This window comes from Sesamum indicum, linkage group LG7 (genome assembly GCF_026168435.1).
Source record: "Sesamum indicum cultivar Baizhima isolate 11 linkage group LG7, ASM2616843v1, whole genome shotgun sequence".
In the NCBI taxonomy this organism is placed as follows: domain Eukaryota; kingdom Viridiplantae; phylum Streptophyta; class Magnoliopsida; order Lamiales; family Pedaliaceae; genus Sesamum; species Sesamum indicum.
Genome location: NC_142663.1, coordinates 10,068,927 through 10,213,105, shown reverse-complemented (window position 1 = coordinate 10,213,105; position 144,179 = coordinate 10,068,927). Strand labels below are relative to the sequence as shown.

The window sequence follows — 144,179 nt, the reverse complement described above, 5'->3', positions numbered from 1 at the left end:
GCTAAATAAAGAACACAAGGAAAAAAGTAAGATTTAGCAAGCTAATTATGTGATTAAAGTGTGGAGTGCTAAAAATATGAAAGAGTGTTGAAACTCATGTGAGAAGGATGGTATTATTCTAGAATTCGTGTGGACTTTTTGAATGAACTTGTTACCTTGTTGATTGACATGAATTCCTATTCATAAGAAAAGGGTTTGAGACATTTCGAGGTGGTTATGGGAAATTAAGAAATTCCCATAATCCTTGGGGTGTCGATTTTGTGGGGAGAATGTTTATCTTTCTATTTGCCGTGTCATTTGGGTCTCACACTGACAATAATATATTTTGCTAGATTCGTAGGATAATATCCTAAAATCATGAGAGTAGTTACTTGCATGATCGTGTTAGATAGAGTTAATAGGAATGTAACCTTGCATGATCAAGCTATATTTTCTTTTATCGTTGGACAATTTTGGACTACATGTGTGATCAATAAAGTCTCTTTACTTGACAAATAATGATTATTCTTGTTTGCTTGGTTGGTTATATAATTTATTTAATACTATCTCATAATTAGATTATAAATGCTAAAAAATGAATAATTAAGACAAAACTTACAGTTATGGTAGGTCAATTTCCTCTAGTTAAGGATGAGAAAGGTTGGTAGAATCAAAAAGTCTAGTACTAGACAATTTGGGTCTACTGGCAGGCAAATCCTTTTTGAGAAAGAGAAAAATGTAGAACTTTTTATAGGACAAAGTGGGCTTGCCAATAATCTGTTAGATTAGATCCAATGTGACATTTGTAGGTCAATAAATATACAGTATTAGTATAGGGCTCACAAGTCTAATGACCTTTAGGAGGTTCAAGAATTTTATATTTGAAGTGGTGAACCAAAGCGGTTACCTTTCGATTGGATCAAGAAAGCGTGTATTTAGTGGGAGTTCTTGAGTATTTAAATGAGAATAGAATTTCAATGAATTTTTTCCTAGAAGGACCAGGGTTGAACGGTCTCTAATAAAGGAGAAATAATACTTAGTTGGACTTTGTTCGATTAGTGTTTCACTGAACCAATTTGGCTCGGATTGCATGACAAAGCTTTCTTCTACAAAGTACTTGAGTTTGTAGGATAGTCCTACATACATCGAGAGACTAGTGGGAATCTGGTTTATGTAGAATTATTACAGGATATCGCAAACAACATTTATAATCATATACAATTGGATTACGATCTAATAGGACATAAGGAGTAGCGATGTGGGACATCAGCTTGAATCAAATGGCTTGGAACCGTGTAATTCAACATGGAGTTCAAACTAGATTTAGAGCTTCGTGTAATTAAAATATTCATTTTGACAAAATCATACGAGATATGACTAGGTCAAGTACGAGCTCGAGGATCAGTTGAAGTTTGGTTATGTTCCAAGTGTTTATTGTGTAATGTCTTATTCATTTGGAATGAATTTAAGATGTTGAGAGACACATAAACAAGAGCATTGTTCAAACAATTCTCCTGAAGGAAAAAGTATTCGCACTTAAAAAGGATTAGGTTGTTCAAGACTCAGTCACTAAAGATTGGTGAGAAAGTTTAAATGTTTGACATCTCCTACATCTTTATCGTAAGTTGCATGGAAATGATGTTTGGTACATTGGACCTAATGTTGTGTATGCTTTGGGCATGACACAAAAGATATTGGGAATACACCAGAGAGACAGTAGACAGTTGTTAAGAGCAACCTTTCGGCCAATCCCCTTCAAACTATCCATCAAATTGCTCTCTTTGAATTGTTCAAGGAGTATAAAAGATACCAACCTCCCCACGAACCCTAGAAACGTCCTAGCTATCTCCAACCTGTGAGAGTTACAGCAAGCTCGAAGAATGGATTTCGTTTTGTTGGTGTGGAATATATTAGAAGAAATACCCGTGTGCTCTGCATGGACCGACGTAAAGACACTCATAGAAACCAAGGGGTCCGGCAGCGGACATGTGACGAACACGGTGATGGTAGTTGGTGTGCGTTTATGGAACGTGGGATCGTGAGGGTTTGGAATAAACATTCTTGAGTACGTCCTATACCACCTTTGCAACCGGATTGCTAAATAGGAATAATTCCTTTTTACCTTTTATCAATTGACATCTATTTTGTTATGCACGAAAGTCTAAGATGTAGGATTCCATCCAAACCGTTTTAAATTTTTATTTCTTGCTTTTCATTGAGTATATGGCATCTGGAGCAGATACAAATCCTCTCAATTTGGAATCAGTTATCTATGTATCTATTCTATTGTTTGTGAATCTCAATATTAACATAGGGAAACCCTTTCCGTATATGATTGACTACCATGGCCACAGATTTGGAGAACACATAGTATAGAGAACATAGGAGATTTATTATCATTTCATGATAAGAAACAGATTCCATCTTTGAACTCACCAACCTCCATCCATACTTTGCTAATGTCCAAATCATGGTTATCTTACAACTACGACCGAGGCTGCAGCTATGTCAACCATGACCTAGTCATAGCCGTCTCATGCATGAGATTATGTAGAACCTCAAGTCTGAGGACTACTTAATGTACTATTGTAACTGCATATCATACTGACGATGCCTAAATGGGCTTTCATATGACATCTCCTATAGGTAGTTCAGTGAACTTGACACACATTTGTCAAGCATCCTGTTAAAGTGCATAGACATTATACATCAGTCATCTATGAAACGCAGTGCTCATCATATGCACACACCACTTAGTGCAAGATCTATAGAATTCTTGTCAATGCCCCATCTTGACAGATTTTCGACTTTGCTTTATATGAAACTATAAATGTTGGTTTCAAGATCACCATCATATGATACAATCCAACCCCACAGCACATATGATCTATGGATTTCAACCAAATACATACAAAGTAATGAAGTTCAAACGTTAGATGAAGATCGCCAAAAAATAAATTCTCATTAATTTAACATTATCATAAAAGAAAACCTATTCAAAAAGATTATAAGACGACAACCAATTAGCTTGTCGATCACCAATTCAAACAAAGTTATGTCCTCAAAATTTCGTGGTTGGGTTGGGAATAAATCTATAGTTTTGCTTGCAATGTGTATCATCTAATAAACTTTCATCAAATTAGAATATGGTTGCGCTTGGAACTTGATACGCATTGTTGTAAATCCATGAAACTAACGAACAAGTTATTCAACCTAAATTTAAAGAGTAGCGGTTTTATTTTTTGTAATTCAGTGTTCCATGTAATGATGTTTGCTGCACATATCTTTGTTGCACAGCAGTTCACTTCTTCACTACAAAAGTAAAAATGTGAGTATATTTGTGTGTATATATATATATATATATATATACATATAAACTCAAAACAAGAATATTCCTATACATAAATCTTGCCCATTGAACATGCAACTGTCAGTGAGTGAGATTCATCTTACTTCCTTCTCACTCACACCTCTTCCCAAAGGAAAAAAGAAAAAGGAAGTAATGCCTGTCAAATCTCACACATATTAGAAAAACGAGTCACATCAGATGCCAACCACTGCATGGCCTTCTCACCTCTATCTGAAGAATATTGGGTTTAATTAATTTATCTCTCAATAATATTATAAAAGAAAATAGCAATTGATTCTCTACGATAGAGAGGTAAATTGATATATTTTAAAAATTACAAGAAAATAAATTATTTAAAAATAATTATAAAGAATAATTTGCTTATTTACAATATTACACAAAAATTGCTTTACTTTTCTCAATATATATATATATATATATATTGCAAGTTGGACCTCAAATAATACGTACCCTTTGTCATTATCATCATTTTCATTATAATAATACTCTTAATTGCTTACGTTCCATATCAAAACCATGAATTCAGAACTCTACCGGCCTTGAAACATTTTAAAGGGACAAAACGACAGAAAAGTAGCCAAAAAGGTCCCCCACGACATGTGCACCACAATAACACAACTCTTCCTAAATACACCTTTATTAATTCCATCAACCTTTTCGAGTTATTTATTTTACATATGTAGTAATAATAAATAATGTCAGTTTTGGTGTGGAGGATAGAGAGAGAGGTCAATTACGTAACCAATACATATGATCATAAAATCGCCACCCGTACGTAGAATAATGGTTCTTGCGGATGTCACCGGGTTTTGGGGCTTGCACGTCGCGCTCCTTAGCACACGCGTTCCTTTCCAAGAAAATGAGACGAGATTATGTAATTGAAATATTGAAAGCAAATAAGAGTGAGAGAGATGTAAAATGTATACCTTATTATAATTCTTTCATTGACCTTAAAAATTATGTTAATTTCATAATTCAGCTACGATTTTATTTGTGTAGTTAAATATGAAATTGTGGCATCCAAAAATTACGTTATTTAAATTTTTTCTCAAGTCAACTATACTAAAATAAAATAATTGACCGTGCGATGGACGGGACAAAATGGCCTAATTAGACTGATTGGCTAGATTTTTCTACTACAAGGGAGTTTTTTATTTTTTATTTTTATTTGAAGCGATAAACTGTTATTAATTGAAATAACTCGATCATAGTTCTTTCTGTCAAATATGCAGTAAAATAACATTCCACACATGATTGCCAACTGAGTGAATTATTATTGGCTCACAAGTGAGTTTTTCTAGACATAGAAATTTATGGATTTCTTGGATTGGTTGAAGAGTTGGTCCCAGCTTGGTGTACATGCAATTTTCTCATACCCCATGTGGGATAAGACTTTTTATCATCAAACGCCAGCAGAACTCAACATACAGAAACGAACACAAAAAGACTTGCAAGTTTGCAGAATCAAAACTTTTCCGACTTAGCCAGCTTAGTTACAGCAAATTTCTTAAACGTACACAATTTGTTTCTTTTTAGATTTTGGCCCACAATGACAATTGAATGTTGCTGGCGAGAAGAATCTGCAGCATGGAACATTCCTGTTGGAGACAGCCTGGAATTATGCATTACCCAACTGGGAGAATTTACTCATAAGATGCAATTTCCATATTTGAATAAATAAACATGTTAATAATACTACATATACTATGCTGACGCGGTATCTCATACTGATTGGTACAAGGATAACTTACTTTATTCTCTTTGAGATTAAATTCACAAATTTTCACTGCCTTTTGTAAAATTACAAATACACCTCGTAAAAGAGTGGTATTATAATGTAACTTACACGGTGTTTTTATAAATTTTTGTCGGTGAAAATAGAACATAATCTTATATTATAATTACAACCTCGAAATATGTACTTATCGTTTGATGTACGTGTACTTAAAACTTAACCTCAGTGAGTGTTCGTTTAATATACGTGTACTTAAAGCTTAACCTCAGTGAGTGTTAACCTAATTTACCTTTATTAAAACCTCCATAAATGTCACACCAGCCAACATTATTATCCAAAATTAAGTGCTGCGACAGTTGGGATCTTTTATTGTGAAGTAATGTTTTATGTAGTACTGCATATTATGTGTATAACCTTTTTTTTTTTTTTTTTTGTGAAGTATATGGATGATGTACATTTCATATACATGCATGGCTTATAATATGAAGTGCAACACAAGAAGCAATCGCATTTTGCAATAGAAGATTGAGACTGGTGCTGAAGCTGTTAAAAGCTTGAGGAACACTGAAAACCTGTTGAAATCTCAAATGCCTCATAAATATAGAAGGAAACTTGTAATATACACAAATAAAAGATACAACAATTCAGTACAATTTTTATGTTGACCCTTCTTTTGTCCATGGAATCCAATCAAATACAACAAACAACCCTATGAACTCAAGTTTTGTTACAATTACTATGATAACAGAAAATTTTCAAGTGCAAGTCAAGTGGGAAAAAGAATAAATTAAATACTATTTGCAACCTTGTGTAGTGACTCAAAAAGGATTCAAACCGTGTGGGGACTCACCTTGTTTTCTTGTTGCCTTCATGCCTTTGTGTGATTATGATATGATCCAACTGCTGGAGTCATGTTATCTACAATCCATTGAACTAAACGTGTCCGCAAATCCGGATGGTTTTGAGGGAATGCTTGACTGTGTCTCACTGTAAGACAAATCATCGAACATTCTTGAAGTGCCTTCGTCAGCTTGCCATCTTTGAAGGGCTTGAGGAAGACTCATGTGGAGGTCAATGCCATAACCATCCTCCTCTTCAGGTTTAGAAGGCTTCCATTGCTCTACAAGAGGTCCCAAGACATTAACTGCATGTCCCATATCGGGCCTCTGGAATGGCTCACGAGCAGTGCAGTGACCTGCCAACTCAGCAACCTTGCAAATGCTCTCGTAAGTTTCATCATCCGGATCAAGAATCGGGTCAATGGACTTCCGGAGGTTGTCTTTGTTGATAAGGACCCTGCGGAACCATGTGACTAAATGAGACCTTTCATCTGGCATTGTCTCATCAAGTGCTTTCCTACCAGTAATGATCTCCATCAGCACAACTCCGAACGCATAAACGTCAACTTTTGTCGTCACTCTTCCAGTAGCTGTTACGGAAACAGGACTATGAGTACCAATATCCAATTGAAAAGTTACTCAAAGTAGAATCATTCGAGAGATCTTTTGGTGGTGAAAGTACGAGCTTTCTTAAAATTAACAGCAGAAGGATGACAAATAGAAAAAAATTCTAGAACTCATCAGACAATTAAAAAAGTAGAGAAAAGTAGAAGATCCAAGAGTCTCAACGGTCGACAAATTATGTTGTTTCCTAAGTTTCTTTGAGCCGCATGTAGCAAGTCGGCTGGGTTGATGCAGTTAAGAAGTACCATTGAAGCAATTGCACATTAGTCTTTGAAATGTTATTAATGTTCTGTACAAAAAATGTCAGTTAAAGAGATGGAAATTCAGTTCCATTATGGATACAATACACAACCTACCACTCAGTACTCCACCTGGCACTAGATCTCATTTGCATCTCTAAAACACAAATTGCGGAAAAATGCTGAAACTATCTATAGAACTTAAGCTAAGTTGAGTCTTCACGGAATATCAAACGGCTAATTAGAGTTAAAATCTTGGATATTCCAGTATGTTATCTTCATCTTTATGATGCCTAAAAACTGGGGAATATCCAGTACATGTAGAATATGCAAGTTTGGCAGCTAAATTTAACATAACAGGAGTGACATAGAGATACTTACCAGCATATTCAGGGGCAAGATAGCCAAATGTTCCCGCCAATCGTGTCTCAACCGAATACTTCCCATCCGGTGCATTTTTTACCAATCCAAAATCTGCAACCTTGGCTCTCATGTCATCTGAAAGAAGTATGTTTGAGGGCTTCAAATCTCTATGAATGAAACTTTGCTGGGCTAAGCTGTGAAGATACTCAACTCCTCTAGCCACATCTAAAGCTATCGTCACCCTCTGTTTCCAAGAAAGAGGTTGATAGCCATGCTCCTGCCATTCAAACAAATGCTGGCCTAAAGTTCCCTGAGGCATATACTCATACACCAAAAGCCTCTCATTGCCATTAATACAGTATCCTAGAAGTGCAACCAAATGTCTATGCCTAACTTTGGTAAGGACAGCAATTTCTGCTTGAAATTCGTTCATTCCTTTTGTGCCCATTGCCCCAGATTCCATTCTCTTCACAGCAATCTTAGTCCCATCATGCAATTCACCCTTATAAACAACTCCAAATCCTCCTCTACCCAATACATTCTCCTCACTAAAATTGTTCGTTACTTGTCTGAGAACTTGTATAGAGATGGTAATGTTTCCACCTTCAAAAACAGGAATTTCACTATGATCACCACTGCTCTGGCTCTGTAATTCACTAGGTACTCCAGCATATCCATTCAATCCATTTGTTACATTAGGCTTCACCAATTCCTTCCCTTGCTCAGAGCCCTCTACCCGTCCAAATCTCTTGTGCCGTCTCTTGACATAGCATTTATAAGAAACAAACAACAGAACTCCTACAAATATCACCACAGCAACTATCACCCCAACAATAATACCAGCTGAACTAGATTTTTTTGATGATCCAGATGTGCTTCCATCTGGACTGCCCGGATTTGCTCCTGGTGCCCCAGCTCCACCACCACCATCACTTGTATTCTTACCAAGTAACAAATTACCAGCATAAGTAAACTTCACACGAGGAGGAAACACGGGAATGGGCCCGGACAAATTATTGTTGGACACATCAAAAGTCTGAAGCTGAGGCAGAGTTGTCAAGACACCAGGGATGACTCCAGTGAGATTATTATCATTCAATACCAAAGTCCTCAAAGAAGTCAGATTTGCAAACGCAGGTGAAATACTACCCGAAAATCCCTGCTTACCCATGTTCACAACTGTCACATTTGTTCCCTGCGAATCACAATTAATTAATCTCCAATCTTGGCAAGCGTTATTCCCCAGCCAAGACTCAGCCAAGGACATAGGATAACCGAGGGCACCAGCAACTTCAAGAAGCGTGGTTACCTGCGGATCACAAGGCCCTGGTTTATCTAAACAAAAGCTATTTGTAGTCCCAATTGTCACCTCAACTCTGCTCGGAAACTGGGGAAAAGGCCCCTGCAACTTATTATTCTGCAACGTAATATTAACAAGATTCGGCAGATTCATCAAAGAAGGTGGTACCACACCAGTAAACCTATTATCCCTCAACTGCAAATCAAACAAATTTGTACACTTTGATAAATCAGGAATCCCACCAGAAAAATTATTAGCATGTAACCAGACCTGGTACAACTGAGTCATGTTAGCTAACACATCAATTCCACCAGATAAACCTCGTTTCTGGTTATTGAGCCAAAGATTTTGAATCTCAGACCCGGAAAAAGATCCCGGCAAAGATCCATTCAGATCATTGTACGACAACCTCAGGTTCTGCAAATTTGGAAAGGATCCAAAAATATCAGGGATGTACCCAACAATACTAGCATTGCTAGCATAAAAAGTAACCAGATTTGTACTATCAGTCAAGTAAGAAGGGATTTGCCAAGGGCTCAGCTTCATATTTTTACTTATACTGAAAATCTGAAGATTAGTTAGGCCCAAAAGGAAGTTATTAGGAACAGAGGTGAAGCCGTTGTTGTCAAGATAGATTTGTTCTAGAGAAGTCATGTTTTCAAAAGAGGGCAGAGTTCCAGAAAGAGAGTTTTTTTGGACGGCAAGGGATTTGAGCTGGGAAAGCTGGTTGAGTTCCGGTGGGAGGGAACCGGAGACGGAGGCGGAGTTCAGGTTTATGGCAGTGACGTAGGTTGAGGTAGAGTCGCAGTTGACATTGGTCCAGTTGCAGAAGGGGGTGGAGGAAGACCAGCCGGAGGGGGCTGGGGACAGAGAGGAGAGGAACTTCAACATGACGGCAGAGTCATCGGCGGCGGATAGGACGAGGAGGCTGAGTAATGGAAGGAGGCGGAGGAGGAAGTGGTGGTGGGTGTGGGTGGCCATTTTCGATGGAGGAGGCATGTAACGTAAGGAGAAGAGGGAGGCGAGGTGCGTGTTTCAGAGTTGGGTCTCTTTTTGTAGGGTGTAGCGCTGTGTTTGTTCAGGATTTATTTATTTATTTATCATATTATATTTTACTTCCTTCCTTCCATTTCCATGAGTCGATTTTGACCTAATTCAAGATTTATGGGATTTGTAAAAGTTTTTTAGGGTTAAATAAAACTACCATCTCTACAATATGATTTTTAAATAAAAAATCACTCTAAAGTATGAAAAATTTAAAAATCTTTCTTGATTTAACATCAATTATTAAATCTAACTTCTTCATAAATTATGGCCAAAACGACCATATTATCTTAAAAAATCATATTTCTTTTTAAAAAAAGAGAAAAAAATAAGAAAGCAGCGATCTCAAAAATTTTAAAATTGATATTCTACAAAACACCAAGCAGTTAAAGAAAGAACAACCCTAATCCTCTTTTGAAGTGTTGGGCTTACTCCACGCACTAGATAAGTGTGAACAAGTTGAAGACCTACAAAAAATACAGAGGGCTTGGGCTTGATCCCAGCATTAGCACTCCATCGATCAAGTTAAATGGATAAGAGAATCTATATATCGAAAGTGAATAGTAATAAATGAATGATAAAGATACCTAAGATCTCTTTAATAGGGGCATTTATATTGTCTCCCCTAATGTACGGTTCCCATCTGTCGACTCCTAAGATGGCACCTCTTTCCCCTTTAGGCTGGACTTGCTTGGGCCTTTAAGCACTGAAGGCACTTCTCAACTATTACATGGGCATCCTTTTTTCGGGCCTTGAAAGGCATCCATCTTAAGATATATTATAGCCCACATCATTTATTCCCCCATCCCAAATGTCTTCTTTTGCGGGAGCCCAAAATTTAAACATTTTGGTCTTAAGTTTAAACTGTTCAAAAAAGGGTGTCCCTTCATCTGCAATCCTTTAGATGCACCGCTTCATTGACCAAGTCTCCTTATACAAAGGTTTTTATGGCGTGTTCGGATAACTCGAAATCCGCCCTACTTTTTATTGGGTCGAGTTCGGGTTTTAAAAATCCAACTTGAATAACCCAATAGGTACCTAATTAGAAAAGGGAAAAAATTGGGGAGGGTTTATTTCATAAAATTAGAGGCCTGAATTTGTGCATTTTGCTAATGCAAAAATTGAGTTTATTGTTGCTAACTTGCTATTTATGAAATTATATGTTTAAAATGTGTTTATAAATTATAGGTATTGGGCTATTAGTTATATTTTTAGTTGGAGCAATGGACTTTTGTGATTCTTTGCAATTGCAAGTTATTTTGTGAATAAAATTTTATTGCTTCATAATAAAATAATAATAGAAAAAAAAATTCTAACTTGCAGAAATTACCCGAACCCAACAGTCGGGTACCCACCCTACTCGGGTTTGGGATTGGGTAGTGTTATACACTACCAGACTAATCTGGTACCCAACCATGTTAACCCGAACTCGATTAACCCGACGATGCCCACCCCTATTTTTAGATTTAAGAATTCATTCTGGTGCAATATTTTTTAAGAAAGATTCAAATTGATGAATAAAAATTCGTTCAAAACTTCAAATAGGTATTTGAAGGTTCATTATTTTAGTTTAGGGTCTTATTTTATTGTGTATTTTATACTCTCCTCGCCTTGAACTCTTATAAAGCAAGACAGGTACTACTATGAATTGAATTAAGGGATAGAACCCCCAAAAAAACATTTTTCTTATAATGAACTCTTTTTTATTTATTTGATTTCAATGAATCAAATGAACAAAAAAAAAAAGAGACCCTATTTTTGATCATTCAAAGTTGACATATATTTATCCAGAATCTCTTCCCTAAGTGCTTTTGCCCGGATTGATGGGAAAATATATATGGGGGCCTATATAGGAATTCAGAGAAAATCAAAATTAAGAAAGTTACACAAAGGGTTTTGAATTTGGATCAATTAGTTCCAATGCTTTTAGTAACGAAAGATTTTTTATCTGCCCTTCTGTAGAGAAAAAGTCGATCTATAGAGTTTCAACTTTGAATTTGGATTGAGTTCTTCTTCATCTGCACACACTCACAAGATGGAAGCTGAAGCACCTGCTAACTCCCCTGCAAATAGTGAGGAAGCTCGGATAGACGTTGCTCACAGTATCTAATCTTCTCTAAAAGTTAAAGATATACCAAAATTAGGTGTAATTATCATATTCCCTAGGTTTACACTATTCACATCCACCTGCCACATAGAATTGTGCATCGTCCCCCTCTCAATTGTTTAACTTTACATCTGCCCCTCATATAAGTAGGTTTTCGATTCCCTATAGACGATCTTATTCCCACATTATCAATCACTTAGGAATAAGCCCACCCAACTTGTTCCTAACGCTATGAGGAATATCCTATGCTTCATCATCTGGATGCAATATTCTAATCATGACACCTCTTTCGTGAATTTTTGGGCCTTCTTTTCTATATCACACTCCACTAGGTCTCAAACTCCTAGTTCCTTTTACATAAGTGCTCATCGGAGTATTATTATAGACAACTTTTCAATTATATTAGGTTGTGGAGTGACAAAATTTTCTATCTCTAGGCCCCTCTTGGTCGTATCTAGAACGTTCCTACCGATTGGTGTTTCCATAAATCGTTGTTTCATTAGTGGGTGCTCCTACTTGGAATGAAAATTTAGTAGAAAATGTTTTTACTGACCATCGGCTTGATGCTAAAAAACTTCTAATGGAAAAAGTTCTCTGGTTTGTTCATTTGATTCCTCTGAACATTAGTAGGAGTTTAGGTAATACCACAACTTTCTTATTTGTTCGCTTCAAGTTACTTTTTTATTATTTCAAATATGGCCAATGAAGGTTTCCAAAGACAAGTTGAATTATTGGCCATGGGCCTAGCCGCAGGCATCACTTCAGCCTCGAAGTCCTATGCTACACCATAAATTCCAGAACAACGTTGCTGATGAGGGAATCAATTAGGGACCCAATGTAACGGGAGAACATTTGCCCATCCTTATAGTTGATCCCATTACCCAGCACCCTACATCTAGTTCTGGAACGATTTCCGCCCCTAACGATGTCCAAGAGCTTGAGGTTGAAAATCAAGAACTAACTATGTGGAAACGACCTCGTGCTTCTCATTCCCGTACATCCTCTCTCCAAAATCGATAGGCCCCGTGAAGATAAGTCCGTAAGGAAGAAATCTAAGCCTCAAACGAAAAAAGATCCTAGTCCTGTCACTTGTGCTTTTGAGAAACTATGAAAAGTGAAACACTCAGCCCAAGTAGGTCCTCATGAAGAAACTAAGACAAAGTATTTGTTCAATCACCTTATTGCAACACATCCGATGTGCGCATAGATACTGACGTTGGAGAAGTCCCCAGTGCTCGAGATGCTAAGGGGAAAGAGTTGTGAGAGACAAGAAGTCTCCGTCTCCCGTCTACATGGGCATTGACCGATTAGTCATTTGACATCAGACAAAGTTGCTCGAGCTAACAGTTGATTGGAGGTTTCCTATCGTTATTTGAGGAGGCTAGGGCTGAAATTGGTGAAAAACTGTTTTATATACTCAACTAGCTTGCAATGAACAATCCTTAATTCCTGATTGACCCGCGAGTGTCAGAAAATAGCTTGGTATTTGACAGCCATGTAGGAGAGACTTCTTTTGAATCATACAAGGTTTGTCTCCTTCCTAAGGACTAAGTAGTCTTGGCAATGCTTCATCACCCCCGCATGGAGATGATGGGGGCTCATCTTCATCACCAAGTAAGTCTTATAAAGTTTCATCTCATATCCAGTGCATTTTTTGTTTCAATGCTAACTTGTTTCTTTTTTAAGATGGTCAGTGTTCTGCATTCCCTTAGTCTATAATGCTCTTATTAGAGATACGACCGTGGGGACGTGGAGGAATGGATGCAAGCTTTAGAGGACACAAACCAAAATCTTGAAGAGGATCTAAAGAAAGTTGAGCTTGCATTTTCTAACATAGAACCAGAACTGGGAGAAGCTCACTGCCCTCACTTCTTAGGACACCCTTACAAAGAAGTTAAGAGTAGAAAAACTGCTACTCTCTAAAATAGAGATCTTCCAAGAATCTTTATGATTGGAGCTTTTAAAATTGGGGGTCAACCATGAGACTCTTTGTGCTAAAGAGGTTAAATCCTTTGTTGTCTTGTGAGAGGGAAAGAAGATTTTCTCAAGGTTGATTGAATATGCAGCCCTTGTAAAGCAGGCTCGGATGAACGGGCTCGAGACTTCATGAGATCTTGCACCTTTGATTCCATCATCGTGAAGAAAACCACCAATGAGGGTTTTCTGAGATTTTACAAATGCTTGGATCAACTAAAATGTCTTGGAGGCTTGAAAGATAGCTTCCACCCTAACCAAGTCAACTTCTTAAACGACTCCAATCTTCAAGATTATCCTCAGAACTCATCTACTATTCATGAGTTGGAAGATGATGAGTTTGTGCAGCTGACCGACTTACCTCCCTCCTATAAACAATGTGGTTTCCTCTTCCTAGACGAACTTAGGAACTCAATAGAAAATCTTATTTTTATTTTGTGAAAAATGTTCTATAAAGGGCATTTTGTTTATACTAGGCGACCTTCATACAACTATGCACTTTGTATACCATATGTTGTTCATTATATCTCTTCTCTTTTGTGCTCATATTGCAAATACCTTTAATGGATCTCTTAGGATCTTAGTCTTAGTTGTGTTGCCCGATCCTTGATCTACAAAATCTAGGATGGATGCAGGATAGTACAACATTCGTACAATATTGTTTATGATCACCAAATCTTTACCATTCGTACAAGATAATACAACATTCTTACTAGCTTTGTTTAGATCTATGAAACAGTACACATCTGTCATTTCCCTATTCCTTTTGGCACGAGCAAGACATTTGACAACCATTTGGTGTACTGAACGTCTTCTATGTAACTTGCTTTCAACAACTTTTCCACCTCTCCAGCAAAAATTTTGTTTGTTTCTGACCCAAACGCCTATTTTTTTTTCACCGGCTTGATAGAGGGATGTACATTCAGACAATGTTCAATTACTCTTGGGTCTATCCCTTGTAAGTCTAAGGGTTTCTATGCAAAAATGTGAGCATGTTTTCCCTTAAAAGGTTGATCATCAGTAGCTTTATTAGATCATCCATCTAGGTCCCGACCTTCGTTGTTTTGGAAAGGATTTCCAAGGAATAGTTCAATCTCTTTATTCTCTATTAGATTGTGTAGAATGATCCCTTTCTTCTTTTTCACACCCTCCGTCCTGTATTTGTTTTCTCTATTTTCCCTACCTTCTTCTAGTCTACTCCCCACATGCAACATTGCAACATTCTCTAGCCAGCCTCTAATTCCCGAAAAATAACCCCTACACTCTTTCTTACTGTAAATTTTATCTTCTAATGGAAAATAGATACCACAACTTGGAAAAAATTAAGTCTAGGTCTGCCTAACACTATGTTGTAAGCAAACGGTTCATCTACAACTAGGTATTTTATCATTATGGTTCTTCCAATCGGCTCAACCCTCAGAGACATAGGTGATCTATGGAGCCTAATGGCATTAGTTCGTCCCTCCGAAACCACGTAGTCGGGTCATCACCTGCTTTAGAGTCAAAATATCTAGGCCCATTCTAACTGGAGCATTCAATAGTATGATATATACTAAACTGCCATTATCAACCAAGACCTTCTTTACATCAAAATTTGCTACATCCATAACTATAAGTAATGGATTATCTTGCAGTCCTTCTACCCCCTCTAAATCATATCATTGAAAGTTATAGTTTCTCTCCCATGAGTTTTGTACACTGCAAACATAAAGCTATGTTGAGAATGTGAATTTCAGGCATACCTTTTCTGGCATTCCTTGGATCTCCTCCCGTTAGACCACCCGAAATAGTGTTGATCACTCCTATCTTGGGTTGATTTTAGCACTATCCCGTCTTCTACCTTGCCCTACATATCCTACATTCTGCATTTGTAAATTGTTTACAGGTTACCTCGATCAACTTCTAAGTCGGGCCTCTTGATTCTTGGTTGTTCTTAACCATGGGACCCTGGCATGACCCTCTTGCATCATGAATTGCTTTAGAAACCCTTGGCGTATGAGCCTTTCAATCCATCTCTTAACTGAAAACACTTTTCAGTATTGTGGCCTACATCTTTATGGAAATGGTAGTACTTGTAAATCTTCCTCGTCTGTCACTCCTTCATCGCATAGGTCATCTTAGAACGTTCGACCTTTCGAAAATCAATAAGGTATGTCCTCTGGATACATAAAATGGACTATATAATATAAATTTGTCATTTGGTGGTCTTCTTTCCCTATTTTAACTTTCGAGTTGGTGAGATTTGGGTGTGTGATTCTGTCTCTGTTTTCCTTGGGATTATTTGTTCGTTTCTCCTTCATTGCCAGTATTTCTTCCCTATTGATATACTGTTCCGCTAGTTCATTCAACTCTTCTACCGTTGCAGAGGGTTTCTTGCTAATCAGACGCCAATGGTCTCTTCGGAAGTTCATATATCAATATACTCGTGATCATTTCTATCTTCAAATCTTGGACCTCCAACATCACGTTATTGAAATAATGCATGAAATTTCTTAACGACTTACTGTTCTTTTGTCTAATATGAAAAGATAGGTGGTGAGTTTTTTTGGCTGTCTTTTTACTAGCAAATTGGTGCAAGAACTTGCGTACTAGATTTTCATAGGACATTACAGTTGACCCAGATAATGATGTATTCCTAGGACCAACCTTAGATAGCGGTCACAAAATTGCATCTATTCATTGCGTCCTTCAATCTATATAACTGCATTATGTGATCGAAAGATGTTATGTGCTCTTGTGGATCCTTGTTCCCATAATATTTGGGCAAATCCAGAACTTTGAGACCTTGTGGGACATGTTTATTAGTTATTTCAGCCACAAATAGTGATTCTCTCATAGTAAGAACCTCCGGTATCTCCGCGCTTCTTTTCCTTTTATCGTTTTTCCGTTCTACCTCACCATATTCTTTTGGTCCTTGTTTCTCTTCTTCCTCTTCAAATAACCTTCATAACGATACACCTCTTTCTCAACGATTTTCCATTCACACACTCATTAGTTCTTTCTTTATTGTGGTGGGCATCAGATCCCTCAATGCCTCCGGCATCAGTTGTATCATTGCCTGATGTTCAAGAACATCGTGCCAACCCGCGAAGGTCTTTGGATAATTAACTATTTCTTTTCTCGATCTTTGAACCCCCTCTAAAGGTTTTGCTCCCCCTCGTTCCATCCTTGGCTTGGATCTTCAAATTGTTTCTCATAGACAGTGCCAAAATAAAGTATTTGGTTGTACTCCACGTATTAGATAAATGTAAACAAATTGGAGACTTACAGAAAACACGGCCAGGCCGAACCAGGCGGCATTGTTCCTGGCCGTTCTATTTGCGACAATATTCTCTTGGCACAAGAACTGCTCACAGGTTATAATCAGCAGCGATTACCACCTCGATGTGCTCTTAAGGTGGGTCTACAAAAGGCCTATGACACAGTTGAATGGGACTTTCTGCTCGTTGTGCTTTAATTATTCGGATTTTCGAATCAAATCATCCAATGGATAGAGGAGTGTATTACTACCACTTCATTTTCTGTTGGGATCAATGGAAAGCCACATGGTTTCTTTGTGGGATCAAGGGGCCTTCGACAAGGAGACCCAATGTCGTCTTACTTATTTGTTTTGGTCATGGAGGTGTTGAATCTCATCCCACAGCAGTTGATTGATCAAGACATGGGATTTGCCTTTCATTGGAAATGTGAGCCCACGAGATTATTCCACTTAAGCTTTGCAGATGACCTATTGTTGTTCTGCAAAGCTGAAGCTGATTCGGTGCAAGTGCTCAAACGTGGACTAGATACCTTTGGTGATTTGTCTGGGTTTCGAGTTAGTTTACAAAAGAGCCACTTGATCATCTTGCGTTCGGCACATGGGATCTGGGAGCACTTGCGGTGCTCCAATTTTAGGAGAGACACTTGCCAATGAAATATTTAGGTTTGCCCCTCCTCTCTTCACGCCTTACTCTTGCAGATGTAAGCCGATACTCGCCAAAATGGATCAGCGTATTAAGGGATGGGAGAACATATCTTTATCCAATGCTGGATAATTGCAAATCATCAAGACCGTCCTTACTTCTTTGAGTGTCTATTGGGTCTCTACTTGCCCAAAGGTATCATCAGGGAGATTGAGAAGCGACTTCAAGCATTTCTATAGAAGGGAACATTGAATAGTGGGTATGCAAAAGTTGGCATGGGAGCTTGTTTGTCGACCAGTTAATGAAGGTGGCCAAGGGGTTCGGGGCACTGCTACATTTAACCGCTCACTAATGTGTCTTAAATTATGGACTGTAATCCATGGTGATAGCGTGCCCGTATGGGTCAACTGGATACACCATACTTGCCTTCGAGAGATGTCCATTTAGACGGTATCGGAGCGGGGGGCTCTTGGGGCTGGAGTAAACTTCTCCGATTACGTCCTCTATTACGACCTCTTATAGACTACCGTGTTGGTGATGCGGCATCACTCTATTTAAGGCAGAATCCTTGGCATATGTTTGGGTCACTTGTTCATCGCTTCCTGTGGGATCCACAGCTTACCAACATACTAATGACGGACAAGGTTAATATGGTGATGGAGGATGGTCACTGGCACTGGCCTTTTCTCACTGATATTGAGTATTTGGAGATTCTTCTTAATTTACCTCCTACTTTTGGCGGCACTGTCTATCTTTCGTGGGATCGTAGAGTACACCGACAGCTGCATTAATCATTCGCTCTCCTAGGACTCCAGAGCTCACAATAGGTTGGTTTTCACTACTCTTGGGTTCCTTCAAAATACCCATACATGCCTTTGTTCTCTGGCTGACTATCCTTGGCAAACTGTCCACTATGGACAAACCTTGGCTCTCCCACTAGGGTACTTCTTGTGTTTGACGACACTCCCAAAATACATACCCACTTGTTCTTTCTGTACAGATACTCGAAGCAATGCTTGAGGGTGATTCGACAAACCCTCCGTTTTGACTGGCCTAACCGACCTTGGCCGACTGATATCATATAGACAATGCATAGGTGGAGGGGGAAACATTGTATATCGGCTTCATATCATACTTTGCTGGTTGTCAAGGACGTAAGGCAGAGAATACTGAGTGTTGATCTTTCTTACTATGTTAGCACTCATGCGCTTTATCTTGTATGGTGGATCCCTTAGCCTGTTGAGAGATCCGTCTAATTATGAGGGTTGTTGTACTGTACTGTACTTTTAATTAATGAAATTTACATTTAACAAAAAAATTATATATAGTATAACAAATTTTTGTACACGATTTTCATTTTCTCAATATATCCTTCTCACATTTTATTGCACGATGGATATTTTTCATTATTCATCTCAAAATTCCATTCCAATAAATTATTTTTTAGTCGTGTGGCTTCATTAAATACTTAAACCTTCCCTCTAGAGTTGATTCTTTATTTATATTTTATTTTATGTGGTATAATCAATCACATACGCAACTTATTATCTTAAATGCGAAAATGACTTTAATTTTATTGTACGTAACTTTATTTAAAAAAATTGAACTAACCATTTTCCATATATATCACCATACTTTATGTCCACGCGATTTCTCTACTTGAACGTAGAAACAAAATTTCCCTACGTTTTACTTGAAATCGTCATCTCAAACGTCATACTGTCCAACTCTTGTCCTCTTACTGTGCTTCATATTTTGGAAAATTGTTCTGTAAATTAAGTTTGGTTAAATCTTAATCAATTATCATATATTTATTATATTACAATTAAAAAAATAATTAATTATAGAGTAAATATAATAAATTTATTATATGATTAATTTGATTCGGTCAAATTTTTGAAAATTTTTGTCCGATTAAGTTCGATCAAACCTAAACAAATCATATAGCAAGTGTAATACATCTATTTGTGATTGAAATATAATTCAAAAAAAATGATTAATTATGGAACAAATATAACATATTTACTATGTAATTATTTGATTCGATCAGATTTAATCAACAGAACTTTCCCATATTTCCTAACTTCTTTAAGCTTTCAAATCGTGAACTCCTATAGTGATAAAACCACCAAAAATCACATTCTCTATATAAATACCATACTCCTCGCTAACCTCATTCAATCTCTCACGCATAAAACACAAACATTTTGCTACATCAATGGCCAGCCACCACGTCCTCCTTGTGACATTTCCAGTTCAAGGCCACATCAATCCAGCCCTCCAATTTGCCAAGAAGCTCATCAACATGGGCATTGAGGTCACCTTTGCCACAACCGTACTCGCACGGCAGCGCATGGAGAAAGCCGCCGCCAGCAGCCTACCAAAGGGCCTGACTTTTGCTGCCTTTTCCGATGGACTTGACGATGGATTCAAAGCCAGCAACGATCCCCAGAAATACATGAGGGAGATAAGACGTCGAGGCACCAAGTCTCTGAAAGATACTGTCCTATCTGCTGCCGAGCAGGGCCGTCCCATCACGTGCTTGATTTACACTCTCCTCCTACCGTGGGCGTCGGAGGTGGCGCGCGAGGTCCACATCCCCAGTGCGCTTCTCTGGATCCAAGCCGCCACTGTGTTGGACATTTACTACTACTATTTCAATGGCTTTGGGGATGAAATTATTGCCAGCTCCAATGACCCCTCGTGGAAACTGCAGTTGCATGGAATTCCAATATTGCTATCCCAATGCGACCTTCCATCTTTTATGCTTCCGACAAGCTCCGACAATTATAGCTTTGCTCTTACAGTTTTCAAGGAACAGCTCGAAACATTGGATGCCGAAACGAAGCCAAAAGTGCTTGTCAACACTTATGATTCATTGGAGCCTGATGCGCTCAAGGCCATTGACAGGTATGAGTTAATTGGAATTGGACCCTTGATTCCTTCTGCTTTCTTGGATGGTAAAGATGCTTCAGATACTTCGTTTGGTGGAGATCTTTTTCAAAAATCTGATGACTGCATAGGATGGTTGAACTCGATGCCCAAATCTTCAGTTATTTATGTGGCTTTCGGCAGTATCTTGAGTCTGCCAAGAGCTCAGATGGAGGAGATTGCAAAAGGGCTACTAGACAGTAGTAGGCCATTTCTGTGGGTAATACGAGTGAACGAAAAAGCCAATGAGGAGAAGAAAGAAGAAGATGAGAAGTTAAGTTGCATCGAGGAATTGGAAAAAGCGGGGAGAATTGTGCCATGGTGTTCTCAACTTGAGGTTTTAACGCATCCATCGTTGGGGTGTTTCATGACACACTGTGGGTGGAATTCAAGTCTTGAAAGCATATCATGTGGCGTCCCGATGGTGGCTTTTCCCCATTGGACAGATCAATGTACCAATGCTAAGTTGATTGAAGACGTATGGAGGACGGGTGTTAGAGTGAGACGCAACGAAGATGGAGTGGCGGAGAGTAGTGAGATAAGGAGGTGTATTGAGGAAGTGATGGATGGAGGGGAAAAGAGCAGAGAACTGAGAGAGAATGTTGAGAAATGGAAGGGTTTGGCCAGAGAAGCAGTGGAGGAGAATGGATCTTCTAATAAGAATTTGAAAGCCTTTCTTGAAGGAGTTGGAGCTGCAGGTTGTTAGTCTTTCCATTCTCAATTACCATTGTTAGTCTTTCTTCTCTTTTCTGATGGACAATAGGATACTATGTAAACATCAGATCAAACTGTAATATCAACCACCATTTTGTCATCATAATTTATTACTTTGCACTTTACACTTAAGAATTTGGAACAAAAACAATTGTATTGCCCTTCACAAAGTTATTGAATTTTGATTCACAAATATGCATAATCTCAAATTTCATCAATCTTATTCATATATAGAGGTGTTATTTAAGTCCAGTCATTACGATGGTGGCGGTTGCCCACATCTCCAAGAGCGGCCTTCACCTAGGCTACCGCCACGATGGTGGCTCAGGGGACTTTGGGCGACGGCATTTTTCATTAATTTTTTAAAAAATTTAAAAAATGATTTAAGAAAAAGAAAATTTTGAAAATGATAAAAAAAATTGATTTAAAAGTTTAAATAGTAAAAAAAAAAATATTAAATTTTCATTGTAAATACATATACTAGTAAGTTAAATTTAAATTATTTATAATAAATAATTTATTAAAATATATTCAAATTAAATATTAATTTAAATTAGTTAATAAAATATTATTGTTATTGTTCATTAACATTTACATTGATATAATATTTAAAATTTAAAACATAATATCTTTGTATTGTGATTTTAATTTAATTTTCATTTAAATTATAAACTTATAAAACATATATATGTATACATGTTCTTGTATTTTGAAATTAAAATAAATATACTTAATTAGGAGGGATAAAAATGCATAAAAAAATAAAATTAAAATAAATACATTTGATCGTGGTAATTTTAAACACAACATAGGGGTATTTTTATCAAATTGTAGCAAAAAATTGCCAAAATCTGCAAAAAAAAATTATGGTCACTCACACCACCCACGAGTGCACTTCACCTTTGATTAACTTCTTATGAAAACGGGATATTTTGTAGGATTTTAGAAGATAGAGGGGACTTTTTGTCTATTTTTAAAATATAAAGGAGTTTTTAGCTGATTTTTGAAAACACATGGGGTCATATGCAATATGGCCTCAATTGAAGCCAGTGGATCGATTGGCTAATGAAGCGTGCTCAATGGAGACAACAGGCGTGTTTCACCAAGATCAATGGTTAATTATAAAGTATCGTTACTATGTGTTGATAATTAATATTTGATTGTTATTTATGATGGAAGATAAAATTAACCCGAAAAAAGAAATGGTTGATACTTTGAAAAGATGAAGATTTTAATGAAGAAAATAAATAAATAAAAACAAAAGTAGACGTTCTCATAAAAGGAAGACGTGATGAAGGAAAAAAATCTAAGAAAGTTGAAAAAGCTGTGAATCCAGGAAATGAAGGTTAAGCCGTCAACTTATCAAATTGATGCTGATGTAGTGAATTACTAAAATGATCCTGAGCAATTAATTCTAATCATATAATAGAGGTAGGTGAGGATAAAGTAGTACTTTACCCTTACCTACCTTAATTATCATGAGATTACATTAATATAAAATACCTCTATTTCTCATTGAGGGAGGGGGAGGCAAAAAAAAAAAGCAAAAAAAACTACAAAAGGAAAGCTTGTATTAAATTCTAAGGGTTAAATGTGTTTTTAAACCCATAAAATAAGGGCAGAATTTGTTTTGATACCACAATTATCTCAGGTGACGCTTCTAGTTCCATAAAACTCACACATCTTTTAATCCCAAAAATTATGATTTTGGGATTTCCTAGTCCCAAAATCACAACACATTTTTAATCTCAAACAACGTCTTTTTAGTTTCAAAACCGCAACGCACATAACTTTTTGGAACTAAAAAGACGTGATTTTGAGTTTTATGGAACTAAAAGCATCACTCTGCCATAGTTGTGGTATCAAAACAAATTCAAAAAATATTTTACCTGAATTCTAGTATAATTACACTGAATTACGTACCCGATTAATAAAATCTCAGCTAATCTTACTTTTTACCTCATTACATTAATATTCTGATTAAAATTCATAATATAATAGTATACATTTATCAACAATTTACTCAAGAAAACATATATCAATATATATAAACTCTATTAAGGAATAAGGGAACAAAATACAGCCGGCTTCATTTTAATACATACATAATAACATATAATAGCATGAACATTGGTATTCGATAGCATGGCTGGCCGGCTCTTCTTAGTTCTATCAGCCAGACAGACTTGTCCTCCCACGAAAGATTTTCTTGATTAATCAGTTCGTAACAAAATTCCACTGAAATTATAATGTTCATGAGACAGCTGTACATTGGTAGTTTCGTTTTTTAATGTTTGTTTCATATCGTTTGTCTTTCAAAACTCCATTTCTTTCAACTTTTTTTCTTTCAAAAGGTCATTAGAAAATTCCTTCCTTATATGCCCTTTCACTTTTCACTTTGGTGTTTTCATCTTGTGAAGATACATGGTTAAAAGAATGTAATTCAAATCATAATATAATTTAACAATAAAATATTAATAAAAAATATTACTTCATTTTGTTTGGACTTTTGAAAAAATATTTGAGTTTGGATTAATTATTAAATTTCAATAAGTGGAACTTTTGGGATACTTTTATAACGTGGTTAGAAAATTTAAGATTTTATTCTTTTTATTATTATTATTATTGAATGTCTATTTTTAACGCCCGCTTGTTATGAATGTAGAAAGAAAAACAAAAGAAATATTCCACAAGACTTACTATTTTAAAATTTTATTCGAATAAATATCGGGAGGTTCTTTTATTTTGGCCAAATTGCATTTTACTTCTTGTATTTTTTTCGAAATGGTTAAAAATAACCCTGTATTTTTCACGACTAGAGCTAGCAGCGTAGTTGTCTAATTCGGGATGGGAACTGATGATCAATTTCATATCCTAGACTAAGATCGAGAGATGGGTAATGAAAGGATCGTACCTGTATGTATTCAGAAGCCTACAAGTTCATGACATATCCATCTACTCTCTAATGCCATGAACTGTTGTTAAGCGACATCCATGATAATGGGTACTATTGGATTATATGTGAATCAGGAGTGATTTATTTATTTATTTCAGCGATTTAGTTTTTCATTAAGCGACAAATGATTTGGAAAATGAGTGCTTGAATGCCCCAAAATGATGATCCAATCTCGTGTTTGATTCATGTTTAATTTCTATTTTTACCGTTACAACTGCATTATATCGTTCTTGAGCCTATACCCTTCCTTTCATCATGATCACCTTGATGATCAGAAGATAAATTAAAGCACAAGGGATCTAATATAAGATCACAATGGTGCATCAAGTTTAAGGACTAATATTGCACTACCGGATCAAGAAATTCTTAATTTGACTTTGTCACTCCACTAAAGAATTTCCAATGGACCTAATAAACTAAAGCCCAGCTCCATTAGTTAATCAATCCAATTAAATAATTACAACAAGCTCAATTAAATTAATTCAATTAATTTAAATATGCTAAACTCAAAATTAATTAATTCAATTAATTAAACATTGAGGCATCCATCAAATGGATTTTCCCATTAAAGGATTAATCATATATAATCTCCATAAATCAATTTTAATCTGTCGTTTCTTCTAAAATTAATTTTAAATTTATTATACTACTTCCATAGTGATTTGTGTGTGACTCTTTAGATTCATCTTCAGATAAACTTAGGCTTGTGTCCAACACAATCTAATTATGCTCCATCATTATTTTTCTTCACAAGGACCAAAACATGAAAGTAGGCCTCCACCAAGCAACCCAGTCGATTAGGATTTACTGGCCCATGAGCAAGAAGGTAAAAGCCCGTAACAGTTGTTTTCTATCTTTATTGATTTGGCAGCCCCAAGAAAACAAGCCTACTTAGCAGGATGAATCAGCAAACAGCAAGTTGGACACATCATATAGAATGTTAACACATTGAGACACGTTATATTAAAAGATCTTCAGCAAACTCTTTGTAATTTGGTTGCAATCAGACTATTAACTGGTAGGTAACAGTTTTCTCGGATTTTCAACTAGATTGGGCAACAAATTTGTCAATGAGTCATATCTCAATCAATATGAGTCCAAAATCATGAACAGATTCTGCGGTTACATAGCTAATACGAGTAGCTTTCAAATTGTATATGACTCTCTGTAACTATTTTCCGCATATGGCTCCACGAGCACTTAAATATAGACCTTTGGTGCATTCATTTCAGTAACATCTACTCTCATATTCACTCTTACTCTCTCTCGATTTTGAAGGTATTTCAATCTCACATCTTGCATTCTATACGAATTATAATCACTTTATCATCATATTTCACCATTATTCTCATATCACTTTAAGGTTTTCTTTCATTTTATTCAGTAAATCATTACTGACTTAAGCATTGGAGTGCTAACCTCTGTTTTGCAGGTTCATCCCCCTATTAATCATATGATTTCTTTAAAGGCCCTTCGACCATTGTGGTGCCACTGAAACACAGTATGCATCACAAATAATTAATTAAATCTAATTTAATTAGTTGCTTCTAGTTAACTTTTAATCCAGAAACGCCAGTCACATGGGTGGACATCTAGCAACGGTCTATGACATTAGAGACTAGGTGAATGTGGTGTGAATATTTAGACTCTCAATTACCATATAAGTACAGTCCTTCCATCAGTTGTCTCCAAGTCTAAGTCTATGGTATGGAATTAAGTGTCGTTTTTCATTTTGGACTAGACAACTATGTCAATACTTGAAACGCGTTTATTCTATCAATTGATATAGGAAACTGTTCCTTATTCAACCAATCATTATGATCACAGACTTAAAGAGCTTCTAACGCATTTCAGAGCGTATAAGAGACTTGACTATCATTTACTGACGGGTGATAGATTCTATCTTGAAACCCACCATTCTCACTACATGTTTTGACTCTAAAGAGCAAGACTTATAATGACCACATCACAGACATGGCAATCTCTTGTCAAGCCTAAGATACAACCATAAGGTATTTGTAACTACCATGGGTCTCAAATCAAAGGACTAAATTTAGTACTATCGAAATCGAGAACTACCAGTCATACCAACCAAGCCTCAAATGCTTTCATATGAAGATTCTCGCGAGCCAATTCAGTCAGTTTGACAACCATTATCAACCACCCACTAAAATTTTATTAACATCGAACGTCAATCGCTGATGGAACGTGACGTTTGATATAATAAATACAACACTTAGTGCAAGTTTCAATTAGACTCTCAATGCCCCTGTCTCAAGATCCTCGACATGGAATATTTGAGACCCAACCCCTTAGAAGTTCGTCTCATAGCTGTCATTTAATACACAGTCCAACTACACGGGTTGTCCATTTGATTTGTGGGCTTTGTTGTAATGTTAAAGCAATATAACATAAGTAGTGTGAAAAAGACTTACTTTATTCATATATTAGGTATTAGATTACAACGAAATTGCTAAATAGATTACAAAAATATCAATCTAATTGTCTTTATGGTCACCAATTTTAACATTTTTCGCCCTGCCAAGTTTGTTTTATCACTTTACTTCGAAATTATCATTTACCTTTTGTAAATAGGCTCGAATCGCCCAAATCTGCATGCGTGGGTAAAGCGGTTATGCCTAGCACGACTCTCCTTCGACAACACGGCAAGACGAGCCTTGGCAGCTCAATAGGATTTTTCTTGTTGAACCATCAAGGACCAGAAAGAAAAAAAATCTTTTTCAAGTAGATCTTTTCAAGGATATTTATTCCTACTCAAACAGTCCAATATCAAGTTTTTGTATTTTTGGAGGGGGGGGGTGATGATACCCCTCAACTATTTTTTCTCAAATCCAAAGCTAGGGAGGTGGGGCCCTGTTGAACAACCCAATAGGCCTGGTCCTGCTGATCCATGAACAAAGTATCAAATCTATAGTCTTCTACTTTTACTAACTTAGCAGTTTAAAAACGAGCTCAATCCAGTAGGTTGACTCAACGGACAGCAAAAATGACACGTCACATGCATTTTTGACATTATAAGACACATCATATCGAAAAATTTTCAACAAACTCCTCTTATCTTGATGGTGACCGATCTGAAACTAGCAAGTAAAACAAAACTTACAAAAATCAAATTGACTAAAAAAAAACTCATTTAAACAGTTGTAACTTCTATAAAGGAAATCCAAATCCCAATCTTTATTTTTTGTTATTTAGCTAACTTACGCATTTTCTAATGGCATATCACATGTTGCAATCACTTTCGCGATTTACTCTCCATCGGCCTATAATTAGAGGCCATTATGCAGTCATAATGGTGTTAGCATATTTTTCACTTGATTTTCAGTCACTTGTTAGCATGTTTTGGAACTCCACACGATTATTATCACTTTATATCATATTTCTTCACTCCAATTTAATTACTACACTTTATTCTCACAATATTTTAAGTTTTTTAATTATTTTTTTAATTTAATAATTACTGACTTAAGCATCAGGGCAAGCCCCTATTTTGTAGGTCAATCCTTCTTTGATTTTACAATTTTTGTAAAAATTCTTCAACTATCATGGTACTACTGAACTCTAGTACGCATCAAGCAACATTTAAAATAATATTATCATTGGGTCATTAAAAGACTTGGAAAATAAATTCATGTTTTCATAATAGTAAGATTAAGATAGAGATAATAAATATAAAGCTAAAACAATGGTGCATCCCTTTGATATTGTGGATTTTTCTAATTAGTTCATATTTTATTGTAAGGGTGGTTTGAGTAAATGTGTAGAAAACAATTAATAGGAAATGCTTAATATAAAAACTAACTACATTCATTGATAGGGTCAACTTGTTTATTTTTTCATAATAGCCATCATATCATGTCTAATAATTTATTTACTTAAAAATGGGTCGACCTGTTATTTATCTAAAATGCCCGATCCATCTAGTTATTTTTGGGTGATTGCAATGTTGGCCATATGAGTCTTAGTATCTAGTCAACAATTAACATGGCCCACCATTTGGTGATAATATTTTGTCTTCCAAATATGTCCTCAATTTTACTTTTATGTCAAGTTTACCCCTGATTCGCCCTTAATTTTCTCCAAGATACCATTGCTTTTCTTCAACTGTTAGTTGACTTTTTGATTGAATGATATATTATTATTTTTTGTATAAGATATATATTTTTAATATTATTATTTATTAAATATTATTTTGGATGGAGATGAATGAGGTGGTGATGTGAAAAATGATATCTGGGTTGGCCATTTAAATGCTGACTCAAGTTTCTTCAATTCTAGAACATGGGGGTCCATTTTTAATTAGTGCGATTTTTTGCTATTTGAGAATTATTGATATAGTTAAGTTGGTGGTGTCAATTTTGTTTTTTTCTGATAAATTAGGGTTTTACCCACATCAAGACGGTGACAATAGGTCAAAATCGACAGCCAATCGAATAAACAAGGTCAATACGCGAGAAGTAATTATAGCCAATAATAAATATGAAAGCAATTAATAGGAGTTAATAGGTACATTATTTTATATTCTTACCCTTAATACTAATATATTATAATATAGGGTTAATTTAGTGAAACTAAAAAATGCAAGAAATCTTTAGTGCAATTCATACTTTTATATACAGAAAATATGGATATAAATATAGATATAGATATATAGGTATGGAATAAGATATAAATAAAGATTAAGTTGCTTAAATTTCATAGTGTATATGAAAAGTAAGGTGAATTACAATCAACTTTTCTGAAACTTGGCATAATTATGAATATTCTCTCGTTGTTTGAAAAATTACAAGTACATTATGTTTCATAAAATTATGTGATCTTGAGTCGAGGCATAAAATTGTTAACTATATACTTACTGTATTTTTTTTTTAAAAAAAAATAAAAATTTGTAAAAAAAATCAGTCGGAGTGGATGAAAAAATTTGAAAATTTATGCATTTAGTCAATAAAAAAACAGAAAATTTTAAAATATAAATAAAATTATAAGTTTTAGTTTGATCTGTTCACCACAAAAAATAGATAGAAATTTAATGGAGACTAACGGAATGAGCTAATTTTTAGATGACGGTTAAAATTAGAAAAGTATTGATAATTTTCGATACAACAAAAAAAATATTCATAATTATGTCAAATTTTATGGGAGTTGGTTGTAATTTACCACAAAAAGTATTTTGCAATGATGCCTATGACTATGTACAAATGCATCATATTTGAAATCTCTCCAAAACACTCTTCCAACAAATGCCATACCAATCCAAAGCAATGGAAAACGACGTACAAGTCAAGTCATCAAATGAATCAAACTTTGTATACACTAATCTTTCTGAAGTCTCAAGTCTTGAAGAACAAATTCTCCATAATTAACTAATCAGGGATGATGAAATGATTTAGAACTAAATCCACATACAATCAGGGATATTCTTGCTATGCTAGTTAGCTATTCCATCCGTGTCGGTGTCAAAGTTTCCTTCAGAATAATCATGTGGTTCAACACTTTGAAATATGTTATTGTGGCCACGGCACAAGACGAGTTGTTCTAACTCGTACTGAGAAAGTTCTTAGGACTAAGCAACCTACCTCTAAAACTGGGGAAGTAGCTCAAGTTTCCGAGCTTGAAAAAATTTGCAACGACCTTTGCCACTTGATTCAATGTCTTCAGTTTTTCTCTTTTGCGGTGTGAAACCGATTTTGGTCAGTTTCAACTGCCGCTTGCTAGTCCTTCCATTGCCATCCTCATCAGTAACATCTGCTTCCCTATCATGAGCCAGAGAAAAGGATCAATTAAATTAGCATACAAGCTTATACAAGTAACTGCAGCAGTTCCACTCTCCAAGAAATGAAACTCAGAACTTTGTTTATCCAGCAATTTTAGTTAATATATAAATGTAGATACCAAATAACCAAAATTTTGATTGAAAAAATCATAATCGGCAAAGCAAAAGGTTAATGATGGCATTCTATGATCAGCAAATGAGATTTTAGTAAGCAAAGGAAAATTATCAAAAGAATCGCTCCAGTATGAGAAAAAATACCAACAAACATGATGAGTACTGATAACTATTCATTGCCACATTATTATCAGATTTACATCATAGACTAACCATAGCACTTCAACAAAATCTTTGGAATACGATGTGCATGTTCCCCAACTGAACCGGACTAATGTTGGGAACCCAAAAACTGAGTGCTTGTGATCCTCCAGCCATTTCTTCGTCTGAGGATCTGTAGAATGATGTCCAACAATATTTTCTGAAAGGCGAAAATGCCAACATAATCATCAAAATTGAGCTATAAAGGAAAAATCACCTCCAGGGTACCCAGACCCGAAATCGCGGTGCAGGTCTTCTGCAGTTTCACCAAGCACCCAATCTCGCAAAGCTCTATCTCTTGTGACCTGAAAGACAGTACTATTGTATAACTTAAGAAGTGTGCAGTAAACAAACACCTTAGGGAATAGCAGGAGTGGAGAAGTGACCATAAGACAGACATACTTTTGAATTCCCATACTTCAAATTTATAAGGCTCAAGCAATGTGGCACTAAAGTTATTCTTCTTCATTCACAGACAACTAAAGACAGAGACAGAGAGAGATATTATCCCATAAAAACAGAGAAAAAAGACAGAGAGTTACCTTTGCAACTATACTAGCACCACTAACAACCGGATACAGACTGTCAGCTTTCTTTGCAACCACAAATTTGATATTAGGAAATCTTTCTGAAAGCTTTACTCTGTACTTTTCAGGATCTCCGACAGTATCTAAATAAACCTGGATCAATATTGATGTCAATGGAAGTAAAGGCTCAAGGGAAAAGAAAACAAAACTAGAGTAAGAAATCGTGACTGTCACATGGTCCTTTTACATTTCTCATGACCCAAACCACATCCAAATCCTTTCCATGCTACAATTTTGACAAATTAGTTTCATATTTTAGTCATTAGGAACTATTATCAGCTTTAGGTTTATTTTGATTGTGTCAACTCAGAAGGTATTCCCATCCATAATTTCTAAAATAGTCATTACTCTTTCCAGAAACCTCATACTGTTAGTGGTTCAGTCCGTGAATTTCCTGTCTCCTCTTGATGTTATTCCTTCTACTTCATGGAGTAGTAGTAAGTTTTGAAATAAGAATTTAGCACTCTGGTAGGTTGACGGCTTGTAAAGCTTATGCAGTCTTGTAATGTTTCTAATTCCATAAAACACAGCCTTCTCCAATTCTCTAATGCAATCGAAGCAAGGAGATTCCAAATATGATATCTAGGTTCTTTCTTCTGAGTTTCCTCCTTTAGATTGCACCTATGAGGAACAGATCTCTGCTTTTTCTCCCTTTTCTGGTAGTCCAGACTTATTTCATTAGCCATCAAATCCCTAAAACTACGAGTCTTTGACACCCAAGATCATCCAATATTAGTGGAGATTCTATTTCACCCAATGGCACAGATTGTTTTCTGGTCTATTCTTCATTCATCACCACGTTCATGGAAAAATTCCATAGAGTAAAATAAATCTCATTGCAATTATATGATCAGTAAAATAACATTCAAGTTGGTTCTTAGACCAGTGAAAGGCTGGCATTTCTTTCATTTGGTAAAGAATGTGATATATTAACATTCACATTTGTTTTGCATTTTTCTCCTAGTTAGAGGCTAGGGTGCTATAACGGTGGATTTTTTGGTTTCTTGCTGAAAGTTGGGATCTGAAAAGCCATACCAGGCCCAAGGGATTATTATAATAAATGCAAAAGCAAGAAAAAAAAGAATGGGAATCAGAAAACAAAATAATCTATTTGTACAAAAGATAAGTTTCATTGTTCCACCAAAATTGTTTTCGATTAGTGTTAAAATCAAGCTTATTTGTAGTTCAGAGATAATGATTTCATAAACTTTTACCTCAGTTAGGAGAACACCAAGGTTCAACACCTTGTTGATGAGGCCAATGGCAGAATCATGTGAAATCTCATTAAGATTTATCTTACTTCTGCAGATAAGGAGAGCCAAACCAACATGAAGTTTGTCTGATAAGTATTTCTTGAAGATACAACAAAGTTTTGATAGTTACCTCTTTAACATTTTGGCTGACAGCTCTCTTGGGTCTATAACATCGACAGCCCATCCAATTGATTCATCAGCCTTCAAATCCTCAAATAGCTCTTCCCTCTTCTCTTCTTTTAAAGTTTTTGAGTCTGCATTGACACGAAGTGGAAAACACAGCCAGTGAAAACATTTTCTGATGTCAGAAACAAAATGTGCAATTTTAGGAAGCTGCAAGGTAATTGCCATAAAAAAAATGTGACTTTTGGGAAACATGAAGAGAAGAAAGATAGTCTACTAGCCTCCGAAGACCAAACTTTAAGAAGAATGCTGATTTCCTTCATTTTTTAGTTGAAGATGCCAAGTAAAGAAAATTGGCCAAACCCTCAGTTTTCTACATATGAAGCAAGTAGCTCCTCAAAGTACAACGATATAGTATCGACTTGATTCTACATCTGGAATTGACAACTAAAATTAAGTAGATACATTTGCTGTTCACCAGTTCGCAGACAATAGCACTACAGATGGGAACTGGCTTAAATCAAGTTTAGGGAGGGATGTTTGGATTACTTGGGAGTAAAGTTTAGAGGAGGGGCTTTGAAACATAAACTTCTTAGAAGGAAAGAGGCAACCGCCAATGCCTCACCAGTATTAAGAAACAACGCATTTCGCAGATATATTGTTAACTGAGCACGCATGCAAACTTTAAACCATAGAATATGCAAGACCCACTAGTGGCAAGTAGATCCTCCACACTCCCCCCTCAACCCAACCACGCCTACTTGAAGAAATTATATCTCAGTACAAAGTTACTAGAAAGCCCTAAGGTGCTAAATATAACAGCTATTCCCTCAAGTAGAATTCTATAAAGGTATATGCTGCGAATGTACCAAATGAATTCATAAAGTTTGCCGAGGAAAACCATCGGTAACATCGTCTTTCATGCTGCAATACATGAATATAGTATGTTCACCGAAAGATAAAAAGATTAATGCTCCTAGTATCGAACATACATAGATAAATAACAAAACTAAAATATTGAGACAAACGATGCAGATCATTTTCAGAAGCTCGATCAAACGTCACTTGAAGCTGAGGTCTACATATTAGCCAGCATTTACTGGTTCAATTTACCTTTTTTCCCCTTTATGGTGGGATGAGGAGATTGGGAGGGGATTCTGTGGAAAAACTTAATAAAAAGCAAAAGCGCAGAAAGGCGGAATAGGTCTAAAACAGTAAGCAAACCTGCGAAATTCAAGGTGGAGAGAGTTTTTTGGTAGGTCCGTGGACAATACAAGCATCCATAGACCATTGGCCCTGACAACAAAGAAACGGATTTCCATTTAAAGCCGCGATCAACAACTGAAATGACGAATTCCTAATTACCTCAGAATGCGCGTACCTAAAACAGGGCCGCGTCCAGCTTCATCGATGCCCATTATGCAAGGCTTCGACGCCCATTTCGGCGGCAGTGCCGGTGGCGCCGCCTCTAGTCCCATGTTCGGGTCTCTCTAAATCTCACTGTTTCCCGCCCCAATCGTTTTTGCGCTCTTTTATTGCGTTTTATGTATGTATACTCTTTCACAAATAAACACTGCAACTAAAATATATAGATATAATATTGAATAAATATAAAATAATTAAAACAAAATATATATATATATATATCTAAATGTACTTTACCATTTCATATCAAACCCAATAAATATTAACTTACAGTTGAAGTTATTTGTCGAAACTACAATTAAAGATATACACATTCTTTTAATTTTTTAAGATACAGCAACATCACCAGGTTTTCAAATAAATCAATACACATCATTCAACTTAATTGGAGCAATGCAATTGCACGTGCATACTGAATACGGCTATGAATGGTGTGTTAGGAGTAATTTGGATTGACCTTGTGTGGTGCATAATTGCATTAGTTTGCAAACATGAACCCATAAATGCATCATCATCTGGTCAAAAAATCTAAATATATTTTGCAGAAGTCCTGGCAATCAGAAATAAATTTTTCGAGATCTACTCCAATTTCAAACTCACCATCTATTAAAAGTGCCCAAATTGTTTGTACATATTGTATAGTAATTGTTGCTTCCGCTATACAAAGGCTAAAAGTGTGTGTTTCCTAATTCTTTTCTTTTTTTATAACTAGTTGTAATGGCATGTTATTTTTGTGTGCATATAATAAATATTTTTTCAAGTCTTAAAATATATTATAAATAAGAATATAATATATAAATTAACAAATCACATTTCAAAGAAAAAAGAAAAGAAAGAAACCAAAAAAAATTCAATCTAAAGTATTATTAACCCAATAAAAAAATTGATACAGTGATGTTAAAATGACGTAGAGTCACTTTAAGCAAAAGGTAACTAACAATTAATTTTTACTTCTAGAAATAAGTAAAACAGTGTCACTAACAGTTTTTGTAAATGTAAAGGGCCTTTCTTTTTAATATGAATATAAATTAATTATATAATTTAATATAAATAATCAATTATAACTAATTAACACATTACAGTTTTTAAATACTCATTAAATAAAAACTATTCTATGCCTATATGGTCCATTTTTTATAACGGTTTAACCCCCCCCCCCCTCCCCCCCCTCTCCCAACTATCTAACTTTGACGTCATCCTTACAATTCATTACAAAATTCATCAAAATTGGTGAAGAACCATACCAGTCAGAAAAAATTCATTCCAAATTCCACGTTTTTTTATAGTATGAACAACCTGAAAAAGAAATTTAATCCGTCTTGATTTATGTTTATTCACTTTAATTTTTGTTGCGTTGTGATTTCTCGAATCATATTTTTTTTTCAATTGAAAATTCCACTATAATATCTATTTTGGGACAAACTTTTCAGAAAATCTGTCGAGAAGTATCGTGACAATTAATTCTTTTTCTTATCTCGTAGTGTTATCATATTAAATTTGTAAGTCATTATTATGAAATAAAATAAGAAAAAATTGTATAAAACCCCTTGTGCTATGAAAATTCAGCTAAAAATTCTCTATAAGCAAAAAAAATCTGTGCTTTGAAATGTTGCACACTCTCCTCTTACTGTTTATTATACTTAATGGCGTTAATTTTTTTTGAAATTTTTGTTATATCCTTATGTAATATATATTATTGTCAAAATCATAATATCTAATCAACTTTAATAGCCATTGATCTTAATAAATAAAAACGAGTGGTCTAGATTTTATGTATTTTAAAAATATATTTTATATTTTTAAAAATTACAAGTATATTATGTTTCATAAAATTATGTGATCTTTGAGTCGAGGCATGAAATTGTTAACTATATACTTACTGTATTTTTTTTAAAAAAAAATAAAAATTTGTAAAAAAAATCAGTCGGAGTGGATGAAAAAATTTGAAAATTTATGCATTTAGTCAATAAAAAAACAGAAAATTTTAAAATATAAATAAAATTATAAGTTTTAGTTTGATCTGTTCACCACAAAAAATAGATAGAAATTTAATGGAGACTAACGGAATGAGCTAATTTTTAGATGACGGTTAAAATTAGAAAAGTATTGATAATTTTCGATACAACAAAAAAAATATTCATAATTATGTCAAATTTTATGGGAGTTCGTTGTAATTTACACAAAAAGTATTTTGCAATGATGCCTATGACTATGTACAAATGCATCATATTTGAAATCTCTCCAAAACACTCTTGGGTGCTGGCGACTTGGAGCAGCGTAGGCAGAGGGTATTGGCATCTTGGGAAAGATGATGCATTGTTTTTTCTTTTTCGTTATTTATTTTTATGTTGTTATATTATTTTGTTTGTAAATTTTAATATAATGAATTAATTCAATTATGTATTCTTTTGGTTTAATATAATTATATTAAAAAACTAAAAATTTATTTATCATCAAATAATATATTTTTATAATATATCCACCACAAAATTAAATTAACTAAATATAGTTTAATTTGATGTAATAATATGCATAAAATTTTAATTTGATAATATTTTGTATATATAAATAATGATGAATATTAATTGTTAGTATTTTATATTTTTTTAGCAAAATAGAAAAAAAAGATAAAGAAATTAATTAAAATAAAGAGAAAGGATCATTTCATAAGATAGAGATAATTTTATCCCTTCAAAGTGGTCAAAGGTTGAAAATAAGTCAAAATATTATTCCACTATCATTTCTACGCGTGTAAACAACTCTCCTTTGTTTTAACTGAAATAATTTTTTTGCAAGATTTATAATTATAGGGGTTCTTTTTTACAATTTAATTAATACAGATAAGATTTTAGCAATTTTCTTATAGAATAGGGGGTATTATGCAATTTTCACAAAAAATAAAAAATGAAAAGTAAACTGATATCATTAGCATATGTACTTATAACTTAGTGACAATTAATTTTTGTACAATCTAAACGTATTATGATTATTATTATTTCGCATTGCCAATTGGTGAGATCTCAAGTCCAACAAAGCAACTCATTGATGTCAAACAAAGTCAAAAATCAGTGATGCCTTTACTTAGATGACACCTCTTTCAAGAACATATTGAGGATTTCTGGCTGCGTACAGAACAAACTTGTGTCAAATTCTTATGCGTAATGAAGTAACAAATTATCCTCACAAAATGCTACTTCATATCGCTATAAAAATATTTCACCTTTACATACATAACATTCTATTTTATCATATGACCAAAACAAAATAAAAGAACAAGGATGTCGACAAAGAAAGAGAAACGAAAACCACTGGAATTAACAAAGCAGATCAATCATTCTCAGTGTAATACAAAGGAAAGACTAAAAACCAGCTCCAATTTCATCAAAGAAGGCCTTCAGATTCTTATTAGAACATCCATTCTCCTCCATTGCTTCTCTTGCCAAATCCTTCCATTTCTCAGTGTTCTCTCTCAGTTTTCTGCTCTTTTCCCTCCCATCCATTACTTCCTCAATACACCTCCTTATTTCACTACTCTCCACCACCCCATCTTCGTTGCCTCTCACTCTAACACCCGTCCTCCATACGTCTTCAATCAACTTAGCGTTGGTCCCTTGATCCGTCCAATGGGGAAAAGCCACCACCGGAATACCGCAAGATATGCTCTCAAGAGTCGAATTCCACCCACAGTGTGTCACGAAACACCCCAACGATGGGTGCGTTAGAACCTCAAGTTGAGAGCACCATGGCACAATTCTCCCCACCTTTTCCAATTCCTCCATGCAACTTAACCTCTCATCATCTTCTTTCTTCTCCTCATTGGCTTTTTCGTTGTCTCGTATAACCCACAGAAACGGCCTACTACTGTCTAGTAGCCCTTTTGCAATCTCCTCCATCTGAGCTTTTGGTAGCCTCAGCAAGCTGCCGAAAGACACATAAACAACTGAAGATTCGGGCTTCGAGTTCAACCATTCTATGTAGTCATCAGATTTCTGAAAGAGATCTCCGCCAAAAGACGTATCGGAAGGATCTTTACCACCCAAGAAAGCAGAAGGAATCAAGGGCCCGACTCCAATTAACTCATACTTGTCGATGGCCTTGAGCGCATTAGACTCCAATGAATCAAAAGTGTTGACAAGCACTTTAGGCTTCGTTTCGACATCCAATGCCTCGAGCTGTTCCTTGAAAGTTGTAAGAGCAAAACTATACCTCTCCGAGCAGTTAGGAAGCATAAAAGATGGAAGATCACGTTTGGATAGCAATATTGGAAGTCCCGGCAGCTGAAGTTTCCACGACGGGTCATTGGAGCTGGCAATAATTTCATCTGCATAGCCATTGAAATAGTAGTAGTATATATCCAACACGGTGGCGGGTTGGATCCAGAGGAGAGCGCTCGGGATGTTGACTTCACGCGCCACCTCTGACGCCCACGGGAGGAGGAGAGTGTAAATCAAGCACGTCACGGGACGGCCCTGCTCTGCAGCTGACAGAGCAGTATCTTTCAGAGTCTTGGCGCCTCGACTTCTTATCTCCGTCATGTACTTCCTGGGGTCGTCGCTCATCGTGAACCCATCATCATATCCGTCTGAAAAGGCAGCGAAACTCAGGCCCTTCGGTAGGTCCCTGGCGGCGGTTTTCTCCATGCGCCGCCGTGCGTATAAGCTGGTGGCAAAGGTGACCTCAATGCCCATGTCGATGAGCCTCTTGGCAAATTGAAGGGAGGGATTGATGTGGCCTTGTGCTGGAAATGTCACAAGGAGTACATGGCGCCGGCTCATTGGTGAAGCAAAATGTTTGTGTGAGGCTGGCAAAGAGTGTGTCTGGTCTATATCTATATATAGCTGTAAGAACTGAGATCTCGTGTGTGCTTCGTGGTTTTAGCAGTGTAGAAGTTGGTGATTTTGAATGGTTCGAGATATTGTGAATTACATGTATATATATATATATATATAGTGTAGTAAGATGACAAGAGTGTATGACGTTTGAGATGACGATTCAAAGTAAAGCGTATGGAAATTTGTTTCTTAGTTCCAGTAGAGAAACGGAGTAGACAGAGGATGAGGTTGGGTGTGTACATGCACACATGGGGTTGGTTCGATATTTTCATACAACGATTTTAGTTCATAAAATAAAATCAAAGTTATTTGTTTGCTTAAGAGATAAACATAATGTTTGGATTTATTTATTTATTTATTTTTAGATGTTTTGTTGTGTTTTATGTAAATGGGAGGAAAAAAACAACGATAAATAAGTAGATGCTTGAGATAGTGTGTATATTTGTATTTATTTTTAAAGATAATTTAAAATTAGTATTGTATGTTTGATATTGCGTTTTCGGAGACTAACGTTACTGTTCATTGCCAAATTATATCTTTTTTATATATATTTTTATATATTTCTATATATATGTAAATATAAGTGTTTGATGCGTATCAAATGTTTTGCCATACCACAAAGTCGAAAGATTTTCAAAGAAAATCCTTAGATCACCGGGAACTAATCCTGCAAAACAAAGATTAGCACACTAATGCTTAAGTCAGTAATGATTTAAGGAAGAAATAAAAAGAGAATTTGAATTAAAGTGAGAATAATGGTGAAATATGACGTGGGAGCAATAAATATTCACAAGGAATGCAAAATATAAGCTGAAAGTAGCCTAAAAATTAAGAGAAAATAATGAGAATAAGCGAGAGTTTTAGTATGAGGATTGATTTTTATCAAATAACTGCACAATACCTCTATTTATAGGTATGTATAGAGCATGATAAGGGGATTGTTGCAGAGTATCATACGACATTGGAAAGTTCTTCGAGCTGGCTATTATCTAGAACAAACCATATGAGATTTGAACTAGATTTCATTGAGATACATGAGCTGGATTGAACCCTGCCATGTCTACTTGAAAATCCGAGAGTTGGTTATTTGTGAATTTTCCAGTTCATTTGTCAGCGATTTACTTGGAACCACCTAAGATATTTTAGAGTAGTGTGTACAAATATATTTTCAAGTTATATAACGTGTCCTCCCAACTGTATGGTGACGTGTTCTCGAGGAGTGGGCTTGTTTGTTGGGCCTGCTAGTTCAGTAAAGTAACAAGTAAATATGTGGACCTTGCCTTACTACCGATGTGTCAGTTGAGCTCGTATCCAGCTAGGTTGATCTGCCTTGCTAGTGAGCTTAGTCATGAATGGTTTAGAGGCATTGATGTTGTATATTTAATATTGTATTTCGAGAAATAAAATCACTGTTCATTTTTAAATCATATCTCTTTCATATATAAATTATATTACATATACAAAGCCCAAGACAAAAAAATTCACACAAATGAGGTCTAAAAAATGGAGGTAAACATTTGGTGTGTTTTGATCCATCTCGAGATGCGCCAAAAGAAAAATCAAACACAATGAATACGTTCTGTATGTGTGATATTACTGACAAAATATTGAGCAAAAATTTAAAATTATCACTGAAAATATATATTAAGTGATAGTAATTTTTATCTTGTCATTATATAATTATTCAAAAAAATACAAGCAACCCTATTGTGATATTGCAAATGAACAAATTATCTCCCTATGAAAAAAAAATAGCAATTTACTTTCTTATATTTTTTAAAATAGAATACACTACCTCCTTATATTTGATAAAATGAAGCCATTTATCTTCTTAATTCTTTTGATTATGCTAACTATTTATTCACTAGTATCCATTGAGTAGATTCAAATATTTGGATCTTCTAATTTCTAGGCTAATTAAAATAGTTTTTTTTTTTTTTTATCGATTAACAATAGTTAATTAATATCTGTTTCCCCAGAGAAGGATGATTTGAATGTCAAGAATGTTTATTAATGTGAGATTACTTATTTCTTTAGCTAATTTGTATAATTTGTTCTTGATTAATTAAATGCAATTTTTACAGCGTTCCATTTAATGTTTAATCGAGAGAGTTAATGATTTGATTATTTATATATTAGTGATATTTTAAGTATTTAATTTGTATTAAAGATATTATAGATAATTTATTAATTTAATCATTGCTATAATTAATTTGTTCGATTTAACTGAATTTATTAACTAGATATTTAATTATATGTGCAGGTGCTTAATTAATAGTGAGGAATTAATTAAAATTTTATAGAAATATTAGAAAACTATACATATTTGATAAATATTACAGAATTCTATTTAAAAAATGTTACGTTTATTAAAAGGAATATAAAAATTTTAAAATAATTTAATTTAGGATATTACAAAGAATAATAGTTATAAGAATACGAGGGGTTTGATAAAAAAAATTATGAGTTAATGGGTTATATATATATATATATATATATAGTTAAAAAGTTTAGAATGTCCAATTATGTAGAAGGAAATACAGTGGAGATTTGAATTTTGATAGGAAAAAAATATTAAAAGATCAATGAAAAATGTATGAATAATATTCAATTTTTTTTATTTAGAATTTACAAAATTCTTAAAATATTGATTATACGTATTATAATTTATTATAGGATACAAAAATAAAGTAAAGGGTTGAGTAGTTCCTTCTATTAACATAATTATTTTAAAATTGAATTAAGTATAGCTAATTGGACTTATATATGTGTACACTTGTGTTGTATACTTGATCGTTAATTATTGATTATTTGCTTGGATTACCTGTTGTCCTCTGAAGTCGTCGAAATATTAATGATTATGGCCAAAAGTCGTGTAAATAATAAATAAAAGAAATAATTAAGTTTTCACGTCCTCATGACTTATTGTTATTTTATACACCACCCTTGTCTTTTATAAAATAACAAAAACCACCATTGGAAGCCTTTAAAATCCAAAAATGCCCCTGTTGACCTGGTCAAGTTTTAATATGATTTTTCAAAAATAGAAATACCTCAGGGGTGTTCATGTAATTACCAAAAGATAGAGGAATGTCAAAATAATGTATATAGGGATATCCCTCATTAATTTTCTTGTACTATAGTAATCACCAAATAAAGAGTGATTTTAGACCAACATCTATTCCATTAGTCGGCATATCTGGTCGTAACAATTCTGCAATATGTTTTATTTAATTTTTTATATTCACCATCAATAATGTCTTAGTCTAGAATTTATAAATAAATTTGATGTTATTGGTTCGAAATCCATCAAACGTGTGGATATTTATCTCACTTTATGTGAGTGTTTGTCTAATTTTATATGAGTTAATATAATTTATTTATGGGACAATTACACTCTCCTTCCTTGAGATTTGGTGTACTTATACGTAAACCATTTGTGCTTTGAAAAATTACATCTAGTTACCCTAAAGTTTGCTTCCGCCTAACATATAAGTCACATTGTTAGTCAAAATTCACTAAATTTGTTGATATTAAGAAAAAACTATATCAAATTTTATATTTATCCTCGATTGATTTATTACTGATTTACTACAAATTAAATAAATCGACATTTACCCTCGCCAACCAAACATCTTGACCATGTGTCACGGGCTGCCCGCACACTAGGCCCCCGTGACGCGCACTTCGGCCACTCAACCGTTCTACATGGCCGACCACTCAGCCTTCATCGACAGACGACGGACACCCAACTGTGTTAGAGTCTTAGGTGTAGGCCTTTTATTGCTTTGTTACTGCTTTGTTATTTGCTTTATATTGTTTAGATTCCTCAAGGGGACGTTACGCCTCTTGAGTTGCAAATTTCAGCTTTCCTAGTGTCTAGTGTAGACGATAGGATTTATTTTTTTAAACCTATTATAGGGGGGGGGGGGGGGAATGAGTTCAAGAAGCTTGGTTTAGTGACGTGTTGGAGTCCCCCTCAAGGCGAACCCCTTGCTCTAGCATCGTTGATCATTGTATACGCACTTTCAGTTCAATGCAATTTGGTTTTCTGAATTCGTGTGTGCAATTGACGGTTTTGTGATTTGTTCCTCCCGACTCTGATATATTCGGCGCGCTGCATTAGTGCCGAGCGGAGGTATTGGCGGACGTAGTCAGCGAACTACTAGCCACACGACGCGTTGTGTGATAGGCGCCTCGTGAGACCATGGGAGGAACCTTCGCACCCTAAATAAACTTCCAGCCCCTTGCCTGATGACAGGAGAAATGACTTAGACTAAGATAAATGTGCAAGTGCGAGGTTATATCCACTCTTAACGGTATATTATCCATTCTTGCTATAGTGTTGTTGTACCAAGAAAATACAAGTAAGTGTCTAAGGTATTTAGTGTGTATTTATGGTATTCTGCCAGCTCCAATACTCAAGTAAACTCCTATCTAAATGTGCAAGATTCGCAAAACAAGACCGCATTAGGGTTAAGCTGAAAGGGTTTCTGGTGAAGGCACTTTAACACTCGAGTCCCTCCAATTTCAAGTCTTAAAAAGAATAAGGACAACAATTGGGGTAGTAGAAGTTGTACCTGATGGTAGAGTGCCCATATTTAGGTGGTGGTGGATTGTACTAAATCAAATACATAATCAATGGTGTATAGTAGACCGCATATATCCTCAATAATAGTGACAGGTGGTAGTCTTTGCGGACAAAAGCTGAACCACCATCAAAAGTAGTGATTACACTGACAGTGTTGTACTTCTATCTTTTTAACTAATTGAAGGCCACTCACGTACCATAGTACTTAGTTCCTAAGAGGGTGACTCTTGTAACTCAAACCTTGAACATAAGTGTGCGAGGCCCTATTGCAATTCTTTTATAGTGACACAGCTACATTAAGGTCTCGACTTGCATTTAAAAGTCTCTTCGTGGCTTTGAAGGTTTTAAAGGGATATCATAAATATTCCTACATCAGAATTCCCCCCAACTTATCGAGTTTTAGTAGTTAAAACTTGATGAGTAGAGTCAGCCTACCTTCAATATTTTTGGTAATGTTCATTGCATCTCAAGAGTTACTTTACTTATAATATTTGAGACTATTCAACTTCCCTGACTCAGTTACGATTTTGCATTCAAATTTTGCATATGCTAACGGGGCCCCTATAGTGTACTAATTGATAGTGCCCGTCATTGAGGCTTTCTACAAGTGCACGTCTAACGATAGCTCCCCCCCCCCCCCCCTCCCCAAGTAGAACCCTAGTTTTGGCAGACTTCATGGCAAGCTTAAGGTTACCTCTACATCCTTTAATCACTAAAATTCTCAACCATCTTGGTTTGTGTATCTCGCAGTTGACTCTTAGTTCCTTTAACCTCATTTCTGCCTTTATAGTTTTGATACGATTCTATCCAATTGATTCTACTTACAGTAACTTTTATGCCCTACATCAAATAAACTTTAGTGTCAGGGGAGAAAAGGATATTTTGACTTAATAGCAAGAGGGGCATAAAGCTTGACTTAATCCGTAGAAGTTGTCTTAATCTGTAGAAGTTGTCTGTTGCGTGCCGTATCGTTATTTTGAATTAGTATATATGGTAACAAGTGGGGACCTTAAACAGAAGAAAATAAAGAAAAGTTGGCCACGTTTTATGTCGGTGTTAAGTATCAGAGTGTTAAATCGTAATATTAAATTGTTCTTCTTTCTATCAATTTAAATTTTTCTAGATAAGATACGTATTTATTATAAAAGGATATTGCAGTTCACACGACAGGGTGTGTCGTACTTTTAATTCCATAATTTACGAGTTTAGCACATTTAGTCCCATAAAATTTAATTATTGTAGCATTTTTAATCTTATAGGATAAGAATCGACATATTTGGTCCTATAGGTTATAAAATTTGTTTATATCTCATAGGATCAAATGTGCCAAAATTCTATATTTTAAGAGATCAAATATGCTACAAATTTTATCATATGGGACATAAAATGCTATGCAACTAAATGTGTTAAGCCCGTAAATTATGAAACAAAAAATGCAATTATTCTTATTATGGTATCAAAACCAGCCAAATAAGAAGTTTTGCGCTCGAATCTTGTTACTGTCTATTCATGAAGGGGGGAAAAATACTTATAAAATGTGCGTGGAAGAAATATATTAAATACTAATATTAAATTATTTTCTCTTTCTCAATTTGAGATTTTCAGATAGCAAAAGCTAAGAAAATTCAATAGAAGTACAAAGTCTTGAGTTTAAGTTGCCGGAATTAGTACTCTATATTATTGATAGAATCTCTTATTACTTCGTTTTTAAATATTCAATAATAATGTATGCACATAAAACATTAATATTTCAAATTTAGAAATTAATGAATGATGTTACAATATTTTGATAAATTAGCATAGTTATAGGACCTTACGATACGGATCCAAATCTTGATACTACGGATGTCTAATTAGATTAAAATTTAATTAACATGAACGATTTTATTAAAATAGAATTTCTTATAAAACTCACTTTTATTAAATTAGAATTTCTTATAAAAATATAAAAAATAATGCTATTTTATTTTAATGTTGATTTTTTTTGGTATATTATAATTTACTTTTGCAGTACTTTGTTCCAATACATCATCATCAAATATAATTATTAGTATATATAAAATAAAAAAAATTAGTTTTAAGGATTAAATTATTTATTTAATTGTAAATTAGGAGTAAATTGCAAATGATAGAGCTAATGGTTATAATTATATATAATAATGTTTCAATAATAGAAATATAAATAAACTTATGAGCTTAATTTTTTTTATAGCTAATAAGTGATATAATCAGCTTTAAATAATATTTCTACATGTGTAATACGTTCTAGTTCTTCAAAATATATATATATATATATATATATATATATATATATAAGTAGCGTAGGATCCTTTCCTGAGTGACTCCAGCAAGGAGCAGAACGTGCTCTTCCAACCTCGAAGCTTGTTATGGTTCCGAACTTGATTTGCAAGTTTTGTACTTCACACTTCAAAGGAGACATGCATGTGCTTTTTGACAGAAAGATGAGATCCAAAGTTGGAAGGAATATTTTTGCTGGAATTCAACGAATTAAAAATAAATTTGATGAGAGCAAAAAATATGCATAATGTTTGGATTCATTTTCAAAGTGTTTTATTGTGTTTTATGAAGATAAAGAGAAAAAAATAAAGATAATTAAGTATGTATTAGAGATAGTATGTATGTTTTTGTAGATGACAAATATTGTGTATGTTTTGACTTATTTGGGAGATAACTTGAAAATGAAAACAAACATAGTGATGGTGTTCGACCTATTTAGAATGGGAAATAGTAAAATATTGTTAGAAGATAAAAAATGTAAATATCAGTAAAAAAGGGAGTGTTATTACTCGATTTTTATGTTCAATAAAGAAATTGATACAGAATCAAAATTGTAGTAGGTAGGCTTAAATGTAAAAAAAGATGTCTTCTCCCTCTAGGGGAGCTCTATATTTATAGACAACCACAATTGAGTTGAAGGAAATCGCGAATTTAAGGGAGTATGACCTCAAAGTTGTTATATAATGCTGAACCCCCTCAAATCTGATGTAGAATTTCCAACATGTGGTGGATCCCCTCAGATTTGAAGGGACTATTGGAATATGTTGTGCATCTTTTGGGAAAAGTACTTCCAAGTAGATGGTTGAGTAATATTCTCCCAAGAGTCCAAGTCTTTTACGGTTTATAGTACTTTTTTTTAGCAGCGCCACGTGTTTTGAAGGGTTGTTGGTCTTTATTGGATTCTATGAGGGGAGGGGGGCTCTAAAGATCCTGCGTGAATGCCACCTAAATTCCCTGTGGATGCCATGTGGACCTTTAACTTTAGTTGGGGGATTTCAAGTCCCTAAGTTTCCTTGTGGTCCTACTGAACTTTTTTGGATCATAGCCCTCTCGGATTTAGATTGGTTAGATTTTTTTTGGCCAATTTATTTTCTTTGGCGGGCCTGTCGTTCCACCTAGGGGTTGTACCTGGATTGGGCTTTCTAGAGGCCTTATGGGCCCTCTCCCCAACTGAGTTTTTTGAAAGCACCATGAGCCTCACATTCCTTTATATTTTTAACCACTTGAACCTATTCATTTTTTTGCATATCAAAATTAATTATAATTATTAATTTATTAAAGATAAACAAATTTATATAGGTCATTAAAAACAATAATTTAAATTTTAAATAGTAAAACATATAACAAAATTACTTTTTTAAACAAACTAATTTTAAATTGTGTAATAACATCCATCCCAAAAATGAAATGCAAAATTACTACAAAATCCATTGAAAATAAAAACATTGTTGCAAATTCATTCTAAAATGTGTCGTATCGCCGCAAAAATTCATCCCAATATTTAATAGAAACTCGTTCATATAACCATTGCAAATATTTTTATTCGTATTCAAAATCTGCTCTGAAGTTCATTATAAACATGTTTCAAAATAAAACCAAAAATATATATATCCTTTGACAATTTTTAGGATTAGCACAACAAGTGTAGCAAAATCTATCCCAAATGTGGGACGAATTTTGTTTCACCTGTCTTATATTTTTTAAAACGTCATCAACAAGGACACAGCCATACCCAGCCCAAAGCCATCCCAAAATTCATTGCAACATTTATCGCCCCTCCCAATACTCGTACAAAAAGCCCGTTCCAATAAATTACTTTTTTTGTAGTGTGACTTAATATTCTTAACCCGACCCAATAAATTAATATTTATAAGTAAAAAAAATGCAAAATAGACAATATCTAAACTAAAATATACAAGTTACAAATTCTACGAGTGAAGGCCATAGTCAGAACAAGGAACTTCCATGCTTCGTTTTCAAAAATATTAAAAATGGATTTTTTTACATTACTTTTTTAGTGTAACTTCTTTCCCCCTGTCTATATCAAACTTTAATATAATAAATTAATTCAATTATGTATTCTTTATATCTAAATATATTATACTAATAAAAATAAAATTTATTTGTTATATTTAATATAATAATATAATTTCAAGAAATATCCAATACAAAAATTTAATTAACTAAAAATATTTTAGAAATGAAAATCATGCATTTTAATTTTAAAAACTTATAAATAATATCAAATAATCTTAAAATTTGACATTTCCATGTGTAAAATATGTGTAATAATTGCATTTGATGTAATAATATATAATTTATATAATAGTATAATTCCAAAAAATATCCAACACAAAAATTAAATTAACTAAAAATATGATAGATATAAAACATGTATATTGATTTTAAAAACTTATAAATAATATCAAATAATCTTAAAAGTTTGATATTTTCATATGTAAAATATGTATAATAATTGCATTTGATGGAATAATATTTTAAACATATAAATATTGAGGAATATTAGTTTTTTAGTATTTGTCATACTTTTTTAAATATAATAAATATAAATGATTAACCAAAAACAATAAAAAAATAGGGGTAATTTTGTCAATTCAAAAAGAATAAAGGCTGAAAATCTATAAAAGAGTTATGTCAGGCGCGCGTAGATAACCCTCCATCTTTTTTTACGAAGTTGGTCTTTTTTGCAGGGTTATAATTATTTGGGATTTTTTTGACTATGTAGTTAACACAAATAATTATTTTAGCAATTCTTCTATTTTACAGGGGGTAATATGCAATTTTCCCAAAAAAAAAAAAAAAAGAAGGCAAGAGCTCCAGCACAATTTCGCGCCACCAATGAGCATGTCTTCCCTCCAAAAACGCCTCTTCCTCTCTCAGAACCCTAACTCGTTGCTTCCGAGCTCTAAAGAACACTCAATACCCCAGGAAAGTTGAAGAAAGAAAAAGATTAAAAGATTGCCCATGGAAGAATCTGCCGATATTCAGTCCAGAAAGAGAAGGAGAAGCCGTGTACCATTATCGTCGAGTTCTAACCCTTTAATCGGCATTTTAACCCGCCGCAAGTCCCGGATATATTTGCACCATAACCGCTCCGGAATAACTCGCCCGGATCCGGATTCTAGAAAACCCATTTCTTTTCCTCCCGACATCGGATCAGTGCAAGCGTTTTGGGGGATCAATTGTAACAAGGCTTCGCGGGTTTCATCCATTAAAGATCTCCGTTCGAGACGGGTTTTCACGCCAGAGGTTAGTTCACTTCTTAAAGTCGAGGAGGAGGATCTGAAGGATGGGAGCACGTTGTTGAAGGGTTCAGATCGCCGTTCAGCTCCGGGTTTGATCTTGGATTCCAATGTGGGTGGTGCAGAGGTGGATGAGCGTGAAAAAAATGAGATAATGAAAGCTAAGGCAGTGGATGAAGGAAATGATATGGAAAATAGTTTGAATTCGAAGGACCAGTCTATTTCTGGAGACGGGTCTATTTCGGTAGCTAAATTGGTAATAAAGTACTCTTGGTTGGACCAAATTTTAATTTATCTAATGTAAACTATACCTTTATTCTATTTTTAGTTTCTACTAGCTTTTGACATATTTGTTTAATATTGGATGGACATGTGAACTACAGTTTGTATGGTCTCTAAGATGATTTGCTCTGTGCAAGTGTGTGTTTGGTGCAAGTTCTCTGTTAATAGTCTTACTATGTGTTAATGTCGACGACATTTGTAGGCTCTTAATAGGTGTGGGCGGAAGAAGGTTTTCAGGACTCCGAGCTCTTTCAGCTATAGAAGATTACTTCCCTATCTGATGGATATTGTGAATGATGACTCTAGTAAGTCGTTTCTGTTGCATATTTATCTATTTTAATGATGTGAGAATGTGAAGATTGAGACCATCAATATGATATTATGGCTAAATGCATGGGAGCTAATCAACATGTTCAAACTGTTTTTGTCTAGGTGTTTCCAAGATTGAAATAGTAGATGCTGGGACTCCATGCAAATTGCAGAAGTTGGATGGTGCAAACTCGGAAGTGTGGTCAATTGCTGAGAATAGCTACACTGCTAAACTTGAGGTTGTTGTGCCCCATGTTGATGACATAAAGCCATCAGATAACGGAGATGTGAAGAAGTTCCATATAGAATTGCCCTTCAATCAGCAGGATTTGAGTGGTGCAGAACATGGATTAAGTCGGACTACGGAGATGACTAAACCTATAGAAGTGAGACCAAAAGTTCATGAGAGCGGTGCAAATAGAATTGATACTTCAGTTGGAGAAGAATGTGGCCAGACGACCCCTCCTGATCGTGATGTTTTTACCAATACAGAGATTGGTCCTGGTGGAGAATCTATGAAGGCTAACAGTGTGCTTACTGAGAACCAAATTGTTAAGGGGTTATCAGTTAATGGTGAAAATGGCAACATTGATGTCCTGAGACTGAGTCCAAATAGCAAAGGTGGCACCGAGCAGATCAACAGATTGGTAAACATTCTTTAATCAATAAAAATCTTGTAATAATTCATTTTTCTTTAACAGAAATTGGAGCAGGTGATCATCTACTGTTAGTCTTTTCTGATGGGCTTGACCAAAGTAATTGCTTGCAGAATGCTTGTGAGACTATTTTAAATGATCTATTTGTTTATTTAAAATTTCTTGCATGCACCTAGGTTCCTAATCCATGTTCTCGACTGAGGCTGTTCAAGAATCCAAGATCACTCAGCTACAGAAGATTACTTCCGTTTCTGATGGACATGTCCAAAAATAATTCATGTAAGTCTTGTTCAAAGAATTTTAAAAGGTATTTCATATTAGATGGTAGGCTAACAAGGTAATAATCATGTGTTATAATATTTCTACATAGGTAACTCAAGAATAACTGAGCACTCAACGGCCCAGGCTTATCTCAAAGAAGATTTACATCCATTATCAACTGCTACTACTGAAAAAGATTATGTCAACAAAACTATAGTGGAGAACTCCTCTGGTGTACAGCATACTCAAGTTCAGATGCAAAATTTGTTTTCTTCAATGGTCCCTCTGCCTCCTTCAGATGGTTCATCTCCTGATACTAACAATAGTCCAGTTTCATCAATGCAACAATCATCTTCCAGCAACTATTCATCAAATGCTGAGCCCAGTGTATTCAGTTCTGAAACCTGCACTGACCCAATGCTGATTAATTTGCAGACAGGAGAGCCAGAATCTAAGAGAAAGTTAAAACCAGGTTTTGACTGTAAAGAGGATAGTTCAGCATCACCACCATCCTCCACTGTCAGTAATGATATTCGGATGGAGCAATCTGCTGCAGAAGGACCTGGGCCAGTTGGAAAAGAAAAGATGTGCTTGGATCTACGGTTAAAACTTGATAATAACATTGGAGAATCAATTGAGAAAGTTAATTTGGACCAAAGCTCGTGCCAAATGGAAGTATCCGGTTCTTTGTTTGCTTCTAATAATGGTCCTTACAAGGGAATACTAAAGAGAAATCGACGAGGATGCAGAGGGCTATGTAATTGTCTGAATTGTGTTTCTTTTCGTCTTCATGCTGACAGAGCATTTGAGTTCTCACGGAACCAGATGCAGGATGCTGAAGATGTTGCTTTAGAATTGATGAAAGAATTAGCAAACCTTCGACTTTTGCTGGAGAAAACTATCAGTGATGATAATGATCATGCTGCTATCCAACTCAATCCTGTAAGTTATACTTAAATGCATTAGAACAATCTTACTGTTGTTGTTTCGTCATGTACTGAGCTTTAAAGCATTTGGTTTTCTTATTGGTGGACAAAGAGTAATTGCTACTTTTGTGCAATGTAATATTTTAGTTTGCAGCAACATTCTTTGGTTTTAAGTAGTTTGGTGGCTGGGACCTTGACACACTTTGAACAACATAAAAATTTTGATTTGATTTGGGCAGTTATAGCCATAACCAAGTGCCACAAGCCAAATGCTGTTCTCTGATTATCTAAACTGCAAATATGGTTTCAGATTTTGCGACCATATCCTTTTAAAGATAATATTTACATTCCCGGCCAAGAGTATATCACATAAGTTCTAACAGAGTCGAACCTTTGACTCCTTAGTCTGAAATATCTTGGGAATACTTGTGTAAGAGAGTATTCACAAGAAACTGTTGTACAGTTGTTAAATATGTAAAGATCATTTCCTTGGTCCTGTTGTGAAGCTTATTGGTAGTATTTTTGTCACCACTGTTATGGCCTTGATCAAATTCATTTTTGCTTGTGTTAGGTTTCTTGTCTACACATTTCGTTAGACTAAACAAGTTTCTTTAAAGGGTTTTCCATTTTTTTCTTGAAAAAGAATGTTTTTCCACTGAATTAGTGCTTCCTCTACTGGGAATCATTTCTCTCCATTACACTGAAACCCTATTATCTTAGTGAACATATGAACTGGTTACTTATGTTTTGCATAAATACGTTTTATGTTTCTATTCTAAAAAACATGATTGAGATTTTTTCCTTTGATCATCAAGAAGACTTTTTGCATCCTGTCAAATATCTGTTCTAGTTGTCACAGCAGATTCTTCCATTCCTCAATTCAAATAAACTTACTTTACTATGTAACTATTAAGGGATCTAATCCTGTTCTGGTTATTTGTTGGAACTTGTAGGAAATAACAAAATGTTATTGCAGGCATTTTCTATATTTTGCTGGCCCCTTAACTCTTTTTATTGCCTATCAGACTCCATACCATTCTTGTCTTTGATTTCAATCTTTCAGTTGTATAACCATCATTTTCTGACACCTCTTTTACTCCTCATTTGTCATGTTCATAATGAAACCTTGCAACTTAGAGAAATATTGAGGAATTCAGTTGCTTGATATCTTTGGAGCGTAACCAATGCACAATGCTCTTCTCATAGATTCTTCATGTATATTCTTATTAGTATTGCCTCCTTTCTGTCACAGTTTTAGAAAGCTCAATAAGTCCCAGTTCTTTGGTTCTGATTCTGTGTAGGTTCAGGTTAAACAAGCATGCAATAAAGCACTGGAAACAGAAAATCTAGCAAAAGATCGCCTCAACCAGTTAAACTATGATCTCAGTGTTCACTGCAGAATCCCAGTATGTACACTTTCGTGTAATAGTAGTAATTTGAAATGCTTTGTTAGTAGTTAAAAGTTCTAGTTAAATTTATTTTACGCAGAAGTCACAGTACATTCCATTTCTTGTATGCATGAGTTTCGTTGTATCACTTACAGGCCTTGCTGCAGCCAAAGGTCACTTTTGCTAACTATATTCAAGAAAGAGCTTTTCCAGTGATAGACCCATCAACCAGTGCACAAAACAAACGATAAGGTTATATAAAGAGTTGTAAGACATCGATAGCTGATGTTTGTGCATGGAAGCTGGCTCATAATTCAGAGCAAATGCGTTGCACGGAAGAACATGGTATATTTACTGCGTTGGGCCTAAATGTGACTATAGAATGTAAGATGTCTTCAATGCATCAATGTGATGGTTGATACATGTTGAGGCACTGGGATACCTTTGTGCAGTAAGAATGAGCAATACATCCTGTTAAGATTTTGCAACTCATCATATAAAGTTGCTCGTATATGTGACAATTGTTTCTCAAGTATAGTCATGTCCTATTGATTGAATCTGATACCGATGGAGTGCATTATTTGGGACTTCTAAATTTTGCATATTTATTTTGAGACAAACAATCATGTTCGCCTAAACTTGGACTCAGTTAGTTTTCCTTTGGGTTAAACTAATGACCATTAACTGTCAAAATTGAAAAAACCTTTAAAGATGAACCGATAAGAAGCATGGACATTGGACCTGATTTGTAATATTTTTATAAAGTTATTATATTATAAATAATAAAATAAATTTATAAATAAAAGTGTGTTAATTAAAAGTTATTTTTACAAAGTAAAAGCATAGATAAAAATATAATGATTTTTTCTCCATTTTATTTTTTAGTTTGTATTATAAATATTATATATTTTTTCTATTGTAATATATGTATCTTTTTAAGTATAAGTAAATGTCAATTAAAATAAATAAATTCAGCCAATATAATTATATACATAATAAATACATAAAAAGTCGCACACATACATGTATATATGTTTGTGTATGATATTTAATGACCAAGAGCAATAAAACAATATATATAGTGATGCATATAAAAATTTAAAAGTACGTGCATTGTATACTTTACAATATAAAAATATATAAAAGTAAAATAAATATATATATTTTTTGATTTGATGCTTTTTAATTATAATTTAATATTTGTTGCCATATATTTTTTTCAATAAGACTCTTTCAATAATCTTATCAATGTGTACCCTCTAATCCTTGGGCCCACCTTCTTGTGGGAGAGAGTACTCTTGCCTTCTCCTTGAGGGATGTCCTGTCTCACGATTTTCTGCACATTAAAAATTGAATCAGTAGGACCATTAGCATTAAGTAATAATAATGGTGGGGCTGCTAAAGTTAAGCATTGAACGAAGGTAGTAATTATCCGTTGGAGGTCCTCTAGCATGAGGGGGACCATCCTTCCGAGGGAATCATTTGAGGAGGTGTGAACTCCTTCCATTGTTCTCACATCTTAGTTTTGTGTTCCCACAAATGGTGCTAACTGATATCGTGCAAAAAATGCACGGATTAAATAAAGGATGCGGGCAAAAAATATGATGTTCAGCCCACCTAAAATGGAAAGCGGTGAAACAAGTGCTAGATGATGAAAACGTATAAATGAGTGAAGAAAAAAGTGTTATACTTGATTTTGTATTTACAAGAGGGACTAGCATGGAATCAAAACTCTAAATACGAAATTATAATGCTTCTTTAAGCTAACATGAAAACAAAAATAAAAAATATAGTTGGTGGGCTTAGAAAGTGTAAAACATATGCATGTCTGAAGGTGTCCCTTTGACCACATCCTTCAGGTTGTGTCCTTCTAATCATGTGAATGTGATTATTGATCGTGTCAATATGTTTCTTCTCGCTGAGGCACCTCTCTATTTATAAGCAACAACAAGGTTGTTGGAGAAGGTCATGAATTGAGGGATCACGGCTTCAAAGTTGTATAATGCTCATCTCTCAAATTTGGTGCAGAGTCCTCCAGTGACTAGCTAATCCCCCTGGATTTAAAGGGTAGCTGGAAGATACCCCTTAGCTCCGGAGAGACTATTGGAGTCTGTTGCGATCTTTTGGAGGACAAGGTTGGAACTCCCTCGAATTTTCAAAGAGGTGATTGAGGAGCCTTCTCCCAACTGGACTCCAAGTCTATTAGGGTTTATAATCCTTCTTTCTAGCGGCTATGTGTCCTTGAAGACCTGCTGATTTTCTATTTTTTGGGTGATATCAACTTGGGCCTTCTCTTGTACTGAGCTCCCTGGAGGGTATCATGAACTTTACATTTTTTTTCTTCTTTTTGAACTATTTAAACCTTTTTGAGCTAATTTATTTTTATTCAGTCTTAATTGATATGCTTAGAGATAGATTAGATAGCATTTGAGCATATATAAAAAAATATTACAAGAAGCACATCATGTTGTTGTGCTGATTTTTGTGTTACTGAAGTCTATTGTTGTCATATCTGATGATTCAGCATTTCGTGTTCTGGCGTGCACTACTCCTATTTTCAGTATACCAATGTTTACTTGGCTAATATTCAGTAAAATACCATCTTTGCATTCTATAAGTATTCACTTTTATTTTTCTGAGTTTTTTCATTTGATAATAAATAACAAGAATAAATACAAAAAATTGGTTCTAGCATGCTCTTCTCTAGTGATACAGTAAATTTCTTAATTTTACATCACGTTCCCTTTTATAAAAATTAAATAAAACAATCATAACATACTACAACAAATATTTATCTTGTCCAAAAGGAAAAATACCAGTTTCTATGACCCCTTGATCATCAGCATAGTTTTAGATAGAGTTCCATTGGTTAAAATAATTAAAATAAATTACATCAACCCCTAAAATTAAGTTTAATTACATAAACACCTCATATCTTTACAAAATTACAAGAACAATTGTTAAGGTCATAATTGCAACTTACTTCAAAATCCTCTAAGACAAATTACATCCACGTCCCTTTAAGCAAAGTATCTGTAATTCTGTAAGTAGGAAATATTTATTTAATTAGACAACTCTAAAAAGTGTTGGTATAATTTAGGCAAAAGATTAAGCAAATTATAACTTATTACCTTCTAGACTAGTAATATAAAATTAATAGAATCTATATTATTATTTTAAGTGAAATAATAATTTAGAAGGAAATTAAAATATTTTAGAAGTTGAATCCTGTTTTACATGATTTTAATTTTGACATTGCTATATGAGAAGCTAATAAACTATAAATGATATGCAATGCATTCGAGAACCTCAACAAAGGACAGCACATATCACTACAGTCCACACCCTTCACTGCAGGTTGCTTTAAGTAACAATTTCCCATCCTATTTCCAGAAAGAACAAATTGCCGAAAACCACAGACAGAAGCTCTAGACACATGAGTGTGCTTAATATTGTCGGGATGGATCAGTAGAAACATCGAAGCCTGGAGGAATGAAAACAACATCATCCCAGGTGGAGACTGAGCTATCCTGCAAGATGAGCGAATATTGGGTAATATTTCTAGTCTTGGTGCTCAAAAGATAATCCAATGTAAAATTGGTGAAAAGGATCTATTGGTTCATAACACTACGCAAATGCTGAGAAAGCAATAAGATAGGCACAAAAATCGGACTTCCTGAAGATGATTCCTCACCTTCATCCCCTGTATTATATCCTCAAGAACAGCAACCTACCACAATAATCAAGTAAGGTGAATACAAACTAGTGAAAGTGGTTTTGAAATATCATATCCTGGGGAGGACAGGAAGTTGGGAGTTCAACCTGTATATCTCCTCGCCTCAGACTAGGATTAAACTGCTTCTGATCATTTGAAGCTCTTGATAGGGATTTCTCCAGATCCTCCTGCACATTTCATAAATATAGGGGAATATATTCAATTTTATGGGATAAAAATGCAGAAATGGATATTGGCAAGAGTTTAAGTCATCATCATCTCTAACCTTTCTGAAAAAAACAGGACGATATCTCTTATTTTGGCTCCTCAAAATCAAGCTTTTTGACTGCAATACAATGTTTTCAATGGGGATAAGATGACATGAAATTCAGAAATTAATGAGTCTAGCAATATCGACCCCGTGCTATCTGAATTGACACTGGCCACAAGTGAACCCGAGGTATGCCTTATTAGCTATTAACTTCTATAGAAAGCAAAACATAGGATATACCCTATGAAGTTGTAGTGGTTGATAGGGCCCAATTGGATAAAATGACTGGATCGCATAATTGTAAATTTTTATCCGATGTAAACATTGGTTTAGTGATGCAATTTGTAAATCTATGAAATGGTTGTTTGTTACATTGGAGGACAAATGAGGTGATAGAAGAAAGAAATCCTCAAACTGCCCTTTTGGTACTATTTTTACCCTTTGTTTATTTGTGTGTGTGTGTGTGTGTGTATTACATATATTTTTATATATTACGAAAACATATATACGCACACCCCAATAAATACACATAATAATGCACGAACTAAGAAGAAAACCAATTCTGGCCAAATTAACAATCCCAGTCAAATATACAGACACTGATATACATGCAAAACCAACAGATTTTACATCAAAAAGAAAGAAAGAAATAGATGCAACACTAAGCATCCATAATTAAGACAAAGAAACCTAAATTGTGAGCAAAAATTAGAGGCCCAAATCTAGCAATATCTAGCCTTATTTACCAAAGTAAACGACCCCTGTGAGTTCATTGTTTTATCCCAGTAACATAAACTTTCAAGATCACTGGTACCAAAAAAAAAAATAGAATAATCATATAACTGATGAAGCCAATTTAGTTAAGCCATTGTGATGGAGTAAAATAAGGCTATCTGAAGGAGCAAAATACCCCCAGCATTTCAAATTGCGAAACATGACCAAAGATCCGTGCATTTTCACAGTGCGATCCAGCCTGACACGGTGACCCATTATCACCAGAATTGATCCTATAACACTTGGAGGGCGGAGATTCTAACAGGTGAATCCATACAAGTATGGCCACTTGACCTGTAATATTCCAGAACTATTTGTCTTTCTCCTCGATCTCGCACCTGAACTAAATTAAGGATCGGTTCGGTCTTAACTATGGACCAGCCAACAAGACTAACTCATTTACTTAGATCCCTACCCTTATCCGGGATTGGATTACCCTTCCAGTGGACTCAGCAATCTCGACCATGATCACATTGAAAAGTCGTAGTACAACTGCTTATAGATCAGGAAACTTGTCACCCTCAAGGAGATCCATTTAAGGTGCTTGCATTAGAATCATAGTTGTTAAAGGCGCACGCCGCGGCATGCGCAAATTTGCATAAATAAATTATATATTCATGTATTCATATATCTTTTAACTTCAATATTACACAAACAATTAAATACAATAAATCTTAGAAATTATATTAATCACTATATCATAAAATATATGTGTAAAACAACTAGTAAGGGTTTTTCTCTTCTTTCTGTTTCTTTTTTGAATTTTTCTTTTACATTATTGTATAACTTTTTTTAAAAAAAATAAGTTAAAAGGTTTAAAGAAACCCTACATTTCTCTGTTTCTTTCTTTTAAAAATTTATTCCCTTTTTCTTTTCTTTCTTTTCTCCTTGTGTGAAACCCTAGTTCTCCTCATTCTATGAAACCCTGGTTTTGCGCAGCAGCAGCAGAGGCCGCCGAAGTCCCAGATTGGCATTGTCGCCGGAACCCTAGCACGGCGCAGCCTTCTCGACCGTACACCGCCCCTGTAGCCGCCCTCTGCTACTACCGTATCTTTGAAAAAAACTGGGGTTCGCCAAGGCGCAGAAGGCGCGCCTTTCTGCCGCCATGACAAAGCCCAGCACCATTTTCTGAAAATGGCAGTGGGCTTGTGCCATTAATAACTATGATTAGAATTCAAATAAGTTAACACAATATTAAGAATCAAGAAGGTATTCTTCAATATAATCACAAGATCAAAAACATATGTATCAAAAATGATTGTTGTGGTACTTTGATTTGATTCTGGAGTGATTTCCTCCACTTGTTCTATTTATATGTTTCCAAAAGTCGTATAAGGTTTTTCAAGAAAATAAAACTTGGAACCCCATGTAAGCGAATTGAACCTGGAAAACTGGAACCCCAGCGAAGCTTTCATCAGAAATGCCAGCATTTTTTCTCTCCTGTAGAAAGTGCAAGAAACAGAAAAAAATCAATTCAAAAAAGAACAATAAAAACTGCAAGAGCCCTGTTTGTGATAAATTTGGACTTCCAGTTGTAAATACCACCTAACTCAAAATCACAAGATTTTAACAGATCGAGCAACAACTTTCTTCAATAAGATCAAATGGAATGGTATCCAAGTTACAGGGACTCAGGGAGGACATGACAGCTGATGATAATACAGCAAAGTATGTGCAGAACAAAAGAGTATAGTTGACTCAGCAGGACAAGCTTCGCGAATGACAGAGAACAATAAACTGCTCAAATATAAGGTTATAAACTAAAAGGTGATGTTATGCTGTCAAGACCCACCATCAATGCATTCCTTATCTGAGAAGCCTCCGGCATCAATCTTAAAGCCACCCCATCAACATCAAGCTGAAAAATCTGAACAAACATTTTCTATTACTGCCCGCTCATATCAACCAAAGAAACCACCAAAACGAATAAACTTAAATGAAAATCAGTTGAACTTTGCATAATTATAGCTACAATGTTCAAAGATAATCTCTCAGAACTTAAAAGCTTGTCCCTCCTAGTATCCTCAAGTCCCAATAGTGCAGTATGACATCAATTTGGACCAAAACTTTGTTAAAGAGCCTCAAAGTTCATGACATTGAGCTTATAAGCCCATGATACTAATCAATCAGCAAAAGCAAAGATACTGCTCTAATGGACAAGGCATTAACTACAATTTTTCTCAGCATCATTCACTTACGATCCCACAAGAAATGTTTTGCACCAAATCAAATGGCATAGTCCACACACATAACTACTCACCCCTATTTCTAATTAAACAAACAGGTAAGCAAGCCATTTGCTCGACCAAATGCCCCGGTAATTATGTGTAGCCGAAAAAGAGAAAATTATCGCAATCCACACCTTGCTTAAAGCAACAGCGACAACTTGTGAACCAGAACTCATAGATGGATCAACAGACTTCATGTGTTTGAGGAGGGTCTCCGCATCAGCTTCACTAAAACAGAACAAACCAAGATTTTTCCCTGTATTCGTGCCCGAGACTAAGACAAACTTTTCACCATTGCTCAGTGCATACACCGGCACTCCAGCTAGTCTCTCCTCAATAGCCTCAGCTGACATAGCATAATTATTGGCACTGAAACTACTAGTACCGCCATTCGACCTGCTGTTGATGATATTGTTTTCATTTGAAATTCCGGCAAAAAAGGGACTTTTAAGCGGAGGGTTGGATTGCAAGTTCTGGAAGAAGTTGGAGACGTGGGTTTGGAGGGATGTGAAAGCTTGTTGCAGAGGATGCTGCGGCTGCGATGGTGGTGCAGCCGCCGTTGCGGAGGGTTTATTGGGATTAAAGAAATTCATCGGCTTTTCTTCTTGGGTTTTAGTAGCACTTGGGAAAACAATAAGAAAGGTTTTAATGTGCACTTGATATATGATGTGATATATATATATATATGTGTGTGTGTGTGTGGAAATGAATTTCGCCAGCAATCGTTTCGATGTTTACATTGATTTGTGTTTCGATTATATTGTTTTCTACCACCTATCTCTTATACTTACGTTATCTATTTTTGTTGTGTTGTATGAAAAGTCTCGAAAAACTTAACGGTGCGGTGAAAATTCATTTTTATAGAGGAGAGAATGCTTTGATTTGCATTTTTTGTTAATTTCTATTGGGTTTACAAAGTAAGCTTTGGAATAGATTAAACTCATGACGAGCTATATCTGAATATATTTTGTTTTATCAATTTAGACGATTCAAAATTAAAAAAAAATTACATATATTTTGAATTGACCTACAAAAACGTATAAGGCTTAAATTTGATCCGAACACTTATGTGAATCTATCATCTTGAATTTATATAAAACCCAAAATTATTATGAACTTTAATTTAAAAAAACCCAATTTATTTTGTGTTTTTAATTAGTAATTTATTCCAAAATTATTATGTCTACTCCGAATGAAATCTCGGCAGCTTTTAGCTGCGAACTTTGGTATACATAAAAGGATAAATTGCATATAAGTTCTTTGTGTTTCAAATTTTAGCTAAAAATCTCATGTGTTAAAAAAATAGGTAAAAAATTCCCTATATTTTTCAAAATATTACACGCTCTCCCCTTTCGTTAGGTTGACTTTGACACCGTTATTTTTTATTAAATTATCCGTTATACCCTTCTTATAACAACCATTGATCTCAATTATTAAAAATAAACAGTCCAAATTTTATTTAATTTAAAATATATTTTTATTTACATATATAATTATATATACACTATAATGTATAATGTATATATCCATATATTACAATATATATATATATATATATAAATATATAAATAATGGGCAGCGATGATCGCCGTCTACGTGGGCGGCAAGGCTATCGTTGCGCCGTTACCCAAATCTACGCGACAACAATGTTGCACTCTATAAGTAGGGGCGCCCTCGTGTTGCCCCCAGGACCCCTTCTGGAAGGGACAACGGTCAGATTTGGGGCGACATCAATGGCCTATATGGCCGACAACGGAGAAGAAGAAAAAAAAAGGGATTATTTTTTAAAAATAAAAAATATTTTAAATAAGATCTATAGTAAATAATATAATTTAAAATAATTAATATAATTTATTGTTATTTTGATATTTGATTGGTACATTTAATAAAAAAAATAAAATTTATTGTAATATATTTTAATTAATAATAATTAATTTAGTTAATAATATATAATTATTCTAAGTAACTTTTATATTTCATATGAATTTTAATTTAAAATATTTTTAGTATATTAAATTTGTATTATGTTAAATTTAAAAATTTTGTATATTGTTTAGGTGTATTTATATTTAAATTATATTTCATATAAATTCTTAATTTAAAGATAATTTTAGAATCGTATTTTTAGATTAAAATTTATATACTATTTAGTTGTTTTATATTTAAATTAATATATTTCATAATAAATATAATTTATTGTTATATTTGAGCTCAATAAATAATTTAAATTAATTTAATATATAATATAAATATAAATAAATTAATTTAAAATATATTTAGATATGGAAAAAATGAATATTTATATAGTTAAAGTAATCCTAAAAAAGGCAAAAAATGAAGCCTACTCGTACAAAAAGAGAGTGTGAGCCATTTTTAGTTTATTTTTAATAGAAAAGAGATTATTTCTTGTATTTTATAAAATACAAAAAAAAATTGCCTGGAAAATTAACATAGTGGGGGGGGGGGGGTGTTAAGCGATTTACCCAACTTAAAATACCCCTGCCTTCAATTGTGATCTCCCCCGAGCTGAAAATACCATGTCCCAGTTTCGAAATCCTCTACATGTAGATCTCATACTCTTACCTCTGTTTATTCTTCAGTTTTCTCTTCCTTTATCAGCTATCAGGTATAACAATTTCGAATTTTCGTCTCCGTTTTCTAAGTTTAATGAATTTTTAAGCAGCCCTTCTGCGTTATAGCTCAAATCTGAGTTTCATTGTATAATCTTGCACAATTTCTGATGTAAACGGGTTCTGCAATTCAACTTTGTTCGCGAATTTGCTGGGTTTTTTTTTCTTCTTTTTTTGGGTTGGAATTGCCGTATTGTCCTTTTCCTTCTTTAATTGTGTGCGTTCTTTTGAGATGCTTGGTTGAAAGTTTCTACATTTCTAAATCGGTTTTGGATGGTTTAGTTTGGTGCCATTGAGCTTGACTGGGATCTTATGTGGTTACAGGAAGGATGTGAGCCTTCAACAGAGGCATTACTGTAGAACCACTGTTCAAGGAAGATTCTTTCTCACTGATGATAACGGTATCTTAGTTTCTTTAGTCAAATTAAAGTTGGTGTTATGTTATGCCGTGCTTATTTGGCTCGGTCTAACCAGCCAAATGATGGTTGTAGCACTGCTCTTTCAACTCTAAGTCCTTTAACAAAAAAAGGAAACTGTTAGGAATTTCATTCCTTAAACCGGTGTGCATGACTATAGGATAATAGTTATATTAATGAAAGAACGTGATTGATTGATGAAGCAATACACTGACTTATGATGTAACCTTAACTTTTCAAGCCATGATGGAATTATATTGCACGCGAATACAACTGATGAAGGAGGAGGAACTCAACTTATTGATTGAAAGTGTTTGTCTGTCTTTGTTAGTTATAGAAACAGGTTTATTACATGTGTTTTATATGTAAACTAGTAATTTGCACACACTCTATGTGTGTGTAACTAATTTAAAATTTAAATAATATAATTGTTACTTTTTTAAAATATATATGTTAGTTAAATAAAAAAATAGTAAAATAATAAAGGTTGTGGGAAGTTACTAAGAAAATAGTGGGGGAAGAGAGAAAGAGAGTTGGAGGTTGAGAAAAGAAAAGAAAAACATGAAAGTTGAGAGAGAAAAAATGGAGGTTGAGAAAAAAAAAAAAACTGAAATAATTAAAAAAAAAAAGTAGAAACGACAGACCAAAAAGGGAGAGACACCAATTATGTGCTCTCCCTTAATATAAAGGTATCGATAACAACTCTATTAGTTGTAGCAACTTAGTTACTTGGACAGTTAGCATGACAAGTTTGTCGGAGGCAGTTAGCAGAGTTGGTTTTTAGGTGGTTTTTGCCAGGCTTATTTACAGACAGAGGATGTGATCGGTTTCTTTAAGAAAACATCTGAAAATTCAAAATGGTGTTCTTGTTCTCTTTTATTTGCTGTGTTTTTCATCAAGCCATCTATTAGTATATAATGACACTATTGTTGGGGAATAGTCCGAATTTTTTACAAATAATCAAGAGTTCAATTCTTGAGGATCGTAATTTTGCAAAAATCCACGTAGATAAAAATGATAGTTGTCATGAATTTGAGGCCATTTCTCTTGAAGAAGTTAGTATACTGCATTTGCATCTTCATGGTTTTAATTAATCTAATTGCAAAGTCCTGATGCTCCAGAATGGCCTTGCAAGTAATTGCTTTAGTGATTCTGGTTCCTCCAGAAGGTGATTGGAGGAAAGGTTTTTGCTGTAGAATATTGTTAGTTGGTTTATAATATGCAGAGCAATTGTGGATGGTTCTTCTAATCTGGGTCTTGAATGATCTAAACTTTGCTGACCTAATATTGGCAAAAAATTTATTGAGCAAAAGTTATATTATCCTCAATGTCATATGGAACTAACTTGAAAACTATCAAGTTCGGGGAACAAGTGTCTGTGCTTGTGGATTATCTTTATGTATGATTTATTGTGCTTATTATTGAGCAATATATGCTAAATGAAGAATGTGGCAATCTCATTACAGTGCTCCCTGCTTCTGTTCTACTTAGCTAGTTTCCAATTTTGTAGCCAATATTGCGAGTTGAGATAACTGTGTTTCTTATCTTGGGACAGGAGAAAGTATGTTATTATGCCTACTTGATGTAAACAAGAGACACTCCTGACTCTATGTCCAGCTGCATTCTAGGGAAGAAAATTAGAAAAGCACTTGCCAGATAGGGGCTCTTTGACTTTGTTATAAGTGTATAACCTTGGGGCAGTGTGCACAGAGCTGAGACCATTATTGAAAATTAAAGAAGAAATGGAGATCCCGCCTTTTGTCATCTCAACCAATAACATTTTATATCCATTCTGGGTATTCTGAAGGAAAAACAGCACTTATTCTTTGGCTAAGTAACTTCAGAATGTGGATGATAGAAAATATATCTTTTTCCTGTTTATCTTTTATGATTTTCAAATACGTGAGATGCTACCTTTTTATCATTATATGTACCCAGTGATTTTGTTGGTACCCTGACTATTTCATTTACATGCAATTTAGATACTACTTCCTAGTGCAAATAACTAAGTGTAGTTGTTCTGGATTGCACCTTGCCTTTAGTTGTTAGCCACAGATTTATATGATTGGAATGAATTATTATTTTGTGAGAGGGTATGAGAGGATAAGAAGATAGCACTTGCTAGCTTTATGGATTTATTATTTGATTAAAAATAAATTCTTTTACAAAACAAATAAATTTTGATTCAGTGGAACTCATAGAAGCTTGAAGAACTAACATTTCATTCTTTAAAATGTAAAAGAATGTATAGATATACTTTAAATGCTTTATATAACTAAAGGAGGACTATTACAGGGTGGATATGATTTCAAAGTAAAGTAAGAGAGACCTCTGTAAATAAGGAAAGTCAAAGAACTCAAATTGTCCTTATTAAACAGTGTCAACTGATATTTATCTATTTTTTAACTTTCAAATAATGGAAATGTTTCATTCATTTCTTTCTTTTTATGCATTTCTTTATTTGGAATTTCTGGTAGATATATGAACCCGTTAACCAGTTTTTTGGAATATGCCATTCATTCATTTCATCATGTTGGTTTCACTTAACTATTTCTCTTTTTCCCCTTTAGTTATGCTAACAAATTGTTCGCTAATTAATTCTTAAAGAATGTTAACAAGTGTGAATGGAAGCAAAATCAAAAGTCCATGACACAGTCTGTTCTGATGAGGTTTCATTCTTGTAGGTCATGTTTGTGATGCATTCTCAGTAGACCCGCTGTCTCGTTGTTGCCCTGGAGAAGGAGATCAATTCTCTTGTCAGTGAGTTATCTGTTATAATTTTTTGGTCAGTTTTACTCCATTCCTTCTTAGGATCCCTTTTACCCTTTTAGGCAGCCAAAAAGATTTGTATTTTCAGAAATTTGAACTGTATTTTATCTGTCACTCTCACTATTGTGAGACAAAAAACAAAACAAGTCATTATTTTGTCACAAGTCTGAAAATACTGAATTCAAAATAGTAGTTGCTTGCTAAATATAATACAAATGTCAATATGAAAAAACTGTGCAGTAATTTACGAACTCAGGCCAATATAACAAGAAAATGGCGTGCCCATTTTGAATTGAACTTTCTCTTCTCTCTATTGGAAGCCTGCCACCTAGTCAAATAGGAGGTAGTTACATACCTCTATTGATGGAAGCTGTATTCTTTTGTTTCTTTCCTTATCTGAACTCGCAGAGGATGCAATCTTGTTTCTCAGTGTTGCAGCTCATACGAGTTTTGTGTTTCATGCTGCTTGAATCCAGCTATGGTAATATTGCCACTTTGCATTTTCTTTTTGCTTAGACGATTCTTAAAATTAGCTAACAGTCACCCTTGTTCTACAGACTCCTAAAGAACTAGCACTAAAGGTCAAAATAGCAAAGCCTGTCACTGCTGGTAAATCTTTTGCTTTTAGTTAACAAGAAAGATTGATGTAGATATTAAATTTGCTAATGTTGTAGGGTTTTTTTAACTTCGTGGAGTTGCTTAAGCTGACATTTAAACTTATTTAAATTACTCATGAGCAAGCGGTTACTCATAAAATTTTTATATTTGATCTGAAATAGATCTAAAATCAGCTTTTTTCTGCCTTTTTATGTGGATGCTGTGGCAAATCTTGTGATTACTATCTGAACATGCTGGGTAGATGTTCACAAGGAATATTCCAGCTTTTAAATTGCATGCACAATTTATTATTCTTGTAATATATACACTGATCTCTGAGGTTTTCAGATTTGGTTTGATTGACAGGAAAATATGGAAGTGTTTTTGATTTTTGTGCTGGGAGGTGTCGCCACAGTTCTGAGAGTGTGGTATGCTTTGACTCTTATTGCTTGATTTATGATTTGAGTGCAATCCTGGCACATAAAGTGGAAATTGTGAATCATATATATCAGTATAGAGCTGGATAGTTTCAACTAACCATATTAGTTTGTGAAACTTTAATTATCTAACTATTTGTAACTGCTGGCCTACTTTAGCTAAAAATATAATCTACAAATCAAGAAGTGTTGTTTCATTTGTTTCACATATCTTCTTATTCTTGTGTGCATAAAATGCTATTCTACTTGTGAGATTGCTGCAGCTCTTTGTTTGCCGGTTTTTGTGGAGTCGTCATCCATGTAACAGAATTGCATGTTACATTTTTGTGTCTAATTTGGTCTGTAACCTTATTTAATTAATTATTTTTCTCCTTAAATAAAATAAGTAATACCAATATCACCTTTTATTTTCTTGCAAACACCTCATTGTTGTGAAAGTGGCTAGTGGACGAAGAAAAATGTCCAGATTCCTGGAAGGATGTATAGCTTTTGATCAATTTGTAGTTAATCTTTCATTGTCTGGTGAAACCACTTGGAACTAGTGTTCAGTACCTACACTTTATTCTCTGGGAGAACTCGTGTATGCTTGCCTAGAAAAACTATTATTTGAGGCAACAATGTTTATTCAGTATTCAAAGTTTTTGACTTCATATTACCATAAAGTATAATTGGAACATTGAATTTCCCAAACTAGTTTGGTCCTGTGATTAAAAGCTGAATGGCAAAACGCTATGATGTATTATCTATTGCGTGCCATGATCAGATGGTTTTTAATATTGATGGCCTCTCTTTTTCCTATTTTTTTCGCACATAACTAGTTGGATTTTAATCAGTAATGTGGAGGAATTTATAATATTGTGCATTTTTTTTTATTTTGTCATTGTCGCGTGTGCTAGATGCACTGGTGGCTCTATCTCACATTAAACAATAACCATGGCCAACTTTAATTCTCAGCTTTATAACCTTTATATGAATTACAGAACAATATTTGTCCTGATATCATCCCATGTAAACTGGCATTTGATATTAATTTTTTATTTTTTCAGGTTCATGAAAATGCATATCTAAGTGAATTTCATCATTGTTTTTCCATACCGTCTAATTCTTCAGGTCAGTGAATGAATGGTTTGCTTATCAATATGGTGGTGAGAAAAGAAGCTTTTTGGATGCCTCTAGGAAGTTTTTCTAATTTGTCAGTTTCTTTTCTTGGTTACAAATCTAAAAAGTTACTTAAGGAGTTTGCTCTGTATGCTGCCATATTCCCTTGATTTCTCTTTTCTTGGTCTCACTTGTTCACTGCATCTTCAATTCTTTCCTCCACTAGTTTGCAAACTTCTGTTTGGTTCACCCTTTAATAGTTTTCCTCCTCTCTCTTCTCTCTTTTACAGCTGAAAAATCTGGCCTTTTGAATACATGGTAGTCATATAAGCTATTTTATCTGTAGTGGGAATAGAGTTGGTGCATTTCCATCATTACTAACTTAAAGTTATCGCCACTACTGAACCAAGCTATGTTGATGTCAGGGACTGCATTATTTTCTGTTGATGCAAGGTTCCTAATATGAGAAGCTCAGAAAAGATTTTCATACATCTTTCAACTTTAAATTTTCTTTCGATTTTCTAATTTGTTAATCAGATGACTCACTTTGTTTAGTTCCTTTTTTTCTTTTTTCTGTTATATGTTTGATTTTGATATATGTCGCTTATGCGACAAAGTTTTAGTTCTTAGCTTAAATTGGAGTAAACCTGGAGATGTAAAATTGGATATTGGTGTTAACAATTTTTTATTTTTATTCAGGTGTTTGAGTATGTGTATGTAAGGCCTCTATATCATGCCTGGTTGTGTTATGTGTTACTTTTTACATGTTGCCATTGTATAGAAGAGCCTCCTTGTTTTGGTTGAGTAGCAATAAGGAAAATGTTTCTGAAATTGTTTAATTAATGGTGGTTAACTTAAAGAAAGAGTCTCCCTGGGTTAATATTTTTGGCCAAACTACCACAGGAATCGTCATCTCACATTTGTATGAATAACCTACCGCAAACTTGACCATAGCGCGACTTAGCTATAACAAGAAAGCCAAATTAAAAGGGAGTTTACATTAAGTGCTCGACTATAATATAATACTGGATGAAGAACCAACAACTGAGTTAGATGGCTAAACAATTTCTTTTGTTTCGACAAACTTTTGGCAATTGATTGGAGAAGGTTCAAATTGGAGGCAATTGAAATTTTGGGGCTTGAGGATGTAGAGAAGGAAATCTTCTTTTAGATTGATGTTCAAGCAGTTTATTTAAATATCATTCTTGCGCTTGAGGTTGCCAGGAACTAAAATGCTTAAGAGCATATTCAATGACAGGGCCTTCTAGTACACAACTAGAAGCAAGACTGGCTGGCATCAATATCATTATCGGACGGTAAGTTATTCTGATGGTTGCTTTACGTTTTTTACTGTAGACGAATCTAATAGATAACAGATCCTAATCTCTGATATTTCTCCATGTTGTATATAGACAAGGAGAATCATGTGACTCAGCATGCAAGTCTAGTGGACAATCTTGTGTGCCCAACAAACTTGCATTACTTAATCAGTGTGAAGTGTAAGTTTAATTCTTCTAAAGTTAATGAATCTAGACTTATCTTGGTATTAGTTTGTTATTTCTGTACCTTAAATACTTTTCCCATCTGAACTACTTATCTTCATAGATGAACAGCTTTGTCCTAATTTGTTTGCTTGGCTTTCCGTATTCATACTTTGGTGTTAATATTGATAAAGCTCAAGTTGATCAACTTGTTCGCTGGTATCATCCTGATTTAATTGTCGTTGATGGTTCTATTTAAAGACACAACATGGAGCATATTTCATGATATAATAAAATCAATTTAATATATGTCATTGTCCTCTGGATAAGTAAACCTATAAACAGAAAAATGTCAAGTGATTGCTTGATGTAGAACATCTTGAAGAAGTGAACCGATAATCGAAATCTGAGTTAGAGACCTGTATCGAAAAATTGTGAAATTCCTCTGTTGCACACACCATTGTTTCATCTAATTTCATGTTTCATGTTCTGGTGGTTGATTTACTAGGGTGCGTGGTGTGAATTTTTGTCTAATTCTCTATAGAAGATTACTCTCTAATGGTTTTTTGAAGCCCATTCATGAACTTTGTGTGTTGTTTAAGTAACATTTCTTTCTTGTATGAATGCTTAGGGTTATTTTAGATGAATTTCTCTTGAATGATCATTGCAGCAACAATATTTCTTGCATATGTGGAATCTCTAGCGATGCTCTCTTGTTCCTTACCTTTTGTTGATTAGGCATGGTCCCAGGGGGTGAGACGTTTGTGTCACAAATTGGTGTTATCGCTAGCAAAGCTCTAGGTTTATATGCAGCAAATTTATGCAGCTTGATGCATGTTCTGACTATCCTCATGCTTCACGTTGTTGATTCTTAGCCATTTCTAACACTGATTTTCCTCTGCAATAAATAGCATCCAAAAATATATGAGCTGCAAAGGTGCCTGTTTGTCAAGCATTGGAGCTGACCAACCAGCTGAAGTTGTTGAGGATGCTCCAAGAAATCTGGTACAGTTGCTACTTTTTGTTCAGTAGAACAAGCCGGGATAGACATATCATTGAATATTGGTTAAGTATAACTATTCATTCAGGTCAATGGACTATAGTGAGTGAAATACACAGGTTTCCTATCAGTCGAGGTGGACTAGTGCTAGGTTTGCAAACTTTGTTAACGCTTATTTGTTTCCATTAAGTAAAATGACCCAAATGCAAAAACATGAGAAACAAAATTTATGTCATTGAAAGTTGAAGTGCATGAATAGTGATATTAAGTTGTGATAGGCAAAGAGAAGATAGGAGGCCTAATACTTTTTAAATAATGATTCACTTTTATTACAGAATCTACCAATCAACAACCCATAGTTCCAGTTTCTTTAAGAATATCTTAATATATCTCCATTAGGAATTATGCTACCTTTAAACAGTGATCTTATTAGACTAGGTTTATGAAACACACTAATATTGTGATACCATTTTAGTGAAAATTGAGATGTCAATCTCTTTTACCTGAGTAAACCAATCAACTACAAGAGATGACCAGCAAGAACATAACTTGCCATATTGAGTGAATTTGGAGTATCAAGTCTGCTTGGACAAATCTAAGCCACTTCTTCTGAGACAGTAATTTCATTTTTTAATAGCTCCAATGATCTCACGGATATGTTCCCAAGTGTGCAAGACCTGATGGAATTTAAAGCGTGCAAACTCTATAGTCTCATTGAATACCTACAACTGCTCAACATTGACTAACTGTGAAGTTTAGTGTGTTAGAAACCACTATGTAATACATAGCTAGAGATTAATATTAACTCAAGCTGATATTTAGATATTTTATCACCTTACAAAAATAAAGTTTGTTAACATTAATCATGCATGTCAAAAGCAAAAATTCATCCAGACAAATTATAGATCTTATTGTTCCCAACTCCAGTTTAATACCTCGGGTACAACCATGTGGAATGCAAATCACTCTTTCTATTCTTATGAATGCAGTTCTGCTTCTGAGATGCTTCCTACCTTGAAAAATCATTCAAGTATTTGTGGTAGAATTTTCTATTTGCTTGTACTACTGCTTATCTAAGCTGGGATGCCCATATCCAGCATCATTTGACCTCTCATATCCATAAGAGTACATAGATTACTTATATTCTATGGGATTTAGACAACGTTGTGAGGTTTTCAGCCAAATGTTTTCTGTTAATCTTGGTTTCTCCACATACCTGAGTAGCAAGACAATTTAAGAGTATGCTTCAAACATGGAGAACTGCAGTTGTCTGAATTAATACAATCCCCCATACAATGGCATGTGAATTTCACCTCAATATATCTCGAATGCTTTCCACTTTCCAGAATAATGGGAATACATGTAATATCATGCTTTTACATTCCTTGTTTTCTGCTTTGGTTATTGCATAGTTGTGACTTATACAGTATTTAGATCCTCGTAACTTATTGTTTATTCGAACTGGCCATTTGGATGTTCAGAATCCCGGTGCTTGCTTGTACACAAGATCACAATCTTCACTTTCTTGCGATGGCTCACACAGGCATACCAGGAGGCTTTGTCCATGTGCATAAAAGGTTAATGCTCAGCTCTCCCTAAAGTAGCTGACAGCGAAACCGTATTGGTTTTACATTTGTTTTGAGCAGTAACATTCTTCTTTACGACTTTTGCACTTATATTTCTTAGATATCAATATTTTGTATTTATTCTAATTGTAATTATTATCTCATCAGTTAACGGCGTTTCAATCAGAAGGGCACGCCAATTTAACCATTGAAAGTCTAATGACTTTGCTAAATGGTTGAATATATTTCTGGTTTTGTGAGTTTCTATCAGGAAGAAAGCTTCAGTACCTAGGCTATTGCAACTAATTTTTTGCTGCAAACTCAATGTCAATGTACTTGACTATCCTTATGGAAAAAGGTAGTTATGATTAGTTTTTTGCTGAACTAATCCTATTCAGGGCAATTCTTTATGTTTGATCTACATCGAATTATGAAGCATTACGATATTTCTCTTGCAATCTCAAAATTCTCATGGAACACAATCGCTTTATTATATATATTTGCATGTATATTTTGGATAGGCACGCCTTGTATAAAAACATAGAGAACAGTCACGCAAACATGTCTAATTGGATAACTTAGAACCACACTCTTGAGGAAACATGAATGAATGGATCATTTGTAAACATACATGTTGTTGGGTTACAGTTACACTCTTCAGGAACATTTTGTAGGCTTAGTTATTAAACATTAATGAAAACAACAAGGCAACTCAAATTTGCAGATTGAAATTTATTTTTTGCTAATGAAATCAAGTTACAGCAAAGTGTCTTTACAATGATAGTAGCAGAAATATAATCTCAACTATAGTTTACTAGCAACTAGTTCTACAACTCATTTCCTTCTATAACAGTTGTAAAAAGAAAATTGAATAGCAAATAATTATTGAGACCCAATCCGCCTGTCGTCAAAAATTGCAAAAAATAATTACGAAGTGGAGTGGATCTTAAGTCCAACCAAATCCGTGTGTTGCCAATCCTAATTGAGATCCAACCAGGCACAACAAACTGGCCAAATTTAGTTATCAAAAAAAGAAGGAATAACCGACTAAATTTAGGAAAATACCCTGGCGTTCAGCTTATGGGCAGGTAAATTAATTAAGTTAATTATGTAATTAAAAGAATATTCTATTAAAAATATTAATATAATTATATATTAACATATAAAATAATATTTTATTATTAATAAATATTTATATATTATTTTAAAATTTATTAAATTATATATTATATATTATACATTTTAGATTGGGTGCAGCTCATAAAATGGGGAAGAGAAGCGCAAATTATCAAAAAAAAAAGAAAGAAAAGAAAAAAAATTTCCGAACCCATATTCGCGTTTAATGCGCATTTGCTACCAACTCTGGTCTCGGGGTTTGTTTTTAAAATTTTTTTTCAGTAATCAATCAATCAAAAATAAATATTAATTCTGTTTCAATTTTCTGTTAAAATCAACAAAATTCAGAGTATTTTAACTAATAGAGAGATTTATTTTATTGGACAAAAGTAAAGTTCAGAGCTGCTAGATGTAATTATTCAAATTATAGGGTGTTTACATGTAATTACACCAAACCTCAGGAGAGGAAATAATTATCCCTCAAATAAATTATACTATTATAACAATTTAAATGATAACAATGAGTAATAGTAAATTAGTTTAGTATATATGAATATTCATTTAAATGATAACAATGAGTAGTAGTAAATTAGTTTAGTATATATGAATATTCATTTAATAACTAAAATTAACATTTAACAGATTGGGTAGGAAGTGATGGATTTAAAAATAAAAGTTAAAGACAATTTAACCAAAAAGATTTTTTTTATTTAGTTTCTAAATAAAATTATATTACACTTCCCAATCTAATTATTTATTATTGTGTAATTTTATATGGCATTTCATAATAATAAAATTATATTATTCTACCATTTTTTTCTAAATATTATAACTTAAAATAATTAAAATTAAAATTATTTTATATTTTTATAGTTTCAAAATCCCGTAGCCTTTTATTTATAAAGCTAGTATATCCCATCAAGTGTATTTTTAATTTTTTGATCAATGAAGAACAATAATATTTATATATTACTATTTATTGATACTCCTATTATTATAATTAAATCATGTTACTTATTTAATCATAAAATGTATCATGATAAATAAATAAGCATTCTAATTTTCATTCAAATGGGCAAAAAAAAATTATTTTTAGATTAAAAGATATATCTGTTATTACAAAACATTTTAAAATAAACATAAATATCTATCCAACAATTATGGAGAAATTCAAATATTAATTCAAGTATTTGTAAAGACTCGTGTATCAATTTGATATTTACGAAGAATTCGGACATTAATTAGATTATTCGCAAAACTCATGTATCAATTTGATAATAATGCTAAAACTCAGTTACCAAAATATTTACTCCTAAGTTATATATGTTAACTTCGGTATGAAAATTTAGACATCAAGGCACAAAATGATAACTAATACTTTTCTGAGTTTTCTCCACTATCAATCTCTAAACAGCTTCTTGCAATGCCTCGCCCCACAGTCCTCAGAATTGATTAATCAGACTGTGAGTTCCACTAAGGAAAGAACCTATTTTAAGTTACCATATTTACACCTTACAGGATCCTCCACTGTCTCTCCAGTGCATTACATATACGTCTCACACAGAGACTGGCACTTAAAGGAAGTCCAGATACTGCAAGCACAAAGAGCAAAGAAGCATGAAATGCATTAGCAACCAAGTCATATTTTACAGAGAATGCAGCAACAGCAAATTTCCATAGACAAGTTTGCATTATAACGAATCTCTAAAGCCAGCTACAAGTCTTCTCAATGCACTTACGCGAGCAAAGGCCTTGGTCCTCAGGGCGACAAGCATTACGAAACTTGGTCAATTGAGGAAAGAGGGAAGATTGTACGGTTACAATGACTGTTTCAATATCAAATAGCAGTAGTCCTCCAGTTTGTCTAGTCAGGTTGCTGTTTAGTAAGCAAGTCGTAAAAGAATGGTCTCTGTACATCAGATTATTGGTCATACCTTATTCAAGGAATCAAAATTTTGGCAACTAAGACAGTTTGGATCTCAGTGGCTTATAGACAGTATACACGCCTTATTCTCCAGGCCACTTCAAGTCATCAATACCATAAGATGGTGTTCAATTAAAAACAATACATATTGCTTAACCTTTAAATCAAAAGGTCAGCATCAAGAAACCAAAAATCTTCTATTAGATTTATTTTTAGTTGTAGTTAACAACTAAAGTCCATTGCGATTGAAGATCATCATATTCTCTACGTTTGCCGCTAGCATGTCACCTATTGCCACAGAATTGCTAATACAAGCAACATGTATCACCCATTATAAATACAACTCTATTATACCCACCTTAGTAGCTTAAAGAGAGTACCTCATAAACAGAAGTCATTATGCCTCTAATAAGAGTGGTGATAGTGGAACATTAAAGGATAGACGAGATTTTAGAGCAGCTGGTATCCTATCTAATGTGTTACAAGAAGATGGACCATCAAGAACAGGGATGCCAGATGGGAATACAACACCGAATAGATCTATAACATGGGAATTGGGCCATCTGGTCATCCGTTAAGATAGTAACAGCAATAAATTCTGAGAATCAGCATCAGAAACAAAGGTTTAAATCCTGACATCTAGTGGCCCTAATTTACTATTGGAGGAATAGGGAATCACTGCAACTAATAACAGAAACTATTAGATTTGAGATCTGTCATATTTTTTTCATTTTCAATAGTCAGTACGCAATAAGCATCTAATTTCAAGGTACTACACCAGCTCTTTCATTGTTCTTATGATTATTAGATGGTCATGTCATCAAAATGGGTCCTTATCATTCCAAATACATAAGAGAACACTTTCTCATAGAATGTCGGACCATATCACTGCTCTACATAAATATGCATTCTTCAAAAATGAAAGAATTTAACGGCATTACACTAGGGAAAATATTACCTGCTATAAAATCATCTGTATAATCACTATCTATTTTCCCATGAGCCATTGCACCAATCTAAGAAAAACTTCCAAAGTTTCAGATGAATTGGACAATAATCTGAGGAGAACAAAAATGGAACTTCAGCCAAATGTAGAACAAAAGTTTACCACAAACACTAGAGGGTGGACGCTGTCAATTGTATCAAAATATTCCCACAGATTCACAGCTTTTGGCGAAGTGGAGGAAAGGCCTGATGTAGCATCATATTGCAGTCTTAATAAACAAAAGGTTATGATAAAACCAGTTAAAAGAAATATATGTTTGAAGGTTCACCTATCTTGTGTGCCCCAACTGGAAGGTGGATGGTCACAGGGTTTTGAATCATCTGCAATAGTGTCCGATTCTTACTCCTCCTACCTGAAGCTTTGATGCGCAAATTCTGGAACAACTGGGCTAAAAGCATTCATAGAAACGAACAACGAAAATTAACAAAAGGAAACACAAACCTAGTTTAGACAGAAAAAGCACAGGAATTTGATGCAGAAACCCACTCATCATGGCGCAAAAGCTCTTCAATGTTCTGGGAACAGAACAAGTTGGTTCAATTTTGATAAGATGTCCTTGGATGGTTTTAACATACACAGCTTGTATTCCACCGGTCAAATTAAGACGGCTGCCCAACAGACGAGCAAGAACCTATTTATATTCAGCATTAGGAGAAAGAACAGTTAGATACTATTTCAAACAGAATAGAAAAAGATTCTACGTCACTAATACCAGTAGGCTACTTGCCTAGACCTACCGCAAAGATGTACAATTAACTTCAAACCAATTATTACAAATGTACAACATGCCTATATGCTGAATCTAAACCATCCTGATACATTGACCACTCCTACAGGACCACCAACTATAATCAGGAAACGGCATCAGCTTTATTTGTTATCCAGATTCACTAGAGGAATCAATGCATACAATTTATACCCAAAAGACCTCCAGATTATTCAGATCCTAAATGATTATTTTGAAAGCAATACTCAATACATGATTATTGAGATACCCATCGAAGTTATACAGCCCGTTGGGAAGAGGAAACCAAGCTTTTTGGTTAGTACATAGAATTTGGGATAGCGAACGCATAAAGGTGAGCCACCAAATATTATCTTAGAGAATACACATGGGCCAGGCACTAACCTCATGGATAATATCCGGTCTATAATCACTTCGGTTCAAGTTGTGTTTCTTCATAAAACCAGCATGTTCATCCGGATTAATTATCTGATAGCTCTACAAAAAATAAAGAAACAATAAATAAGACAGTGTTGGCAAAAACAAATGAAAGCAAAGCAAATAATAAAAGATAAACCAATACACACAGCCAGCATCAGGAAACACTGAAGATGTCAAATAAATGGAAATAATATAATGAACTACCTTGTTGACTTTAGCCAGTACCAAAGACGCCTTTTCAAAGACAAAGATAACTCCAGGTCTTGGCTCTCGACTTCTAGCCGGTAATGGAATTCCTGAAAGAATAGACCCACTCCCAACAGAGCAGTTTTCCCTTCTCGATTTTTTAGCTTGTGTAGTGCGTCTTTTCCTGCGGTCATTATCTCTTGCAACAATATCCTTTGATGAACTCCAAGTGCCTTCTTTCCCAACCTCATCATCTGTGTAAATGTCATCATTCAGTTTATCCTCTGTTAATTCCATATCACCCTTCTTATCCATCTCGGAAATTTCAAGGTCCTCCCTCATGTGCTTCCGTTTTCCGCAAGAACTACCCTTCTGTTAGAGCTTGAATATATTACATGCGGGATAAAATGACATTTACTAAACTAACTATACATAGCATACATTGATAAACGTAAACATGCATTGTGAGTGATTTATATGCTTTTTTTATACTAAAAGATTTGAAACAAAGTTTTTTGTGTACTCTAGTCACCTGTAAAAACCTCTTCGCCAATATTCATAGTGAAAGCAAAATATAATGCTGCAAACAGAAAGGTATACAAATTTGGCAAACGTACAAAAAACAGGAGATACGTATAAAAGGCTTCTCAGTTTACAACCGGATTTCCGGCCAAAATACATCCCTGGGTTTTCGTCGTTTCTCCCCAACAAAACAAGATTTGCCTCTAAAGAATTTAATATATCATTTCAAATTCATAAAATATACCAAAAGTTTTATAGTAAAAACAAACGTTACAAACGGGACTCACCGTAGGATGTAATGTGAGAGCCAAACTTGAGGCTCCCAAACTGCTTCAGCATCCGATTCTCAGTTGCAATTTTATTTAGATATGTTTAAGTCAAATTGTTTCCGGGTAGTATGGAGTAAGGTGGGGGCAGGCTGAGAGGCGGCTGTATAGTAAAACCAGGATCGGAGTTATAAAGTCATGTAAAGCAAAATTTATAAATGTTACTGGGATTTTGTTTTATTACCACATTGTTACTTGATTAATTATTATAGTGATCTGTCAAATGCTAGAGGTCAAATTTTACTATCAAATTCCAGTTGTTGGGTAGGCAATATCATGGATATTTAGTGTGCATCAGAAATGCATTCCTAGATTAGATACATTAACTTATTGCATGCTATTTGTCCAGGTTATCTAATATAAGTAGTCCTCGATTTCCCGTAGTCCATGATAAAACTCTGGCCTGGAATCCAACTTCTAAAACCACTGTTTAAAATTACAAGAGAAGCAACTCTAATTCCAATTCTAAGTCTACAATCCCTTAACGGAAAATGCTATGCTTGCCCAGTTAATATGATTTTTTGTAGAATCCCAATTTTTAGTGCAGGTGTTAGCACAGAAGGCCTACTGCAGAATGGAACATTTTCAGTGGGCAGATGGGAGTATATCAGCGGGACAAAAATTTAAATATATATACCACATGACAATTCTTAATTTACACAGAAACTGATAACTCAAATTAACAAATAGTTTTCAGAAAAACTAAAGCAAGTAGCTCCATAACCCAAATTTTCCAATCTGTTAACGTCAAACAATAGCCATAAATTAAACGAATCCTGGAAATCATGAAAATTGCCAGAGGAATAGTTAAAAAACGAATCCGAAGTAATTTCCTTCCATCGCTTTTTTCCTATAGAAATAATCTTGCAAATTCTGAAATCTCGGAATGACATAAAGCAACATAATACTTAACTGAAGAAAATTAAGGAGAACGACTTACAGCCATTGCATTGGCTCCTGCCTTCTTAAAGCCTTGGAGGGAGAGAGATTTCTTTGGTGGGTAAATTTCGGGGTTTAGGGTTTTTACAGCGCAGAAGGGACAAACGGGGGCGTATGCCTTTTGTTTTGGGAATGTGTAAAAATATTAAGAAAAAGAAAGGCTAAATTACACTTTGCACCCTATAAATAACTAAAATAGGCACTTTCCACCTTCAGAACAAATATTTGCAGATTTTCAATTTATATTGACATGTTGGATTTTCGGCACTTTTCTACAAATCACTGGAAGGAAAAAATTATAAAAACAAGGAAGGTAAATTGCATACACTCCTTTCTTTTAGTAAAATAGCGCCAAATCTTTTAATATTATTTCATAAGAAAAAAAATTCTGTACTTTATAAAATATAGTAAAAAATTCTCCTTTTATTGAAAACAAAGAGAAAGTGACTGACACTCGCCTATTGTGTAAGTGACTTCATTTTTTGCTTTTTTGAGAATTACTTCAAATATACAAAAATCCATTTTGCCTCTTTATTTCATATTTAATACAGGATTAAATTTGTAAAAAATGATCAAATGTGATATAGTTCATGACGAAATTCATCAAAAAATGATTGAATGTGTGAATTAAGTAAGTTACAGAACAAAAATGCTAATAACTTAAAGTTATAAGATCAAAAGTATAATTTTACCAAAATAAATAATTGACAAAATAGATAATAATTAAGTTTATCAAGATATGGAAGGTGGTTAGTCAATATTTCCAAAATAATTATTACCAATTACGCGTGAAATTATCAAATTATAAAGATTGTTCAATATCAATACACTACAAAAAAATTATTTTATAGTAACAGCTTTTGTAACAGTCACATTATTAATTTGTCATTATTTTTTTTAGTTTGTAACGGCTTTTGTAAGGAAGACCCCTAACGTGGCTTTTCTGGGCGTTACAAAATATTTGTAATGACTTGCTTGAAAACTACTACAATTTGTAACAGTCTTTTTACTGGACACTCAAGACCATTACAATTGTAGTCCAATGTTAAAAAATGAATTTGGATCTGCTTTTGAAATTGCTCAATTAATTTTGATTTAATTATTATTGGAACGGCCTATGCAACACATATATATACAGTTGTGCTTGAACTTTGGCTATGTTTTTGAATTTCACTTTGTAATGATCTTGCATTATGTTGTAAGGCATCAAGTTTTGGATTTTTTTTTTCAAAGCTTTTGTAATGGCCTTTGTAACACCTTATGCATATGTTGGCTTTGATTTTGTATCTGTCTTTGTTATTGTTTTTACACTGCTTTAGTTACGGCTTTTTGGATGACCATTTTTAAAATTGATAACCATCTTTTGCACAATCTTTGTAATGACTTCAGGATTATATGACAGTAATTCATATTTCAAAAGGTATTGTGTATGCTGACAGTGCATAACGACGTATAACAAGGTCAAACCATAATGTATGGTATAACATCGTGCATAAAACAAAGTATGCTAAAATAAATTGCGGCCCAAATTACAATCTATATGTCAACAAATTGTAGCAATTACGAGTAACTAACAATGATAAACTGACTTACAGTGGTTGAAAAATTATTGGAATGCCACAAAATCGGCTTGGTGCATGGTGGAAGAACTACTGTTGATTAACCCTATAATTCGGAAAAGTGGTATTGCAAAAAATTACAACCGGTAAATGAGTTAAGAAATAGTTGCAGAGATCAAGAACGGGTTGCCGAAACTTACCTCGAAGATTGTTGTCGACGTCGTGCCGTTAATCCAAACAGGCAAATGCTCCGGCTTCGCCTGAAGATGTGGAACGAGAAAAAATAGGAATGGAAGAATGAGGACAAAGACAAACTAGGGCGGAAGAAAGCCAAAGTGGAATTTCAAATGTGAATTGTATATGGCCAAGTAAAACATCTATCTTGCATGTCTCACTTGGGACAATCCATCGCATTATCCTAAATCAATCCCAGAATAAAATATCCTGTCCCATCTGGTAAACACGGCCTAAGAGATATTAATGATAATTGGCAAACATGTATGTGAAGAAAAGCATTAATTGGGATAAAATTGTAAAATGGACTCCAAAAAAGGAGGGTTGAAATTGGAAAGTGGGGTTGGGTTGCTCCTTCATACGGGAGCCCAGATCCAAATCCCGGTGGGATGAGCGGGACGTCAATCAGATGAATAGCGGGCCATTCTCATTTATACCGGGCCAAGCAAAGGAGTATATTGTTGATTGACGAAGAAAGCATGAAAATTCCAGCCTAATACTGATCGGCCTGATTGATCAATGTTATTTATCAAAAAATTAAAAAGAAAAAGAAAAAACAAAAGCCGCCGAGGTCCCACAACTCACCACCCCCAGTGGAGTTGGACATAAAACAGAGGCGCACATATAAATGTAAGAAGCAAGTGATGATCTTGGACGACTCCAACTTCTCTCTTTGCCCTCTCACTTCAGCGCCAGCTAAGCATTCTCTCCTCTCCAATTTTCTTCAAATTAACCAGCTAAGTATTAAACATCGAGTGATACTAATTTCCTGCTTGCTCTCTGTAATCTGGGGGTACAGTTTACGTTTTTCTTGTTATTCATCTCCAACAAAAACCCATTGAATTTCCACGAACCCAAGCAGAAAAATATACTAATTCAGACCAGATTGATTTGTTTGGTGAAGAGATACAAGTTCTAAACAAATGGGTCATAGTTCGAAGAAGAAGAAAAAGCGGGGAGGAGGGGCAGGGCGCAGGGCGCAGTCTAAGGACCATCATTCAATTGCCGGCGCTGACTCCGAAATTGCAGCTGAAGAACTCACTGCCTTGTAAGTACTTGGTTTTATGTGCACACATTTACATGATCCTTTTTATCCCTTCTCTCCGATATCGGTACTGTTTGTTGTCAAAATAGTTGTTGTCATAGATAACATACATTATATGCATGTTGTTTTTATGAGTTCCGTGAGCAAGTTTTGCTCTTTTGGGGCATAATTCATGGTATCCTAATAAATGATTCTTTAAAAAGTAGAAAACTTGAATTTTACTGAAAATTGGATTTAGTTGGTGAACATTGCTCCTAACTTATTATTTTGCGAGCAGAGTTTCTGGAGATATGACCCTGTTTATTGGTGTAAATTTTTACTGTCTGTTTTTCTGTTAGAATGTTGATTATGTTTAATGTGAATTTCGACATGTGATAGTCTACTGATAGTATTTTCTTTGTTTGTTATTTTCATTTGGGTATATGCTTTGGTAAGTTGCACCTAGTAATGGAGGTATCAACAATAGAAAACAATATCTCCATGTTCTTTTTTTTTGATTTGGTTATATCTCCATGTTCTGAGTATTAAGGAGAAGATACTGCTACTGGTCCAAAAGTCGACTCTGAATGTCTTAAATGTTATCTAGTTTTTCCCGTCACATAAACTTATGTACTTGTGGGATAAAAACCGTCACAAATGCCTGTGACTGATCATAACTTAGTACCAATATAAGATCTTTGCAAAGATTACATGGTTCTATGCTTAATAAATGGCATATTGTACATGTCTGTGATACTTATAAACCTTATTAAATTACATTAGTATACTGATGCCCCTTCTTCAACAGTTTTTAGCACTATCATGTTCACTCAATTATGCATGTGTCCTGCCTTTAGTCTGTCTGATAAATACAGATACGCCATTTCTTCTGATGTTATGAAATATCATGAGGATGGACCAACTTTGCGCTATCTTCAATTTGAGCTCTCTGTCTGGAACTTGTTGGTCCACTTGCATAGGTCTATGCGCATGCAGCCCCCAGAGATGAAAAAGGGGAATAGGCAGACAAGTCAGATACTATTTATGAGCGATCGTGCTAATGGTGTTGAAGCACTGAGCATCTGTAATTCACGCTCATCAATAATGTTATTCATATCCACTAATTCATAAGAACTGCAATAAGCTTAATGTTCGCTGGAGGTCGAACTGGATGAATATCTGATTCATTTTTCAAAGTACTTGAGGCATTAATAAATACTACACAACCAGTTATAATGTTATTCTGTAATGCAAGGAATAAATTCGTATAGAGTGAAACTTCATTCCTTTTACCATCTTCAGTATCATTAATATTATATGTGTAAGTCAAAAGAGTTTCGTCATTGATGACATACATTAATATTTGTGTTGTTTTTATGAGTTTTGCTTTATTTGGGGCATAAATTATAATATCCTTTCTATGATTCTTTAAAAACGTAGAACTTGACTGTTATTGTTCGCAACTCTATTTCTTGATGTAAATTTGTCTTGTCTGTTTTGGCAGTTAGAATGTAGATATGATTAATGTGCATTTTACAATGTAGTTATTCTGTTTTCTTTAAGTAAGATGATTTTTACTATAGTTTTTCAGCTAAAAGTTGAGCCCTGAAACAATTTTGAATTTACCCGGTTAATGCTGTCTCTGATTATACTTTCTGCAAGCATGTAGAATGCAAGTTGTGGGCATGTATATCAGGATTATACTTATGTTTTTGGAGTTGTGTGAAAGATGTTTTAGAAAAACTTCTAGTTGTAACCTAGTATATGACTAATTTCATGGTTTTGTAATCATAGGTGCGCTATATTTCAAGAGGATTGCAAAATTGTTTCTGAATCACCTCCTCAAGTTAACATCAAGCTCAGGTTCCAGATATATGATGACTCATTAAACTTAAACCTACAGCTTCATTCTTGCTTTTCCTGAGTATTTTATGGATGAAAACAATAGGCCATACTCAAAGGATACAGGATACGAAGATTCTGATGTTTCTGCTCTGCTTTCAGTGAGGTTTGTTGACCATGGTCATTCTGCACTAAATGGCACTGATATCCAACATTTCTCTAAGTGTTTGTTCAGATGTGTGCAAGGTTATCCATTCAAATGCCCGAAGCTGCAGATAGTACCAGAGAGAGGATTATCAAAGACTGATGCTGATAACCTTCTATCTCTACTTTATGATCAGGTAAGGTTATTGATAGCTGTATCTTCAAAGATTCAACTTCTAGCAACATCAACTGGTTTCACTGCCACATGGCAGTTCCCAGTAACTGTTTGTTGCTTAGCTCTCTGTATTAGGAAAAGCTAGCAATTCGCAATATAAAGCACCACATATAAAATCTCCTCCAGACTCTGGAAATTCCATGATTTGCAGTTTTCTATTATTTTTGCTTTATCTAGCTCTGTACTGTATCTCTGTTCTTAGCCATTTACTGACATCGTAATAATGGGTAACACAGATATTGCACATTATCATGTCTTTGTTTCTCATTATATGTGAAGAAAAAACTATAAGCCAAATATAATTAAGATGCTTTTATTTGGGATTACATGAGGCTGGGGGTATACAATATGTGGTGATTCATATACAATGTTGTCTTTTCTCCACGGAGACTTAGGAAGTTGATATGTATTTACTCTCTGTCTGAGTTCTATACATTTACTGCATCATGAGATGACAACTCTGCCTCTTTTTTCCATCTTGCTAAGTGCACCATCTGTTTTAGATATATTGACCTTATGTCTCTGTCTTAAGTTTCTTTTTGGAATCTTTATCTTGTGGACCTTGTTAAATGGCTCCTTGCCTGTCTAAATTTTTGAGAATATCTACATTGTTTTTAAATCTGACATATTTCCATACAAGATAAGAAATTTAATTGCAAACTTTTGTTTGATTGGCGACCTTTATTTATCTTTCATAATATTACACTATTATGCTAGCTGATGTGGAACTTGAAAGAATGAGTTTGGTTCTACTCTTGCCAGTTGGCTCATGTATTTATTTAGTTTCAGACAGGAGCCTTTTCTTAATGTTACACTATCCAGTGAGCTCTTGATATGAATACATCAAACAATGGGTTAACTTTCTGTGCTTGATAGTTGAGGCTGATGTTTGTGCTTGAGGCTGACTAGGGCACAGAAATGTGAATTACATGATATACTCGGAAAAGAGGTTTATATGTGTGCTTGATACTACATATGTGCTAGGAAATGCAAAAAACATGATTGCTCGTCATGCTTAAATGGACATATAAATGGGTCAATGAATAAGGTAATGATGGTTCAAGATTAGATGCAGGCTCCGGGCATTGCCTGGAAGAGTAGGGGTTTTTTGGTCATTCAAATTGAGATGTATGGAAGGCGGCTTGCAGGAAATGGCAAAATTTGCGAGAACAGCTACTACTTAATTAGACATATGCAGAAGATCAATTAAAAAGAAAATATTAATTGAAGAGAGTATTTTCTTGCAGATTGCCAGGGTCTTGGACCCCAAGAAGATATTTACAAAGGGAAATCTAAAATACTTTTGATGACAGCAACTAAATAAACACCCATAGAACAGTACTTGTAAGACAAGAAGAAAAGAAATCCTGCATTGGCAGTGTGAATAACCTGAATACCCATACTTGAGGACTTTGACAAAATTTAAACAACACAACTCAAATAAGAAATACCAAGAGATCTAAGAAAGGTAAGACAACTCTGAACAAAATAAATAATTGAAGCATAACAATGAGACAATATAGAGTTTTAACATCGATCTCCCCACATTGTAAAGAACTCGGCTCTCTTGTGAAAGTATGAAAAAATATTCTGATGGGCATATTGATCAATTAGCATGCGCTTCTCCTGTACTCTTCATAGTTGGCTTACCTAGCCACTTCACTAGAAATCTATAACATACTTTTCCCATCTAAAGCCGACTATCCAAGATATCATCGAGAATCAGTAATGGTCTTTTAGGTAGCTGGTCAACATTTTTCTCTCATTGAAGTTATTTGAAATTTTAAAGCAACATTCACATAGAACACCACAAGACATGTATGTTGGATAACCGCTCTAAAGCAAAATAAAACAACTGGAACAGAGCAAGGAAACAATATTTGTGTTCCAGCATCAAGATAGACAGACCATGGGCATTATATTGTTTATTTTGGCACCACAACAAGGTATAATTGTGAAAGGAATAAGTGATCCGCTATTGAAGAATAAGATGAACAACCAAAGGGCTAGAAAGTATTCTTTCTATCCTAATTTGAGGTTACTTAAATACCTCTTCATGTAGGTAAATTACTTCTATGCATAAGTAGCAAGTGGAGGAAACCAAAACCAACTTAAAAACATATCACAACAATCAATAAAATATATATTTTAATTTGCAATTATGAATCAACTTTGATTCTCAACACTCCCTCAATTTGAACATGAAAAGGCTATTTCAACTTGAAACAAAATTAGGGACTGTGAGAAAATCTTTAATACACTCTAATTCTGTGGTTGAAGATTCATGATGCGAGGAAGGTGCAGAGTGACACATTGGGCACTATAATATCGGATTAGGCATGATTACTATTATTAGAGAGTAATCAAGAATAATTTGCACTATATGAACACTGTCCCATGGAAAAGGAGAAGCAAAGATGAAGCACGGTTAAACCTGTATTGGTACCATGTTGAATTTTAAATATATTGATACTGGTGAAGGGAGAAGAAGAAAACACAATTAGGCCATTTGGGCAGCATCAAGGAGGCACTGACCAAAGGGCTAGAAAACATACATTTTCTCTTAATTTGTGATTGTAATAAGCACCTCGTTGTGTTGGTGAATTACACATATGAAGAAATAGCAAGTCGCGGAAATCATTTCAGGATCAAATAAAAATATCACTACAATCAATTGGACAGGTATTATTTTAGTTTTGCAGTTTCCAAAGAATTAACTTTGATTATCAACATATTAAAATGATGAGAATAAACTTGTTCATCTCTCGCGTTTTAGTTCGTGAACTTTGGGGTGCGATATGTCTGAAGATATAGTTTAAGAGATATTATTAGCAATTTTTGTTCTCAAATAGGATCCTGATTGGGACACTAGTGTCTGCTTTCAAACTACTGGCTGAGATGCCCTAACTGAAGATGTTGTGTACTGTTTTGATGAAAGATGGTGAATTAGTGTCATTAATGATGTTTCAATTAATTCATCTAATTTCATTCTCTTGTCTGCATGTCTGCACATTTCTTGTAAAATTTAATTTCTATTTTCCGTCCTTAATCATCAATTTTCTTCTTCATGGCAATTTTGGACAATAAACTTCTAGTAAAAATCTTTTGCAGGCTAATTCTAATGCTAGAGAAGGACGTGTGATGATTTACAATTTAGTGGAGGCTGCGCAAGAGTTCTTGTCTGAAATTATTCCACAAGGGCAGCCACATGAATCTGTAAGCACTATTCTGGTTTGGTTTTTGATACAAAATCGCTTTCCTGCTCAAGTTGATTGCAGGAGTTGTCATTGGCATGGCAACTTTGAAACGTCAAGTTGCAGTGTTAAAAATCTTTAATAAAACAAGAACTTTGAAACGTCAAGATCTTTAATAAAACGTCAAGAACTTGGTTGAGCAAAATTTGTGGAATGGAGAAGAGTGTGAGGGAGTGATTCTTTCTGCGGTTGCTGAACTTGACATGGTTTTTTTTTGTGAATATTTTGCTTCGAGTTACTTTTTTTTTTTTTTTTTGCCTCTGATGATCTTTAACCTTTTGTTTTATGGGTATTGCAAGTTCTAGCGAAGTATTTGATTGAAAGTTTTGAATTACTTCTATTGGATATGAAGTGAAAAAAGAGTTTGAGTTTTGCTACTGATCAGAGATCTTGGAGAGAGTTGTATGACATGTTACCTGCTCATTTTGTTCTGATCTAAGCATAATTTACATTGTGTTCGTACATTTCTAGTTTTTCTGTAAGTTTTCATTGTATTTCTAAGATAATAAAAAAAATTCCCCTAAAGATTGCATTTATCCTCCTTCCCAAAATTGTTGCGGAACTGGAACTAAAACACTAAATGCTGCACTCCTGTCTGCATTAATCTTCCAACTGAAGAGTTGAGCATCTGAATGGACGAGTAGATGAATTAATTGGAATAAGCTCAGAGATTCTTAGATTTATGAATCATTATCTAAAGGTGAAGTTGTAAGAATATACTTACCTTCCATTTAATGTCCAAAAATAAACAAGCACAAAAAAGAAAGTTCCTTTCTGAACTGAATACTCAAGTTCCTCCTTTCTTGGTCTACTTCCTTTCCTTGCATGTAGTAAACCACACAAGAAATTCTATGATTATATCCATCCATATCTAGCAAAATGAATTTGGTAGTTTTGGGTAAAGATCTGAACCATAATCTACTTGTTCGCATTTCTTGAAAGTATAGCACAATAAATGGAATCTTAGTGTAAATTGTTAAGCTATGGTCAAAAGTTCCCGTAGGAAATGGGGCTGGTGGTGGAGTTTGTTCCTTGTTTTCATTTGTGACTTGTTCTAGATCCTTCTCCTAGGTGAAGTATGCTTATGAACATTTGCCTTATCAAGTTTGGGCCTTCTTTACATTTTGCATGGTTCAACTGATCTAAAAACTTAACCTATTAGAAAGGATAATCCTTGCAATATTTAATTTCTTTAATATGCTACCTTACTTGCAGACAGAAAACTTTTTTTTGTGAAGCCTTGCAACTAACATTCTTTTTCATAAATGCATGGGGGTGAGGTTCAAACACAGGACCTCCGCTTTTGCCTGGCTTGATCCATACCATCTAAAATCTTGAACAATTGAAAAGGACAATCATTTTAATATCTATAATGTATAACAGAATTTTATAGTTTTCTTCATGTAACTTCCCAATCTGAATATTCTTAGAGAAATAGGCGCTATCTTGTTATAACTTTCCAATCGAAATTCAGATTAAGGTTTAATTGTATAACAGACATCGGCACATTCTTCAATGGACTGCTGAATCTAGTTCTGGACGGGTACATGTTGAGAAGCATGGACTGTAAGACGATGCAATCTGAATATGGTTTTCTTTTTATCAGTTTTTTAAGGAAACATAACACCTGAATTTCCTTAGTTGTAAATCAATGGTTTCCCTTGAGTGACAATTGCATATATCATATCTGCGGATGATTGCGTCTGGGTGGATAAAGTTTGTTGGTGCTGTTCCCTGAATTATTATTTGGACCCCACCAAATGCAGTAAGCTTGTGGGTTGAGTTTAATAGGAAGGGGAATGTGAAAGGAGTTCTAAGTCTAGTGTCTTTATTTTAATTATATGAGTTGCACAGTCCACTCTTGTTGGTTTAGATCCACAATTTGTTGAGATGTGATTATATGAAACTTAATTTGGCGGTCAGTAGCAGTTGTTGACTAAAATGATTGCTCAGTTGCAAGCCAAGCTGAATAGCATCTTATAACTGTGACGAGGTTTCCTGATACTTTTTCCCCTCAAATGGGTCTGCATTTAGTTTCTTCATCAGATAAACACAATTATACATGATCATCAACTATTGTCAACTATATTTTCCTATGAACTATCTCATGGTACTTGAGGGACTTTTCAAGAAAACAAACAATGTAAATTCCTGAAAAGACCTGAACTCATGCTCTTGGCAAGGCGACTATGAATTCACGTCTATCTTTCGCTGATGGCATGATGCTATTCTTGTGAACTCTTTGACATGATAGATCACTTTATTATGTTCTCATACGTGTCCTGCAAAATAGCTTTCGGTTTCAATATTTTAAGCATACAAGAGTGAACTGATTAAAGTTGGAGGTTGTGAAGACTCTAAGTCCATTGTGGATGAAAATGATAATCTTATCCTTCACAGCAGCAAAGATCATTTGGCAGAAGTAATAAGAAGGAGCTTTATTTTTAAAAGTTAGTGGAGAAGCTGCAGCATACATAGAAAATGGAGATATATGGTATATAACTTCTCCACTAACAGTGCAAAGATGAAAGTCCAAACTTGCTTATTTCTGTGAAATGACCCGGGGGGGGGGGGGTTCAAGGATAAGAATTCCACAGCTTACATGTAAAGTGAATACTAAATTAACAAAATTTACCATTAATGCTGTAGTCAAGGACTACACTCTTGACTTACACTAGCATAAACTGATTGAGTTTATTTTACTTGCACTGTCAGGTAACCTTTGATGTAAGTTTAACCATAATGCGACTCTTGACTGGACTAATGATTAGAAAACTCGCTGTTGAATAGCTTAGTGGTAGCACAGACTTACTGCTTGCCAAATTTCACATTAATAGATCAAGAACTACTTCATCAAACTAGAATCAAAAGATTACTCATATCTCTAAATGGTTTCCTGTTTAGGTTGTATGCCATGATACTGATAAGAGTAACCAGCTCGCTCAGAAGGATGCTACTACCTCAAGTGGCAAGATCTGTTTCTCTGGAGGACATTTTGTCTATGGTCATTTAGATCTTTTCAGTGGTTCTGGGGAGTTGTGGCAGTGGAACCTGGGAATGGAAGAGAACAGCAAGATTGGTCCTTCTCAGATATTCGACAGTTTGAAAACTGAAAACGTCACTTTGCAAAATCAAATGGACATGCATATGAAACCGTCAGTGGTGGAAAGTGATAAGGCAGGGCATGCATATGGCCATTCATTAAGATTAGGACCCCTTGAAGAAGAGAGTGAAGATGAAACAAAAAGTGACTCAAGCAATGGTGAATCAGTTGGAAATGGTACTGTTGGCTATGCAAAGGTAATGTTGGTTTTTGCCTTTTTCCTAAAGTAATATGCAATTCAGCAGAACTTGCCTGTTAAGGGATGAGTTAGTTAGTTAATGTTCAACCAAGGTCAAAGGCTTGTTTTTTCTCCTTTCTTTCTATCATTTCTTTTATCTGTTTTCCTGAGGATGTGGTGTTGGTATTAGTAAAGACCATTCTGCCATTAAATTTGGTGTACTGTATCACCTGAAGTTACGAGAGTACCAACACCCAAATTGCTAGGTATTATGTCTACAGAAAAAGTTAAATGCAAACCGTACCTCGCATCGCATATAGAACTAAATCATCACAAGCTAATCCAGTGAAAGAGATTGTAAGAATGTTGTTGCTTATAGAATATAAGCTGGACATGGTGAAAGCCATCAAATAGCTCGAGCAGGAACTAGATTGAACCTGATTTGTATTATGCTCATTTTGTGCTCTGTGATGAAGTCAATGTTCATGAAAAACACATGCATGATATCCAACTTTCTTAGAAGAAATTCTGAAAATAGAGGTATGACCTTGAGAGTTGCAAATTGATTAGACAAACTCTTATAACTGGAACCTTTGATGATACTACTGTTAGGTTCTAACATGTTGAAAACATGTTGTCTCTGTGGCTGTGGTGTGTCACCAAGCTGGATATAATTGAGGGTTGGTCATGATGCAAGGTGCTAACATTGTCTCTTGCCATGATGAATCAGTGATATTAGGCCTAAAACAAGTCTAACACCTATGTCATTGAACTGGTAAACCATGTCAGTTCTTCAGGCATATTTGTACTAGTGTGTTCATCGATGGTGCATGTAAACTAGTACATGAGCTGAAACTGTAAACTAATACTTATGTCTAAGGCCTATTAGGCTTGTTGTAATTTTGAACACATAGTCAATACATGAGCTGACACAAACTGATGGTTGGAACTTCAACATGTTTAACAGCAGTTTCTCTTCCCATGGATGCATAAATTTATGTACTGGAAACTCTTGAAATGCAAAACCGTATTTCGTGCTATGCCAAGATGTTTCTCCAGCTTATGTTATCAACCTTGTTTATATGTGCTAGAATCTTTGTAACTGATATCCCTTGCATAAAAGATCCCATATCTGAAGAGACATGCTACTCTATCTTTTTTCACCTCCCTCTCCTTTTAGCTTTAAGTTGGTCTATGTTGCTTCTGATAATTGTAATGCTTTTCTTCTCCTGGGTATGTGAGGTTTTCTTGCTTTTACAGGATATTTTTGTGGAAGGAAATTTTACAGAAACTGATTTTGGTGATTTGGATAGTGGTTCAGAGTCCTCATCCTCTGACTCTGCTGCTTACGATCAACCACAGACTGTGAAGAGAGATTTACTCCTGGTGAATTTTCCATCTCGAGTTGTGCTTCTTGCTTTTAACTCTTCATATTTGGACTAAGAAATTTTCTTCCCTTAGGCCCACTTGCTTCGTCTTGCTTGTGCCGCTGAAGGACCACTTGGTGATGCTTTGCCCCAGATAACATCGGAGCTCCTCAATCTAGGGGTATGTATTTGTCATGTTTTATTTAGTTAAAGTCTTTATTTTCTTTGGGTATATGTGTTATGTATCTGCTTTTCACCACCTGCCTCTAAATTTACTCCTCAGATTCTTTCCGAAGGTGTGCGAGATATGGCTATGAAACCATCATCATCCTTTGACAAGACATTTCATCGTGTATTCAGGAAACATATTGTTAGTCAAATGTGCATTTCTTTGTCTCAAACGTGGATGTCCATTTAATTAATAATGTACTAATTTTTCTCAAATTCTGTGTGACAGGGTTCATCAACAATCACTCACTTCTGGAAAACTGCTTCTGATTTTGGAGGACAAAGTTCTTCATTTCCAAGTTCCAGATATTTAAACGACTTTGATGAGCTTCAACCTATCGGTGAGGAAGTATTCTTCAGTGTATTGTTTTTACTTGTATATTGATTAACATGTTTCTTCCCTAAAATGGCAAAAGATTTTTCTATGCCTCCAGATTGCAGCACAATATTGATGTTTATATTTTAGTGTAATACAACTAGGATTCAACTATATGTTCCTTTGCCAGACTGGTGTTCTTTAGTTATCAATTTATTATTTAATAGATCTGAAAAATACCTTTTCCTTCGGAGATGTGCATGAGACTACTCTCGTGGAGCAAACTTCAGTTTATGTATAGGGGTGGCAGATGAGTCGAGCCGGCTCGCGAGCTCGGCGAGCCGGCTCGACTCGAGCTCGAAAAATTCGAGCTCGAGTCGAGCCAGCTCGAGCTCATATTTGGCTGTTCACCAGCTCGCAAGCTGGTGAATATTTTTTTATTTTTTTTATATATTTTTTTATTTTTGAATTTTTTATATATTTAATTTTATATTTAATATTTGATTAGTTTTATAATTAAAATTGACCATATATTATAATTATTAATCAATATCATACATTTTATTTTGGATAGTAATAAATTATGGTACTTTTATTTATACATTTAATCTTTATATAAATATAAATTTAATCAACAACTTAGTAAATTATAATTTTTTTATAATTAAAATTATTATTTAATATGACATATATAAACTTTATGTTATATTTTAATATATATTTATTTTACGTTATATTTTTCTTAAATTGACAATTAATTCACTTATAATTTTTTATTATTTATAAATTTATGTCAAGATTTAGTAATCCCTATGAATTAATCTAAAAATTATAATAATAATAATAATAACAACAACAATAATAATAATGATGATGATGATGGTGGTGGTGGTTGAACAATTCTAATTATTATTTTATTATATATATAATGAGATTAAAAAATTTAATCAATAAGTACGATATCTTAAAATCCGGACACCTGATTCGTACGAAATTTAAATATATACAAGATTGTGCCCATTAGATCATATCTGATGGTATGATTTAAAATCACATGGCCTGATTCAACGATACACCGTCTTGAATGATTACTCTTATGTTTCGAGTACGATATCTCAACATCCATATATCCAATAAATCTAAAACTTTACCAAATGTATTTTTTTGTAAGTTTTATCATATCTAACGGTCAGATCTGAATTTTGATGGCCCGATTAACCCATATTTTTCAACAATGTAAGATGATAGTTACATCAATGCTATACTAACATTTATAAATACATAAATTTTGCAAATTGTTAACATATATTAATTTCAACTAGATCTATGTAAAAATTTGATTATTCGATTTCACTATTTAAAATAATAATAATAATAATAATAATAATAATAATGATGATGATGATGATGATGATGATGGTTGAACAATTTTAATTATTATTTTATTATATATATAATGAGATTAAAAAGTTTAATCAATACTAATGAAATTTTAAAATTCGGGCACTCAGTTCATACGAAATTTAAATATATACAAGACTGTGTCAATTAGATCATATCAGACGGTATGATTTAAATCATATCAGACGATATGAACATAATTAACTATATCTATGTAAAATTTTATGATTCGATCTCATGATTTAAAGCAATAATAATAATAATAATAATGATGATGATTCGAGCTGTCGAGCTTGGCGAGCTCGAGCTCGACAGCTCGAGCTCGAGTTCGAGCTCGAAGATCCTGAGTCGAGCTCGAGCTCGAGCTCGACAAAAATGGTCGAGCTCGACTCGTTGACAGGCCTATTTATGTAGTTAAGGGAGAGAATAAGAACATGTCGTGCAAGTTGAAGAGGCAATTTAAGATCTAAACAAAGTACTCATGCCTGGTTTCACAAGGTTAGTGAAGTAGTTGGTAACTGTGGATGTCATAGATGTTAGGCAGACCGAAGTATTTCTGCTGTGGGGACAGTCTGGTATGAAGTTCTGGATTCCATGTTGGTTACATCTTGATCCCTACTAGTGATGTTGGGTGTAGAGAAGACTAAGGTGAAGTTTATCTGCATTAACACTTTGTCACCAAAATATGGAGCATCGCATATTTTTTGGCATCAAGATTGCCATTGAACATATGGGACCTCACTATCCAATGGGAAGTATGCTCTTGATGTACTCGACGAAACTTGCTTACTTTGCACTAAACACCTTCACATTCTTGTGGATTTCAATTCTAAGTTCTGGAATGACATTGGTGCTTACTTAGGGAACAAGGCAAAGTATAGATATATTTTATTGTAACAAGGCGAGGAAGTTTCTTTCCTGTAGGATAATCCGATAATGAAAATTTTATTTTATCAATCGGAAGCTCAAGAAAGGGTATTTGCAAGTTAATCACGAACATATTTTTGTAATATCATTTCTTTTAACGCACGCACACACACACAGGTTCGGACACAAGATCTCCCGTAGGAAATGTTGAGCCCAAACCGTTGGGTTCTTAGGGAGAACACATTAGAATTGCTTCGTTCATTTTCAGAAAAATATCTTTTATTTCAGTGATAAGTAATATCATTGAAATCAAATAATAAATTGGTTAGTTGCGGAAAACACATAATAATTGCTTTGTTCACTTTAAAAAAGAAAATTATTTGATTTCAATGTAAATTTAAAATTTTAGAAATTTTATATTTTGATATCTTTTGTAGCAAAGAGAAGGAAAAGTTAAAGGACAACATTCTGTTTGCATGCAATGTATGGTTTATACTCTCGTACGTTTCTAGTTCTTATTAGGTTTTGTGATGGCAAACTCTTTGTATTCATGCTTTTTTACTATCTTGTTTTGGCAGGTCATGGAGGATTTGGTCATGTTGTGTTATGCAAGAATAAGCTAGATGGTAGGCATTATGCTGTGAAGAAGATTCGGTTAAAGGACAAGAGCCTGCCTGTAGACGACCGCATATTGAGGTTTGTATCTGTTGGACATATATGATAAAAATTCTGTCTTTTTCACCATAGTAATTGCATGATATAGTACTTACAAAAGCTTCATGTTACTGATTTGCACTCCTAGCGTGTTATTGATGGCCATTCTTGTATTGCTCATTCTGTTATGAAGAGTTTTAATCCAAGTCGTAGGTTTTGCAATGGTACTTGAGAAGGCAATTAGTTCCTGGTTGAAATTTCAAGGCATAGCAAACTTATAGATGAGCAAACGTGTGGCCTGGAAATCTTTTGAGGTGGAAAGGAATTATGGACTCCAGAACACGATATCAGATTGATCCACTTGATTCAGTGGATCTGTTTCCATCCCAATTTTATTCTAATTTTGACCTGCATGCAATTTTATAAAAAATTGAATAAATGCAAGTTTATGATATATTTATACTTATAACCTTAAATGTAGTGATTGATAGTCATTGGGATCATCTCTAGACATTTTAGAAACTAAAACCTTGCAGACATTCTAATAAGAAAAAAGCAGTAAATGTGGGGCACATGAAAATTTGTTCTCCTACTCCCTTGTTACACATCTCTCTTCCTCACTCATCCCCCCCCCCACCCCCAAATATCTACTTGACGTTTCTAATTATTTTTTCCTTTTCATTGGTATCAGCTAGAACGATTAATTTAAGAAACCTAGATAGTGTTCTAGATCATGCTCATGTTTTTTTCTAGAAGGCATCCTCGGCATTTATGCGAATATGAGGATGTTTTGGGTATAGTATGGGTCAAAAATTTCCTTTTATAGGTACTATGATTCAGTTAAGCACATTGATTTGACATTCATTTGAAGCATGTACTTAATTTACTTTTCTTCAACTACTTAATTAGAGTTTTCTCCTCCTGGAAATGGAACCTTTTCTAAAAATGAGCTACTGTGTTTTGAAAATTTTGGGGTTTAGTTTAGAATATGGTTCAGAATAGGTCTTCTTTCTTTTCTGGTTATTTTTTTAGAAATAATCTTTGAGAATGAAAGTAGAAATTACCATGTTCGTGAAGAGAAAACACGTAGTGGTTTTGCCAAAATGAATCCAACCGTAACCTTAATTGCTGTGAGTTTATTCCCTATATTAGTAAAGTAATTTCATTTCTCTGGTCAATTATGCATTGATTAAGGTTGGGCTAAAATTTCAATTAGTAAAGTTTGACCTCCTAACCTAAACAATCTATACTAAAAAACCTAGTTTAGATACATTGTGGCAACTGTATATGTTGCTTTGATATTTCTTTAGGTTATTGAGTGCACAAATCATCATATGGCGCTTTCTTTCTCACACATCAAACATGGCACCGGTAGATTTATATGGACCTATGACATGTTTTCTTTCAGTCACTTTAGTAGGGTTAAACACTCTTGTCATTATGAAGAAACTGTGTTGCTTTTGTCGTAAATACCTCTACTTTCATACTTGTTTTCTATCTGTTTGTCCACTTTTTCTTCATATCTGGACCCTGTCACTTATTTATTTGTTTATCTTCTTTCTGTTTCTTTCCTGTTCTACCACTATTAAGTGCCTAATCTGCTGCTCAAATTTTATGTTCCCTCTGTTGATGCAACAAGTTATTTGATTTGTTATGTCGATCCATTATAGCATAAAGAGTTTATACAGAAATTCTAGCTGAGTGCTTTATCTAGTTATATGTGTTTTCTGTCTCATTACTATTATGCCCATTTTTCTATGTTAATACTTTTGCACCTCCACTATGATATTAGAGAAGTTGCCACTCTTTCTCGGTTGCAGCATCAGCATGTTGTTCGGTACTACCAGGTATCTTCTGAGAATTACCTGTTTGCATGAATTTCAATGAGTTTTTTTTTTTGCTCAATTGTAGGATGTCGTAGATAGAATGCTTATTAATTCATTATAATGGACTTGAAAAGACATTACATGCTTTACTGATTAACATTTTGCTTTGATTTTTGTCTCTCATACTTATTTTTACTTTTTTAAATGTCAGGCTTGGTATGAAACTGGAGCTGTAGGAATTGATGCCAATACTGTGTGGGGTTCCAAAACTGGAATGAGCTCCAGTTTCAGCTACAAGGACACAGGTTCTTCAGACCAGTTTGGAAATGAAAATAAGCTTGAGACAACATACCTTTATATCCAGATGGAATACTGCCCGAGGTTAGCTATTTCCCTATGTTCCTTTCACTTTCTCCATTCTGGATTAATATTTCTTGCTAACTTACATTTTACCTGTTGGCTGAAGGACACTGAGGCAAATGTTTGAATCTTATAACCACCTTGATAAAGAACTTGCATGGCATTTATTCCGCCAAATTGTGGAAGGCCTGGCACATATACATGGACAAGGAATCATCCATCGTGATTTGACTCCTAATAACATCTTTTTTGATGCTCGCAATGATATCAAAATTGGGGATTTTGGTCTTGGTAAGAGACAATTGCTAGCTTATTTATTTGATTCTCTTGATTTAAGCTTTTCATTGAGGTTGAAGAATTACATTACCACTTCCCCTATTGCATAATAGATGCTAATTTGGTGTAAATTGAGTAGAGAGAGTTGCATGGAGTTCTATGTGAAGCACTGAAAGCTTTGAGGGTCATAATATAATCTGATTATGAAATTTCTGAGCCTACCTTTTTCGTACTTCACAAAATGCATTGCATCTCTTTTAGGTGGTTTTTGTCATTCAAGTTCCTATAGTTTATTGAAATGATTTTGCAGGGACATTATACACAATAGGCAAAATTGAAAAATTAGTCCTATATGTATGGCGGGGGGACCGACAATTTTAGTCCTTTATGCTTAAAATTTGTAGCAATTTTGGTCATTCCGGCCAAAAGTGATCGAAAATTAACAAATCAAATTGGGGATTAGGGTTTTGGCGACAAATGAACATTACTTACACACAGTCAGCATCCTCGTAGGACGCTGCCGTGACAAAAAATGGTTAATCACCACCACCCACCACCACCAAGCCGGTCGTCGGAATTTTTTTCTTGCGTGTCTCCGGCCACGCGTACCACCACTCAACTCGCCGTCCTAAGCTGATTCGAACCTTATAGCATGTGTTTCAATTGGAGTTCAAACATGCTCCCAATTGTTGATTATAGTCTTATCCTAAAACCTAGATTTATTTTCTTTCTCTTCTCGATTTGTTGCCGTTCGACCTACCCACTACTCGAGGCCACCACCAATCAACTCCCCATCCTCCGGTGAGTTGATTGCACCCAGGTCCATCCATTTTCGTCAACTATGTGGGCGGTTCTCTTCGTTTTTATTTCCGCCACTTTTTAGCTGTGCCCACCATTGGTTCTTCCGTCATATCTCCATCACCAGCGATCATATCGCCGGCGGACCAACACCTTTATGTTCGCTCCCCATGGCGCACACATCCCTCCGATTAGTTTCCGTCAATGGTACATTCATGTCATGGCCTCATCATCGATTGACTTCTCCTATATGTTTTAATTTAGTGGTAATTCTAGTCCTATATGTTTTAATTTAGTGACAATTTGATCATTCCGACCAAAATTACGAGTCAACAGCCACGTGTTTAAGTTGAGACCAGTTGGCAACTGGAACCCGAACTCCCAATTTGTCCGCTAATGTTTGAGTAATTTTTTCCTGAAAGACCAAAATTGCCATTAAATGAAAACATATAAGACTGTAATTGCTAGTTCAGTAGCTACAGGACTAATTTTGCCACACTCCTATACTTACAGGACTAATTTTGCAATTTTGCTTACACAATATGTAACAAATAAAATACATTATCTGCCAATCTTGTCTGCAGATGTTATGGCTTATTTTATGAACCATCTCCATTGCTCCTGTAGTTTGAAGCTCTCATTTATGTTACTAATCTCACGTCTGTTTTCCGTGTGCGAGCATTTCTTCTTTCACATTGTCCCCTTTTCCCCTTTCATCAATCAATGAATGCGCCTAAATTGTTGCTTGTTTTCTTCAGTCAAAGTGCTTGTGTTTACACCTGTCACTTAATCCAAAATATGATTAGACTATTATGTTATGTTTTTCTACTCCATGCTTTCAGGTGAGGCTGCTTGTGCTTATTGCTGAATATTGTATATGCTTTACCATGATGATAAACTTAGGCGTGTCAATGGGCGGGTTATACCCAAACCCAGACCCAATCATTTTTTATGTTAGACCCAGAGCCGGACCCATACCGTAGGGTCTAGCCCATAAAGTACCCTTGTGTATGGGTATTGAATGGGTAAAATTTAATAATATAAAACTTTATCAAATTTGTAAATTTTTTATATATCAATCAACTCGATTTAGTTGTCATTTAAAATTTTTAAATTTTGTACATAGTATATTATTTTTTTCTTACAAATTGATATTTGGAAAAAAAAAAAAAACACAACCTTTTCATTTTTGTTTATGCAGTGACACCTCCAAATTAAGTTTATGTTAAAATTAATTTGAACGTAGCAGAAAAAAGAATAAAAAAATATATAAAAAATTAAATTAGTTATGCTCGACTAATATATGGAACTCATAAAACTTCTTTTAAACTTGAATTGAAAAAACTCATTAAATTAATGTCGAACGCAATTTCAAATGGATAAAAAGAATTATTTCAAAGTTAAAATATTGTTTTCATTGTTGATTGTGTGATTGATTAGTAACTGTCAATTATTTGAGCAAAGTCAATCATTATTTATATTGCAGTGATGTTCAATTTACACATGTAAAAAAATGAAATAGCTTTTAATTTATTTTATCGATTGCAAGTTCATGAAATATTTTTCTTAAATTAATTTAGTATCAAGTTATGATGATAGTATTATAGAAAAACATATTATTGCTTCATTCTTTTTAACTAGGTAAGACCCAATGGGTAATACCCAAACCGGACCCAATTATTTTGGGTATAACATAGGTAAGACCCAATGGGTATTGTATGGGTAGGGTATATAAATAATAACTATGGGTATTTATTGGGTCCGGGTTCGAGTAGGGTAATGCCCGCCTATTGCAGGCCTACATAAGTCTTATACATGGAGACCAGTTTTGCTTGTTAATTTTTGGTTTTTGAAGTGGTTTTTCTTAGTCACTTGTTTTCATGCCGGGGAACCATCCCCCCTCAGTCCTATCCAAGGCGCAAGACCAATGAAACAGAATGAAGACAAGAAATGCAAGTTTCTCTAATTGTGGATGATAACACAAAAACTCATGTGGGATCAAATAGGTGAAGATTCCAATTAAATGAAACAGTCACCAATATGTTTCAATATATTTCAACATAACAGCAGCCACCCTTAAGATAAATCATTTCCAAACTAAAGTATAATCCAAGTGCATCCTTGACCATGTAAACAAGTTCATAACTTCAAAGGCAAGGTGGAGGAAAAAGGGAAGAAAGGCAATTCGTAAAAAGTTTCAAAACCCCAAAGCTGTCTATTTATTATAAAATATCAAGTCCATCTCATTACTTAAATCTATCCAGTATAGGTTTTTCCCTTTTTTTTTTTAGTCTACTTTGGGTAGATTATTGCCTTGTACAGGACCTAACTCTGGGGAAAAGGAAAAATACATGTCAAGCATGTAGATTTACTGCTGTTATGAGTGCGATTGTCTAACATAACTTCTATGTCAAAGGCATAATATAATTAACCAATATAATCATATTTTTGTAGTCAAGCTTTAATGTGCAAACCCTATGCACAATTATCAAAAGAGACAGTACTCACACAAATAAAAAACCTCAAATATCCTGTGTTGGGCAAAAAAAAGAAACCCTCAGGTATTTCACGCATTTGAACATGATAAACTGAAGAGTTGTAAAATAAAAAAATTGGTCATCAGGCTTTATCAAAATCCAGATAGCGAACATAGTAGTTAATGCCTTAGTCATATCACTCTAACCAGGAACTGACCTTATCACTTCAGTAAAGATGCATCGTACTGCTAGATGGAGCATGGATAGGTATACAAACACATTGTACCAAGACAATAGAATGTGGCAGTGCGGTTGATTATCTGACCTTGTCAAATACCCAAGTAGTACTGTTTTTATTTAATCAGGAGCTATCCGAATGAAAGGCATTTCATACTTCATTAGACTAGAGAAGGATGTTAAGGAATCCTTTTGGAATTATCAAGAATTGAAAGAGTCAAGTAACTTTAACATACTTGTCTTATCTTCTTCCTGTCAATCAATAAGATTCTCCAATAAGTGAAAGTTTCAGGTAGTGGAATCTCATTTAAGACAAAAATGAGATATAGAAGTAATATGGGGGACAGATAATTTAACTGACTGGTGGATACTAAATAATATCTATAGTTTGTAAGTATGTTACAGTAGTTACCCTCTGATTTCCAAGTTTTGGGTTATGGAACTTTTCTGAATTATTTATGTTCTATTCTGGTTTGTCCGATATTAACTAACGACATGGCTTCCCTTTATCATTCAGCTAAGTTTTTGAAGCTGGAGCAAGTGGATCAGGATGTGGATGCTACTGAAACGGTTGGAGTCTCTATCGATGGTACAGGTCAAGTTGGCACTTATTTCTACACTGCTCCTGAAATAGAGCAAGGGTGGCCAAAGATCAATGAGAAGGTCAACTTTAGAACCCATTTTTAAACATTTACCTCACTGTCTACCAAGAAGGTGGCTTATATGTGCTAATCTCATCTCACTGTCTGTATAGGCTGATATGTACAGCTTAGGAATTGTGTTTTTTGAACTGTGGCATCCATTTGACACAGCAATGGAGAGACATGTTGTGCTTTCTGATCTAAAACTGAAGGGAGAGTTACCTTCTGGTTGGGTCTCTGAATTTCCAGAACAGGCATCCTTGTTACGACGCTTGATGTCCCCAAGTCCATCAGATCGTCCATCAGCCACAGAACTTCTTAAGAGTGCTTTTCCACCTCAAATGGAGTACGAATTGCTAGATAGTAAGTTATTTAATATCTTTATGCAGGCATTTGATAATAGATTTTGACAAGGGTGGAGAGGATTAACAATGTGCAAAATGGTAAGTACATTTCATGTACTTAGTTGTCTGTCTCTTAAACATATACAATAGAAAAAGTGATTAGCTCTAATTTTATGGGTTGAACATTTTGGCTTCTAGCTGGAATAATCATAGATCTCTGGTGTTTAAAGTTTTTTATAAGTACTTAGTTGTCTGTCTCTTAAACATATACAAAAGAGTTCTAATAGTTCCTCCTGCTGGTATAGTTTCCAAGGTCCTTTGTTTTACCATTACAAAAATGAAAATGGGCATGTGATATCCTATATAACACAACCGTGTACACTTGAAGAAATATGAAAATATGTTCAAGTCTTTGAAAATTGAAATTGAGTTTTACTTTATTTTCCCAAGATAGATTGATGTGGCCTTTCTACAGCATGTATACACTAGTCCTGAATTTCTGACATACCTTTAACTTTAAGTTTGCAAGCTTTCTCTTTTTATCCCCTTTTGAGTTTTTAATGACATTGTACCGAAAGGATATATTTTGACATTTTTAGGCGATGTGGAGAGACTTGATTCTTCTAACATTTTTACCCCATTAAATTATTCAACTAAGTCGAGTTTCCCTCCTGAACTTGCAGATATGTTACGGACAATTCATAGTTCTGAAGACACAAGTATGTACGAAAAAATTGTGTCTGCAATTTTTGATGAAGACACATTAAGCACAAAGGACAATCATGAGAATGTTGGAAGATTGAAATTGAATGAAGATGATACTTCATCAACTATTTTCGCAGATTTGGACACTGCTAACCGTGACCTGGTAGTGGATATTGCTATAGAAGTTTGTAGACAGCACTGTGCAAAGCATTTGGAGGTCATACCAATCAGAATGTTAGGTGATTGCCCGCAAGTAAATAGGTTAGCACCACTTTGCTGTGACATTCTTAATTTTTCTCTTCCGCTCTTATTTCTTGTTTGTTTGTGAATAAGAACTTCGATATGACTACTTTCTGTTTCTGTTTCATGAAACACTACCCATATATTTAGGTATACTGTTAAATTGTTAACGCATGGAGGAGACATGGTTGAGTTTTGCCACGAGCTACGCTTTCCCTTTGTGAAATGGATTATTGCAAAGCAGGTGCTGGTTCCTATTCTTCTTTCCAAGTCTTCTTTAGTTTCTTAGTTACTTTGTTTAGATCCCATCTGTCTGCTTATTAAATTTGTCAGTTTTCTATACAGTTATATATTTCTTTCTGGTTCGAATCTGATTATCAATTATCAAATTTAGCATATAGAACATGGCTTAAGAATAAAGTGATTCTTGTAAATGCCTATTTCTTGTAATTATTAGATTTTGCATTTTTTATTATTGATATGCAGATGTTGGGAATAGTGGCACGGGCTTTATGTTTGAGAGTCTTTGAGGGTTAATGGAGAAGTTAACTTTAAATTTTTCTGCAGAAATCATTTTTCAGGCGGTATGAAATATCATATGTATACAGAAAAGCAGTTGGCCATTCACCTCCAAATAGGTACCTTCAGGTAATGACTCCATTCCTGTTCTAATTGGTAAAGAACACAACTGCTTATTTTTATAACATGATCAGCTAACAGGGGGACTTTGACATTGTTGGAGGAGCAACTTCATTGACAGAGGCAGAGGTCATAAAGGTCATATACTTGTCCATAGCTGTATTATGATCCTGCTTGTGCCTGTCTACGACAGCCTTATCTCTCCTATTCCGAAGAAGTATCTAAGTAAAATAATCAAAAAATGAATCAAAAGGATTACAACAGAGAAGTTCTTTAAAACATTTATACAGATTTCTAATTTGCATAAGAATTAGTCATAAGAACCTAGTCTGGGTCCTTTATGGGTATGTGTTTGTTTGTCCTGTTTGTGCATGTGCCCAAATGCTTGCTATATTGGGACAAAGGCTGCAATCTAATTCCATAATTTGTACAGCAGTCAAATTAGTAAGAATATTCCAAGTATCACCCACCCCTGCTGGAAAAGGCAGTCAAATGCTAGTTATTTATTGGGTAACGTTCTATTTCCCTTTGGTACTGCTACTATTTTGGAAGGAGTGATCATTTATCATTTGAATATATGTTATGAGGTCCGAAGGTGAAGGTTAGGGTTTCTAGGAGGGAAGATGTAGTAGATGATGGAGGAGAGGCAGTGCCTTGCTGGTGGTGGGAAGGGGTGGCAGGGAATGATGAAGTATTACTGTTTTTCTTCTTCTTTTGCTTTTTTCATCTCATTGTTCATGTTTTCTTCCTAAATCTTAAAAGCTAGGTTTCCCTGGAGCTTAATGTTTTAAAGTGAGATGTTCTCAATATGTTGCCTTTGCATTTTGTTTGGATTTAACCTCATATTATATTTTAATTATTCACATGAATACATGGTTAGTAAAAACAATTGAAATAAATAATTAATGCTTGGTAACTTGGTCTAGCAAATATCCAAAAGATAATTATATTTGTAGAAAGAAATGTTGAACATATTATTGATTGAAATTTTTAATTTAGTGCAATATAAGTGATCAAATTTATTTCATCCACTCTGAAGCAAAAATATTTGAAAACAATAGATTTTTATTGGCGTAAATCCAAACTAAATTTATGTTTCCTTTAAAAGTCAATTTTTTGCATTATTACCATGATACACCTGACTTACATGGCACTAGCATCTCCCTACGGTGATTATATAAAGAGCTTAATTCTCACTTCACTTTTCAGATAACTCTATTTTTCTTTCTCTAACCCAGATTAGCTGATTGAAAACTTACTATTCTTCAAGTTCTTGTGTTTTCTAATGATTGTTATCATGTGTTGAGTTGTAAGTATGAATTCCATGTCTTCATCTCTTGACACGTCCTTGTTACTTCAATAATAACCCTTTAGCAGGTATGTCTAGTGAATAGATCATGGCCTATCCATGAACTCACTAACTAGGCCACCTGCAAAGGAGATATGAGGCCTAGTCACAGTTAAGTAGATTAGCTTTAGCTTGCCAACAAATCTTGTGTACTTTGTCTTGTCTTCCACATAATTACCATCATCATTCCTGAAATCAGGATTACAATCCATGGGAGTGCCCACCAGGTTACTGCAAGGTAAACCTGCTTTCTGGAAAGAGATTACAAGCATATTTTCTTTGGACCATGCTTGCTATTAGCAATTTCAATGCCCAAAAAATTCTTTGGCCTTCCAAATCTTTAGTGACAAAGTATGCCTTGGCCTCTTCTATTTCAACAACAGCACTACCGGAGATCAAGATAGACTGCGAAAATAACCGTACCTGATTCCTTAGTTCGGACGAAGATTGAATGATCTGCTTGGCATAGTGAAAAACCAAACTCACCAATAACACGACTTAATTTATCAAACCATGCTCGAGACTTTGTGGAGGTAGAGGGGTTTTGTTTGGGAGCTAAGGTTTCTGATTTCTCTTTTTTTCCCGCTAAAATAAACAAATAATATGTATATATTTGTTATATCTGCCTGATACCTTGTAGAAAGTAGAAAGGGAAAAGAAATGTTGTTTTATTACTGATTCTTTTACCTCTATATATTGCGGTCGAATTAAGTGATAACTACAATTAATGAATACTATCAAGATATAACGATAAAAAACAGAATTCCTGCAGTACTGCAAGATAGAAAAAAGGAAAACAAAGTTAGCTAATTCATGAAGTTGTTCAACCATTACAAATTTCTCTAGCTGATCGCTGAAGATTGTATGTTTGAGCATATTCCCATCTTGGCAGTACCCTTTCATTTTTCATTGATAAATAGTACCACCTTTAACTTATGGTTTTTGCAATGATGGCATGTAGAGTACTTCAGTTGACTCCATTGGGTATGATACTATGCAAAGCTTAAGTTAAAGTACATAATTCACACTGCCTTTTCAGAGTATATCATATTCAATTTAAGCAAAAGATCTAATATCATAGCTCGGAAGGGTTATTTTATTGCATCTGATCAAGTTTGTAAGAATAGCAGGGTAGGAGGAGAATGGTAATATTAACATAGGATAACAAATAGAAAGTAGCAAATTTAGCAATGCTTCTTCAGCTTATGCATCATTCTTTGATTAGTTCCCAGACATTAGTGAAACATGATTCTTTACCTTTCTCTGATTCACGAAGAATGCTCACTTGGAATTAGAGGTTTGCAAAATAGTTATTCTGAACGAGACTACAATGCAAAATTTGCAAAGAATGCAGTACACCAAATGTGTGCAGAATCAATCTTAGCCATGTCTGGGTTTCCCCATTTTAGCTTGCAAGGCACCACGAAAACTTCGTCTCTTTCTCCTCTCAGCAGCTTAATCCTGAGCATAAAATATAGTTCTGGACCTCTAATCTTAAACATCTCACACTTTCATCATAAAAATTGGCTTAGACCTCCAGTCTACTGTTTTTCTCTGTTAGCACCAGTTGTTGGTCTTCCTTATATTCAATTTTTTATGACATCTTTATCAGTTTGCCAACGAGTCACGTTTTTAAGGAATCGCAGTTGTCTGTGCATCCTTCCCAAGTTCTTGTTCGGTCTATTTGCTTATGAAGTGATTCTCAGTCCAGTTTGCCGATGTGTCACTCTTGTAAGGAATTGAGGTTGTCTGTGCATCCTGCTAGAGTTCTTATTCAGTTTCTTTACTATCAAGTGATTTTTGGTTCAGTTTGCCATTGTGTCACTCTATTAAGGAATTGCAGTTGTATGTGCATCCTGCAAGAGGTCTTATTGATTTTCTTTGCTTATCAAGTGATTTTCGGTTCAAACAACCATTCTAGCATACGATAGGAAAAAACAAGTGGACATATGTAATAATTCTGTTAGTGACACTATGGTTTGCTAGAATGTCAATCAATTGTGAATATGTTGATAATGTTGCTCGAGAGTCCACACAATATGATACTTCAGCTATGAAATATTGAATAAAACTAATAATAGTTTTAGCATGCTATTTAACATCCTGGATATGCACCTTTCCGTGCTTTATGATCGTAATAGATTTATGAATTTAATGTTGTTTACTTGCAGGTGACCATGGACATTGTCACTAGGTTTTTCCATTCAGAATCATGTGACATACATTTAAATCATGGGGACTTATTGGAAGCAATATGGTCTTGGACAGGAATACAATCGGAGTATAGACAGAAAGTAGCTGAGGTAAGACCAATTTAATTTGACAGTGGAGGTCTGATAACAAACATGTTTCTTCTTTTTAACAATTTCTCTATTTTCAGCTTCTCTTGCTTTTGGGTTCTTTGCCTCCTCAGTCCTCTGAAAGAAAATCAAAGTGGGTGGTAATTAGGCGTCAACTCCGACAGGTTTGCAAGCACTTTGCTGAAGCCACATAATTGTTTGCACTCTCTTCCCTGTCCCTGTTTCATGATTTTGAGGTTTAGCTGCATTTCTATTTCTAACTTTTTCTGGATGTACTGTGTGAGGTCCTAACAAATGTTCTATAGTTGTTGAAGGATGTTACCAACTGCAAACCTGTAACGAAACTGAAAACATTTCTTTCATTGTTCATAATCTCAATAAAGAAGCAGTAGATGACAATGTCCAAGAATCCTTGAACGAGTACAATATGACCATCATAATTCCCTTGATGATGAGCAAACTGAAAACTGTGGATCCCAGAAGAACTACTAATCTTGGTTCCTTTCAAACTTGTAGGATATTCCGCTATTGGTATTATGTGCAGGAAACGATGGCTGCCATGAGCATATATTTTTATCATAGTGCAAAAGTACTGTAGATAAGGTTCTTCATACTTTATGGGGCTTATTTGTAGTGCTTAATTGACTGGTTAAAGACATTTACCATGGTGTTGGAAAAAATTTGAACTTCTCGGCATTGATATTTGTATATAGAGAAAGATTAATGCCACAGGTTACATGGATGAATATTTGTCATTGTAAGATGTTATCGGACATTGCCTTTGAGACTTGTCTCTGCGTATCTGGTAGAGTTAAATGCCAGAATTATCATGAATTGCTATCTTTTGATGTAATGTGGGATTATGGGGATCATGGGTTTATTTGGCCCTTTAATGGAGAATGGTTTTGAGGATTCTCATGTTGATTTGAAATTATGTGTATAAAGATATTTAGCAAACAAATTATTGCATCTTTTTGGTTTCTTTACTAATTCCTGTCTTTTTTGTGATCAAGCTCATCTTGTTGTCTAGATTCGTATTCTTAGTTTGTGTTCAGGAAACCTAGTTTTCATGCATGCTGCATATAAAATCGTGAGCATCATCAAGGATTTGTGCTTGATGACTGCTGAAAGGAAACAGCGTGAATCTTGTTATAGTAAATTCGAGTATAACATACTTGTTGTCTTTGTCAAACTTTGGTAAGTTGTTTGGGCCTTTTTGTTTTCTTTTTCTTGAAGTCCTAAAGTTGTTAACTATTATTTGAGATCTATTAAAGCCGCTTAGTGAAGCCTGAAAAATCGAAGATTGGGTTTTTTTTTTCCCATAGCATGTGGCCTTCCTTATAGGTTAACCACTGTAACAGGATGTACATATATTCACGAATTAGATTCATCACTGGATACAGAAATCACCTTAATAGTCAGTAAAATTTTTAAAGATTTGAATCTTTTCACCCCTTCTTTGTTTTTCAGGAACTTGGTCTTGCTGATGATGCTTTAAATAGGTTACAAACTGTAGGATTAAGGTTCTGCGGGACTGCAGATCAGGCACTTCCCAGATTAAGGGGTGCTCTGCCTGCAGGTATCTTATCATTAATTACTTAATTTTTCTCATGTTTTTTAACTTTTTCTTAATTTCTTTGGAAGCATGAAATGGGAAAAGTAATGGTAGATAGCTATTACAGATAAATCCACACGCAAGGCACTTGATGAGTTGGCAGAGCTTTTCAACCACTTAAGAGTTTGGAAGATTGATAGACATGTCTTTCTTGATGCACTTATGCCACCAACTGAATTTTATCATAGGAACTTGTACTTCCAGGTATCAGAACCAAGTTCTTATGCTGACATATTCCTTCAGATATGGACTTGTTAATGAAGTCATACACCTGTGCGGATGACAGGAAATATTAAGATTATTTGTCATTCGTTGCAGCTAAAATGTCTGGATTATTTTCTGTCAATAATCCAGATCTCTTTTAGTTCTTTGTACAGGATCTTAAGCCTCAGATGCCCTCTATTACAAGCAACTTATGTTTCCTCCGCCATAACAGTGTGCATCCCTAATGCTTCACATCAAACCAGAGTTAGCATAATGCTCTGAAATTATGATTGCTTACAAGATCTCAAGCTTTCAAAACAAAATTTTAATTTTAACACTATATAATGACTCCATGCTACCTCTCTCAATCGGAAACAAGCTACCCTCAATATCCAAGGAATGGGTTGCATGACCTTGCTTTAGTAAGACAACCATTTCAGAAGCCGATCATGTGCTTCTGTGCATATAGACAATCAGATTCGAACAAATATCAAGTATATCAAAAGGATTCAGTGTACCATTCTCATGCATGCAGAATGATTCAAGATTACTCCAACAGCTTATAGCTTTGCTAATCTAGTTTCATCCTATGTCTCCATTTCCTTTTCCCTAGACTGTTAGCTGCTCTGTAGACATTTTCCTACTTTATTTCTTTCCAAGTTTGGCTGATATCTTTGACACCCCGATATTTCTCCACTTTGCGAATGGGACGAACACCAAGGATATATCCTTAGCTAATCTCCGACTAAGATTACCAGTTTCTAGATCTGTTTGATATTCACAGTCCACTATTAGATAGCACTGTCGTTGTTGACTGAAATAAAATATGCAACAGCTCCAATTAACAGTATAGGGAAGTATGCAAAGTCTGCAAATATCAAGTTCAGAAATGGTCTGGTATGTTTAAGTATACATATAAGAAACCCATATTTATAAGAATTCCGTCTAAAGTGTTTGAAAGCGTCTCAGATTCATCATCATATAAAATAGTGGTAATGCCTTCAAAGCTAAGGACTAAGAATATATGTTGATTGGCGTGAGGATGTTGTATCTAACCCTTTTCTCTGTCAACAGTATTACTTTCCATTTTAGTCTCTAGCAAGAAAATCCTTTGTTGCAACTAATGGCATGATGTTTTCAAATGAATAGTAAGGTTAATTTCATTTTGGTGCAGTTCAACATCTGGGATATCTTTCCTCGTAGGCAAGCTCTTTCAACCCTATAATATTTCCCTTCGTGATTTTTCCTCTCTACATAGCTGTAGGAATGTTTAATTTTGTCTTTCAAGTTTCAAATAATGGTGGAGGGCCTGCATTCTGGAACGAAGACGCCACAGTATAAATTTTGGATAATACATTAGTGATATATTTATGTAGTAAATGAGAATGAAAATTACACTTGAAAGTAATAAATAAAACTTGTAAGGACTAAATCATAATACTATATAGTATGTTGAAATATAAGAAAATATATGTAAAATTATGATATGTGATGTCTTAACATATATATTTTTATAAAATTCTAAATACTACAATTATTTGATCTTATTGTGAAAAGAATTCATGCTTTTTATTTGAGTAGTCTTGCTTGATAACAAATAAGGATTAGGGAAGAATAAAGTTTAAGTACAGAAGGAAACTATTTAATTTAGCAGAAACAAAATAAATTGCAGCCAATGCTTAAGTCAGAAGTTCAAGAAGAGTGTAAACAACATTGTGGAATAGGTCTTGACTTTGCAAAATAAGTTGCATTTGTTATAAGGACATTTTGGTTTTAAATTAATTTTTATTTAAATTATTGTTGTTGATTTAGTGTTAGATCAGTCAATTTCGTTATTTTTAGAAGTAATGTTTGATATATAAAATAGGACGACTGAAAATATAACCACCGGGGTAAATTGATCTAGGTTGCCAATTCATATTCTCCATTCTTAACTGATCGTGGTCGTCTTACCTCTAATATGTTGGGATGTTCTGCTACTTTATCTTAGGAAATTTTTTAAGTCATTAGAGGAAATAGGTTCCTATATGTATCATTTTCTGAAAGAGGTCAGTTATACATTTCATAGACCTAATCCATGATTGCTTGACTAATCCATATCCGGCTGCAAGGAGCAACTTTTTGCATCAATGACAATACTTATATGGTATATAAGTTGTTCGTATCTTTTCTTCATTTTTCCTTGGGATAGTCAACCATTCTGCATATATTTATTATTTAGTGAGATATTATATACTTGGTGAATTAGAAATCAATTTTCACTAAAAGTTTCCTAAATGACTGACAAGTTTGGGAGAGTTTCATAATAAGAAAAATATAAAGAATATAACAAATAGGCCTGTACATAGAACAGGATTTGCAGCTGGAGTATGTGGTGACTCTCTTGTAAATTTCTTTCACTTAGAAGAGAATGTTTATCAGTGACACTGTTAGGTGCTGTAAATATGACTAGCAAGATTTATTATTTTTTGTTCTTAATTGATTGTTCACTTTATGCAGATATATTTAAGGAAAGATAACAATCCTGTATCACTGATGGAAGGAACACTGCTTGCCCTTGGTGGTCGATATGATTATTTGCTTCACCAGATGGCTGATTCTGAACGTGTAGGTTTTAGTGATGTTTTTAGTGATGTTCCCCTTACCTTATTTGTTGTTTATCTGGTTCAATTGTGATAGCAAAACATATTTCTGTGTGATGGGTAATGTTCTTTCTATATTATAGTGCACCCATTGCAGTAACTTCATGTTTTGGTTGCACAGTTGTGTCAGGATGACTTCATTGGCTTAGTCAGTTACTTCAAGTTATATTTTTATATTTTGGTAAAGTTGCTGCATCATTTCTGTTATCTATAACTGGGACTTTCATAAAATCGTCAGATTCTATGAATGTATCATAATCCTACATTTCTTTTTCCACGAATGGTATGATTTCTGTTACTAGAATGCTCTCAATCCTTCCAGCAGTTGAAATACAAAGGTTGAGGTAAAATCTAGGATTCAAAAAGGAAACAAATACGGAAACAAATACATCATATTTGACTGCAACTCTTTTATGGCATTAGAAGTTCCTTTCTTCCCCTTGCATCTTGCAGTTACTGAAAAAAAGTAAAAATGGAGCCCTTTATTTCATCTTCTATCTATGCGCCTTGCAATAGCTAAGAAGATACTTTATTTGCTGCGAGGGAAGATGTAAGGTTATGACAGCATAAACCATTGAATGATGATGGCTTTGGCTCATTGATGGCCTTTTTCTGTAAGTTTTGCTGGATTTCTGGTGGTAAAACAAGGTTAACACATAGGTTGCTTGTATCAGAAGAATCTCTAATCTTTTTTCTTCTCATCTAACATAAGTCATTACACGTTCATAGTAGTAGCTAATGTACTTGTGATTATATCTCTCTTTGCAGAAATCAAGTCCTCCTGGTGCAGTTGGGACTAGTATTGCTCTGGAGACTATTTTGTTACATTCTTCTGTTGATAGTAAATCTTATAGGTAGTTCTTGCCTATTAAAGTCTAACATGATTGCCAGGATGTTTTCATGCGCTGCATCTGCTAAATTCATGTAATCATGTTGTAACATCAACAGAAATGACATTGGCATTAATGTGCTTGTCTGTTCAAGAGGAGGTGGTGGCTTATTAGTCGAGCGCATGGAACTAGTGGCTGAACTGTGGGAGGAGAATATTAAGGTCAGTAACTTGATCTGCTTCAAGACCGTTATGTGATATCTGTAGCTCAATACAAACTTACTGGAAGCCAATACATACAGGCAGAGTTTGTCCCCTTGCGTGATCCAAGCCTCACTGAACAATATGAATATGCGAGCGAGCATGATATCAAATGTCTTATTGTCATCACTGACTCTGGTGTTTCACAGAAAAGTTCAGTAAAGGTTGGACTTCTAATCTGATTGGTTCTCGCTTTTGTAAAGGTGATAGTGAAACTTTCTTTGAATTGTTTGTCATTCCTTTTATTTTTCTTTAAATTCTTATTCTTCATATTTGTGAAAAGTCTAGATAGGTGAAGAGAGAGAGGAGAAGATAAGGAATTACGTGCGTTGGCCATCTGGCCTGCATCCATGAGGCAAATTCCCAAAGGGCTAAATAATATTATTTTGTCTTTATCACCCCATATGAAATATCACCACTACACACAAACACACATATATATATGTGTGTGTGTAGTAGAAATGTGAGAAGCACGATTGGAAGAAATCATCCATATGAATTTAAATAAAATTAAATATTCTACCATCATAAAGGGAAGGTGCTACCATTCTAATTTTATTTTGATTCTCAACAGTATTTTAATGGTTTGACCTAATAAGTCTCTGGAGAACTGGCCATTGAGAGATAAAACTATTGCTCGACACATTCATACATGTGAAATCGGATTTATTTGGAATCTTACATGAGAACTCAGATTTATTTGGAGTAAAGGTTATACAATATAACTAAAGATACTTTGTGACGTTTTCTGCAAGGGTGGCCTTTAATTAATTTTTGTAATTAACCCCAGTAAGATTTAAATGCTTTTCTTTTCTTCATACGAACTGATTGTAGATAATGCAACAATTTAGTGGATCCACTTTTTGGTTGAGCACATTAATCTATGGGGAAGTTCACTATATTGTTCATGATTTTTTCCTTAAATCTAAAGCACTTGTGGTTCAAGTTCCCTTAAATTAACCTCCATAACGGATTTCTTAAATATCCTTGCTCACTTCAACAAGAACAAACAAATAAAGTGGAGTACTCGAGAAATAGAACACTGACTGGACAGTAGCTGAAACTAATGAAATTTGGCTCTTAAATGGACCTCTTCGGGGCCTATGCTAAACAAAACACTAATACACTGTAGACCTTAAGAAGACTTTTGTATGCATTTGCATATCATCTTATAATGCCCGCATTAAGAAATTATGGCTGTCTGAAATTTCTGGAAGATATCTTACTTCTTCCGCCTTAGTGTCATAAAACACACAAACTGGCTTCTATATGATGTGGTAGCTAGGCATAGTATTCTGTAACATAGTTTAAGGGAAATCTGAAGCTGCATGAAAAACTAACAAATAAGAGATGATTATCAAGGCGTGAAAAGTGGTAAGAAGTTAAGATATATCCTACACTCTTGAAGCGTCAAGTATAAGAGATGTGATCGAATACCTCTTGGGCTAATCGTATCCTATAATTAGGAAGTCTTGTTACCTTGCTGGAAATGTCTTCACGATTTAGCGAAATATCTGTCTAATCTGTTACATTCTTTTTACCTTAATGAGTACTGCTACAGGTGTTATCAGCCGTATTAAGTCAGTTAAACGTGGCTACCTCTTTTCAAGAGACCTGCCATAGAAATATTTTGCGTGAAAATGCTGGTCTTTGACTTGTCAAATGCATGTCATGGGCTGCCAGGTGTCTGAATCTGTCACCACAATATCTTGCTTGATACATTATCCAAGCTTATATGAATTTTATCAAGCTTCAACAATTATGTTTGAGCTAATTTATTGTTAATTCAATCAAGCTGGAACATATTTATTCAAGTTGAGTAGTACTAGTAGTTTGAACTATTATACTTCATTAACTTTTCACTAATGGAGTGAAACTCAAGCTGAGGTTCAAATCGTGAAGAACAAAAATACATGTTTAAACCTGACTCATGGCAAGCTTAAAAGAGCTTTTAGCATCAACCTATCTCAAGTATTGGTTGGTTGGTTTGTTTGTCTATCAAATTTACCTTCACGATCTACTAGTTTTGTGGTTGCTCTAGGGCAACAGTTTGCATGATACGCGTCTCTACCACCTGATGGTAAGATATGGGTTGTAGAAATTACGAAAGCGAAGGTTGTGTACATCGCAAAGTATCAGATGTCAGACCATTAAGGATGAAGTCTTGGGTATAGTTGCACTTGCATCCTCCACTTAGATTTGGTTTTAACTGTAAGCACACTAGAGTCACTCAAATAATTAGCATGCAATAAGCTCAGTATGTTTATATGAAAATTGGTTGATATGGATTGGATAATACACTCAGCAGCATTTACACCCTTATTTTTTCTGTTTCTTCTAACTGTTAGCCTTGAATAAAGTCCGGGGCTCAGGTGATATTTATTAGGATGCCATTCTTTTTGTAATTTTTGACAGGAGCACCACTGCAATTGACACCTACGAGCCCTGCTTTGGGTCCTGAACTGGAATAATTCACAATTCTGAAAACTTTAGGTGGAATTATATGGGTTTGAAATGAGCTTTAAAAGATCTTGGAGTTCTATCATCTCTATTACTCAAAACTGCATTCATTTTTCATGATGCTTAATAATTTGATGTATTTGTTTGAGATGACGAGCTTGTCAACTAGCAGGGAAACCATAAGCATTCCTTTGACAGTACTGCATTGATTTACGCTTCTATTCATCCGGAAGGAAAGACCATATTTTCTTTCTTATCCCTTAATATCATTGGCACTTGGCACTTTGATACTAATTCTTTTTAGCACGTGACTTAGGTCCGGCATTTAGAGCTCAAAAAAGAGAAGGAAGTTGAGAGAGAAAACCTTGTTAAATTTCTATCAGATGCAATGGCTATTCAATTCAGAAACCCATCCATCTGGAGCTAGGTCAGATCGAATTGTCCAGGTATATCCCTGCATTCCATTTTTTGGGGCTGTCTTCCTCTGTGATACGTGTTTTGGGTTTCTGTTCGCCTTTTTCTGCTTCTCCTCATCATTATATTATCTGTTCTTATCATGTAACTCCTATTTCTTCTCAAAATGTTGCAATTTATGCAATATACTTAGATTCCACACCTTCTCAAATCGATTTTGTAGAACTAGAGGGTTTCTCTTTGCCTTTTTCAACTTCTTCTCGTCCTTCTATTATACTATGCATTTCTTATCTTGTAAGTACTATCTTTTCTCAAAATGTTGCAATGTTATGCAATATACTTAGATCTCAAGTCTTTCCAGATCAAAATTTTGCAGAAAACATAGTCCGTGTACAGGGAAACAGTAATCTAAACCGATGCATTTTTTAGTTTTAATATTTGTTACTATTGTCAGTTTATAATTCCTTTAAAATTATTATTGTAGTATATAAAGAGAAACAAATTTCTCCAAATAATATACTAAAGTGGGGAAAATCCTATTTATGTAGTTATTTCCATTTCTTAAAAACCGTACAAAATTTGCAAAATCATGACCACTTAGACATCATGGGATCATATAAAACCTTTGCTCTAATCTTAGAATTCACCGATTACACTCTTAGATTACTTAAGAATTTGCATCGATATTCATTTCAACAATATTGGTGAAAGATTGAGGAAAGAAGTTACTAATGAAAACAACATGAAATAAGATTAATGAAGTTTTGGGGTTGATTAAGATTAGAACTCTTTTAAGACAAGCTAGATTATACTTTCCTCCATTGAAATTTATATATATTACACTCAAGCCATATTTGAAAATGTTCATTTGTAAACTTAAATGGATTATCCAATTACCACTTTAAACTTGATTTAAAAAATAAAATAAAATCACATTATAAATTATTCAATATCCATTCTACCCTTGGATGTACTAGTAATGCTTATATTTTATGTTAAGGGTTTTCTTTTTCTTTCTTTTTTCCCCAACGTTTTGGGACAATGTCCGGAGAATATAATGAGGAGAATCGCTACATTTTTAAGATAAATGGGCAGAATGGAAATCTTCTTAGCTTTATTTCTTTCTAGATGTTCATGTTTATGAAGGATCCACACAATTAATTTGTACATTCTTGTTAGTATATGTTCGATTTTAATTATGATGTGATTTGCTTGTATAACACTAAGGGGTGTCTTTGTAAGATTTCTGAGTTGTAAGAGGTTTTTTTAATATTCTAACTAATGGAGGTCTACTTGGATGTTCGGAAATATTAAGTAATGCATATGTAATGTTTATAATTTTGAAGATGTCTTTACAATGACATAATGTTTCTTTGTTGTTTTTTATTCGTTTAGAGATTATTTAAGGGAATCAATAAATTATTTCTTATTGGAATCACTATATTAATTATTTTACCGTAAAACAATATTATAGAAAGTTGGTGCATCATGAAAACTACAAATATCATTAGGCTTAGTGCCAATAATTTGTATACTAGAATAATTCTTTAGTCATCACTTGGCGCCCTCTTTTGGGCATTCTTTGTTCTATCACCATATTACACTCTAGTTATATGTACATTTACCCCCAGTTAACTATAGCTAATTAAACTTGTATCCCTGTAAATTTCAAATATTACCATAGCTAATTTGGTTAGTAAGGTAAGAACATTTTAGTGAGTGGCAACATGTAAACTTTTGAATGTTTCCCAAATCATTTCAAAACTGCTTAAGAAACTATCTGGCGACTCATATTGCTTTTCATTATTTATTCACTAAAGTAGTATGAAGCTATGAAAGTTGACCAACAGGAGCAGGAAAAAACAATTTCAACTAGTGCATGTTCAATTACACCTAGCAAGAAAAAGCCCTTTTGTTGGCAGATGCTCCTACTACACTCAGAATCAGTAGAGGATGATGACCAACTACATTCTTTAAAACCTTGTGCTTAATTGTCATACATGGAAATTCCACAAGAATTCGTCATTGTGTTGGGGCTACCCTAAGTAGAGCACAATGATTATTTGTTTATATGCTTATATATACACCCTCTAACCTATGGTCTGCTTACACAAACCACCCCTTTCTTTTGGTACACATATCCAACCTAGAAACGTCAATATCATTTATACAAACTACCCTAGTGTTTTGGAAAATTATACATACACCCCAAAAGTGTCATCATTACACAAAGTATCCCTACTTTTAGCTATCACGGGTTGTAATTATGCAAATGCGAGGGTGGTTTTTGTAAACAAGCCATATCAAAGGTGTAAATGTAATTTATCCCTTGTTTATATTCTATGAACTGGACTCTGATATGTTAAATAACCTATATCAATTCCTTGTTACTAAATAATATGAAAAATTTAAGCATACAAGTTGTGAAGTGGATCATATTTTTATTTCTTGCTTTCTAATTCTCCTTCATCTTATAATCTGTTTTCAGCTTAGGGATTATGGAAGCAGCAAAAGGTTTTCGTGAATACCTCAAAAAATACTCTAATTATATGGAACTCGCTATAGAAGAGGTCACATGGAAGTAGACTGAGTCAGCTTTCACTGTATCTAGATGTGAGTTCTTCAATTTGGTTCCAGAACTTTGAGTTCCCAGTTGCTGTGTGTTCAATGCTTTGGAAATTCTTTCAGTTCGATGTAACTTGCATTTTCTTGCATTAATAAAAATATTATTATTGACAGATATATTGCTTATGAGAGGCTCTCCAACATCCACGAAAGTGAAAAAGAAGGCAAATGAAGAAATTCCTTCTTGATCATTTTCATAGAGGGGGATGGAGAAAGTGGACAAACAGACTCGCATTTCTCATCGAAGATAGCTTTGTAGAAACACTGATCCTTTGATGTGAGAATTCTGACGGTAACATCTTGTACAGTGATGACATTTCGATTCAGGTGATCTATTTGGAGTTTTTGCTCAAGTTTCAGGTTGGTAATAGCAGATCCATTGTACAGAAATTAAAGATTGAAAAGGGTTTCCAATTTTTGTTAAACGGATGGTAGCTTAGAGTATGTGCATTTTTCACGGCAAGATGTTAACCACTCGTGATTTTTTTTTAATGTATTTCGTGAATAACAGAAGTTGGTGATGCTGATGAAATTTTGTAACTGTTTTTAACCACTGATTTAGGAACATATTCTCAATTTCTATTGTATCATTCCTGTTGGCCTAATCAGTGGTCTCCTGTGTTCTCTTATCAATTATATAAGAAGTAAATAGATTTTGGGTTCAGGTGTGGGCATTGCATGTAATAATTGAAATTTGCAACAATTATCTAGGACATTATACTTCTGTTGCTCAAATAAATATGAGGACCTGTTCTCCATGAGTAGGAGAAAAGTGATGAAAAAGAACGATGCGAACCGAGTTGTGTTAGACGGGTAATTCCATATGAAGAAATGTAGTTTTGGTCTTCAAATATAATTACTAATGCGATTTTGGTTCTCAAATAATTTAAAGTTGTAATTTTGGTCCTCAATACAGTCAGAACATACAAGGAGATTGGTGTGTTTCAAGAAGGGATTCATCACCCGATTATGATATGATCTCTTATGTTCTTTAAATTGTGTTGATCTCTCTGATGATCAAATAGGACAGAAGTTTCCTATGTTGCTTAGTAAGAAACAATCAACAGCGGATACATAGTTATCAAAATCAAATATGAGAATCAATTTAGAATTTATGTCCTTGACTTTGACGATAGCTTGGCGGAATGAGCATATCCATATAGTACATGCATTTTAACGTTTATGTCATTTTCGCATATTCTTTAGGGACATGTATCGTTGTTAGACGGCAATCATAGTAACAAGTACTCTTGAATTTATGAGTCAGTCAAAGAGTAATTAATTGAATTAGAGCAAGTTGCCTAATTAAATTCTATAAGTGATTCAAACCCAAATTTGAATGAGGATACACCTATAAAGGTTACACACGTATTACTAACTGTCTTGAAAAATTAATTTTGAATGAGAATTAATTATTGAATTAATTTGAAGAGAGAGAGAGGATTGTTTAAAGGAGTTTACACTTAAATACTTATATTATTTATTGAGGCCCTATTTAATAAGACAGCCAAAAGGTTAATTAGATTAGATTATTAATTAGTATTTAAATTTCGAATTAATAAAATTAATTAAAACTTAAGCCGGAGAATTAAATAAAAGATTGATACGGAATTGAAATTAATTGATTGGATGAACTAATATGTAATCCAAAGTCAATGTGTAACTAATTTAAAAGCTTGGACAAAGCCCTAGGTCCAACAAGGCCCACAATGTAATGACTATGGTCTTGATGAGCAGCAAAGACGGCTCCATCAAAATTGATTTTGATGAACTCATTTAAATTTCGTGGAGGATTCCAGTTGGAGGGGAGAGAGATTTCGAGGTTTCATAAAGACGAGAAGAACAAGTCACAAACTCTTATAACCCTAAATTGGCATAATTAAGCAGCTTCATCGCTTGCGAGACCTTCTCCCCCGTCAGCGCCTTATTGCGACTGGTGTACATAAGAGAACGATCGACGTCCATGGGATCAAGGTAGTGACATACTCTACGGAACCAACCTTCTTTATCGCTAGGCCAAAAAAAATGATCAAGGATGAAGATGAGTCAAAGCCCAAACCTATTGGGACAAGGAGCACATCAAAAAAATTGTGTTTAGTGCTTTTGTTGCAGGCCGGCAGGGGCTGCCTGCACGAATGCCCGTCTGTCTGATCGCGCGCGTCGGCAGTGTCCACACAGGCGCGCGCGCGCAGGTCGGCAGTGACCGCACAGGTGCGGCCGCGCAGGTCGGCAGTCGGCAGTGGTCGGCCAGGCGCGCGCGCAGGCCGCCAGGGGCTGCCTGCACGGGCGCCCGTCTGCCTGCGTGCGCGCGTCGGCAGGGGTCCCTGCACGGGCGCCTGTCTGCTGTCGTCTGCCTGCGCGCCCGTTGGCAGTGTCCGCACAGGCACGCGCGCGCAGGTCGGCAGTGGTCGGCCAGGCGCACGCGCGCAGGCCGGCAGGGGCTACCTGCACGGGCGCCCGTCTGCCTGCGCGCGCACGTAGGCAGCAGAGGATCCAGGCGCGTGCGCACGCGTCGGCAGGGGCTTCCTGCATGGGCGCCCGTCTGCTGCCATCTGCCTGTGCGCGCGCACGTCGGCAGTGGTTGGCCAGGCGGCGTCTGCTGCCGTCCGCCAGCACGCGCGCATGTCGGCAGGGGCTATCCGCACCGTCTGCTGCAATCCGCCTGCATTCGCGCACGTCGTTTGGGGCTGTCCGCACTGTCTGCTGTCGTCCGCCTGCACGCGCGCACGTCGGCAAGGGCTGCCTGCACCGTCTGCTGCCGTCCGGCACTGCTCTCGTGATCGTCGCCTTCCATAACGTCGTTTTTCGGGAACCTTTGCAACACTCATCCCAATGATGATATTAGAATGCAAAGACATCTTGCCCACGACTTATTTTTCGGGTCTCGAAACATCCCGAAGCTTCTTTGTCCGATTTTGATGATTATGGGAAGACAATTGACAGGGCGTTTCCAAAAAACATCGATGTTACTCCATCCGATAACTCGTAGGGAAGTGCTCATGAAGACGCATGCTCATGTGTACATAATATTTTAGTTGGAAAACAAGGGAGTTGAACGTGAAACCTCCAATTTTTCCCGATGCTTTTTCAAACTTTTGGAACGCATAATATAACTGAATATAATAAAATAAATATTTCGCGATACAAATACGATGCGTAAAAAATTAAAATATTATTCTAACGTGTCTTCATATTTTCCCGTTTTTTCCCTTTTATTTATTATCTTTTTAATAATTAAAATAATTCAATAAATATTTTCATAACGCAATAATAAATTATTTCAACAAAAATGAATTAGTCATGTGATTTTGCGGTGACGTGTAAATTTTCATGCAGTGTCCGCACAGGCGCGCGGGCGCACATTGGCAAGGTCCGCACAGAGGCGCGCGCGCAGGCGGGGTTGTTTCCGCACAGGCGCGCTCGCACAGGCGGGGCTGCCTGCACGGGCGCCCGTCTGCCTGCGCGCGCGCCGGAAGCGTCCGCACAGGCGCCCGCGCGCACGTCGACAGGGGCTTCCTGCACGGGCGCCCGTCTGCTGCCGATAGGCCTGCACGCGTGCACGTTGGCAGTGGTCGGGCAGGCGGCGTTTGCCGCCATCGGCAGTTTTTTCCTACACTCTTTTTCAAACATTTGGGACGAATAATATAACTGAATATAATAAAATAAATATTTCGCGATACAAATACGATGCGAAAAAAATTAAAATATAATTCTAATGTGTCTTCATATTTTCCCCTTTTTTTCCCTTTTATTTATTATTTTTTCAATAATTAAAATAATTAAATAAATATTTTTATAATTCAAAAAAAAATTATTTCGACAAAAATTAATTAATCATGTGATTTTGAGGTGACGTGCAAATTTTCATGCAGCGGTCGCCCAAGGCATGCGCGCGCATGGTGGCAATGCCCGCGCAGGCGCGCGCGCGCCCGTCGGCAGGGCTTCCTACACGGGCACCCGTCTGCTTGCGCGCGCGCACGTCGGCAGTGGTCAGGCAGGCGGCGTCTGCCGCCGATCGGCAGTTTTTTCCCGATGCTTTTTCAAACTTTTGAGACGCATAATATAACTGAATATAATAAAATAAATATTTCGCGATACAAATACGATGCGTAAAAAATTAAAATATTATTCTAATGTGTCTTCATATTTTTCCCTTTTTTCCCTTTTATTTATTATTTTTTAATAATTAAAATAATTAAATAAATATTTTCATAACTCAAAAATAAATTATTTCAACAAAAATGAATTAGTCATGTGATTTTGCGGTGACGTGCAAATTTTCATGCAGTGTCTGCACAGGCGCGCGCGCGCACGTCGGCAGTGTCCGCACAGGCGCGCGCGCGCAGGCGGGGCTGTTTCCGCACTGGCGCGCTCGCGCAGGCGGGGCTGCCTACACGGGCAGTTTTTTCCCAATTTTTTTAAACTTTTGGGACGCATAATATAACTGAATATAAAAAAATAAATATTTCACGATACAAATACGATGCGTAAATAATTAAAATATTATTCTAACGTGACTTCATATTTTTTCCTTTTTTTATTATTTCTTTAATAATTAAAATAATTAAATAAATATTTTCATAACACAAAAATAAATTATTTCAACAAAAATGAATTAATCATGTGATTTTGAGGTGAAGTGCAAATTTTCATGCAGCGGTTGCCCAAGGCGAGCGCGCGCACGTCGGCAGTTTCCGCACAGGCGCGCGCGCGCACCGCGGTAGTGTCCGCACAGGCGCGCGCGCAGGCGGGGCTGCCTACACGGGTGCCCGACTGCCTGCGCGCGCGCCGGCAGCGTCCGCACAGGCGCGCGCGCACACGTCGACAGGGGCTTCCTACACGGGCGCCCGTCTACTGCCGTCTGCCTGCGCCCGCGCACGTCGGCAGTGGTCGGGCAGGAGGCGTCTGCCGCCGTTGGCAGTTTTTTCCCGATGCATTTTCAAGCTTTTGGGACGCATAATATAACTGAATATAATAAAATAAGTATTTCGTGATACAAATACGATGGGTAAAAAATTAAAAAATTATTCTAACGTGTCTTCATATTTTTCCCCTTTTTCCCTTTTATTTATTATTTTTTTAATAATTAAAATAATTAAATAAATATTTTCATAACTCAAAAATAAATTATTTCGACAAAAATGAATTAGTCATGTGATTTTGCGGTGACGTGCAAATTTTCATTCAATGTCCGCACAGGCGCGCGCGCGCAGGCGGGGCTGTTTTCGCACTGGCGCGCTCGTGCAGGCGGGGCAGTTTCCGCACTGGCGCGCTCGCGAAGGCGGGGCTGCCTGCGCGCGCGCCGGCAGCATCTGCACAGGCGCGCGCGCACACGTCGGCAGGGGCTTCCTACACAGGCGCCCGTCTGCTGCCGATAGGCCTCCGCGCGCGTACGTCGGCAGTGGTCGGGCAGGCGGCGTCTGCCGTCGACAGTTTTTTCCAACACGCTTTTTCTCGTCGGCAGTGTCCGCAAAGGCAGGCGCGCGTGCGCACGGCGGCAGTGTCCGCACAGGCGCGCGCGCGCAGGCGGGGTTGCCTGCGCGCGCCGGCAGTGTCCGCGCAGGCGTGCGCGCACACGTTGGCAGGGGCTTCCTGCACGGGCGCCCGTTTGCTGCCGTCTGCCTGCGCGCGCGCACATCGGCAGTGGTCGGGCAGGCGGCGTCTACCGCCGTCGGCAGTTTTTTCCCGATGCTTTTTCAAACTTTTGTGACGCATAATATAACTGAATATAATAAAATAAATATTTTGCGATACAAATACGATTCGTAAAAAATTAAAAAATTATTCTAATGTGTCTTCATATTTTTTCCTTTTTTTTCCTTTTATTTATTATTTTTTTAATAATTAAATAAATATTTTCATAACTCAGAAATAAATTATTTCGACAAAAATGAATTAGTCATGTGATTTTGCGGTGACGTGCAAATTTTCGGCAGCGTCCGCAAATGCGCGCGCGCGCACGTCGGTAGCGTCCGCAAAGGCGCGCGCGCGCAGGCGGGCCTGTATCCCCACCGGCGCGCTCGCGCAGGCGGGGCTGTCTCCGCACGCGCGCCGGCAGCGTCCCCACAGGTGCGTGCGCGCACGTCGGCAGTGGCTTCCTACACAGGCGCCCGTCTTCTGCCGACAGGCCTACGCGCGCGCACGTCGGCAGTGGTCGGGCAGGCGGCGTCTGCCGCCGTCGGCAATTTTTTTCAACACGCTTTTTCAACCTTCTAGGACGCATAATATAACATAATATAATAAAATAAATATTTCGCGATTCAAATACGATGCGTAAAAAATTAAAATATTATTCTAATCTGTCTTCATATTTTTCCCTTTTTTTCTATTTATTTATTATTTTTTTAATAATTAAAATAATTAACTAAATATTTTAAAATAATAATTAATAATAATTATTTTAATTAAAATAATTAAATTAATCGTGTGATTTTGAGGCGACGTGAAAATTTTTCATGTAGCGGCCGCCCAAGGCGCGCGCGCGCACGCCGGCAGTGCCCGCGCAAGCGCGGGCGCCCGTCTGCCGTGCCCGCTCAGGCGCGCGCGCACAGGCCGGCCGGCGGCGTCTGCCGCCGTCGGCAGTTTTTTCCCAATTTTTTTTCAAACTTTTGGACGCATAATATAACTGAATATAATAAAATAAATATTTCACGATACAAATACGATGCGTAAAGAATTAAAATATTATTCTAATGTGACTTCATATTTTTCCCTTTTTTCTCTTTATTTATTATTTTTTTTAATAATTAAAATAATTTAAAAAATATTTTAATAACTAAAAAATAAATTATTTCAGCAAAAATGAATTAATCGTGTCATTTTGAGGCGACGTGAAAATTTTTCATGCAGCAGCCGCCCAAGGCGCGCGCGGGCGCCCGTCGGCAGTGCCCGCGGAGGCGCGCACGCGGGCGCCCGTCGGCCCTGCCTGGGCCTGCGCAGGCGCGCGCGCACAGGCCGGCAGGCAGCGTCTGCCTCCGTCGGCAGTTTTTTTCCAATTTTTTTCAAGCTTTTGGGATGCATAATATAACTGAATATAATAAAATAAATATTTCACGATACAAATACGATGCGTAAAAAATTAAAAAATTATTCTAATGTGTCTTCATATTTTTCCCTTTTTTTCCTTTTATTTATTATTTTTTTAATAATTAAAATAATTAAATAAATATTTTCATAACTCAAAAATAAATTATTTCAACAAAAATGAATTAGTCATGTGATTTTGCGGTGACGTGCAAATTTTCATGCAGCGTCCGCACAGGCGCGCGCGCGCACGTCGGCAGCGTCCGCAAAGGCGCGCGCGCGCACGCGGGGCTGTTTCCGCACTGGCGCGCTCGCGCAGGCGGGACTGTTTCCGCACGCGCGCCGGCAGCGTCCGCACAGGCACGCGCGCGCACGTCGGCAGTGGTTGGGCAGGCGCCGTCTGCCGCCGTCGGCAGTTTTTTCCCAATTTTTTTTCAAGCTTTTGGGATGCATAATATAACTGAATATAATAAAATAAATATTTCGCGATACAAATACGATGCGTAAAAAATTAAAAAATTATTCTAATGTGTCTTCATATTTTTCCCTTTTTTTCCATTTATTTATTATTTTTTTTAATAATTAAAATAATTAAAAAAATATTTTAATAACTCAAAAATAAATTATTTCAGCAAAAATGAATTAATCGTGTGATTTTGAGGCGACGTGAAAATTTTTCATGCAGCAGCAGCCCAAGGCGCGCGCGCGCACGTCGGCAGTGCCCGCGCAGGCGCCCGCGTGCAGGCCGGCACCGTCCGCGCAAGCGCGCGCGCCTGGCAGTGCCCGCACAGGCGCCCGCGCGCAGGCAGGCACTGTCCGCGCAGGCCGGCACAGTCCGCGCAGGCGCGAGCGGGCAGGCGGGCAGTGCCCGCGCAGGCGCGGGCGCGCCCGTCTGCAGTGGCTGCCTGGGTGCGCACGTCGGCAGTGTCCGCGCAGGCCTTTTTTTTTTAATAATTAAAATAATTAAATAAAAATTTTCATAACTCGAAAATGAATTATTTCAACAAAAATAAATTAATCATTTGATTTTGAGGTGACGTGAAAATTTTCATGCAATGGTCGCCCGAGGCCCGCGCGCGAGCACGTCGGCAGTGCCCGCACAGGCGCGCGCACGCACGGCGGCAAGGGCTGTGCGCGCGGCCGTCGGCACTGTCCGTACAGGCGCGCGCGCGGCCGTCTGCAGTGGCTGCCTGCGCGCACGTGGGCAGTGTCCGCGCAGGCCTTTTTTTTTTTAAATAATTAAAATAATTAAATATAAATTTTCATAACTCAAAAATAAATTATTTCAACAAAAATGATATAATCATGTGATTTTGAGGTGACATGAAAATTTTCATGCAGTGGTCGTCCGAGGCGCGCGCGCGCACGTCGGCACGGGCTGCCTGCGCACGGACGTCGGCAGTGCCCGCACAGGCGCGCGCGCGCGCAAGGCGGACGGGGCTGCACGCGCGGCCGTCGGCACTGTCCGTACAGGCGCGCGCGCGCGCGCACGTCGGCAGTGGCTGCCTGCGCGCGCACGTCGGCAGTGGCTGCCTGCGCGCGCACGTCGGCAGTGTCCGCGCAGGCCTTTTTTTTTTTAATAATTAAATAAAAATTTTCATAACTCAAAAATAAATTATTTCAACAAAAATGAATTAATCATGTGATTTTGAGGTGACGTGAAAATTTTCATGCAGTGGTCGCCCGAGGCGCGTGCGCGCGCACGTCGGCAGTGCCCGCACAGGTGCGCGCGCGGCCGTCGGCATGGTCCGTCCAGGCGCGCGCGCGCACGTCGGTAGTGGCTGCCTGCGCGCACGTCGGCAGTGGCTGCCTGCGCGCGCACGTCGGCAGTGTCTGCGCAGGTCTTTTTTTTTTTAATAATTAAAATAATTAAATTAAAATTTTCATAACTCAAAAATAAATTATTTCAACAAAAATGAATTAATCATTTGATTTTGAGGTGACGTGAAAATTTTCATGCAGTGGTCGCCCGAGGCGCGCGCGCGCACAACGTCGGCAGTGCCCGTACAGGCGCGCGCGCGCACGGAGGCAGGGGCTGCGCGCGCGGCCGTCGGCACTGTCCGTACAGGCGCGCGCGCGCCCGTCGGCAACGGCTGCCTGCGCGCGCACGTGGGCAGTGTCCGCGCAGGCCTTTTTTTTTTTTAATAATTAAAATAATTAAATAAAAATTTTCATAACTCAAAAATAAATTATTTGAACAAAAATGAATTAATCATGTGATTTTGAGGTGACGTGAAAATTTTCATCCAGTGGTCGCCCGAAGCGCGCGCGCGCGCACGTCGGCACGGGCTGCCTGCGTGGACGTCGGCAGTGCCCGCACAGGCGCGCGCGCGCAAGGCGGCTGGGGCTGCGCGCGCGGCCGTCGGCACTGTCCGTACAGGCGCGCGCGCGCACGTCGGCAGTGGCTGCGAGCGCGCGCGCGTCGGCAGTGCCAGCCTGCGCGCGCGCGCCGGCTGCGTCCGCGCAGGCCTTTTTTTTTTTTTTAATATTTAAAATAATTAAATAAAAATTTTCATAACTCAAAAATAAATTATTTCAACAAAAATGAATTAATCATGTGATTTTGAGGTGACGCGAAAATTTTCATGCAGTGGTCGCCCGAGGCGCGCGCGCGCGCACGTCGGCAGTGCCCGCACCGGCGCGCGCGCGGCCGTCGGCACTGTCCGTACAGGCGCGCGCGCGCACGTCGGCAGTGGCTGCTTGCGCGCGCACGTCGGCAGTGTCCGCGCAGGCCTTTTTTTTTTTTTAATAATTAAAATAATTAAATAAAAATTTCCATAACTCAAAAATAAATTATTTTAACAAAAATGAATTAATCATGTGATTTTGAGGTGACGCGAAAATTTTCATGCAGTGGTCGCCCGAGGCGCGCGCGCGCCCATGTCGGCACGGGCTGCCTGCGCGCGCACGTCGGCAGTGCCCGCACAGGCGCGCGCGCGCACGTCGGCAGTGGCTGCCTGCGCGCGGACGTCGGCAGTGGCAGCCTGCGAGCGGACGTCGGCAGTGGCTGTCTGCGCGCGGACGTCGGCAGTGGCTCCCTGCGCGCGCACGTCGGCAGTGTCCGCGCGAACGTGAACCCTCCAGTTTTTTTCCCAATTATTTTTCAAACATTTGGGACGCACAATATAACTGAATATAATAAAATAAATATTTCGCGATACAAATACGATGCGTAAAAAAATAAAATATTATTCCATTGTGTCTTCATATTTTTCCCATTTTTTTCCTTTTATTTATTATTTTTTTAATAATTAAAATAATTAAATAAAAATTTTCACACCTCAAAAATTAATTATTTCAACAAAAATGAATTAATAATGTCATTTTGAGGTGACGTGCAAATTTTCATGCAGTGGTCGGCCAAGGCGCGCGCGCGCGCGCGTCGGCACGGTCTGCCTGCGCGCGCGCGCAGGCCGGCACGGGCCGCGCAGGCGCGCGCGCGCATGCCGGCACAGGCCGCGCAGGCAGGCACGCGCGCGCAGGCCGGCACGGGCCGCGCAGGCGCGCGCGCGCATGCCGGCACAGGCCGCGCAGGCGCGCGCGGGCAGGCCGTACAGGCCGCGCAGGCGCGCGAGCGTAGGCCGGCACAGTCCGCGCAGGCGCGCGCGCGCAGGCCGGCACAGGCCGCGCGGGCAGGCCGGCACAGGCCGCGCAGGCGCGCGCGCGCATGCCGGCACAGGCCGCGCAGGCGCGCGCGCGCAGGCGCCCGCGCGCCCGGCAGTGCCCGCACTAGCGCCCGCGCGCAGGCCGGCACAGTCCGCGCAGGCGCGCGCGCGCGGCCCCGCCCGGCAGTGCCCGCGCAGGCGCGCGCGCGCCCGCCTGGCAGTGCCCGCGCAGGCGCGCGCGGCCCCGCCCGTCAGTGCCCGCGCAGGCGCGCGCGCGCCGGCAGCGTCCGCGCAAGCGTTTTTTTTTTTTAATAATTAAAATAATTAAATAAAAATTTTCATAACTCAAAAATAAATTATTTCAACAAAAATGAATTAATCATGTGATTTTGAGGTGACGCGAAAATTTTCATGCAGTGGTCGCCCGAGGCGCGCGCGCGCCCACGTCGGCACGGGCTGCCTGCGCGCGCACGTCGGCAGTGCCCGCACAGGCGCGCGCGCGGCCGTCGGCACTATCCGTACAGGCGCGCGCGCGCACGTCGGCAGTGGCTGCCTGCGCGCGGCCGTAGGCAGTGGCTGCTGCGCGCGCACGTCGGCAGTGGCTGCCTGCGCGCGCACGTCGGCAGTGTCCGCGCGAACGTGAACCCTCCAGTTTTTTTCCCAATTATTTTTCAAACATTTGGGACGCACAATATAACTGAATATAATAAAATAAATATTTCGCGATACAAATACGATGCGTAAAAAATTAAAATATTATTCTATTGTGTCTTCATATTTTTCCCATTTTTTTCCTTTTATTTATTATTTTTTTAATAATTAAAATAATTAAATAAAAATTTTCACACCTCAAAAATTAATTATTTGAACAAAAATGAATTAATCATGTCATTTTGAGGTGACGTGCAAATTTTCATGAAATGGTCAGCGAAGGCGCGCGCGCGCGCGCAGGCCGGCACGGGCCGCGCAGGCGCGCGCGCGCATGCGCGCGCGCGCATGCCGGCACAGGCCCCGCAGGCGCGCGCGGGCAGGCCGCACAGGCCCCGCAGGCGCGCGCGGGCAGGCCGGTGCAGGCCGCGCTGGCGCGCGCGCAGGGCGGCACGGTCCGCGCAGGCGCGCGCGCGCAGGCCGGCACAGGCCGCGCAGGCGCGCGCGCGCATGCCGGCACAGGCCGCGCAGGCGCGCGCGGGCAGGCCGGCGCAGGTCGCACAGGCCGCGCAGGCGCGCGCGCGCAGGCCGGCACAGGCCGCGCATGCGCGCGAGGGCAGGACGGCACAGGCCGCGCAGGCGCGCGCACGCATGCCGGCACAGGCCACGCAGGCGCGCGCGGGCAGGCTGGCGCAAATCGCACAGGCCGCGCAGGCGCGCGCACGCAGGCCGGTACAGTCCGCGCAGGCGCGCGCGCGCAGGCCGGCACAATCCGCGCAGGCGCGCGCGAGCCAGCCCGAGTGCCCGCGCAGGCGCGCGCGGCCCCGCCCGGCAGTGCCCGCGCAGGCGCGCGCGCGCCCGCCCGGCAGTGCCCGCGCAGGCTCGCGCGGCCCCGCCCGGCAGTGCCCGCGCAGGCGCGCGCGCGCCCGCCCGGCAGTGCCCGCGCAGGCGCGCGCGGCCCCGCCCGGCAGTGCCCGCGCAGGCGCGCGCGCGCCAGCCCGGCAGTGCCCGCGCAGGCGCGCGCGGCCCCACCCGGCAGTGCCCGCGCAGGCGCGCGCGCGCCCGTCCGGCAGTGGCTGCTGCGCGCGCACGTCGGCAGTGGCTGCCTGCACGCGGCCGTCGGCAGTGGCTGCCTGCGCGCGCACGTCGGCAGTGTCCGCGCGAACGTAAACCCTCCAGTTTTTTTCCCAATTATTTTTAAAACATTTGGGACGCACAATATAACTGAATATAATAAAATAAATATTTCGCGATACAATTACGATGCGTAAAAAATTAAAATATTATTCTATTGTGTCTTCATATTTTTCCCATTTTTTTCCTTTTATTTATTATTTTTTTAATAATTAAAATAATTAAATAAAAATTTTCACACCTCAAAAATTAATTATTTCAACAAAAATGAATTAATCATGCAGTGGTCGGCCAAGGCGCGCGCGCGCACGCCGGCACGGGCCGCGCAGGGGCGCGCGCGCATGCCGGCACGGGCCGCGCAGGCGCGCGCGGTCAGGCCGCCGCAGGCCGCACAGGCCGCGCAGGCGCGCGCGCGCAGGCCGGCACAGGCCGCGCAGGCGCGCGCGCGAAGGCCGGCACAGGCCGCGCGCGCGCATGCCGGCAAAGGCCGCGCAGGCGCGCGCGCGCATGCCGGCACAGGCCGCGCAGGCGCGCGCGCGCAGGCCGGCACAGTCCGCGAAGGCGCGCTCGCGCAGGCCGGCACAGGCCGCGCAGGCGCGCGCGCGCATGCCGGCACAGGCCGCGCAGGCGCGCGCGGGCAGGCCGGCGAAGGCCGCACAGGCCGCGCAGGCGCGCGCGCGCAGGCCGGTACAGTCCGCGCAGGCGCGCGCGCGCAGGACGGCACAGGCCGCGCAGGCACGCGCGGGCAGGCCGGCAGAGGCAGCGCAGGCCGCGCAGGCGCGCGCGCGCAGGCCAGCACAGTCCGCGCAGGCGCCCGCGCGCCCGGCAGAGCCCGTACTGGCGCCCGCGCGCAGGCCGGCACAGTCCGCGCAGGCGCGCGCGGCCCCGCCCGGCAGTGCCCGCCCAGGCGGGCGCGGCCCCGCCCGGCAGTGCCCGCGCAGGCGCGCGCGCGCCAGCCCGGCAGTGCCCGCGCAGGCGCGCGCGGCCCCGCCCGGCAGTGCCCGCGCAGGCGCGCGCGGCCCCGCCCGGCAGTGGCCGCGCAGGCGCGCGCGAGCCCGCCCGGCAGTGCCCGCGCAGGCGCGCGCGCGCCCGCCCTGCACTGCCCGCGCTGGCGCGCGCGCGCCCGCCCGGCAGTGCCCGCCTGCGCGCGCGCGCCGGCAGTGTCCGCGCAGGCCTTTTTTTTTTTTTTAATATTTAAAATAGTTAAATAAAAATTTTCATAACTCAAAAATAAATTAATTCAACAAAAATAAATTAATCATGTGATTTTGAGGTGACGCGAAAATTTTCATGCAGCGGACCCCGAGGCGCGCGCGCGCGCACGTCGGCAGTGCCCGCACAGGCGCGCGCGCGGCCGTCGGCACTGTCCGTACAGGCGCGCGCGCGCACGTCGGCAGTGGCTGCCTGCGCGCGGCCGTCGGCAGTGGCTGCTGCGCGCGCACGTCGGCAGTGTCCGCGCGAACGTGAACCCTCCAGTTTTTTTCCAATTATTTTTTAAACATTTGGGACGCACAATATAACTGAATATAATAAAATAAATATTTCGCGATACAAATACGATGCGTAAAAAATTAAAATATTATTCTATTGTGTCTTCATATTTTTCCCATTTTTTTCCTTTTATTTATTATTTTTTTAATAATTAAAATGATTAAATAAAAATTTTCACACCTCAAAAATTAATTATTTCAACAAAAATGAATTAATCATGTCATTTTGAGGTGACGTGCAAATTTTCATGCAGTGGTCGGCCAAGGCGCGCGCGCGCGCGTCGGCACGGGCTGCCTGCGCGCGCACGTCGGCAGTGCCCGCACAGGCGCGCTCGCGGCCGTCGGCACTGTCCGTACAGGCGCGCGCGCGCACGTCGGCAGTGGCTGCCTGCGCGCGGCCGTCGGCAGTGGCTGCTGCGCGCGCCCGCCCGGCAGTGCCCGCCTGCGCGCGCGCGCCGGCAGCGTCCGCGCAAGCGTTTTTTTTTTTTTTTTTAATAATTAAAATAATTAAATAAAACTTTTCATGACTCAAAAATAAATTATTTCAACAAAAATGAATTAATCATGTGATTTTGAGGTGACGCGAAAATTTTCATGCAGTGGACGCCCGAGGCGCGCGCGCGCCCACGTCGGCACGGGCTGCCTGCGCGCGCACGTCGGCAGTGCCCGCACAGGCGCGCGCGCGGCCGTCGGCACTGTCCGTAGAGGCGCGCGCGCGCACGTCGGCAGTGGCTGCCTGCGCGCGGCCGTCGGCAGTGGCTGCCTGCGCGCGCACGTCGGCAGTGCCCGCGCGAACGTGAACCCTCCAGTTTTTTTCCCAATTATTATTCAAACATTTGGGGCGCACAATATAACTGAATATAATAAAATAAATATGTCGCGATACAAATACGATGCGTAAAAAATTAAAATATTATTCTATTGTGTTTTCATATTTTTCCCATTTTTTTCCTTTTATTTATTATTTTTTTAATAATTAAAATAATTAAATAAAAATTTTCACACCTCAAAAATTAATTATTTCAACAAAAATGAATTAATCATGTCATTTTGAGGTGACGTGCAAATTTTCATGCAGTGGTCGGCCAAGGGGCGCGCGCGTCGGCACGGGCTGCCTGCGCGCGCGCGCACGCCGGCACGGGCCGCGCAGGGTCGCGCGCGCATGCCGGCACGGACCGCGCAGGCGCGCGCGGGCAGGCCGGCACAGTCCGCGCAGGCGCGCGCGCGCCCGCCCGAGTGCCCGCGCAGGCGCGCGCGGCCCCGCCCGGCAGTGCCCGCGCAGGCGCGCGCGCGCCCGCCCTGCACTGCCCGTGCAGGCGCGCGCGCGCCCGCCCGGCAGTGCCCGCCTGCGCGCGCGCGACGGCAGTGTCCGCGCAAGCGTTTTTTTTTTAATAATTAAAATAATTAAATAAAAATTTTCATAACTCAAAAATAAATTATTTCAACAAAAATGAATTAATCATGTGATTTTGAGGTGACGCGAAAATTTTCATGCAGTGGACCCTCGAGGCGCGCGCGCGCGCACGTCGGCACGGGCTGCCTGCGCGCGCACGTCGGCAGTGCCCACACAGGCGCGCGCGCAGCCGTCGGCACTGTCCTTACAGGCGCGCGCGCGCACGTTGGCAGTGGCTGTCTGCGCGCGGCCGTCGGCAGTGGCTGCTGCGCGCGCACACCCAGCAGTGGCCGCCCGCGCGCGCGCGCCGGCAGCGTCCTCGCAAGCGTTTTTTTTTTTTTTTTTTAATAATTAAATAAAAATTTTCATAACTCAAAAATAAATTATTTCAACAAAAATGAATTAATCATGTGATTTTGAGGTAACGCGAAAATTTTCATGCAGTGGACGCCCGAGGCCCGGCGTCCGCGCAAGCGTTTTTTTTTTTTTTAATAATTAAAATAATTAAATAAATATTTTCATAACTCAAAAATAAATTATTTCAACAAAAATGAATTAATCATGTGATTTTGAGGTGACGCGACGCCCGAGGCGCGCGCGCGCGCACGTCGGCACGGGCTGCCTGCGCGCGCACATCGGCAGTGCCCGCAGAGGCGCGCGCGCGGCCGTCGGCACTGTCCGTACAGGCGCGCGCGCGCACGTCGGCAGTGGCTGCCTGCGCGCGGCCGTCGGCAGTGGCTGCTGCGCGCGCCCGCCCGGCAGTGCCCGCATGCGCGCGCGCGCCGGCAGCGTCCGCGCAAGCATTTTTTTTTTTAATAATTAAAATAATTAAATAAAAATTTTCATAACTCAAAAATAAATTATTTCAACAAAAATGAATTAATCATGAGATTTTGAGGTGACGCGAAAATTTTCATGCAGTGGACGCCCGAGGCCCGGCGTCCGCGCAAGCGTTTTTTTTTTTTTTTTTTTTAATAATTAAAATAATTAAATAAAAATTTTCATAACTTAAAAATAAATTATTTCAACAAAAATGAATTAATCATGTGATTTTGAGGTGACGCGACGCCCGAGGCGCGCGCGCGCACGTCGGCACGGGCTGCCTACGCGCGCACGTCGGCAGTGCCCGCACAGGCGCGCGCGCGGCCGTCGGCAGTGCCCGCACAGGCGCGCGCGCGGCCGTCGGCACTGTCCGTACAGGCGCGCGCGCGCACGTCGGCAGTGGCTGCCTGCGCGCGGCCGTCGGCAGTGGCTGCTGCGCGCGCCCGCCCGGCAGTGCCCGCCTGCGCGCGCGCGCCGGCAGCGTCCGCGCAAGCGTTTTTTTTTTAATAATTAAAATAATTAAATAAAAATTTTCATAACTCAAAAATAAATTATTTTAACAAAAATTAATTAATCATGTGATTTTGAGGTGACGCGAAAATTTTCATGCAGTGGTCGCCCGAGGCGCGCGCGCGCCCACGTCGGCACGGGCTGCCTGCGCGCACGTCGGCAGTGCCCGCACAGGCGCCCGCGCGGCCGTCGGCACTGTCCGTACAGGCGCGCGCGCGCACGTCGGCAGTGGCTGCCTGCGCGCGGCCGTCGGCAGTGGCTGCTACGCGCGCACGTCGGCAGTGGCTGCCTGGGCGCGCACGTCGGCAGTGTCCGCGCGAACGTGAACTCTCCAGTTTTTTTCCCAATTATTTTTCAAACATTTGGGACGCACAATATAACTGAATATAATAAAATAAATATTTCGCGATAAAAATACGATGCGTAAAAAATTAAAATATTATTCTATTGTGTCTTCATCTTTTTCCCATTTTTTTCCTTTTATTTATTATTTTTTTAATAATTAAAATAATTAAATATAAATTTTCACACCTCAAAAATTAATTATTTCAACAAAAATGAATTAATCATGTCATTTTGAGGTGACGTGCAAATTTTCATGCAGTGGTCGGCCAAGGCGCGCGCGCGCGCGCGTCGGCACGGGCTGCCTGCGCGCGCACGTCGGCAGTGGCTGCCTGCGCGCGGCCGTCGGCAGTGGCTGCTGCGCGCGCCCGCCTGCGCGCGCGCCGGCAGCGTCCGCGCAAGCGTTTTTTTTTTTTTTAATAATTAAAATAATTAAATAAAAATTTTCATGACTCAAAAATAAATTATTTCAACAAAAATGAATTAATCATGTGATTTTGAGGTGACGCGAAAATTTTCATGCAGTGGACGCCTGAGGCGCGCGCGCGCCCACGTCGGCACGGGCTGCCTGCGCGCGCACGTCGGCAGTGCCCGCACAGGCGCCCGCGCGGCCGTCGGCACTGTCCGTACAGGCGCGCGCGCGCACGTCGGCAGTGGCTGCCTGCGCGCGGCCGTCGGCAGTGGCTGCTGCGCGCGCACGTCGGCAGTGGCTGCCTGCGCGCGCACGTCGGCAGTGGCTGCCTGCGCGCGCACGTCGGCAGTGGCTGCCTGCGCGCGCACGTCGGCAATGTCCGCGCGAACGTGAACTCTCCAGTTTTTTCCCCAATTATTTTTCAAACATTTGGGACGCACAATATAACTGAATATAATAAAATAAATATTTCGCGATACAAATACGATGCGTAAAAAATTAAAATATTATTCTATTGTGTCTTCATATTTTTCCCATTTTTTTCCTTTTATTTATTATTTTTTTAATAATTAAAATAATTAAATAAAAATTTTCACACCTCAAAAATTAATTATTTCAACAAAAATGAATTAATCATGTCATTTTGAGGTGACGTGCAAATTTTCATGCAGTGGTCGGCCAAGGCGCGCGCGCGCGCGCGTATGCACGGGCTGCCTGCGCGCGCGCGCAGGCGCGCGCGGGCAGGCCGGCGCAGGCCGCACAGGCCGCGCAGGCGCGCGCTCGCAGGCCGGCACGGTCCGCGCAGGCCAACACAGGCCGCGCAGGCGCGCACGCGCATGCCGGCACAGGCCGCGCAGGCACGCGCGGGCAGGCCGGCGCAGTCCGCACAGGCGGCGCAGGCGCGCGCGCGCAGGCCGGCACAGGCCGCGCAGGCGCGCGCGCGCATGCCGGCACAGGCCGCGCAGGCGCGCGCGGGCAGGCCGGCGCAGGCCGCGCAGGCGCGCGCGCGCAGGCCGGTACAGTCCGCGCAGGCGCGGGCGCGCAGGCCGGCACAGGCTGCGCAGGCGCGCGCGGGCAGGCCGGCACACACTGCGCAGGCGGCGCAGGCGCGCGCGCGCAGGCCGGCACAGTCCGCGCAGGCGCCCGCGCCGCCGGCAGTGCCCGCACTGGCGCCCGCGCGCAGGCCGGCACAGTCCGCGCAGGCGGGCGCGCGCCCGCCCGAGTGCCCGCGCAGGCGCGCACGGCCCCGCCCGGCAGTGCCCGCTTCAGGCGCGCGCGTGCCCGCCCGGCAGTGCTCGCGCAGGCGCGCCCGCCCGGCAGTGCCCGAACAGGCGCGCCCGCCCGGCAGTGCCCGCGCAGGCGCGCCCGGCCCCGCCCGGCAGTGCCCGCGCAGGCGCGCGCGGCCCCGCCCGGCAGTGCCCGCGCAGGCGCGCGCGGCCCCGCCCGGCAGTGCCCGCGCAGGCGCGCGCGCTCCCGCCCGGCAGTGCCCGCGCAGTCGCACGCGCGCCCGCCCTGCAGTGCCCGCGCAGGCGCGCGCGGCCCCGCCCGGCAGTGCCCGCGCAGGTGCGCGCGCGCCCGCCCGGCAGTGCCCGCCTGCGCGCGCGCGCCGGCAGCGTCCGCGCAAGCGTTTTTTTTTTTTTTTTTTTTAATAATTAAAATAATTAAATAAAAATATTCATAACTCAAAAATAAATTATTTTAACAAAAATTAATTAATCATGTGATTTTGAGGTGACGCGAAAATTTTCATGCAGTGGTCGCCCGAGGCGCGCGCGCGCCCACGTCGGCACGGGCTGCCTGCGCGCGCACGTCGGCAGTGCCCGCACAGGCGCCCGCGCGGCCGTCGGCACTGTCCGTACAGGCGCGCGCGCGCACGTCGGCAGTGGCTGCCTGCGCGCGGCCGTCGGCAGTGGCTGCTGCGCGCGCACGTCGGCAGTGGCTGCCTGCGCGCGCACGTCGGCAGTGTCCGCGCGAACGTGAACTCTCCAATTTTTTTCCCAATTATTTTTCAAACATTTGGGACGCACAATATAACTGAATATAATAAAATAAATATTTCGCGATACAAATACGATGCGTAAAAAATTAACATATTATTCTATTGTGTCTTCATATTTTTCCCATTTTTTTCCTTTTATTTATTATTTTTTTAATAATTAAAATAATTAAATAAAAATTTTCACACCTCAAAAATTAATTATTTCAACAAAAATGAATTAATCATGTCATTTTGAGGTGACGTGCAAATTTTCATGCAATGGTCGGCCAAGGCGCGCGCGCGCGCGTATGCACGGGCTGCCTGCGCGCGCGCGCAGGCCGGCACGGGCCGCGCAGGCGCGCGCGCGCATGCCGGCACGGGCCGCGCAGGCGCGCGCGCGCATGCCGGCACGGGCCGCGCATGCGCGCGCGGGCAGGCCGGCGAAGGCCGCACAGGCCGCGCAGGCGCGCGCGCGCAGGCCGGCACGGTCCGCGCAGGCCAACACAGGCCGCGCAGGCGCGCGCGCGCATGCCGGCACAGGCCGCGCAGGCACGCGCGGGCAGGCCGGCGCAGGCCGCACAGGCGGCGCAGGCGCGCGCGCGCAGCCCGGCACAGGCCGCGCAGGCGCGCGCGCGCATGCCGGCACAGGCCGCGCAGGCGCGCGCGGGCAGGCCGGCACAGGCCGCGCAGGCGCGCGCGGGCAGGCCGGTACAGTCCGCGCAGGCGCGGGCCCGCAGGCCGGCACAGGCTGCGCAGGCGCGCGCGGGCAGGCCGGCACACGCCGCGCAGGCGGCGCAGGCGCGCGCGCGCAGGCCGGCACAGTCCGCGCAGGCGGGCGCGCGCCCGCCCGAGTGCCCGCGCAGGCGCGCGCGGCCCCGCCCGGCAGTGCCCGCGCAGGCGCGCCCGCCCGGCAGTGCCCGCGCAGGCGCGCCCGGCCCCGCCCGGCAGTGCCCGCGCTGTCGCCCGCGCGCCCGCCCGGCAGTGCCCGCGCAGGCGCGCGCGCGCCCGCCCGGCAGTGCCCGCGCAGTCGCGCGCGCGCCCGCCCTGCAGTGCCCGCGCAGGCGCGCGCGGCCCCGCCCGGCAGTGCCTGCCTGCGCGCGGGCGCCGGCAGCGTCCGCGCAAGCGTTTTTTTTTTTAATAATTAAAATAATTAAATAAAAATTTTCATAACTCAAAAATAAATTATTTCAACAAAAATGAATTAATCATGTGATTTTGAGGTGACGCGACGCCCGAGGCACGCGCGCGCGCACGTCGGCACTGGCTGCCTGCGCGCGCACGTCGGCAGTGCCCGCACAGGCGCGCGCGCGGCCGTCGGCACTGTCCGTACAGGCGCGCGCGCGCACGTCGGCAGTGGCTGCCTGCGCGCGGCCGTCGGCAGTGGCTGCTGCGCGCGCCCGCCCGGCAGTGCCCGCCTGCGCGCGCGCGCCGGCAGCGTCCGCGCAAGCGTTTTTTTTTTTTTTTTTTAATAATTAAAATAATTAAATAAAAATATTCATAACTCAAAAATAAATTATTTTAACAATAATTAATTAATCATGTGATTTTGAGGTGACGCGAAAATTTTCATGCAGTGGTCGCCCGAGGCGCGCGCGCGCCCACGTCGGCACGGGCTGCCTGCGCGCGCACGTCGGCAGTGCCCGCACAGGCGCCCGCGCGGCCGTCGGCACTGTCCGTACAGGCACGCGCGCGCACGTCGGCAGTGGCTGCCTGCGCGCGGCCGTCGGCAGTGGCTGCTGCGCGCGCACGTCGGCAGTGGCTGCCTGCGCGCGCACGTCGGCAGTGTCCGCGCGAACGTGAACTCTCCAGTTTTTTTCCCAATTATTTTTCAAACATTTGGGACGCACAATATAACTGAATATAATAAAATAAATATTTCGCGATACAAATACGATGCGTAAAAAATTAAAATATTATTCTATTGTGTCTTCATATTTTTCCCATTTTTTTCCTTTTATTTATTATTTTTTTAATAATTAAAATAATTAAATAAAAATTTTCACACCTCAAAAATTAATTATTTCAACAAAAATGAATTAATAATGTCATTTTGAGGTGACGTGCAAATTTTCATGCAGTGGTCGGCCAAGGCGCGCGCGCGCGCGCGTATGCATGGGCTGCCTGCGCGCGCGCGCAGGCCGGCACGGGCCGCGCAGGCGCGCGCGCGCATGCCGGCACGGGCCGCGCATGCGCGCGCGGGCAGGCCGGCGCAGGCCGCACAGGCCGCGCAGGCGCGCGCGCGCAGGCCGGCACGGTCCACGCAGGCCAACACAGGCCGCGCAGGCGCGCGCGCACATGCCGGCACAGGCCGCGCAGGCACGCGCGGGCAGGCCGGCGCAGGCCGCACAGGCGGCGTGTTATGAACAGACTTAATAAGATAAAATGACAAGCTTGAACTCAGAAATGGAGGTGGGAATGCAGCAGAAGAATTCAGAGAGAAAGAGAGAAAAGACTTGATAATTCATTCATAATGAAAACGTTTACAATCTTCAGCTCCCTTTTACAAAAGTCTGATGAAACAGACAAAATTTGACAGAACATAAAAGCAGAAATAGCATTAAAATTCCATCAGAAAATAAGGCCGTTTGTCCTTGCAATTTTGCTGAAATCCTCAAAAGTTAGAACAGTAGCAGACTTCAGTACTGTGCCATGATCCTCGGCCGTCCACGTGCCTCTCGCGCCTGATCACATTTGAACGGGTGTGATGAGCTTCGAATCCCCAATTCCATTCTCCTCTTGATTGCGCCCTAGTTCGTCTGATACGACGCCGTCTTCGATTGAATCCCCAAAGTTATCCCCAATTTCCCTCGTTTGCTCAATCGGACGGCCCTCGTCCTTCCCTTTGATCTGACGCCCCATAATGAAAGTCTCATTTTGTTCTAAAAGCGCGACACTCCTTCCCGCTTTTTTTTGAGCCTTGTCCCCAAGGATCAAAGTCTGGGAACCTTGCTGCAACAGAGTGATAATCCTCCCAAACGGCTTGTTCTGGGGATGAATGTGACCATTGAATCAGCACTTGAGGAACACCCACATTGTTCCGTGGTATCATTCTCCGAGCTAAAATGGCAGCTGGATAAATTTTGAAGGTTTCATCTTCGAATTCAGGCAGCTGGTTTGAAGGGAAGTACTTAGAACCAATCTTCCTCTTGAGCAATGATACATGAAATACAGGGTGTATTTTTGAACCTGGGGGTAACTCCAGCTTGTAAGCCACCTTACCCACCCTCTCAACGATCTTATAAGGGCCATAATACTTGGCTGAAAGCTTCAATCTCTTTCTAAGTGCCACAGATGTTTGTTTATGAGGCTGTAACTTTAGGAAAACTTCATCTCCGACCTGGAATTCCCTTTCAGTCCTCTTCCTGTCAGCATAAATTTTCATTCTATGCTGAGCTAGCTGCAGATTCTCCTTCAATATCTGTAGGACCCTGGCCCTCTCCTGTATAAGCTCCTCAACCTCATTGTGGTGACTCTGTTGGTAAGGGCCCATGGTGAGCTGTTGAGGAGGATACCCGTATAGTGCCTGAAACGGTGTAGCTTTTAAACTAGTGTGAAAATTAGTATTGAACCAGAATTCGGCTAATGTCAGCCATTGAGCCCATTTCTTTGGCTTTTGCTGACACATACACCTCAAATAATTCTCAAGGCACTGGTTGACTCTTTCGGTTTGTCCATCACTCTGAGGATGATAAGCCGTAGACATGTCTAAGGACACCCCTGATAGTGTGAATAACTCCCTCCAGAATTTACTAGTAAACACCTTATCCCTGTCAGACACAATGCTAACTGGCAAACCATGAAGTTTATAAATATTATCAAAGAAAACCTTTGCAATAGTTGCAGCAGTATATGGATGTTTGAGGGCAATAAAATGAGAGTACTTGGTTAACCTGTCCACAATGACCATGATTGAATCTTTACCCTCAGAGTTAGGGAGCCCTTCCACAAAGTCCATTGAAATGCATGACCAAGCCTGGTCTGGAATTGGTAGAGGCTGCAGCAGCCCAGGGTAGGGGCAGTTTTCATGCTTTGATCTCTGACAAACCTCACACTCCCGTACCCAATTTTGAACATCATCCTTCATAGTAGGCCAATAAAACAGCAACTTGGCCCTATGATAAGTTCCAGAAATCCCTGAATGACCCCCAAGAGCTGAGTCATGGAGTGCTTTGAGAATTTTCTGTCTGATTTCCCCATGGCTCCCAACACATAGTTTCCCTTTTTTCTTCAGCACCCCGGTTTCATAAGTATAGTCAGGAAATGATTGAGGCTCAATGATTTTTGCCTGGATCACTGTCTGGAATAATGTATTCCCTTCATAACTTGCTTGTACCTCTTGCATCCACATAGGAATCTGTGTGGATATGGCACAGGAATGCTGAGTATCACTCACTTGATCCATTCTGGACAAAGCATCAGCAGCTCTATTCTCAGTCCCTTTCTTATATTGAACTTCATAACTGAGACCTAGGAGCTTGGTGACCCACTTTTGCTGCAACATAGAATCGACCCTTTGGTCCAGGATGTGCTTGAGGCTCCTCTGATCTGTTCTGATAATGAAGTGATTCCCCAACAGATAATGTTTCCACTTGGTCACTGCCAAGAGTAGGGCCAAAAACTCTTTCTCATAGGTAGATAATCCAAGGTTCCTTGCTGCTAAGGCCTTGCTCAGGTAAGCTATTGGTTTTCCTTCTTGCATCAACACAGCACCAATCCCTTTTCCACTTGCATCTGTCTCTACAATGAAGGGTTTGGAAAAGTCAGGCATGGACAACACTGGGGCTGTGGTCATCACCTTCTTGAGTTGATTGAAGGCTTCATCAGCTTCTGGATTCCAACCAAAAGCATCTTTCTTCAATAATGCTGTGAGGGGTCTGCTGATAGTCCCATAATCCTTGATGAACCTCCTATAGTAACCAGTGAGTCCCAGAAAACCTCTCAAAGCCTTGACATTTGAGGGAACAGGCCAGTTCACCATGCTTTCGATCTTTCCTGGATCAGTTGCAACTCCCTCCCAAGAAATTATATGTCCCAAGTATTCCACCTTCCTTTGAGCAAAATAGCATTTACTTTGCTTGGCATACAGCTGGTGCTTCCTCATCAATTCCATCACCTTCTTGAGGTGCACTAGGTGCATTCCCCAGTCTTTACTGTATACTAGAATGTCATCAAAAAACACCAGGACAAATTTTCTGAGGTAAGGCTCAAACATTGTGTTCATTAGTGCTTGAAATGTGGATGGGGCATTACATAAGCCAAAAGGCATAACTAGAAATTCATAATGCCCACTGTGGGTGATGAAACTTGTCTTGGGGATGTCATCCTTCCTCATTCTTATTTGAAAATAACCAGACCTCAGATCAATTTTGGAGAAGAACTTAGCACCATAAAGTTCATCAAGCAACTCATCTATGACAGGTATAGGGAATTTATGTTTCACAGTAAGCTTGTTAAGGTACCTGTAATCTACACACAGCCTCCATCCACCATCCTTCTTCTTCACCAAGAGTACTGGGGAGGCAAAGGAGCTTTGACTTGGTCTTATTATTCCATTCTCCATCATTTCCTTTACAAGCTTTTCAATTTCTGTCTTCTGCCCATAGGCATACCTGTATGGGTATTGTTTCTTAGGTATGGCTTCTGGTAATAGTTCTATGTAATGCTCAATACTCCTCTCAGGTGGTAAGGATTTTGGCTCCTGAAACACATCCATGTATTGCTGTAATAACTCAAGTACTTGGCTATCTCTTGTTGCTTCATGCAGGGTCTTATGATTGAGGTATAACTCACCTTGCATACTAGGATTTCTCTTTCTCATCAAGCTGATCATGGCACTCATTGATGTTTCTCTGGTTTCCTTAAGTGGGGCATACAAGATCAATTTGTTCCCTGAATGATTGAGAGTGATTTTAGACTGACTGAAATTCAACTCCACAGGATCATATCCACTGAGCCAGTCACATCCAAGAACCAAGTCATATCCCCCCAGTTTGAGCAGTCTCACAGGATGTGTGAACTTCCTCCCCTGCATTTCCCAGGTAAACTGATCACATTCTAACTTGCTAGCAAGCTTGCTGCCATCTGCTACTCTGATCATCATAGGAGTAGTGTTCTCTACCCTGCAGTTAAGAGTTCTTGCCACTTTCTCATCAAGGAAACAGTGAGTACTCCCACTGTCTATAAGGATGAGGATCTCCTTATCTCCTACTCTGCCAATCATCTTCAATGTTTTACAGTGATCATGTCCCTTCATGGCATGTAATGAAACAGCCATGTCCCCTTCCTTCACCTCTATCTCTTCAGGTTCAGTTTGTTGAGGGTCGTTTCCTTCAAGTTCTTTAGCCTCTTCATCCTCCAGAAGCATATAAAATTGTTTATACTTGCATCTATGGCCTGGCACAAAGGGTTCATCACACCTATAGCATAGAGTTTTTTCTTTCTTGGCTCTTACCTCAGCCTCAGAGAGGAGTCTCTTGGGTTGAAAGTTTGGTCTGGGAGGGGGATTCTTGAGTGGTGGTTTATAAGGTGGTTTTGGGTGAGGGTTTCTGTTTACAGGTTGGGCTCTCTTTAGTATAGCACTCACAGCAAACTCTTGCCTTCTTGCTAGAACAATAGCTTTACTTAATGATG

The 144,179-nt window shown here is 37.8% G+C and overlaps 9 protein-coding genes across 22 annotated transcripts; 4 read left to right on the top strand and 5 right to left on the bottom strand.

Annotated features, from left to right (window-relative positions):
• Nucleotides 1–5,683: 5,683 nt before the first annotated feature.
• LOC105179651 (Leucine-rich repeat protein kinase family protein) lies at nucleotides 5,684–9,513 on the bottom strand. Its single transcript, XM_011103289.3, has 2 exons — nucleotides 7,168–9,513; nucleotides 5,684–6,513 (listed from the first exon to the last, which is right to left on the bottom strand). Exons 1-2 carry the CDS (start codon nucleotides 9,446–9,448, stop codon nucleotides 5,999–6,001), a joined length of 2,796 nt encoding a protein of 931 aa, XP_011101591.1. The 5' UTR covers nucleotides 9,449–9,513; the 3' UTR covers nucleotides 5,684–5,998.
• A 10,072-nt stretch (nucleotides 9,514–19,585) lies between these two features.
• LOC105179652 (UDP-glycosyltransferase 75C1) lies at nucleotides 19,586–21,246 on the top strand. Its single transcript, XM_011103290.3, has one exon. It carries the CDS (start codon nucleotides 19,695–19,697, stop codon nucleotides 21,111–21,113), a length of 1,419 nt encoding a protein of 472 aa, XP_011101592.1. The 5' UTR covers nucleotides 19,586–19,694; the 3' UTR covers nucleotides 21,114–21,246.
• An 8,137-nt stretch (nucleotides 21,247–29,383) lies between these two features.
• Nucleotides 29,384–33,707, bottom strand: LOC105179653 (Polynucleotidyl transferase, ribonuclease H-like superfamily protein). Its single transcript, XM_011103291.3, has 8 exons — nucleotides 33,531–33,707; nucleotides 33,374–33,445; nucleotides 32,157–32,280; nucleotides 31,988–32,075; nucleotides 30,729–30,866; nucleotides 30,404–30,491; nucleotides 30,199–30,319; nucleotides 29,384–29,851 (listed from the first exon to the last, which is right to left on the bottom strand). Exons 1-8 carry the CDS (start codon nucleotides 33,625–33,627, stop codon nucleotides 29,677–29,679), a joined length of 903 nt encoding a protein of 300 aa, XP_011101593.1. The 5' UTR covers nucleotides 33,628–33,707; the 3' UTR covers nucleotides 29,384–29,676.
• Nucleotides 33,708–36,701: 2,994 nt separating this feature from the next.
• LOC105179662 (UDP-glycosyltransferase 75C1-like) lies at nucleotides 36,702–38,497 on the bottom strand. Its single transcript, XM_020691391.2, has one exon. The coding sequence runs from the start codon at nucleotides 38,347–38,349 to the stop codon at nucleotides 36,934–36,936; it is 1,416 nt and encodes a 471-aa protein (XP_020547050.2). The 5' UTR covers nucleotides 38,350–38,497; the 3' UTR covers nucleotides 36,702–36,933.
• Nucleotides 38,498–48,125: 9,628 nt separating this feature from the next.
• LOC105179654 (uncharacterized) lies at nucleotides 48,126–52,942 on the top strand. The gene is made up of 7 exons (XM_011103293.3): nucleotides 48,126–48,814; nucleotides 49,043–49,145; nucleotides 49,273–49,796; nucleotides 49,982–50,084; nucleotides 50,176–51,008; nucleotides 52,294–52,398; nucleotides 52,536–52,942. The coding sequence occupies exons 1-7, from the start codon at nucleotides 48,281–48,283 to the stop codon at nucleotides 52,629–52,631; spliced, it is 2,298 nt and encodes a 765-aa protein (XP_011101595.1). The 5' UTR covers nucleotides 48,126–48,280; the 3' UTR covers nucleotides 52,632–52,942.
• Nucleotides 52,943–55,572: 2,630 nt separating this feature from the next.
• TIC22-III (Tic22-like family protein) lies at nucleotides 55,573–60,045 on the bottom strand. Its single transcript, XM_011103294.3, has 7 exons — nucleotides 59,503–60,045; nucleotides 58,933–59,007; nucleotides 58,524–58,580; nucleotides 56,382–56,441; nucleotides 56,203–56,283; nucleotides 56,075–56,110; nucleotides 55,573–55,910 (listed from the first exon to the last, which is right to left on the bottom strand). Exons 1-7 carry the CDS (start codon nucleotides 59,959–59,961, stop codon nucleotides 55,827–55,829), a joined length of 852 nt encoding a protein of 283 aa, XP_011101596.2. The 5' UTR covers nucleotides 59,962–60,045; the 3' UTR covers nucleotides 55,573–55,826.
• A 1,791-nt stretch (nucleotides 60,046–61,836) lies between these two features.
• Nucleotides 61,837–71,771, top strand: LOC105179656 (glycosyltransferase family protein). The gene is made up of 12 exons (XM_011103295.3): nucleotides 61,837–61,994; nucleotides 62,323–62,399; nucleotides 65,099–65,174; nucleotides 65,592–65,664; nucleotides 65,741–65,792; nucleotides 66,147–66,208; nucleotides 67,264–67,327; nucleotides 68,574–68,631; nucleotides 68,728–68,814; nucleotides 69,708–69,801; nucleotides 71,278–71,373; nucleotides 71,530–71,771. The coding sequence occupies exons 1-11, from the start codon at nucleotides 61,906–61,908 to the stop codon at nucleotides 71,368–71,370; spliced, it is 825 nt and encodes a 274-aa protein (XP_011101597.1). The 5' UTR covers nucleotides 61,837–61,905; the 3' UTR covers nucleotides 71,371–71,373; nucleotides 71,530–71,771.
• A 2,000-nt stretch (nucleotides 71,772–73,771) lies between these two features.
• LOC105179657 (uncharacterized) lies at nucleotides 73,772–78,700 on the bottom strand. Of its 5 annotated transcripts, none has more exons than XR_016066318.1 (9): nucleotides 78,547–78,700; nucleotides 76,777–77,130; nucleotides 76,537–76,629; nucleotides 75,894–76,038; nucleotides 75,676–75,795; nucleotides 75,510–75,592; nucleotides 75,360–75,417; nucleotides 74,217–74,386; nucleotides 73,772–74,069 (listed from the first exon to the last, which is right to left on the bottom strand). XR_016066318.1 is itself a non-coding variant. In XM_011103298.3 (9 exons), exons 3-9 carry the CDS (start codon nucleotides 77,098–77,100, stop codon nucleotides 73,990–73,992), a joined length of 903 nt encoding a protein of 300 aa, XP_011101600.1. In that variant the 5' UTR covers nucleotides 77,101–77,130; nucleotides 77,568–77,709; nucleotides 78,547–78,687; the 3' UTR covers nucleotides 73,772–73,989. The 5 variants fall into 5 exon arrangements, 4 of the variants coding, with proteins under 4 accessions (XP_011101600.1, XP_088738540.1, XP_011101599.1 ...); XM_011103298.3 differs by lacking the exon at nucleotides 74,217–74,386 and adding an exon at nucleotides 77,568–77,709 and having other exon boundaries at nucleotides 78,547–78,687; XM_088882414.1 differs by lacking the exon at nucleotides 74,217–74,386 and adding an exon at nucleotides 77,568–77,709 and having other exon boundaries at nucleotides 78,520–78,670.
• Nucleotides 78,701–80,882: 2,182 nt separating this feature from the next.
• On the top strand, nucleotides 80,883–118,797 carry GCN2 (protein kinase family protein). 10 transcript variants are annotated; one of them, XM_088882973.1, is made up of 32 exons: nucleotides 80,917–81,131; nucleotides 81,243–81,386; nucleotides 83,157–83,225; nucleotides 83,311–83,370; nucleotides 83,440–83,545; nucleotides 86,695–86,799; nucleotides 89,742–90,137; nucleotides 91,379–91,504; nucleotides 91,580–91,666; nucleotides 91,769–91,855; nucleotides 91,943–92,054; nucleotides 94,876–94,993; nucleotides 96,744–96,798; nucleotides 96,989–97,158; nucleotides 97,244–97,428; nucleotides 101,443–101,588; nucleotides 101,680–101,929; nucleotides 102,594–102,876; nucleotides 103,006–103,099; nucleotides 103,423–103,503; nucleotides 103,576–103,632; nucleotides 107,014–107,145; nucleotides 107,223–107,306; nucleotides 108,613–108,721; nucleotides 108,825–108,961; nucleotides 111,461–111,568; nucleotides 112,372–112,457; nucleotides 112,552–112,654; nucleotides 112,735–112,857; nucleotides 115,470–115,599; nucleotides 118,056–118,180; nucleotides 118,307–118,797. In XM_088882973.1, exons 1-30 carry the CDS (start codon nucleotides 80,983–80,985, stop codon nucleotides 115,578–115,580), a joined length of 3,873 nt encoding a protein of 1,290 aa, XP_088739099.1. In that variant the 5' UTR covers nucleotides 80,917–80,982; the 3' UTR covers nucleotides 115,581–115,599; nucleotides 118,056–118,180; nucleotides 118,307–118,797. The 10 variants fall into 10 exon arrangements, with proteins under 10 accessions (XP_088739108.1, XP_088739107.1, XP_088739106.1 ...); XM_088882974.1 differs by lacking the exon at nucleotides 103,576–103,632 and having other exon boundaries at nucleotides 80,915–81,131; XM_088882976.1 differs by lacking the exons at nucleotides 118,056–118,180; nucleotides 118,307–118,797 and having other exon boundaries at nucleotides 80,903–81,131; nucleotides 115,109–115,507.
• Nucleotides 118,798–144,179: the final 25,382 nt, after the last annotated feature.

Coding starts and splice junctions, on each gene's coding strand:
- TIC22-III (XM_011103294.3), bottom strand. CDS start 59,961: ATGAATTTCTTTAATCCCAATAAACCCTCCGCAACGGCGGCTGCACCA. Junction 56,284..56,381: donor GTCCTGTTTTTTTCAGAAAG/GTTAGAGATGAT, acceptor TGAAATGTGCAG/GAGGATCTGGAGAAATCCCT. Junction 55,911..56,074: donor ATATAATACAGGGGATGAAG/GTGAGGAATCAT, acceptor CTCATCTTGCAG/GATAGCTCAGTCTCCACCTG.
- LOC105179653 (XM_011103291.3), bottom strand. CDS start 33,627: ATGGGACTAGAGGCGGCGCCACCGGCACTGCCGCCGAAATGGGCGTCG. Junction 32,076..32,156: donor TCAGCCAAAATGTTAAAGAG/GTAACTATCAAA, acceptor CCTTATCTGCAG/AAGTAAGATAAATCTTAATG. Junction 30,492..30,728: donor GTGCTAGTATAGTTGCAAAG/GTAACTCTCTGT, acceptor ACTGTCTTTCAG/GTCACAAGAGATAGAGCTTT.
- LOC105179652 (XM_011103290.3), top strand. CDS start 19,695: ATGGCCAGCCACCACGTCCTCCTTGTGACATTTCCAGTTCAAGGCCAC.
- LOC105179656 (XM_011103295.3), top strand. CDS start 61,906: ATGTCCCAGTTTCGAAATCCTCTACATGTAGATCTCATACTCTTACCT. Junction 66,209..67,263: donor GCCACAGTTCTGAGAGTGTG/GTATGCTTTGAC, acceptor TTATTTTTTCAG/GTTCATGAAAATGCATATCT. Junction 69,802..71,277: donor AGGATGCTCCAAGAAATCTG/GTACAGTTGCTA, acceptor TTGGATGTTCAG/AATCCCGGTGCTTGCTTGTA.
- LOC105179657 (XM_011103297.3), bottom strand. Junction 75,796..75,893: donor GAGCTTTTGCGCCATGATGA/GTGGGTTTCTGC, acceptor GAATGCTTTTAG/CCCAGTTGTTCCAGAATTTG. Junction 75,593..75,675: donor AGTTGGGGCACACAAGATAG/GTGAACCTTCAA, acceptor ATGCTACATCAG/GCCTTTCCTCCACTTCGCCA.
- GCN2 (XM_088882973.1), top strand. CDS start 80,983: ATGATCTTGGACGACTCCAACTTCTCTCTTTGCCCTCTCACTTCAGCG. Junction 90,138..91,378: donor GTACTGTTGGCTATGCAAAG/GTAATGTTGGTT, acceptor TTGCTTTTACAG/GATATTTTTGTGGAAGGAAA. Junction 111,569..112,371: donor AGATGGCTGATTCTGAACGT/GTAGGTTTTAGT, acceptor CTCTCTTTGCAG/AAATCAAGTCCTCCTGGTGC.
- LOC105179654 (XM_011103293.3), top strand. CDS start 48,281: ATGGAAGAATCTGCCGATATTCAGTCCAGAAAGAGAAGGAGAAGCCGT. Junction 48,815..49,042: donor CTATTTCGGTAGCTAAATTG/GTAATAAAGTAC, acceptor CGACATTTGTAG/GCTCTTAATAGGTGTGGGCG. Junction 49,797..49,981: donor CCGAGCAGATCAACAGATTG/GTAAACATTCTT, acceptor GCATGCACCTAG/GTTCCTAATCCATGTTCTCG.
- LOC105179651 (XM_011103289.3), bottom strand. CDS start 9,448: ATGCCTCCTCCATCGAAAATGGCCACCCACACCCACCACCACTTCCTC. Junction 6,514..7,167: donor TCTTGCCCCTGAATATGCTG/GTAAGTATCTCT, acceptor TTTCCGTAACAG/CTACTGGAAGAGTGACGACA.
- LOC105179662 (XM_020691391.2), bottom strand. CDS start 38,349: ATGAGCCGGCGCCATGTACTCCTTGTGACATTTCCAGCACAAGGCCAC.